The 125,332-nt window shown below is 42.6% G+C and overlaps 12 protein-coding genes across 16 annotated transcripts; 7 read left to right on the forward strand and 5 right to left on the reverse strand.

Annotated features, from left to right (window-relative positions):
• Positions 1-1,586: 1,586 nt before the first annotated feature.
• On the reverse strand, positions 1,587-6,711 carry lmod2b (leiomodin 2 (cardiac) b). The gene is made up of 6 exons (XM_069699953.1): positions 6,175-6,711; positions 5,413-5,904; positions 4,640-4,900; positions 4,337-4,534; positions 3,028-3,501; positions 1,587-2,040 (listed from the first exon to the last, which is right to left on the reverse strand). The coding sequence occupies exons 1-6, from the start codon at positions 6,448-6,450 to the stop codon at positions 2,014-2,016; spliced, it is 1,728 nt and encodes a 575-aa protein (XP_069556054.1). The 5' UTR covers positions 6,451-6,711; the 3' UTR covers positions 1,587-2,013.
• A 15-nt stretch (positions 6,712-6,726) lies between these two features.
• On the reverse strand, positions 6,727-13,519 carry asb15b (ankyrin repeat and SOCS box containing 15b). 2 transcript variants are annotated; one of them, XM_069699951.1, is made up of 15 exons: positions 13,444-13,519; positions 13,049-13,157; positions 12,770-12,822; positions 12,427-12,558; positions 12,138-12,302; positions 11,639-11,745; positions 11,399-11,537; positions 11,137-11,308; positions 10,610-10,770; positions 9,955-10,099; positions 9,708-9,863; positions 9,462-9,564; positions 9,202-9,355; positions 8,924-9,059; positions 6,727-6,775 (listed from the first exon to the last, which is right to left on the reverse strand). In XM_069699951.1, exons 2-15 carry the CDS (start codon positions 13,153-13,155, stop codon positions 6,727-6,729), a joined length of 1,779 nt encoding a protein of 592 aa, XP_069556052.1. In that variant the 5' UTR covers positions 13,156-13,157; positions 13,444-13,519. The 2 variants fall into 2 exon arrangements, with proteins under 2 accessions (XP_069556052.1, XP_069556051.1); XM_069699950.1 differs by lacking the exon at positions 6,727-6,775 and adding an exon at positions 8,303-8,600.
• Positions 13,520-14,154: 635 nt separating this feature from the next.
• On the forward strand, positions 14,155-18,034 carry LOC138621752 (uncharacterized). The gene is made up of 7 exons (XM_069700021.1): positions 14,155-14,324; positions 15,465-15,572; positions 15,719-15,775; positions 15,869-16,027; positions 16,307-16,463; positions 16,833-16,933; positions 17,864-18,034. The coding sequence occupies exons 1-7, from the start codon at positions 14,313-14,315 to the stop codon at positions 18,026-18,028; spliced, it is 759 nt and encodes a 252-aa protein (XP_069556122.1). The 5' UTR covers positions 14,155-14,312; the 3' UTR covers positions 18,029-18,034.
• Positions 18,035-19,079: 1,045 nt separating this feature from the next.
• Positions 19,080-37,993, forward strand: LOC138621694 (uncharacterized). The gene is made up of 19 exons (XM_069699929.1): positions 19,080-19,160; positions 21,411-21,619; positions 21,768-21,860; positions 21,991-22,083; positions 22,386-22,496; positions 23,118-23,241; positions 23,505-25,204; positions 27,012-27,609; positions 28,214-28,492; positions 29,181-29,552; positions 30,307-30,645; positions 30,726-31,106; positions 31,550-31,752; positions 31,941-32,048; positions 33,476-33,568; positions 33,737-33,847; positions 34,101-34,224; positions 35,144-35,380; positions 35,618-37,993. The coding sequence occupies exons 1-19, from the start codon at positions 19,082-19,084 to the stop codon at positions 36,445-36,447; spliced, it is 6,084 nt and encodes a 2,027-aa protein (XP_069556030.1). The 5' UTR covers positions 19,080-19,081; the 3' UTR covers positions 36,448-37,993.
• Positions 37,349-43,437, reverse strand: LOC138621746 (high affinity choline transporter 1-like). Its single transcript, XM_069700005.1, has 8 exons — positions 43,212-43,437; positions 42,950-43,063; positions 42,602-42,757; positions 41,702-41,850; positions 41,183-41,326; positions 40,783-40,936; positions 40,361-40,578; positions 37,349-39,484 (listed from the first exon to the last, which is right to left on the reverse strand). Exons 1-8 carry the CDS (start codon positions 43,393-43,395, stop codon positions 38,969-38,971), a joined length of 1,635 nt encoding a protein of 544 aa, XP_069556106.1. The 5' UTR covers positions 43,396-43,437; the 3' UTR covers positions 37,349-38,968.
• A 9,710-nt stretch (positions 43,438-53,147) lies between these two features.
• LOC138621720 (high affinity choline transporter 1-like) lies at positions 53,148-61,469 on the reverse strand. Its single transcript, XM_069699958.1, has 9 exons — positions 61,388-61,469; positions 58,995-59,187; positions 58,720-58,833; positions 57,275-57,430; positions 55,184-55,332; positions 54,687-54,830; positions 54,293-54,446; positions 53,823-54,040; positions 53,148-53,642 (listed from the first exon to the last, which is right to left on the reverse strand). Exons 2-9 carry the CDS (start codon positions 59,176-59,178, stop codon positions 53,148-53,150), a joined length of 1,614 nt encoding a protein of 537 aa, XP_069556059.1. The 5' UTR covers positions 59,179-59,187; positions 61,388-61,469.
• On the forward strand, positions 53,442-72,435 carry LOC138621718 (uncharacterized). The gene is made up of 7 exons (XM_069699954.1): positions 53,442-53,546; positions 64,211-64,407; positions 65,485-65,824; positions 65,952-66,148; positions 66,626-67,710; positions 68,666-70,132; positions 70,696-72,435. Exons 3-7 carry the CDS (start codon positions 65,576-65,578, stop codon positions 71,847-71,849), a joined length of 4,152 nt encoding a protein of 1,383 aa, XP_069556055.1. The 5' UTR covers positions 53,442-53,546; positions 64,211-64,407; positions 65,485-65,575; the 3' UTR covers positions 71,850-72,435.
• Positions 72,436-72,475: 40 nt separating this feature from the next.
• ints13 (integrator complex subunit 13) lies at positions 72,476-80,476 on the reverse strand. 3 transcript variants are annotated; one of them, XM_069699955.1, is made up of 19 exons: positions 80,277-80,475; positions 79,847-79,992; positions 79,044-79,294; positions 78,807-78,881; positions 78,467-78,669; positions 77,918-77,998; positions 77,693-77,783; positions 77,480-77,608; positions 77,104-77,127; positions 76,000-76,084; positions 75,648-75,740; positions 75,181-75,270; positions 74,776-74,954; positions 74,524-74,688; positions 74,215-74,369; positions 73,858-74,088; positions 73,524-73,654; positions 72,897-73,032; positions 72,476-72,730 (listed from the first exon to the last, which is right to left on the reverse strand). In XM_069699955.1, the coding sequence occupies exons 3-19, from the start codon at positions 79,266-79,268 to the stop codon at positions 72,694-72,696; spliced, it is 2,130 nt and encodes a 709-aa protein (XP_069556056.1). In that variant the 5' UTR covers positions 79,269-79,294; positions 79,847-79,992; positions 80,277-80,475; the 3' UTR covers positions 72,476-72,693. The 3 variants fall into 3 exon arrangements, with proteins under 3 accessions (XP_069556056.1, XP_069556057.1, XP_069556058.1); XM_069699956.1 differs by lacking the exon at positions 79,847-79,992 and having other exon boundaries at positions 80,277-80,476; XM_069699957.1 differs by lacking the exon at positions 77,104-77,127.
• A 2,537-nt stretch (positions 80,477-83,013) lies between these two features.
• On the forward strand, positions 83,014-97,566 carry ano6 (anoctamin 6). The gene is made up of 20 exons (XM_069699959.1): positions 83,014-83,282; positions 86,566-86,636; positions 87,207-87,335; positions 89,629-89,694; positions 89,773-90,060; positions 90,310-90,423; positions 90,525-90,640; positions 90,845-90,979; positions 91,125-91,227; positions 91,879-91,939; positions 92,109-92,254; positions 92,419-92,496; positions 92,860-93,088; positions 93,178-93,347; positions 93,428-93,525; positions 93,699-93,829; positions 94,128-94,333; positions 94,726-94,919; positions 95,773-95,878; positions 95,997-97,566. The coding sequence occupies exons 1-20, from the start codon at positions 83,189-83,191 to the stop codon at positions 96,213-96,215; spliced, it is 2,754 nt and encodes a 917-aa protein (XP_069556060.1). The 5' UTR covers positions 83,014-83,188; the 3' UTR covers positions 96,216-97,566.
• Positions 97,567-98,189: 623 nt separating this feature from the next.
• Positions 98,190-103,833, forward strand: pwp1 (PWP1 homolog, endonuclein). The gene is made up of 15 exons (XM_069699960.1): positions 98,190-98,404; positions 98,574-98,632; positions 98,734-98,888; positions 99,036-99,121; positions 99,227-99,323; positions 99,455-99,565; positions 99,759-99,892; positions 100,166-100,236; positions 100,448-100,544; positions 100,652-100,713; positions 100,792-100,903; positions 101,651-101,741; positions 102,699-102,820; positions 102,906-103,011; positions 103,164-103,833. The coding sequence occupies exons 1-15, from the start codon at positions 98,339-98,341 to the stop codon at positions 103,256-103,258; spliced, it is 1,464 nt and encodes a 487-aa protein (XP_069556061.1). The 5' UTR covers positions 98,190-98,338; the 3' UTR covers positions 103,259-103,833.
• Positions 103,834-104,496: 663 nt separating this feature from the next.
• Positions 104,497-106,872, forward strand: mrpl42 (mitochondrial ribosomal protein L42). The gene is made up of 5 exons (XM_069699939.1): positions 104,497-104,585; positions 104,886-104,949; positions 105,635-105,719; positions 106,057-106,220; positions 106,730-106,872. Exons 1-5 carry the CDS (start codon positions 104,507-104,509, stop codon positions 106,773-106,775), a joined length of 438 nt encoding a protein of 145 aa, XP_069556040.1. The 5' UTR covers positions 104,497-104,506; the 3' UTR covers positions 106,776-106,872.
• Positions 106,873-108,570: 1,698 nt separating this feature from the next.
• On the forward strand, positions 108,571-116,849 carry ube2nb (ubiquitin-conjugating enzyme E2Nb). Of its 2 annotated transcripts, none has more exons than XM_069699963.1 (4): positions 108,571-108,680; positions 110,742-110,988; positions 112,201-112,341; positions 114,444-116,849. In XM_069699963.1, the coding sequence occupies exons 1-4, from the start codon at positions 108,651-108,653 to the stop codon at positions 114,485-114,487; spliced, it is 462 nt and encodes a 153-aa protein (XP_069556064.1). In that variant the 5' UTR covers positions 108,571-108,650; the 3' UTR covers positions 114,488-116,849. The 2 variants fall into 2 exon arrangements, with proteins under 2 accessions (XP_069556064.1, XP_069556063.1); XM_069699962.1 differs by lacking the exon at positions 108,571-108,680 and adding an exon at positions 109,533-109,706.
• Positions 116,850-125,332: the final 8,483 nt, after the last annotated feature.

The following is a 125,332-nucleotide window of genomic DNA, read 5'->3' on the forward strand; positions in this document are numbered from 1 at the left end:
AAAAAAGGTTTCAGTTTAGTGGTGAAATTTTAGATCTTGAATGCGGGAAACTTCGCGACTCGAGGGGGGGGGGGGGGGGGGGGACTCTTCCAAGACGCGTGAACAAACGTGGAGACCAGGATGAGGAGGGTTGACCGCTAACAGGTCGCATCTCTCGGCCCCTCCAGCCCCCCGCCGCTCGTTTTCACCGTCTCGTCTGTCATCCCGCCCCTCGTGCTCTCGGCCGTCTTCCTCCCGTCGTGTCGCTTCTGTCCCGTCACCTCCCCTCAATCAGCACCTGCCTCTCCGCCGCGTCGGCGCGCCTCTTGACGGGAGCATCCGCGTCGTTTAAATCGGCCACATGCCGTTGGTCCTCCGCTCTTGTCTCGTTGCCGCAGCCGTTTCATTCACTCGTTTTTTTTTGTTTTTTGTTTTTTTTCTCTCCATAATATACAAATAAAGTCTGTATTTACGCATTTAAAGCCAAACTGAGGTTTTAAATTCGCGAAAGTTGCTGACATCAGCCGTCGTAAGCTCCTGGTCACGTCGGACCGGAGTAGAAAACAAAGAGTTCATTAGACTGAAGGTGTCGTCTGCCGATTGCAAATGCGGCTTAGCATTTTCAAGAGGAAGCGTTTTTAATCTTCTTTCAAAAGTTGGCGCCGGCCGGTGTTAAAAATGCAGCATTTAACCCTCCCGGTGTGTTCAAAGAAAAAGTTTGTGCCATTGTAAAAAAAGAAAAAAAAAAGAAACCTGAATTATTCTTAAATTTAAAAAAAAAAACAACGATTTATTGAAATAAATCATGAAAAACGTGATAACACTAACTAAAGATCAAGCTGATACTAATTGAACTAAACATAATGCCTACGGAGACGGTTATCTGTGCACACGCTGCCGGGACGACTAAATTTCCCCCACTGTGGGATTAATAAAGTCTAATCTAATCTATCGGGTGGTTAACGGCTGAACACAACGGGAGGAAAAGCGGCTTTTCATTTGTTGCTGTAAAATAGTTATCAAACGTTGATGTCGTTATTGAAGGGTCTATTATTTCCCCTCGCTTGTAACGCGGTGCGAACTGTTCAAACAATCCATCACATAACAATAACACTGTTGACTGTGTTTCTTGGTTGTTTGTACATAATATATATAGATATATATACTGTATACATGTATACTGTATATACTGTGCATTTTATATTTTTTTACTGCTATTTACTGCTATTTTTATTGCTTTTCTATTATTCTATTATGATCTTATTGCTTCTGTATGCTGCTGTAGCGGAAAAAAAAATTCCCCTCTGGGATTAATAAAGTAACTACCTAACCTAACCTAACCTAACCTAACCTAACCTAAAGTGCGTAAAAGTCCCACTTTCATTTGCGCTCTCTCTCTCTCTCTCTCGAGGGGGGGGGGGTGGACCGTGAACCTGTCCGGGTGGGAACGTGCATCAGCGGCGCTCAACCAGCGAGCGGACTCGTGATTAAAAAAAAAAAAACCCACAGAGGCTTCCCATCCTGCTCCACAACAGCTTCACTCTTTTCTTTTCAAATGAAACTCATCCAGCGACCAAAGAAAAAGCAAGTAGTCGACATACTCGGAGGAGTGTTATCGTAAACAGCAAATGGTTATATTTGGAAATGAACACGACAGATCGTATTTACAATTTTACAACAAAAATAAACAACAAAAAAACAGCAATTTAGAAAACTCATCAGTAAACAAATCACTCAACTCATTTCAAAATTCAGATACAAATACCGGGTTTCTATTGTGAAATAAAAATTTAAAAAAAAAATCTTAAACATTATTAAAACGTAAAGCTATCATTGCAGTGCAAGTTTCCTGTTTATTTTTCTTTTCTTTTTTTTTCTTTTTTTGACGAGTAAGATTTCAGGTTTCAAAACCCAACGATTTCACCTTTCACGCCTTCGGTGCGTTCGTCCCCGTCGGTCACTCCTTCGTCATCACGATGCGGATTCCTGCTTCAGCGATGACCACGAGTCGATCTCTTTTACTTTCTGCTCGCGTTATCGTAGATGATTTGGGACTTCCACCTGGGAAACGACGAGGACATGTCAGTTTTGAATCCGGGGCAAAACAAATTCAAGCGTTAACGGAAACAGCAGAGACGGGAACGAGATGAATGGTAATGAGGTGACTTGGTAACATTTCAAAAAGTTACCAAGTTACCAAAAAGGGGGGAGGTGGGGGGGGGGGCTGAAATGCGTGTTGTCGGTGTGTGCCGTGGTAACAACGTGTTATGTCTGTCGTTATCGTGGCTCCGGTGAACGCTTTCTATTAATACCTGCGCTAAGTGGCAGGAATTTCACAGCTACGGGAGGAGACCTCGCTATCTGAGGGCACAGACCATTTTCCACTCTTCACAATGTAACAAGCTACAGCGGCGGAAAAAAAAAAAAAAAAGAAGAAGTTGGCCCTCGAAATAATAACAGGAAAAACAGGGTTCGGATCTCGTCCGCGGTTGCAGTCCCCTCTTGTTTATTTGCTTGTGTTATTATCTTTGTTTTCTGTCCCTGTGTTTTTTTTTTCCCCCCCCCTTAATATCAGCTTATCTTCCTCCCCGGGGTCACTTGACCGGAGCGGCTGACGTTACTGGCTATATTTCTACTCTTCCCTCTCCGGGTGCGAAAGCGTTGCGGTCACACCGCCGTGCTGGCCGGTGGCGAGCGGCCTTTTGTCGGCCCGCCAGAGACGGAGCGCACCACGTCGGCCTCAGAGATGACTCGGGCACGGCTGACTTCTGCGTCACCCTCGTCTCTAAATTCAACTCCCCGCTCGTTTCGGTTCGCCTTCGGAGAGACTCGGCAGTTTTGAATTGAGCGCTTGTGCTTGCGCTTCTGCCCGGTGGGTTTTTGCCACACCTTTTGCGCAGTCGAGCGAGGCGAGGGGTCCGTGTCCGTCAGAGGAGGAACGGCCACTTCTAAGTAATCCGGCTTCAATTTGACGCGGTGTTTGGCGCACAATTAACAAATAAACGGCAAAACCTCGGGCGATAACACTTCCTTCGAACGTCGCCTCACCCGTCTCAGGCTGCGGGAGCTGCTGTTGCGGATGGACTCCATCAGCTGATCGTGGGCCGACCTCATTGGAGTGGACGGCCTGCTGCCCTCCTCCCCTCTCCTCTCCGCCGACACGGGCCTCAGGGCGTTCTTGAGCTCCTTCAGGATGCTGCTCGTCTCGTCCTTCCGCGACTCCTTCCCCTTCCCCTTCCCCTTCTTGCCCTTCTTCCCTTTTGTTTTTGACACCTTCTTGCTGCCCGCCTCGTGCGCCTTGATGACCTCGGCGATCGTCCTCGTCGGCCTCGCCTTCTCCCGCTGCGCGGGAGGAAGCGGTGGGGGGGGAGGAGGGGGCGGCGGAGGAGGCGGAGGGGGCGGCGGAGGAGGAGGCGGCGCGGGGGGAGTCTGTTTTTTAGCCAGGTCGCTTCGGGGCAGTTTGGGCGAGGACCAGGGAGAGGCCCTGGGCGAGCAGTAAGGAGATGAACTCGGTGTTCCTCTCTGCAGGGGGAGAAAGGCAAATAGATGAATAGATTACGAAATCATGGGGAACTTGAGAAAGATACATGTTTGGAAGAAAGGGGGCTCGCTTTCACCGAAACGCGTGCGGGCGTAAACGAGGCTGAATATCTTCAAATGTTTATTGTTTGCGTTGTGAGACGTTTTAATCGAAGGCGGAGCTTCGACTTTCAAGCATTCGGAGCAGTTGGCGCGGCAGCTGAAGTAAAAGTTGAAGCATTTAATAGTGCCAGAAAGCAATTCATTTTCATGTTCAGCCGCATAGAGCTGAATTTGCAGTCTGTAATACCGAAAGCAGTCGAACCAGCAGTCGAAAGGAAAGAGGCGAAAGCAGAAGAACAAGAGATGAAGCAGCCGAATCATCTGTCGAGGTGTTGAAATGAAAGCAGTTAAAGTACATTTTAACAGGAAACAACAAAAGCAGCTGAAAATGTGTGACGTTGAAGTGCAAGGGTAAATATAAAGCATGTGCACTGTGAATAGTTGAAGTGTCAGTTTGCATGTTAACACTGAAAGCAGCTGAACTGTCGAAGTAGCCGAAGTGTCCGCCAGCGGTTCAAATGTCGAGGATGGAATTTGAAGAGTAAAACATTTCCAAGTATCAGTTGATACGTATCAATAATTACCAGTACAACGCGATTAACAATCCACAGGGTGAACCGGACGTGACTGCGAGCCGCATTAGCACGCAGCTTCTCTGCTGAGGAGCTCATCGTCGTTCCTCACAGAGACGATTGGTTTGAAAACGGTTAAGGTTAGTAGGATGCAGATGACAACAGGTGACATCGTCCAGCTTGGACCGAGTAAAGCTGCTAACCAGCACGGTGGTTCGGGGGTTGACGGCCCCGTCCTGCTGCTGCTGCCTCTGCTCCTGCAGCCGTTTCTGTCTCTGGCGGTCCTGGTTCCTGGTGAGGATCCCCGTCATGCTCATTCTGGGTCCGGGGAGGTTGAACTGGTAACCCAGTTTGATCAAGGTGCAGTTTTCCCTCAGAATCTTCACCATCTCCATTTCTACCTGGAAGGCGGTGGTTGCAAAACAAAGTACAGTTACCGTAATGGCGTTGGAAGAGCATCGCAGACGGGTTTTTTAGTGACGAGAGGGAGCGAAATGGGAACCGACCTGTCCTCCGCACATGTGTCTCTGGTTGTGGAAACGAAGCTCAGTCAAGGTGTTGTTTCCTGGGAGCGCTTGAACCAGCGCCATCACGCCCTTCCCGCTCACATAGTTGGACTCTATATTCAGACTGGTGATGGACGAGTTCTCCCTCAGCATTTTAGCAATGGCCAGAGCCACGGGGTCGTCAGCTCGGGTGTTTGCGAGGCTGAAGACCCGTACGTGCGCGTTGGACCTCAGTGCTTCGGCAAATCGGATGAGAGTTTCCTGAGAAGCAAATCAGAATGTTTACATTTTCCAGAACATACGAGAACCTCTTAGCATGAAAGTATAAAGAAAATATTTAAACTGTATGATAATAAAAGAAATAGCTACTGTAACTTTTTTCAAACTTGAATCAAGGATGTTTAAAGGTCATTCAATGATACCCCGCCACCGCCACCACGCTGAGGTCAGAGCAAGGTTCAGTAAGGTTACTGTTTACCATGCTGATACAGGGACTTCTGTTACACCTGGATGCGCTCTTGTTGCAAATCGGTTTTTTTGGTGACCTGAAACATCTACACGTACAACGGAAAAGATTCAGCTGTAGTCGAAAAAATAATGCAAACGTAAACTCAGGAAGTTGTTAATAACTGATGAAGAATGAAAACATCTCTCCGCTTCCTGTTTACGTGTGGTCACGGGCGGGTCGGCGGTGATATTTCTAAGCAGTCGAGAGCTTGGGAGATGTAAAAATGTTGTGAGAGTCAGTCGTCGTGAAAGGTGCGAATGCCTACCTGTGTGATGTCGTCGATGTTGTTGAGATTAACCTCTGTGAGCTCGGGGTCGTTGCTTAGGGCTCGTTGCAGAGCGTCGTCGACAACGGTTGGGTTTCCTGTCGTGTTTGGGTCAGCAGGCGGAGGGGGAGGAGTCAGCCTCATAGGCTCCACCCTCAGAGGCTTTAGTTGCATTGGGTTATCGGCCCTTGACATCGGCGGCTCTGAATGTTTTGAGGGTTCCAGTTTTGATTTATTATCTTGTTCCTCCTCTTCCTCATCGTCGTCGTCCTCCTCCTCCTCTTCCTCCTCCTCATCATCATCCTCTTCTGTTACAGGTTCCTCTTCTTCCTCACTCTCCTCTTCTTCCTCTTCCTCAGCATTATTGTCTTCCTCCTCTTCTTCCTTGTTTTGTTTTCCATTCTTTTTCTGATCTTTCTCATTTTCATCATCTTTTTCCTCCTCTTCTTCACTGTTTCCTTCGGTCACACACTCCTCTTCTTGTTCTTCATCCTGTGTTTCAAAAGAAGTTTTCAGGGATTTAAATGCTGGATTGTAACTACTCATTTCTACTCTTTCAAACGTATTTAACATGATTACTGTGACACTAAATGATTGTAGGCTGTTTCAGTGTATAAGAGTGAGCTATTTGTAATGTGTTTCCTTCCTTTTAGTGATCCAGACAACTAATCTATTCCATTTGTTACAATATTAAACACACTAGCATCGCTTCTGGCACATTTAACAAATGTCAAACAAATCAAATTAAATGCCGTCACTGACCAGTTTGGGGCTTCCTCCACCAATCTCGTCCTCCAGCAGTCTACGTGTCTCGGTTTCCCAGTACTTCATCAGGGCCTCTCTGCTGAAGGTGCCCGTCGGAGTCTTATCCGTCTGGTCTCTCTGTCTGAGTCCTATGGGGACGTTGGCGTCAGGATCAATGTCCACCAGCTCCTTTTCCAACTCAGCCAGCTCCTCGGGGCTGAGGGACGCCAGAAGCTCGTCCTCATCGACATCTTCGTACTTACTCAGCTCTCGGCGATACCCGAAACAACTCATGGCCAAAGTGTGACAAGTCCGATCCAACTTAAACTAATACAACAAGACCAGTTCTTCGGTTCTTCTTTTGAGTCCAACAGAAGATACGGTCCACCATGAGGCTGCTGGAGACCTATGGATATAAGGGGCTCATTACAAATTCAGAGTCCAGTTGTGATGTTCCTTCCCAAGCAAAGATGTTTGGACATACTGGTCCCAATCAAAGCACTTCTGATGAGAGCCCACTCCAGTCTGAACCGGATCCGTCCTGGCCGTCCAAGTTTATGTGAGGGTCACTCAGTGTGTGTGTCCTCTTCTCTCTAATCTCCCCAGCTGCTGTTCAGACCTTAAGAGAGGGATCAGAGGGGAACGTACCAACGTGTAGCTCCTATGATGCAGCGTCTTTTTTGGGAGGCACCGCTCTGAGAGGCAGCGCTACAAAAAGCCAGTGAGCTCAGAGACCGTGTGGCTGTCAACGTTGTAGTCTGTCACCACGACGTGAGTGAATTTGTCCATGGCCAAAAAAGACCAACTGGAACAAACAGCTACCCACAACGAGAAAGATAAACAGAGATAACGTATCGGCCAAAAAAAATGGCACTGGCTCGGCCTTTGAATGTCCATCAGAAAGCTCAAATTTGATGGCCTCCTTTGTTGCTGTCAATTGATCTCGATCATTTTAAAACTGTATAATATATCCTACTTACTTAAGTGATCACCAGACCTTACCTCTAATGCCACAAAAAGGCTTCCAAAACAGATGTGGGGCAAAGATGTTTGTATGGAACAATATGGGACAAATTACTAATGCTGTGAGGTAATCTAAAATGTTGATGTGTCTATTCAAAAATTAACCCAGTCAATATACTATGGAAGTTCCAGGTTAGGCGACGTATGCTTATTACTGCAGCTGCTCTCTCATTGTCAGTCACGCAATCACCTTTGACTTTCAGCAAACATCCATAGATGGTCTCATCCCTATTTGAGCCGTATGTTTCTGTTCTGTTTTTGCTTCACGGCGTATTCTCCTCTGTGTGAATCTGAGATATAACTCTGGCAAAAAAAGGCAAAATACAATTTGGGAATCGCCATTCGCCGGCTTCCCCCAGTTTTAAGTAACTTCCCAGTATTTGTTGTTGCTGCATGTCATTTTCTTTGTGGTCGTTTCCATCATATTCTGAAGAAATCTGCACAGCTTGTGACTTTGTGGTGACTCACAATTTTCCCCTTTGAGTGTAGTGTTGGCAGCGATGACGATCACAGATTAACCTGCACTTGACCCACGTATACACAGTTTGATTGGCATCAAACATAGCACCATGATAAGAGCCCCCGCGGCCTTTGGAAAAATGACAGATTGTAGAAAAGCGCCTGTCCTGCAGTATTGGGACATCGGCAAAAAGTATGACGAAGTTATTTCTATTCAACGTGTTTAAGTATAGCCTTTCATCTCCTAATTATTATAATAAGGAGGCGTCCCAGCTCCCCACATTAACAAACTGCTGCAGATTATGTCAATACATTAATGTGCAGTAATATTAAATCAGGTTGCTGCATTTAATAGTTTTTGAGAGAGAAAAATAGCCGCTCGATCAAATGATTTCTGCTGTAAATTAGGTTGATCATTTTTGGAGCAGGAAAAATAATGATAGACGAGGAATTATTATTACAGGCTCTTAAACAGCTCAGGTTCATCGTAATCTGCTGTTGTGTGTTGTGTTGTGTTGTGTTGTGGTTACGCTCACACTCTGCAGCGAACTGTTGTATTAACACACATATCGAGCTAAAACACTTGTGTGATGCTGCTGTGGTGATTTCAGCCAGTAAGCCTCAGATCCAAAAGACACACTTGGCATATCTTAAACGTTGTTTCTTAAAAAAAAAAAAATGACAAAACGAATTCATGTTGTTTTTAAGTAACAATGCTATTACTTTTCAAACCCGATATTGACTGTTAAACAAAGTACAAAACTTAAAACCAGCACAAAGTGAGAACAATATCGTCCACCAACACAGCTGTTTTCCCTTACTCTGTCTAATTAGACCGTTTATACAGGCTGTACTTGATTGACATGTCTCTCGCACTGGGTTGCGCCCGGTGGGGCGGGACAATCCTTCTGATTGGCTGATGTAGTTTAGCGACCTCTTCGAGTTCCCTGCCCAGCTTAAGTCTAATTAGTGAGAAGTGAAAACACCTGTGTGGGTCTATTTCATATATTGTACACTCTTTCGATGTATTAATGGTATTTTTACCACAATGCAATGCAGTAGATAATACACATGGACACTAATAGAAAGAAATCACTAACTATACAGCAACACAGAACTGTTGGTTTATGCCGAGGTGGCATAATATACAGCATCATTTTGAGAAAAAGGGAAATAAAATGCACTGTGGCAATGTAACATACGCCTGTAACAGTGGCTAATTTTGATTTGTGTTGGGGGTTTTTTTCAGTCTGAGTGTTTCACGAGTTCACTGAACGGGTCGTACTGTTTGTGGGTCAGGTAGTTTTTCAGTCTGGGAGGCAAAGGAGCAGCAGCCATCGCTTCAGGGTCATTCAGCATCCTGAGGCTCATCTGACCTCTGATCACCAGCCGACACAAGTGCTGCAGAGACCGTGGCTCGCCTGGGGACACACAAACACACAGAACCACCAGCTACTTCATCCTCGGTCACGTCAAAGTTTACTATGCCTCATCATGTTTGTTTCCTATGTTCTTATTATGTGTGTGTTTCTATCCAAAGCAGTGGTTGTTTTTTTTTTTTACTCAGTATGTCCGAGATCTCGTCCCACTCCGGCCTCCTCTCCAGGATGCCCCTGAGGTTCGAACAGATGCTGACGTAGCTGACGTAGTCCAGGAGCATCCTCACGACGCTGCCTGCCAGGTGAACCAGCCACGACACCGACACAAAGTCGCAGAACTGACAGAAAAAAGATCAGGTATGTGATTTAAGCCGAGTTATTCCCTCTTTTATTAGAGGACTTTAGTAGCCTGACTGTGGCAGATGAGGACGTGTCGTCTCTTACTGAGATGACTTTAGGTTGACTGTAAATCTGGTAGGCTTGGTTATTGAGGGCAGTCCAGGTGTCCTCCGGCTCTTCACTGTTTCCATGGCAGCACTGAAAACACCTACCAGAGACAGGGTTCAACATGACCATGGGAATTTTTTTTAATTTAAATTCCTAAACATGAAATCCAACATCAAAAAAACTGGTGCCTTAAATTCTATCAAAGCACATGAGCCCGCTTCATCGTACAGCAGGTATCCATACTTGTGAGCTTGATATCCGCTGTTGAGCAGCAGTCGCAGCATGGCAGGGTCCCTGAGGCAGTACTGTAGGGCTGTGGGGAACATGGTGTTGCTGATCACTCTGAAATAACAGTTCACTTCCGCTCCATAGGACAGCAACAGCTGCACCAGCTCGTACCTGCATGTGGACAGAGAGGTCAAAGGTTACGGCAGCGCTGCTCTGCCACTACCAGCTAAATTCTGAATGAGGAAAAACACGTGCTTCTCACCTCTCGGCCCGTAGAGCCACCAGGAAGCATCGCAGCGGGTCCAGGTCGGTTCTGGCTCCAGATGCCAGCAACATCTGGGCACACGTCACATCACCGTTGGAAACGGCAAAGTACAGAGGACTCTTCCTGAGGTCCCCGTAGTTCTCTGTCACACGATGTACAAAAGATCAGAGGTTTCCCAGAGACGGTTATAAAAATAGATTAGAAATGTTAATTATTGTTTCTGAACATAAGTGTTGATCTACTCTTCAACTTGTGAAACTGTGCGAGTGGTTTTTAGCCTTTAAAAATTATTTACCTGACACTGTGAGCCACTCTATTTTTCATTGATTACACAGTATGGAAACCAGCTTGCAGAGATTTCAACTTTCTTGACAGATAAACGTCTCACTGAACCCTCACTTATCTTTATTCTCTATTTAAAGATGCATTTTTGTTGCCCTGTAATGTTGCCCTGTAGTGGTGCATTCAGGAACCCTCTACAACCTTTATTTACAGTTGTATAAGTGTGGGTGCATACATCTTTAGATTTAACAAACCTTCTGTGCATGTATGGATGCACTGATTAGGTCTTGCATATTTTAAGAAAAGCATTAAGGTGACAATATTTCCTGAGTTGAGGGTGTGTCGATTTGTGCATCCAGCTCTGAAATACCAGAGATGTGTGCATCGAGCAGTGCGTTGACGTCATAGCCCTTCTGGATAAGTAGCTCCAGACATTCAACATGTCCTCCGTCGGCTGCAGAGTGGACGGGGTTCTGGCCCGACAGGCGGATAGCTCTCTTCGTGGTGATGGGGATGAGAGTCCTCAGGATTCTGAGGAGAGAGGGCGGGGAAGGGTCGGAGACAAACAGGAAGAGAGGGAGCGACAGAAACGGCTCAAAACAGGAAGGAAATGAGAAGAATACTCATTAGATTGTGGTTTGTGTTTTTTTGTGAAAGAGCTGAAAAACAGCGATTGAACAGAAGGCGCTTTGTGGAGGAAACACTGCAGAGCTGTGAGGTGGACTCTACAATTTGTCAAATTTGGCTGCAAAATAGGAGCAAAGGAATTTTAATTTGTCTTGAGCAATTTCTTTAATGCAGAAACCATTTAAATTCTGATGTTTTGAAGTTGATGACATGAGAAAATTGCCATATGCTCTTCCGGTCAGTGTACAGTCACACAGCTTCACAGCTCACAGTATGTGTCCTTCATATGCAGCTCGGTGGATGGGCAGCTGGCAGGCGTAGCTGGCTACATTCGGGTTGGCTCCGTGCTGCAAAAGCAGCTCGACACAGTCCAGGTTTCCAGATCCAGACGCATCATACAGGACTGTGTCGCCATTGCTGGCCTGGGCATTGACATCACCACCTAGTGGAGGGCAGAGGAAGTACAACACAGCCTCATGAGTGGAGGAATTTTAACACCAATGGGTTTCTCAACAGCATGCCAGCGTTTTACCGTGCGCTATGAGCATTTCCAAAGCTTCAGTGTTGCCGTGGTCAGCTGCGATGCACAGAGGTGTCACCCCATGAAGTCCTCTGGCCGCGACGTTGGCGCCGTGGCGAAGCAGCAGCATCAGAACAGCTGGACAGCCCACCTGGTGGAAGAGACGGGATGCAGGTAAACACAGAGAAGGGAACGGGAAATGTAGCCTGAATGTTGAGTTCTGATTCTCCCGCCAGTATTAACGCTGTTCACCTTTGCAGCTTCGTGGGTGGCCGTCCACTTCGTGAGACACACCTGCTCCATGAAGGCCCCGCCCAGGATGAGGGATGAAACCATGTCGTATGAGCTCTGTCTCACGGCTACAAAAGAATACAAACGTGAGACGGTAAAAACATGAAGGAAAGATTTATTTTTTTCATTTATGAAGAAGTTACTATTACAAAACAGCTGAAAATGCAGACAATTAAAAAAAAAAAAAAGGAACATTTTAACAATGGATTTGTGACTTAAAGCTTCATGGCTCATTGTGAAGATTTGTAGCTGATTAAACAGACACATTAATGGACAACACACAGATCCATCTTAAATGTAGCTTCATAACCTGGCAACCCAAAATCTTGTTTCATTTAAGAATGCTATTTGTTAAGTGTTCATTAATGACTTAATATATATATTAACCAGTAATATGCTGTTAATGAGGCATTAGCGAGTGTGTAAGTGACTGTGAGCTTTCTGTGGTGTGTTGCGCTACCGATGAGCAGAGGAGACTCGTTCCTGCTGTTGGTGTTGTGCGGTGAAGCTCCGTGCTGCAGCAGCAGCCGGACGTTCTCCACCAGGCCGGCCTCCGCCGCCAGAGTCAGAGCCGTGTCCCCGTCCGCCGTCTGCTCCTCCAGGTTCAGGTCTGTGGATGTCATCGCTGCAACAAAAAAAAAAACACCATTAAGAGAGGGTGAAAATGAGAAATATATCGCCTTATCCTGCAGGGATTCTAACCGACGTCCACCTGAGTGCTTTTTGTTTCATCAGACTCTGGTTCTCACCCTGCAGCACCTGGTGCAGGACGCTTTGCTGCGGCTGCACAGCGGCTGCGTGCAGAGGCTGCCGGCCCCTGCTGTCGCTCTCTCTGAAGTCAGACACGCAACCTGACAGCACCTGCAGCAAAACCACGTCACCTGCGGAGATACAACCACGACCCACACAGGACACACAGAGAAAACATTTGTAACGTTCATGGACAACAGGCATGGAGACACGTGTGAAACTACACCCACAAAATCTCGCATTCATACCGTAGGAGCTTCTGCATTATATAACTGAGCTTAATGATGCACATGGCTGTTTATTGTGACACCACAAGCACACATTTTAAATATGAAGCCTTACCTTCGTGAATAGCCGTCATTATCTTCATGAAGTCTGCACTGTTTGGTTCTTTTCTAATGAACAAGAGGAGAATAGTGAGTCAAATCTACACTTTTACTCTACAAACACTATGATTGAACTTCTTTACAGTGTTTTGTTCAGGTTTAAATTTATTCTTTTTTTTTTTTAATTTGTCCGCTTCCCCCATCAACACATTTGCATTAACAATAGATATTAACTTGGCGTTTCGATTGGTAGCTTAACCCATATTTGTTTCGGCCCATTCAGACTCTCTCCTACCTGTTTCTTTGTACTGAACACGACAACTTGTCGGCATCTTGAATGCTCTCTCGAATGGCAAACTCAATCAGTTCTTCATTTATGCCCTCCTGCTCAAAGTCATCCATTTCTACATGTAGGGACAAAATGACAAACAGGGCTTACACGTGTTTCCTTATGAACACTAACCATCTTTTAGCTGCATAAAAATGAGTTTTGCACAAAATTAAGTGACATTTGCAGGTCAATTCTAAGACATTGAAGTCACACGTTTGTAGCTGGCGTGCTTTGTCTTGACATGCAGCTTGTTTCTCGGTGAAAGGTGTCATATGAGTGTTAGTGTAAGCCTGTCATATCTGGCATGACACCATAAAAATGAAGTATCATTTCATATTAGCCGTATCAATCTGTCTCACCTGTTAATCTGAACTCTTGTCCTTTAGCTCCTCAGCCTGCGGCCTGTTTGTTTTTGTTTTGTTGGGTCCTGAGCTGTCCAGGTTATATTTAGATTTGGCCTGCTTTAGATGACCTGACTCAGCTCAGAGTGCTTCTGCTCAGCAGTTATCAAAGAGCATCTCACTAATTATCTCTCAGCTCATCTGCTGGTGTTTATTTGCTTAATCTATCCTTTATCACCGGTATTGATTTGGTAATGGGGATCAATTATGGATAATGGCTTTTACTTCATCAGCCTGCATCATCAGTAGATTATGCAACTCAACTTCTGCACGTGTATACAAACACTCGAGCAATCCAATAATGACAAATGGGTATCTCCGAGCCAAAATAGAGAACAAAAAAAGAGAAAATGAATTATATATATATATATATATATATTTATATATTATGATGAATAGAGATGATAAACCGATAGAACAAAGAGCACAGATGAATATCTGAACTAACTGGTCATCTCATTTTCACTTTCCAAACAACAGCTTGGGGAATAACCTTGACATATTTGAAGCGCAATAATGCTCTGGAGAGAACAAGGACCCACTTTCTCCTGACGAACAAATTGATACGTGGGAGTTTGTGGAAAAAGTCTCAGACAGCGTCAGCGTGTGACATAATGACTCAGCCTGTAGGCGGCCTCTCCACCGCGTCAAAAGACTCCAGCAGTTTTGCCTGAAGGGAAGGCAGACTGCCGGCCCATCCTCAAGTTTCACTCTACGCTTTTACATTACACACATACACACACACACACAGAGATGAGCTCCGTCTTTGAACTGAAAACACTCATTTTCATGCACTGCATTTGAGAAACCTTGGATTTTTGCTCCATATGAGGAAGAAAGTAAGTAGTATGTTTTCATTTTCTTACATATTTTTGCACAGATAGTCTAAATGTGTTATAAGTGTATAGATAATTATACTCATACAGCTTTATACTTTAGCTAAATTCCCACTTCTGTTGTACTTGTTAAATATCCAAATATTACAGTTTATATTTAAAAAAAAATTACACTCTGGTATATTTTTTTGTCCTTTGGAAGCTGTTTACCTACAATGAGAAATCACTAAGCTCATCCTGTGTTTCCACTGCACTTTGGAGGGTTAAATCAAATTTAGCTTATTTGATTTCTGACGTTCCTTTTTAGTTCAGTAACAGGAAACATAAAGTAATCCTACAATTTAATAATATTTTACTAGTTTGCACTAAATTGATCTTTAGAGTCCACAGTAAAAGTATTCATGTTACATGCTTCCTTTTGAAGCTGCATTAAGAGGTATTTTAATGTGTTAAGAGGTCTGCAGTCACTGCTTCTTATACTGCTGCTGCAACACTCGCTCAAAGGGGGCGTTCAGTAACATGATGATAAAATGTGTCAAATGGATTTGTGGAATGTTTGTTGATGATAAAAGGGCCCAACTAGTTTGTAGTTTGCTTAAAACTGTTTTCTTTTCTATTTAATTGGCTTATCATTTTCTTGTTTAAATGCGTAAAATTAACAGTTTGAACCGGAAAGATACTAAATTTACTCAAATAATTAACACCAAACATCCATCGAAATAGTTGGTCAATTTAAATAATAAATGTATCACTCTTCTGTGGATTCACTAATTGATTAGTTGACTGCAGCTCTGTTTTGGATATAAACCGGGGGGCATTTTTAGTTACAGATCATGTTATCCAGCCTTTTATTTACCAGCTTTAATACTTAGGACAGACATCCAAATCTTCGCCCCAACCTGGGGGAGGAAAGGGATTGTGCTGTCCTGTGCAAACATACAATCGTGCTCCCCTTCAGTAAGATACTGTAGTTATCGGTGTGGTTTTATTGCTCAGCTTCCAGGTGAAAGGGTAAAACTGGATTCATGTATATCAGAGTTATTGTGAATAAATACTCGGACATCCTTAGAAACTAACGTCATTGTTATACTACATATCTGCAGTATGAATAGTCTGAATGATGGCTGTATGTTTTACCTGCAGATCTTGAAAACACCTTGTCTCCTCTTGAGTCTGGTAACAAGTTTGAATCTCTGCTCTGGAAAATTTGGAGCACCGATAACTGATGATGTGAACAAGCTGTCAATATTGGTGAGATTAGTGAGTTGCTGCAGGCTTGATGTACACATCACATGTTACTGTATGTACATGTTTATATGCGCTGTATGTTAAAAGATTGTCTCCGAGATGCTACAGTATGTTTTACAAATCCTACTCTGTCACTATTTCCACTGTAGAAGCAGAACATCCCTTCTGATTATGAGATTCCTGTCAGTTACATTCCCAAAGAAGTGGTATGTATGAAGCCATGTGAAACAGCCACTTAGAAAATGAGGAACGCTTTGGTTTTGTGTTGAACAAAAGGTGTTTTGTCCTTGCGTCTCCAGGCTGGCACGTGCTGGGTGGTGTTAAATATCTATCCTTTGGAGCAAAGTCTTCAGAAGCTGGCCAACATGTTCGGTGCCATCTCCTCCAACAAAGAAAACATCATCGTCTTCATTGCAATGCTCAAGAGTTTACGCTTCACCTTTGACCACGAGGAGCTGGTGGGTAATCAGCGACTCCACCCGCTGTACGCTCTTCTGCCTGTGTGTGATCGAATTAATTGGTGTTTGTGTAGTGATATGCATGCTTTCAGTGAGTTGAAAGTCTGATACGTATAAGATTAGATTCTGTGTCTGTCAAGCTTTTGTAGCAGAACTGCAAAGCACGGCAGCTTAATTTTAGGCAGAGCTGTTTCTTATTTTGTGACATTGAGCAACTGTTTTGCACATTGAATTGCACCACTGAGTTATTTCAGCATGACTTGTTGTCTGATTTTCTAGGAAACAGCGATGCAAGTCTTCCAATGTCACTATCAGGAAGGGAGCTTATTGTCTGGCCTTTACTTCAACTACATCAAAGACGTCTTGCACACTGCCGCTCAAGGAACATCCAGCTTCTCCTGCAAGCCACCACCGTGCCTTAATCTCCAAGCACCAGGTGCATCATGCATTTTAATTTTAATTTTGTAATTTTTTTTTTTATTGATGCTTTAAAGCAGCTCAGTGGGCAGATATTGATTGAGGGTCAAGGACCACAGCCACAATGCCCTCGAGCTCACACACAGACAATACATGTTGCTAAAGCGGCTGCCTGATCAAAAGCATTTAAAACGAGTTTTACGAAGTATTGTTGCTACATACGTTTTTTTTTATACCACTTGACATCACAAAAAGGAACAAAATGGGGAAGCTTGACTCCCACCAGGGTCCCTCAATACATAAAGACTGAAGGGAGTGACCTGCCCACTATCATGTTTCTAAGAAGTAACTGTAGTCGGTAACATTTCCAATAATTTCCCTCCTACAGGGGGTGTGGAGGAGAATCGTGGCTTCAGCTGGTTGAAGAGATCTCCTTTTCTCTTGGTACTCATCCCCTTCACAGCTTGTGTTGTTCTCATACTGTGGCTGGTAAGGAAGTGAACCATCGAATTGTCCCCCGTCGAACCCCGTGAATTAGCTTTTTTCTTGGGGATCAAGTCCAAATACCTGAAAAATGAATGAAATGACCACTTTTAGGTTTTGTGCTATCAAGAAAATGCTAACAAGCTCGCATACTAAAACACGATAAAGATAAAGATGGTAAACACGACCGAAACGTCTCCATGTTAGCATTTACTTCATTTCCTGCTATGTAGCCTCCCGGAGATTTTAGCATGAATGCAGACTTGTTATTACTATTAGCACACTGATCTTAGCATTTAACTCAAAATACTGCAATGCCAAAGAAGACTCTTTTTTTTTTTTTTTGGGGGCAGTTTTCCTGCCAATTTAAAAGCTAATTTCTCCCTCCTTTGTTGAGAGTATTGTAGTTATTGTACTCTTCGGGCGGATAATTCCATGAATGTATGAATAGTTAATGATGCAAATGGACAAATTTTTAAATCCTTAATATTCATACCACAATTATTGCAATTCCTGGACTCTTTTGGTTCTTTTCAAGTAGCCTGTGAAAAATGATCCTTTCCGATCTAATTGTTCAGAGAGGACGATGTCCTGAGTAGAAATCCCACAAACTATTGTGGTTCTCTTGCTTTTTGTGATATAAGAAACCTTCCTCGGTGCCAAATTTCCCTCAACCATACTGACTCTTGTGCCTTCTGGTCCCAGCGGGTCAGTCTGATAAAGCCTGCCTGTTATGTGTCCTCACTTTAGTGAGCACTTCCAGGAAGTCAATTCCTTTAAAGTTGACAGCAGCTCATCAAATATTCAGTAGTACTTTGAGGCTCTGTTAATATAAATGGCCACTTCTGAGATGTATTATGTGCCTTTTATATTTACTTGACAAACAGGATATAGGACCACTGTTCACGCTGTGTATTTTTTTGTTCTTATTTTTAGGCTAAGACTGGAAGGTGTCTACCTGTGTTCAACACTGAAAATAGCCAAATGGCACCTTCTGACATGATCCCAACTGTGTCTATCTCCATCCCACTTCAAACACTCGCCCACGCCGCTGACACTCAGCCAGCGGGGGAGGCGATCGCTGAACATGAAAGTGGATGAAGCATGATTAATAAAGAAGGAAAAATTGGACGGCAGTGTAACAACTCACTCTCCAGGTTGTTCTGATATCAGCGGGAGACTGCTGGAAACACGAGGGTGGTATGACACTCCTCTGCTGAGTGCATGGACCAGAGCAACTGTACAAGAGACAACTCACCTGCTGGGATGGCAGGTGTGTCACAAAATTCCCCAGACTCTTCTTTTGGAGGCAAGAACTTGCTACACAACAGCTGGTAATCTGCTTAAATGGCTGGCGAGGTACCTTCATTGTCTCATCTTGGCTGGTGTTTAACAGCATTTGGCCGGTCTCTTCTTTCCTGCCAATCTGCGCTGGTGTCATTCAGGGTGTTGTTGAGTTTCAGTTTGGAGTTGCGATCAAAATTACTACCACAGCCTCAAATCAAAATGATATCACACTGCGTGGAGGACTGTTTTTTATTCTGAGACAGCACTGCGTTCATTAACTCATTGGCTGCGGCCCGCTGGTTGACAGAGACTATCCTTACGCTGCTGCAGAGTCACACACCAGTTAACACACCGCTCCTTACTTCTGCCTGCTTCTGAAATGCAGCTTGTCTTGTACTTGTTATTGACATTATTATGATCTGTGATCTGTCACAAGTTGCGAACCTGCTTGTTACAAACAGCACGCTGAGCAGTTCAACAAGCGTCCTACTTTGTGTATCAAAGATTTGACCAGATGGCAGATAGCCATCGCCGGAGGCACTTTGAATCCATTCATTGTTTTTCAAAGCTGTTGCCCAGTGAGCTATAGCTTCTGCTCAGCCACAGTGAGTGTGTTCGAGTTTTTAATGCCTCATTCACTGAGTCAATCATGTTCAGTCATGAGAACATGACTCCCCGAGTGTGAGTGTTGCGGCACTGTATGTGTCAGCGTCAGCGAGGAAGAGACAGGACGAGGGAAAGTGAGGGAGATAGGGAGGGATGGATTGGACGGACGGATGAGCTCAGTGAGAAACATAAGGAAGGCTTGTTCTCGTCACAAAAGAACTGGCCGAAGGCTGGAGGAAATGGCAGTTACAAACACGAGCGATGTCGACAGATCCCTATGAATCAACAAGCGAAGAATCTTTCCAGACCGCAGGCGATGTAGCCTCATCTACAGCGGCTGGTCAGTAATTCAATAACAGTTTTCTGTATTCAAATGATTTACTTCCAAAAACACACCACTGGAGAATGGATATATCTTTGTTATGTTTTCCTGTCGTGAACGAGGTCTAAAAATTATGTTGCTTAACATCTTTTTAGTGACCAATTGTTTTTGCGTGTGTATTTTGTGAAAATGTGTTTTTGTATGAGATATTTAACTTATTTTGTCACAAGATAAACGACTTACAAATATATCATGAACTTTAACAGTTGCAATGTAACGCTAATGAAAAACAAGACCCATTAAATGTCATGAATGTACCAGGGGCTGGACAAAATACTGTGAATAGGAAAATACATTACAGCTCAGAAGAAACGAAATCATCATCATCATTACAAATTGCACTTATGGTGGTTGGTTACATTATTGTGGCTGCAAATTGTCTATGTCGTTGTGATTCCTGAGACTTTTCAGCCTCGCCGTTTCTGTGACTGAACCTGCTGCAGTTTAGGGAGATTATTTGGTCTTTTTCTCATGTTGTTTGGATCATTCACATATGACAATGCTGATTGTTACTCGTCTTTTACGGCTAGTTAAATGGCATTAAGTGAGCATGAGACACTCCACATGTAGAGCAGTTTTTTTTTTTTTATTGAAATGTTTGTATTAGGAAATATTGGAATCATTTTGTCAATCCCTGCAAGTGGCCTTTGAGCTAAATTTCATTGTACTGGATATATATTCTGATACTCCTTGTCAACAATGTAAAAATATATTAAGGCACACTAAGCCACTTGCATTCCTGATATCCTTTTAATTAACAGAATTACAGTACACAGTTGAACCCCAAAAACATGTGAACCTCTCTGAACAGTGGAGGGAAATATTTGGACTTTGTTAATAGAGATTTCCGAACAGAACAGACATCATGCACTCAGTCTTTATTTGTGTTACATGTTCCCCCGGTGGGACACAGGTTCATTGACAGGGACTTTATTTGACATCCTGTTTGCCGCTCTTAACATGCTATGGTGACTCATTTTGAAATAATAAAAGCCGTCCTGCTCAACTAGAAGCCTCTGAGTTGAATATATTCTTTATATTTCTCCACTGGACCTTTTGACTAGCACAGTATTGTCCCACAGCCTGTCCGTGCTCCAGGTATTTACAAAAATAAAATGTGTGCAAGTATTTTGAAGGAATTACTATATAAACCGAGTTTTTCCAATGTGGTAAGAATAGCCCGTTATTATTTCCAAGTAAATCACGACTGTCGTAATTCATAGTCACTTTTTTTTTCTCTTTCATAAAAATTTTTTTTAAACACGATGCTTTTACATTATATGTGAACATCCGCCGGAAACGCTCCGACTTTTGTTTTGGAAAGCCGCTACCCAGCGGCCGCCATTATTCTTCCTGGCTTGACGGTCGAAATAAAGACGGTTTAATACTTTTAAAACATTTATATCTCGGGCCAAACCGCCGGCGTGGTCGGTGTTTGCCGCTGGCGGCGGGTCATCCGCGGAAATAGCGACGCGACCTTTGAGCGCAGGATGGAAAAGCGGTCCGACACCGCGGGTACGTTTGCTAAGCTAAACGTTAGCACGCTTTTTAACAGGCAGCCGCCGCCGAGAAACGGTGATTTAGAAAATAAAGACTCGACGCCATCCGTCTGCTTGTAAAGACAGTTTGCTCTGAATCGCCGAGACAACATGAATGCATCACCGTCCGGGTTTTTTTTTTTTGGTATTTGTGGGCGATGTTTGACAGTTAGCGGGCTAACGAGCCTTTTAGCGCGGGCTGTGATGATCTGAAATGAGATCCTTCATCCTCCCGACGCACCGATCAGCTGTTGTTGTGTTATTGACCGGCGATCACTCTCACGAGCGTTAGTGTGACGGACGCAGCGTCTATCTAAAGTTTGAATCTAACTCGACTCCGGGCTTGGCGCTCAATCTCCTCGCTTGCACATGCACACGCAAAACGTGCACTTTTTCAAACCCTCCGCAGCTTTTTTTTTTTTTTTTTTTTTTTTTGCACGCAGCCTTCAAAGGCCCTGCAGCGCCACCTACCTTCATTACACCGGCACAAACTGTTCCTGCCCCGGTGGCCGGTTGGCATCGAGCAAAAACAAACAAAAAGCATGGACAGAGGGGAAGACATTTAAACTGTCAAATAAATAAATAAGGACTGAAGCGGTGATCCGTCCAGATTGAGGAAGTGTCCTCGTTCATTGTAAGCTTTTAAACGTAATGTTGTTTTTTTTTGCAGGTGTTGGAGGTGCACTCCCCTTGGCCTCCCTACGCCTCATGGCGTCTCCCCTGCAGCTGACCTATTCCTACATATGGCAGGTGATACGGCAGAGAAACGTGAGGCAGTATGGGAAGGTGGAGGAGTTTGTCACCATGGTGACACAGACGGTTCCTGAGCTGCTGAGTTTCAAGCAGACCGCCCAGCTAATCTTGGGGTTGAGAGCAAGGGTGAGTTTGTTTTTGTTTTCTATGTCATATTTAAGCACTTTATGTATTTCATTCGTTTTCCCTAAAAAAAAAAAAAAAACTAGATAACAGTGGTTAACACACTTTTTGTTTATATAAAGCTTGTGCTTATTTTCCTTTGGTACTCTAGATCATTTTGGATTTGCTTCACAAAGACGGCCCACCAGACTCCAAGGCTATTCAAACTCTCATAAACAAGTTGAAGGTCTCTGCATCTTCAGGGGTGAGCATGCAAAAGCCTTTTGCGCTGAAGAAGCGTACGCAGCCGTACCGGGCGAGTGTTTACAGATTAAAAGCTCGAATTTTTGAATGCGTGACTGAAATCTGACCTTTGAGTGTCTCCTCTGTTGCAGAAGGAGACAGAAGTGGAGAAATCTCAAACAAACTTCATGGTGCTGGTCCAGAATCTGCTGAAAAACCCTGCCGAGAGGAAGCGCTTCTTCCAGGTGTCCACATCTGTCTTGATGCGATGTTACACGGTGTCATCACACGAGGGCATTTCTCATTCTTACATTTCCGCTCGTTCAGATGTGGAAACCCTTTTGTTTCTTCTAATACCGTCAGTACTGTATAGCCTCTCTCACTGTACACCACAGCTGCTGTCAGCAACGTGTACCTATAAAGTTGGCCGCATTAAAAACCCAGCGCACGTGGAGATACAGCACATTTCATTCTGATATTCTTCCTTTCGAACAAATTGTTTATATCGTCTGTCACGACACAGTTAAACACATTCGTCCCTCTGCAGGATGTCTTCCCTGTTCAGTACGGCACAAAGTTTGACACGGCGCTGCAGGCTCTGACTGCCGGCCTCGTATGCAAGCTGGAGCAACTCCTTCCTGTTCCCAATCTGTCCCAGGTACGCACACTGGATGCCACAAGTTCATGACGTTTACCTTTGAAATCTCTCATTTGGTTGATCATGATTCAGTAGTAAAAATGTGCTTAAACAAGGCACAGAGTTTCCTCCGGCTCCGTGGCTGTTTTTTTTTTTGGCATATGTTTATTTGTCAGCCGCCACAAGACCGTTTCACTGTAATTATTTATCCCTCATTACAGTATCTGGATACTTTGGGGTGTCTGAGCGAGTCGATCACGTAAATTCCAGACGTCTTTAGACATTTCTAAACCCAGCAGGAACGTAGCATCAAATCCCTTTCACCGTGTAAAAATAGAAATTTAAAGCCTCCTTAATGTCGATATCAGGAATTTTAAGAAAGTATATTTAGAACATTTTACATTACACGACTCACTTATTATTTAGCACTTTTCAGGAACTGGATTCAGGTTTTTGGATGTATTACACTTCCTGTTGGTTATCTGTTACTAGAAGCCTTACAGAATATCTAAGAAAGCTTTTCGTACATCCATATGATTCGTATAGAATGTTCTTATGCTGGACTGATTCATCCTGAGAGGTAAAAGGAAATCTGCACTGCAAATGTATTCATTCTTTCAATTTCCTGCCCAACAACTTCAGCTTGGTGCCATGATCTCGACGGAGCCGAGCGTCCTGGAGGCGTGTGGCGTCTTCATCCCCGATCCAGGCGACCTGAAGACTCTCCTTCTGCACCAACAGGCCAAAGGACTCCTCAGTGTTAAAGGTACACTTTAGGTTATGGGAAATACTTCAGTTATATCAAAGGATTTTTGTGTAAACAAGGTAGACAAAAGAAATCACAAGTATTTAGTAGTACCACCAAAAAAAAAGAAACAGTACAGCGTTATTACTCACAACATTAAATTATCTTTTGTCTACTGGATCAAACATTCAATGAGGGTGACTGAACTTGTTGAAAACAGTGCTTTGCTGTATACAGTAGATACATTGAAAAGGAAATATACAGAGCTTCTCCTTTTTGTGCAGCAACTATCTCGTCTTCGGTGGGCGACTGTGTGCTCTCTTCACTCGCCTTCCGGCCCAAACCAGCAGAACCGCCGCCTCCACCACCGCCACCACCACCCGAATCACCAAAACGATTAGAGGTCATCCTCAATGAAACAAGCCCAACCTCCCTCAGTGACACCGAGGACTTGGGTGTGATATCAGACAACTGTGACAGCCCAGCAGTCGCTGCTAGCAGACCTCAGAGAGGAGGACGAAACGGTCAAAAGGCAGCTGATGGCAGTGCAGTAAAGGAAAAGAGTGCGACAGCAGCAGCTCAGAAGGAGACTTTAGTCCAGGAGAAGAGCCCTACACCGGAACAGTCTGCAACAATTCTGCCAAGCACAGAGGGCGATGAAGCACCGCCGCCGGCGGAGAAAACGGAACAACAGCGGACGCCCCTGAAATCCATCCCTTTCAGGGTCGTGCAAGTGCCGGTCAAACCCGCCCCCGCCGCACAGAATGCCGGCGACGCGGCAGCAAAAGACGGCCAGAAGCCGCAGACCCAGCGAGTCACGTTGCATCAGTGGGTGTCGCAGATCGCCACCAATTCGCTGTCGCTCCCGGCCCTGCCACCTCTACCGCCATCCCGGTTCAGTGCTGACGACGACATAAGGCCGAGCATCAGAAGAAAAAAGCAGATCAGGCCTCCGGCTGACAGATACACTTGCACCGTGTGTGATAAGAGCTTCCCCTACCAGTCCAAGCTGATGGACCACGAGCGCATTCACACCGGAGAAAAACCTTTCGTGTGCACGGCATGCAACAAAAGTTTCCGGACGCAGGCGTTCCTCAACAACCACTTGAAGACCCACAGCACTGCGCGTCCTTACGCTTGCGGCCAGTGCGGCAAGTGTTTCACGAAGCTGCAGAGCTTGACGAAGCACATGCTCGCCCACAGCGGCCAAAAGCCTTTCTACTGCAACATCTGCAACAAGGGCTTCACGCAGTCCACCTACTTCAAAAGACACATGGAGTGCCACACGAGTCAGATGACGTTCCCCTGCAAGCACTGCAACAAAGTCTTCCCCACGGCGTTCAAGCTGTCCAACCACGAGCGCTGGCACATCCGAGATCGTCCTCACATGTGCGAGCGTTGCGGGAAGCGGTTCCTCGTCCCCAGCCTGCTGAAGAGACACATGGGCTACCACATCGGCGACCGTCAGTACCTCTGCTCCCAGTGCGGCAAGACCTTCGTCTATTTGTCCGACCTGAAGAGGCACCAGCAAGACCACGTGCCCAAAGCGAAGATCCCCTGCCCCGTCTGCCAAAAGAAGTTCTCCAGCAAGTACTGCCTGAGGGTTCACCTGAGGATCCACACCAGGGAGAGACCCTACCGGTGCACGATATGCGACAAGACCTTCACCCAGGTCGGGAATCTGAAGGTCCACATCAGGCTGCACACCAACGAGCGGCCCTTCAGCTGCGACGTGTGCGGGAAGACCTACAAGCTGGCGTCGCATCTGAACGTCCACAAAAGGACTCACACGTGCAAGAAGCCCTGGACGTGCGACACGTGCGGGAAGGGATTCTCCGTGCCCGGCCTTCTGAAGAAGCACGAGCAGCTGCACACGAGGGAGGCTAACCCCGAGTTCGCCGGTAAACGGAGGCACAGGGGTAAGCACAAGAAGCACCCCCTCAAGAGGAAGTACGACGAGGAAGACGAGGGCAGCGATGATTATTAATCATGGAAACATTTTGTTATGAATAGGAAGGCTCAGATCAGGATTTTTAAAGTTGATGCCGATCACTGATTACAATAGGCTAACCCAGAGATCTACTGAACAACCATGTACATGTCAAATAACTACTTGCTAACTTATGACTGACAGTAGGCGATCGAGTGGTTTGACCAATGACGTCACATTTTTTAGTAATATTAGAATCATTGAATGTTAAGACTAGAGTTATAATTTCAGTCGTACGGCGTATCGGCGCGCTCCAATCTGTGCCTGAGCAGCTGGAGCAGCTCCACTAACACAATCCTTTGTTTTAGTTCTCTTTCTCATATAATCAGGTGATGTAACAGAATGAAATTAGGTGATGAAGTTACCCAAAGATGTCACGGTTTGAGAAAACTTAGGTAGCTACAGAGCATTTCTCATTATTTTCTGATTTTTTTTTTTTTTTTAATTTTTTTTTAAAGTTAATCGCTGGTAATCATTTCCTTCATAAAGAAAGTAATGTGTTTGGAAAGTTGAATAAATATCTTCTAAGCATCATGCTTATCGATAATTATGCTTATAATAATACAATGGCAAACATGGAAGAGATGACCCTCATGTAAGCAATACCGGTATTTCAAAGGCGTGTGTCTGCAGATAATTTGTCTGCTGTGTAATAAAATGCTGTCGTGTCACTAGGAAACATTTAAACTTGTTACTACTGTGACCTTGTGGAAATTGTAGTCGTTCCAAACTACTTTAACCACGCGCTTCTTTTATGCAACCCTGAACTGTCAACATTTTAAACTACGCTGCTTTTGTTTAGAGTGAAAGTAGTGTTGCGTAACTCAACCGTGCCGTGCCGTGCCGTGCCGGGGGGGGTTGGAGGGGGAGGAATCCCTCGAGATAGTAAACCAATGAGAAGTTCATCCCAACGAGCTACGTCGGGTGAGTCAAACTGGAGTGAAATAGTCTCATTTGTGGGTTTTTTTTAATTTTTTTTTTTACCGTTTCACTTTTCCCCTGCCGTTTAGTTGCTCTGATGGTGTAAAGTAACACGGAGAAACATTCACTACCGTTTAATATTATGCAAATGTGTGATGGAGGTTGTGCTGTAAAATCCCATGTTTCCTTTATTTCATCCCATTCTGTTCAGCCGTGTGTGTGTATATATAACCCAGTAAGCAATGTACTTGTTCTCAATATTTTATTTGTTTTTGATGTTTTTCAGAAAAATAAACACCCCTTTGGCAAAGAACTGTTTTCTTACTGGTGTATCTTGAGCACGCATGCGCAAGCTGCCCGCCATCAACCCTGAAATCGGTCTTGGATATGGGCTTTTGTTTAGTTTGCATTGGTGGGAAGCATTCGGACCCTTTATTCACGTGACAGTTTCAATACTTCAGTCTTGTTTTGAAGTATCTTTAGTGGTATCCAAAATATGTGCTTAAAGTACCAAAAGTAAAGACACTCCTCAAGGTGTTATTATCGTATAACGTTGTCATATTGTATGAGCTTATATTTAACAACTTATGGAAACAAGCTGTAATAAAAAGGGATGGTTGGTTTTTTTCTCTCCCTCGGATCAGGCAGATTTATAGAAGCTCATTTCTCCCAGTGTGATGAAAACAAATCTTAAAATTTAAAAAAATTCTTATTTTGAGAGAGTTTATAATGACTTACCGGATTTCTAAAAAAAAAAAAAAGTATTACACTGACAGAAATATTGCATACTGGCTGGACATTGGCTTTGTTATTTTTTTAAACATGGCGGTCATAAAGTTTTCGTTGTTCGTGATAGTCCCGCCCCCAGCCACTGACGTAGGCGGTTCTTGGCGTGACACCAAGCAAAGTGTGGTTCCGCTCTCGTGACAGTTTTCCTCGTGGGTCCTGGTTCTTTTGTCTGTCGTGGAGAACTAGTTCGAGACCGGGAACCGGCTCCGTAACGGCCCTCGGAACTTTTTTTTTTTTTTTTTTTTTTCCCATAAAAGGTGGGGGCCTAACACAACGAAGTAACACCAGAGCTTTCAGCATGGACGTGAAGAGGAAGCACTGGTCCGTGGAGGAGACGTACTGTCTCCTGGCCCAGTGGTCCTCAACGAAAGTTCAAAACAAACAACCGGGAGCTTCGAGGACGAGGCTCGAGCAGGTACAGCGCGAGATGGCTGCGGCGGGTTACCACAGAAACGTCGAGCAGATCGTAAACAAACTCAAGAAGCTCAAAATGGGGTACAGGCACCGAAAGAACAGCCAAGGGGGAAGTGGCCGCGGTCGGCCGCGAAAAAACACCAGTTTCGACCTTCTCGACTCGGTGCTGGGCGGCGGACCGGCGGCGTGCCTACTAACCGGGGCCTTGGACACGGCGGCGGGAATGCTTGAGACGGTGGTGGGAGACATGCCGTTGCAAAATTTCCCCGGTAACGGTAAGTTGTTTTGGTTTTTTTCTAACCGTGTTGCCTTTTGTTACCGGCCGGGTTTCTTAGCTCGTCTGTGAGCTGTTAGTTTCTCCCATTAAAATGCTGCGAGTGTTACAACTGCTGGTTAGTTTCCATCTTCTCTCTGGAGAACAACCACCATCTCCGCCCTCGGCCGAGCCGCTCGTACCTAGGCAACGGTCATCTTGACTGGCCCCGCGGTGTGTGACGTCATTCAAGCGACAGGCGTGGAATAAAGCATCGAAATGTGCACTCGCTAGAACTGGGCGGATATTAAACAAGTTCCGGGTTGAAGGTGGTGTTTGGGAGCAGTTAGAGCTTCCCCAGTAAACGCTTCCAACTCCCGAGTTGGAGCGTTTAAGCACCGGATCGATCTCAAGGTTGATGGAGATGGTCATCCAACAAAACACTAATAAAAACAACATGTAGAATCGTGGTTTTGGATGCAGTTTTATCTGATTATGAGAACTGGTGCAAATGAAGGCAAATGTATGCAGACTGGACTGGTTTTGTTAACAGATATGTTGACAGCCAGATAGATTAATATGTTGCATACGGACAGGCTGATTCTTTCATTATTTTTCTCAAGCAGATTCACCCACCGTGGTCGACATGCCCGGAGGCAGCACTACGCCCGACCACCTTCTACCATTCGCCATGTCCGACCACAGTCCACCGTTTAGTATGTCCGACCACGTCCTCCCATTCACGATGCCCGACCACCTTCTACCGTTCACTATGTCCGACCCAACGTCTGGTCCCACGGAGAGCCCCGAAGAGTCCAGTTTCTTTCTCATTCAACTAGACGACAGTGACCTTCCTTCTACAAGCAGCGCGGTGACCTCCGCTGCAGTGCAAACGTCAGCCAAAGGCAAGTAGTCACTGTGCCATATAGGGAGGATAAAAGGGAAAGAAATCATAAGGTGGCAGATAATGTTGTATTATTCAAGTGCCTTTTTTCTACCTGACAGGAAAGGTACTTTTATTAGGGCAGGTATCAGAATCTGATTCTGTTGAATTACTCACTGGTCGTCAAGGCTGCTGCGCTTTTTAATAGAGGCGTGATGAATCAGCGAAAGATCCAGTCAGGAAGGGAATGTGGGTTTTGTGTCATCCTGACTAAAAACACAATTACGGAGTATTAAAAAAAAAAAAAAAGGGTCCAGCAGCGTTTTTAAAGGAAGGTCTCAGTCAGGGTTTCAAAAACTATAAGTAGTGAACTCGCTAGGTGTAAATGTAGTAAACGTGATGTGTTTTACAGTGAAACGTGTGGATGGAGCCTATTAGTAGTTCATTCTGAAGTCTTTCAAAAGCAACAAGTAAAGTTGATAAATACAGTGTGAACAAAATTAGACTGCACTGTGTGGCAAACTATTTATTATAAAAATCATTTCTGAATTTGTTTATTTATTGAGCTTTTCTCCATCCACACATAAGAAAAAAGTGTATCGAACTATTTTAATGGTAAGTCACTTTCCTGAAGTTTAAATGCCTCCTAAGAATGAACTTACTTTGTGTGCTGTCATGACTTGATCAATTCTGCTCTCTCGCTTTCACAGACGCGCCCGTGTGCAGCTGGTCAAAAGGCGAGGTCCAGGCTTTGTTGACGCTTTGGGCGAATCCAGCTGTTCAGCAGGAGCTTCGCCTCAACGTGAGGAATAACCAAGTTTACAATCGCCTCAGTGCCAAACTGGCGTCGCTCGGATTTAACAAAACACCACAGAAGTGCAAGGAGAAAATCAAAAAACTGAAGCAGGACTACAAGAGAATCAAGAACTCAATCAAGAGTAATCAAAGGAAAGGGGGCAGCAGTGTGTGGTTTTCCATCATGGACGAAGTGCTCACCTCCCCGGCTCCAGCGGTCAGACACTCGGAAACATCAGAGCTCTCCCTGCCCACTCTGTCAGATGTCTTGGATGTGGAGACGGATGGTGAGTTTGATGAAAATTGTTTCCTCCTGTGTACATTTTTTTTTTTTTTTTTTTATTTGCGCAATATCAAATAAGACCCAGAAGGTGCCGCTAGAGTTCATATCAGCCCCGCAAAGTTGAAGACTTGACGATGGCTTTGACAGAGAATACGGCGCAGGAACTCGACCGGCTTCGGCTTATGTTCTTGTTCCAACACGGATAACCAACTTTAACCGTCAAAGTGAGGACTTCTGTTACACGGCAAAGTCGCCCATAAGGCCATGTTCTCAGTGATTCAACACGAGTCATCTCACAGCTTCTGTGAGGAGTATTTTAAGAGCACAGTGACAACAACGCATGCTTTGCTGTCCAAAAACATTAAACTCTTCCAGTTCAACCTGTAAACTGAAATTATTTTTGAAGAGAAGGTGAAACGCATCTAGATGTTGTATTGGCATCAAAACAGTGGGCATGCGCAGAAAGAGAGCAGCCAGGAAGTGTTCAGTTTACTGCTTTACATGGTACAGGTTTTTCTTTTGAGCAGTTTACAGAACGGTTTTAAACTACTGCTCTGTAACAGATTGAGTTTTAGTATCATTGAGGTGTTTATATGGAGCATTTTTTTTTTTTTATTGCGGTTAAACACGTCAATTATTAAATGAATAAATAAATGGCACTGAAACACAGACCGCATTTAATATCAATCTCATTGTATGCACGTGTTTTTCTTTTCAGCCTCTTCACTCTGTTGTATTTTTCAAATATATTTTCCCAGATGAAACCCAGTGGCTGCCCGATGAAGTCCAGGTGCTGATGACCCTCTGGGCTCAATCAAACATTCAGAGGCAGCTCCGCACCGCAGCAGCGGGCAACGTTTTCACGTACCTCAGCAATGAACTGGCGTTGGTGGGGTTTAACAAGACGCCACGTCAGTGCTGTCGCAAAGTAAATAACCTCATCGAGGAGTACAAAAAAATCAAGCAAGAGGAACCGAATGGGGAAGTTGAAGGCGACTGGTTTTCTATTTTGGACGGCGTCGTTGGCTCAAGAGGAGTCGAGCGTCCATCTGCTCCGCCGAAAGAACCCACGTCAACGGACGACGAGCGTGTGAACGGTGTGTGTTTTAAATCTGTCAAGGCTGCACTGAATCTACAAGAGCCGTTTCTGTATTAATTCGGGTGCCGTTGTTTTCAGCAGACGCATCGCGGGCTGTCTGGACCTCACACGAAGTCAAAGTGCTGCTCGCCCGTTGGGCCGAGGAGAGCATCCAGCAGCAGCTCAGAGCGACTCCGAGGAACAACATCGTGTTCGCTCAGCTGAGCTCTGAGCTCGCCACCCAGGGTTACGATAAGACCACCAACCAGTGCAGGATAAAAATAAATCAGCTGAAGGAAAAGTACAGGAGGACAATGAGGGAGCAGAGGAACCACCACCAGCGAAAAACATGGTTTGCCATCATGGACGAAGTCCTCGGTCGCTACGAGCCGGCTGCGAAGAAAGCGGCGGCTAAAGTCCCACATCCGGTCGCTGCACCTCTGCAGGCGTCGCAGCAAGACCTCCCTCACACAGGAGAAGGTAGAATGGGCAGCGGGTTCTTCATTTTACGGTGGCTCACGTGGCACTCGCTGAATTATCCTGCTTTGGTAAACGCGAGCCGTCCCAGCGGGAGACAAGATGATAAAACTTTCTCTGGCTGTTCCGTGCGCATATTTTTGCGGCGTCATTTTACAATACGTCGTTTGCAAATTCGGTGGACACCAACATGCTCCCTGAATAAAAATGGCCTTAATCCCATTTATGTTAAAGTTGGAGGTGGATATTTTCTGAATTGCATGCAGGAATGTGCAGTGTTTGTAATTTTTCCTCCGATCTGATTTTTGGCAACTACTTTAGGGATCAGATGGAAACTGCGTACTGAATTATTGCCGTCACCGATTTGCAGTGGCGAAAATGACGCGTACATGTAGCAAGTAACATCATTTTGATTGAACTGTTAACGTTTCTTCTCCCTTTCGCAGCTCGCCGCCTGTCCGTCTCCTCGTTGTGTCTCCTGGTTCCAACGCTGCGTCTGATGTGCGCCTTTGCCTGGCAGGCGGTGCAGTGTTGTAATGTGGCACACTACGGAAAAGTGTTGGAGCTGGTGGAGGTGGTGACGGAGTTGGCTCCGGAGCTGCTCACGCCCAGAGAGAAGGCGCAGCTCCTGCTCAGACTGAGGGCAAGGGTAAGAGGCGAGGGCTTGTTCTGAAGAATCAGTGGGGCGAACTGTAACCAACGACCCCTCACCTGAGGTTATCGTATTCATATTCAACAACAAAACTGGAAGGAAAGTCCTGCTTTTAATGGCGATCGTGACAAATAAAATAAAAATAAAAAACGTGTTACAAAGAACTTCTACGTGTCTTGTTTCAGCTCGTGCTGGAGTTGTTTCTCGGCGAGAGCTCAGCCAACCTGCTGAGTGTCCAGCGCCACGTGAAGGCCATTCAAGACCTGAGGATGAGCTCCAGCTGTGATCAGGAGGTACGTCGCTCAACATACATCAAGGTTTCTTTGCAGATGAAAGCCAACGGAGAGCTGCAGGGTGCTGTGCTTATTATCAGACTGGTGTACATTAAAACTGGGATCGAGGGGCACAAATTGGGCCCCCCCCAAAAAAAATTGCGAAAAATTAATTTACAAGTTAAAGTCATTAAAGGCCATTAAGAGCTACAGAAAAGTGTCAATAGTTGTCTCCTGCTTCCTTTCACACGTACAGATGGTATGCTATACACAAGAACGACTGCACACTTATCTTTGGTTTTCATTTAGTCCTGTTGGTGAACGTTGGCGACGCATTTTAATCTGGATTCATTTCACATTTAAAAACAGCAACTTTGTGCATCAATTAAGCTGCTGTTTTATTTATTTTTTTAAGGTGTCCCTAAAGTTTTGTATGTTCGTAAGTTTATTTAAATAATTTCCTATGCCGGCTGGTGTTGCCCAAATGTTACTGGTTGACAGTTAACTGATGCTCGGTTGTTATCAAATGAGACACAGAGATACTCAACACCCTGCCTTGCCACTTCTACTTTTGAAGCATTGAATTTATTTTTTATGGATTTTATTATTTTTACCTTGCATGAACGCATTGTTTTTGGTTGAGGTGTCCTCAGTCTGCCCAAATCCCCTCTCTCTGCCAGCTTGTCAGACCCCACAAGCAAAAAAGGTGGAGAGCCCCTGCTGTCTGAGACAGAAGGTCTGAGGTCAGATCTCCACTCTTTAAAGTCCAAATGTTGCAGCATTCCTCCTTTAACCCTCTTTAGTCCTTCAGAACTCATTCAGATCTCGGCTTCACTTGGCCCGACGCCGTGGATCTCCTCCCGAACGCTCAGCGTCGTGTTGTTGAGGCTTTATGACTACGCTCTCTGCGGGATTTCAGTCCCGCCACATCTCTCTTCGATGCAGTGAACGCACGGGAGGAGACCATATTGTAAACGGGCCATTTTCATAAACCTTAGTGTAATTTCCTGTATTCATTGGATGTTTGAATTCAGGACACGTGTATTCAGTAAATACATATTTAGTTTAGTTTCTGTACAGGTGGCACCTTGCTTCGTGCCTTTACACCTCGGAGCAGCTGTGTCCTCCCGCGATTACACTCGCTGATCACGTCTCACTTACCGTTTACTGCTTCTCGACCCACATTCAGCGTACAGAAGTTTCCAATTTGTCTTTTCTACCTTTATTGTCAAATATCAAATGAAACCAAATGATTTAAAACTTTATTCAACTGATTGTTTTGTTTTTTCACTCTGAAATATGTTTATTTTTCAGCAAAGCGATGTTTTGATTTTGATGAAACTTAGAATTAATGGGGCACTTTTAAATGGACCGAAAGTATCTCTGAATGATGCTCTGATGACCGACATGTTTATTGTTATTTTGTTTTCTTTTGCATCCATTAATAGGAGCTGGAGGAGTTTGAAAATTCAAAGTCCAACTTTGCGGAGGTCGTTGATACCTTGCTGGAGGACTCGGAGGAGAGAAAGAGGTTTTTCAAGGTCAGACTCGCTTAACACAGTTAAAGTAGTATTAGATACCAGAATGCTGTAGCAGCGGCAACTTGTGATTTATTACTATAATATTACACTTGTAAGTTCAACTTCAATAATGTTTGCAAGGAAACTGAAACCAGCCGTGTGATGTTTCCCCTTCCTCGTTTTTTCCAGGACGTCTTCCCCGTCTACTATGGCCAAAAGTATGAAGTCATATTGCACACATTAGTATGGAAATTAATCTCCAGACTGGATAATCTATTGCCCGTCCCTGATATTAAACAGGTCAGGTACAGTATATTATAAAAGGTTCAATAGCTCGGTTTAAATCTGGGGCTTTGCGTATCAATGCGTGCCATCATTTTCTTGCAGAGTGAAGGTTTTATATACATAACTGATTAGACTTACATTTAAGTATGTTACTCAGCAAGATACTGATTTAAAAAGAAAGTTATCAAGGATGTTGTACAGACATGTTTTTTTGAGTTGTCTTTGCGTTACGCGTGTTCAACATGTGCCATGTGTTTTCCCTTTACAGACCGCAGAGTGGCTCAGCACCACCCCGTCGGTCATGGAACAATGTGGAGAGCTGGTTTTGGAACCAGATCAGCTGAAGTCACTTCTGCACTTTCACCAGCAGCAGTCGGAAAACGCAAACAAATGTAAGTTCTTCACTACAGGGTTCAAGAAAAGCAGTAAACTAAACTCAGCTGTCCTGTGAAAAATCCAGCATCGACTTTTTGTTAACACGTCCACGTGGCATTTTTGTTTGATGCTACAAGACACGATACGAGTCAAATAAGCAGTGCACACCATGGCTAAGCATCTCCAGTGTGGAACGGCCCCGACAGTCTCTAAAACACAGATTCAGACATTCTGGGTTTTATATGTCTGCTTGCCTGTATATGTTGGCCGGCGTAACGGCAACAGATTGTCTCTAAGATCCTCACTTCTGGCTCCAAAAAAAACAAGATGGTACCGGCCAGGCTGGAGGCTTCAAAACAGCAGTTCACAAACCGATGGGTTTTAAATGTTATTTTAATGAACAAAATATTGAAACTTAAGGGGTTTAATCAAAGCCAGGAGAGGAACTTTAAAAGACACACAGTGAACATTTCCACATTTCTTTCTTCTTTTTTTTTTACAACATTTACTGACTTTAGAGGTGACTCAAGAGTTGGCATTTTTCAACATTAACAGATTTTAGTACAAAATGTACGATTTTTGTTTTGTTTTGTTTTTTTGTGGTAAATCTTGTGAGAATACAAAGAAACTGGATGGCCATAAAACACAGGGTTTTTTTGTTGTTTGTGCATTTTAAGGAAATTTTGCAAAGAAAGTTTCTTCTTCCATTAAAAAAAAAAAATATATATATATATATATATATAAATGTCACAAATCTTTACAGCACACATCCACTTCGAACTTTAAGAAACCTCCGTAGTGGGATGTCGATATGAAAACTTCAAACATGATCTTATCTGCTGCTAGTTTGGATGTCCTTGGAAAAACTGTATCCTTAAGCTGTGGCGTCTAAGTTTTTAATGTTTCATGGTTTTTTTTGGTTTATTTTTCTCACAGGCTACACTCGCGCGCAGTTTTTGCCGACGCTGACTCTTCACCCCAGAGCAAACTCGAGGCAACAGGAAGTGTCTGCAGACGACGAAGATGACGAGCAGTTTGATTGCAGCGAGGACGAGGAGCAGATTGAAGACCGAATGGACGATGAAGCGACTCGGGAGGTCGGCAGCGACGGAGACGAAGAGCCGAAGTGGACGGATGAACACAGCGACGCCATGACAACTGCAAACTGCTGGAGTATGCACTCCGTTTCCATATTTAAATGAATGTGTTAATTTGTTTGAATAACTGTAGTAACATCGCAAGAATTGATTTCACAGACAGAAAGAAAGTGAGGTGAGTTAGTGCGTGGGGGAAAAATCTGTAACCGTGACGAAACACCGTGACGAACACCGTCATTCCAATTAACCGGTACCTCCGAAATATTCATTTGGTCAGCATTTTACTCAAACCGAATCTCTCACCATCTTGCAGATTTGAATCATGCACCTTTACAACTGCAGACCGGCTCGCTGCACGTCGACTCTGACAGCCGAGCGTCAGGACTCGTTAAGCACGAGCCCCCGTTTCGGGAGTCCATCTACAGTCCCCGTGAAGAGCCCGGGAGTGACAGCGTCCCTCGGGAGGTCACGACGAGGACCGCCACGGACACGTGGGAGTCCACTTGCGAGAATCTCTTCGAGGATGTGGCGACCCTGAGCGGCCTCATTAAGCCGCGCACTGCGCCGTTCCACTGCGACAAATGTGACAAGAAGTACGCCTCCAGGGACTCCCTGATCGTGCACGGGCGGATTCACACGGGCGAGACTCCATATTTGTGTCCGCACTGCGGCCAGGGCTTCAGGTCCTCGGGTATGCTCGGTCTGCACGTTCGCATCCACACGGGAGACCGGCGCTACAAGTGCCACGTTTGCGGGAAGACTTCGATCCAACACCTGATGAGACACATGCGCATGCACAGAGGGGAGAAAAACTACCTGTGCACGGTGTGCGGGAAGGCGTTTCTCTCCTCCGGGGAGTTGAGGCTGCACACCAGGATCCACACGGGCGAGCGGCCGTACGCGTGCAAACAGTGCGGGAAAGGTTTCATCGCAAAGTGCCATCTGACGGTTCACATGCGGCAGCATACAGGAGAAAGCCCTTACAGGTGTCCGGTGTGTCCGAAGTCCTTCAGCACTTTGCGGGCGCAGAGAAGGCACCTGACGATCCACTCCAACAAAAAGTCATTCCAGTGTTTGAAATGTGGGAAAATATTCCGGCAAGAAGATATTTTTAAAATGCATGTTGAAACGCACATGATGTAAAGGAGACCTGTTTTTAGTTTTATCTTTGAGCTACTTGGTTATTTTAAAATGGCCCTTTATGCAGCCCTGCAGTCCATCGTCTGTCTGAAACGAGTCGTTTCAGTACCCGTCCCTCGAAGCTCACTTCCTTCCGATCGGCCAGTTTCCACGAAGCCTAAAGAGAGGCTGCGTACTTTTTGGCGTTGAGGAAATAAAATCTCTAAACCTACCGAGACAATTTCTCGTTCTTAATTGGAAATGGCAACGTTGCAAATCAATCCGTACAGGCTGAATCTGAGAGAGGACAGCGGGGACATCTGCAGCAAAAAAAAAAAAAAAAAAGATTTACCGCAGAATATTTGGGAGATCTCCCGTTCAGTTTCTGTTTATTGACATAACAGCGGATTCAATCACAAGCCATAAAATTAAAATGTTTTCTACAATATATGCACCCCTCTTAAAGGACCAGGGACCTGAAACTAAGATTCAATGTGTTTTGTCAGCCCCTCATATCTCCATGGGGAGCGGGTCCCCCTCCTATGGAGCCTGCCATGTTTCCACCGCAGCCCACAAGAGACAAACCAAATACTGAGTCTATGGAGGGCCTTTTGTGGGTTTTTTTTGTTTGTTTTGTTTTGCAGTTACCATAGATGCTTCTCCAAACTTGGAAGAGAAGGGTGAGGCGAGGGAAGTTCGCCCGGTTGCAATCTGCAACATCGCCAGCAGATGCCACTAAACCTTACAAACTGCTCCCTTTTAATACATGTGTATGTGGGAAATGCACAAGACCGTAGTTTGACATGCTCTTGGCTGGCTGAGTCTGGAGCAGATGAACATTTAGGGGAATCCGTGTGAAGCGGATGTCATCTTGTTGCAAACCGAACGTTCAGAGCAGTCTGAAAGCCTGAGCTCCCCCCCCCCCCCCCCTCAAAGAAATTACTTTTACATACGTTCACCTCATTATTTGAGACCATATTTAAAATGACAAAACAACATTGTAATGTTATACGAATGACAGAAAATACCAAAAAAAAAAAAAATAAAAAAAAAAGCACAATAGGTCCCGAGTGTAAACTAAATCTGTCACCAAACCAGGTCAGGGTTCAAAAAAATTCCCATCCACCCCGTCGTTAGCTCTGATAATAGGAACCCTGCTCTTCCATCGGTGTTCAGCAGGTCAAAGAGGGTTATGAAGCTGTTGCGTAACAAAATGCAGTATCTCCAATAATGCATAAAGAAGCAGCTCAGTCATTATTGTCTACAAACTATGTAAAGCTACTGTTCCAAAATTAGATCAGTGCACAGACAAATGTTTGTGGTTTGTTAGAGCATCCAGCGACCTGCATCCTCCCAACACACATTTTGACAAGTTTCGTTGAGTCAAAATAAAAATTCTAAAAATGATTTGGTATCAGTTTTGTTTTTATTCACAAGAAGGGTAAAATCATTTAAAGGCAAGTTCACTCAAATTACAACGACATTATTTTCTCACTCATTTTCTAACGTTATCCATTGGTGCAGACAGTCCGGTTGTTGTTGTTTTTTGTTTTTTTTTCAGGTTTGGATACATAGATTTCTGCCTCCATCCTGCTACAATGAAGAAGAATGGAATTCGGTTCATGATGCTCCCCACATTGGAAAGCTGATGAACAGTTTTCGTCTGAACTACTTCCTACAAAAGAAATAGTCCGTGTGTAAGTAAGCAAATACGGTACAGTTGTATTGTTTGTGCAAACCCAGCTTGTAATACAGGGTGAAGGACGTGTACACTTTCTCTGGTCACTGGAATGTTGAAACTGAGGACCGATGTTGTAAAAACATGTCATTGTGTAACACTTGGAAATGTAGGCGCATGAAAGCAGCTTAACATTGAAATGTATCACATTTTCTTTGATTTAACTTAGTGCAACAATGTCCTGACTTAATCAAGTTTCATAATCAGAGAGGAAAAGGGTAAAAAATTGTACTCAGTCACAATAAAAGTGGCACATGAGGTTCAGTTTACTCATCATGAGGAGTTCTACGTAACCTAGAAAACTAATCCTATAATATCCTTTGTCGATTCAGGATTTTTTTTTTTTAATTTTTTTTTTTTTTTAACAGAAAGCCTGCGGTGTCTATAGGAAAGAAGTGTTCTTTTCGCAGGCGGGGAGGGTCTAACTAAAGATACTAAGGTCCAGCTTTTTTTGGTGTTTCATTAAAACTGAGCAAATATTAAAATGTCTGATCCTGTGCTGCACAGACATGGCTGCTTCAATGTTCTTAAAACACACAATATCCTAACATGCATGCGACGCTGTGCCCTAAAGGAAAATAACACTTAAAATGAAATGTACCACAAACAACATAATGTCATTATTATATCAAGAGTTCGTTCAGTTTGTATAATATAAGCATCATAAATTTTGCCAGTAAAGGAATGTTAAACACAACTCACTCTTAAGACAGACTATTGATCTTATAGGAAATTACCGTAGGGGCCCATTTGAACCCAAATGATGAAATTCTGCATTAAAAATGTCCTCACAACTACCTTAACATTTTACCCTTCTTGCTCTTTGTTCAGTTTCTCATCTTCATCCATGTCTGTCTGGATTGGTGCCATGTAGTGCGCGTTGCTGTCTGTTTCAGCGTCGCATAAGCTTTTCACCAGCCCCTTCTCGGACAGCCACCGCGCCAGGCGCGACGCCAGTAAAATAGTTCCCGTGGTGGTGAGCATAATGGCAGTGCGAAAGGGGAACAGGCGGTATCTGTGACCGTCCTCCTGTATCTTGTCCCACGGCAGGGGCAGCACATCAGGGAGGCCGAGCTGAGGTTCCCCAACCAGAACCCGCAGCAGTATTGCCAACACAAAGCCAGAACAGGCCCCAAACCGGTTCACCCACTGAGGTAAGAAGAAGGTGCATGTCACCTGGGGAGTCAGCATTGAATACAAGACATCTGCACTGAGGACCCAGAACAGGTGAACGGACCTTGTTGTCATGGCCAGGCCTGCTCCTACCGCTCCACACAAGACGATTGAAAGCTTGACCACCACAAGAATAGTTTTCTCTGATGCCTAAAAGAGAGGAAGGAATATTATAAACTATCAAGTTTGGGTTCAAGTTGACAGTTTCGTAACTCTTGTTTTGTCTGGCCGGTAAATCAAAACCCTAGTTACAGGTATTATTAAACAAACTACAATTACCAACTAACAGTTTTAAGTCTCCGCTCACCACGGTCAAGTTTCTAAATGCCCATGCACCTGAGCAATGTGAAGTGACAGTGACCTTTGAACTCTACGTCTGCCCACTTCGTCCTTGAGTCAAGTAAATGTTTGTGCCGAATTTGATTAAAATTCCGGTGAGGTGTTCTTAATACATCGCGTTCACAAGAATGGGAAAGATGTGAGTTCACAGTGACCATGACCTCCAACCTTTGACCAACAAAATCAGATCACCTCATGGTTAAAACCAAGTGAATATTTGTGCCAAATTTGAAGACATTCCCTTTAGGCGTTCCCCAGATATTGTGCTCACGAGCATAGGTGGATGTGAAGTGAGTGACCTTGACCTTTGCCTACTACTACTACTGATGAGCAGATAAGGTCAGACGTGAGGTTACATTAACCTTGACTACCAAAATCTACACACATCATCCGTCCGTCCAAGTGAATGTTTGTACTCAATTTGAAGGCGGTCCCTTAAGGTGTTCCTTAGATATCGCATTCTGAAGAATGGAAAAGTTGCGAGGTGACCTTGGGCTTTGACCTTTGCCCACCAAAATCGTATTGGTGCATTGTTGGTACGAAGCAAATGTTTTTGCCAAGTTTGAAGAAATTCTCTCACAGTGTTGGTGACATATTGTGTTCGTGAGAACCAGACTAACCGGCCAATCCGAAAACATACCGCCTCTGGCTATCGCTGGCACGGAGGCAGAGAAACTATCAACTCACCTGTTTGTAAATGATATTCTTGAAGATATTTCGGCCCAGTTGGGAGGCGGCAGACAAAAGGGTGGAGTCAACTGATGACATCACAGTTGCGGCGAGTGCTCCGATACCGACCACGGAGACGTAGAAAGGGCAAAGGTACTGGAGGGCAATTGGCAAGATCATTCCAGCTTTTCCCTGTTCGTACGGGCTGGGTGAGCCGAAGGTGGTCTGGTTCCAATCTGGCAGACGGAAAGCAAATGTAATTCAATCAACGGAGGAGTACAAAGCGTATCGAATATTTTCACGTGACTATTCTAACAAAGCAGACCCTTTTCAGACTCTTTTATTCCCTTTTAGTTGTTCTTGTCTCCTGACTAATTACGAACGGACTGTTTGTTCCAAAATGAACAAGTGTAGTGTAGGAAATAAGAAGGAGGAAGTACTGGTAGACGCCGCCACCGCCCCGATGATGAGCGATGGGATGCCGAGGATTGGACATAACACCGCTCCTGCGTAGCAGGTGATCTTCGCTTGGGCATCTGTGGCCGTGGACAGGACTCTCTGGTAGAAGGCCTGGTAGCAGATCCCTCCGACGGCCTTAGAGAGGAATAGAAACGGAGTTAATGCTGCTGTTTTCAGGAATGCAGTTATTGCCCTTTTGTTTTTTTTTTTAACTCAACAATTTAAGTACAGAAAATGGTTGCCCCAGCAACCCTTCAGAGAATGTGGTTTATGCCACAACAGTGTAGCCTTTGCTGACTTTGCGTATTTCCTACTGAAGAGATTTCAATGGAATTGCATTTCCAAACTATTTGACAGGGACCATCGAAGGTGTCTTATTACCAGTAGCAGGAGGTCGTCTATCCAGCGACCTGCATCCTCCAGCTCCAGCTTGCCAAGCCAAGGCTCCTGGTGCAGCCCTGTCTCTGCAGCCACAGTGATGTTCGCAGAGTAGGGGTTGGTCAGGATAAAAGGGACGCAGAGCCACTGAAATAAGGAGCAAATAGCATATCAGTCCTGAATGGTTCTATGAATATTACATCATAGTTATGCCTACCGAGATACACCACCCACTGAGGCTGATGAGAGCGTCATTTGCAGGTATTTGGTCATAAACCAAAGTATTACAGATGTGAATATTTGGACCGACAGTGTTTAAGACTTAAGGGGTGGCACTAGTAGAAAAAAAAACACAAAAAAAAAACAAGAAAGAAAGAAGAAAGGACAACCAAAGTCAGGAGGGTTCATCCTCTAGTGGCCATAAATGTTTGTACAAACTTTCGACGCCACACCGTCTTAACGGTTGCTGAGAAAACCCCGTGCTACGTCGCTATGCTGAAAAGATGGGATAAACGTGTGTACCAAGCCGAAGAGCATGAAGCAAAGCTGGATGACGTCAGTGTAGGCCACCGAGTACAGTCCCCCCATTAACGTGTAAAGGACTGCCACCGCCGCAGAGATCCCCACAGCCAGCGACGAGGAGATATCCATGACCACGCTCACTGTCCCACCTGCAACCACAAACAGACATTGGAGTGACGAACACGTAACTGAATCTCTAAAACCGACGTCACGGTGTGCTGTTTTAGCACCTTCGTTGGTCAGTGCCTCGAGCACAGTATCGTGCTAAAATACCAAAACTGTACAGTGTCTTACATTGTCGCAGAAAAACCGGTTCACACTTTGAATTTCCCTTCAAACTAAATACACTTTTTAACTAAATTCTGCCGCACAGCTTAATCCGGAGACAAGTCGTCTTCAAACCACGTCGAAGCTTAAGACAGAAAAACTCCGACCTCTAAAGTTACCATTTAAACCGCTGACCTTTACGGTCACCAGACGTCTTCATCACATCGGTCAGTTTAATGTGCTCCCATAAATGGTCCTTTTTTTAAACCCATGTAGACTCTTGAGTTTAATATAAAAGCAGACTAAAACCTTGCAGAAATAGCACGTTTCTTTTTTCACGACTCGGGCCTTAAACCTTTTGACCTGTTTCTTTAAACTGGGCTGAGAGTCACGTTACCGCGGTCAAGATTTAAGACACGCAGACGTGCGGTTTCCGTGTCGAGCATTTGGCCACTGAAAAATGCGTAAATGTGGATAGATGAAAGATGATCAACGTACGAATAAATGACAAACCACAATATTGACCTTAGAAAAGCTTCACGTTGTCATAAACATGCATAACGCAAAAAAAAAAAAAAAAAAAAAGTCTTGCTTTTGATTTAGACTTGCGGACCTTTGTTGTTTTTAACTCACCTAATGCAGCAAGGACGCACGCTATCCACAGGATATCCCCGAGGATGGAGGGAATGAAGAGGACAGCACCTACAGTGTTGCCGTATTTCTCTTGAAACGGGTCCATGAGGGTCACGTAGTTCTTCGCCCGAATAGGTTTGACAAAGAAGAGTCCACCTGAAGTCACACGGATACAAACGCTTTAACTCCGCACGAATTCTTTGCGCCGCTCGGACTGGCACGAATAGAAACCGGCGTTCTCCACCTTACCGAACTGGAATTTACTGTGTATTTTTCTTATTGAGGAGCGTGAGGTTCCTCCCCGTGCCATCGTGTTACACCTACGCGGTTGCATTTGACTCCACTCACCGATAATCAGATTCAATGCAAAGGCGATAGGTCCGATGGCCCACACCAGGCCCTTGGTTGGATCGTAGACCACTTCAGCGTTACCCAGAATGTAGCCTCCTCCCACCCACGTGGCTGCAAAACATCAGAAGACATACGGCCAAGGGAGAAAGAAAATGAATGAAATCAACTCCCCCCTCCTATTTGTTCATTGATGGAATTGAATGGAATTTTTTTTTTCTTTTCATCCGAGTTAATACCGTCATCGCCGTTCTTATTTTACCTGTCATAGTGAATATGCTGACCCAGATGTTGAGGTTTCTGCCTCCAACCATTACGACTTCACTGCGGCTCCCGGCGCTCTTCTTCTCCTCATGTTTGGACTTCCTGGATGCCCAGATCCCAGTGGCCAGTATGATGATGTAAAACACCCCAATGGACAGGAGTCCAATCCAGTTTACTGCCATCTTTCAATGTCTGTGGGGATGGACACACACACACACACACACACACACACGATTTAAATGGCTTGGCTTTCGTATACGTTTATATCGGGTTATTCAACTTTCAGGAGGATATAAAAGATAAAAGATAAAAAGCACTGTCATCATCACAAGTGCGTCGCTGCCACAGTCCACCACGATGACATCCCACCACGTTTTTCCTTCGAATCAGGAAATTCAATTTTCGGTTTACTTGTTCCGATTTCAATTTGTTCACATTTTTTAAATGCTTAAAAGATCCAATCGCCTCTAAAGTTATGTAACGCAAGAGAGCAACTAAAACCAAATGGGATGCGCAGAGTTGACATGTTGGGGACATTTTAGGTGTATTGATTGATTCAGGTCAATTCAAACCGCTGCCGTTTGCCCCGTTACTAGACTAAGCAACTAAGTCACTGCATTATACTGTTAGGAAAGACTCAACACCTTGTTAAAAAAATCCATTTATTAATTGAATGGCCTCTCTAGCATTTAAAAAAAAAAACCTTCATTTCTTTAAAAAAAAAAGAAAAAAAAAAGCTTTTATTGTGAAACATGCATGCGGGAATGTAAATTGGACTATCACACCTCGGATGAGTAATCCAGACCAACCAATGAGAATAGCAGGATTACATTGTTGAATTTAATTAAATCAACGTGATGGAAATATAGGTTATTGACTATCGTATGTAATCAATACCACCGCGGCGCTTATGGCACATGAGAAACGAGCCGCAATTCAAACCCTTTCCTCGGGCGCGCTCGGCAGGCTCCTCAAAATGAAAATAGCACTACACCTCCGGTTATCGTGTAGGCCTTTATATTGCGATGCTCGGAACAAAGGCTCCGCGTTAATTGTCGTGAATCTTCCTCGACCTGCCAATTACGCAGACGTGGTTTCTGTCCAGCCTTTGTCTCCGGGCGGCGGCGGCGGCGGCGGGCGGCGGCGGCTCACTGACGGGCAGACTCCATGAGGCAATAAAGGGGGCAAATTACGGTGGTCTTCATGCGCTCTGGACGCAGGAGGAGGGTGGTTGGGGGGGAAAGGGAGGTGGGGATGGGGGATGGGGGGGGGGGGGAGACCGGAGCACGGTGACGTACCTCGCATCCAGGGTTTTACTCATTGTTCTGAACACATCTCTCTCTCGTGTCGTCTCGCAGCGGGACCGCGTCTCCGTGTGAGCAGACTGCACCCGTGTTTCACCCCTCCCCGCCTTTCCTGTCATGCGGCGCCTCGAAGGAGATGCTTCTTCTTCTATGAGCGATGTCCGTGCGCAGAGAAGAAGAAGAGAGAAGAAGAAGAAGAAGAAGAAGAGGTGTCTGACCGCCGCTGGTGATCGGCCTCGGATCCAACACGCACGGGTCTCGCTTCTCGTGTGCGATGCCGCTTTGTTCCGGCCTCATACCCCACGCGGAGCGTTCACGAGCGAATCGTTTCGGTCCTCCCGGTTTGCTTGACTTCCTAATATGGTCATATCCATATTTGTGCCGTTGCCAACTGATGCAGCTCGCTGCGTTTTAGTTGTTTAAAATAAATAAATAAATAAATAAATACAAATAAAATAAATCCACCCTGGTAGTGTTTTCAACATCCCAGAGTCCGTAGCGGGACGAGAACGCGTTTCTTGACCCACTTCAAAGACGAGGAGGAAGCCGTAGATGTGGTGATGTGGAATAGGACCGTGGGTCTGCGCAGGGTGTTTTATTTTGAAAACTTCTGGTCTCCGTCTATCTGACTTCCGGCCCGGCTGTTCTTGTCTTTGTGGAGTTTGTCGGTACTTCCGTTCGTTATTTCAGCACACGAGCTGCATTGGAAACAATAGTGACGTGCCAGATTTCTCAAACATACAGTCTTTAAATGAAACACGGATTATTTAAAATAAACCCCCCAAACCATACACAGCTCTGTGTCTGTTCCTCTGGTGCATCTCCCGCTTCTTCTTTTTTCTTTCTTTCTTTTTTTTTTTTTTTTGGCGAGCGAGTCATTTCGTAAATGTACAATTATATGTCACAAATATTTAATGTCTCTCAGATTATTGCACGAGCGGATTGTTTTGCCCCGTTAAATAGCGAGTTGCGGGTTATTATTTGTGTATACAGTCGATGAGGGTACCCTCTCGGCGCAGGACGTAGTGACGTAATGCTCTACGTCGACATGGAAGTCACCTATTACTGGAAGTACATGAATGAATACTGCCCAGTAAAGTGAATCAATAATTTGTTTCAACAAGGCATCTGAAAGGTTGTAAATAAAATAATCATATCTCAATATAAATTATTAATGGCTTACTGGATGAACTTTTATATTATTCAGCTCTAGACAAATATAGCAGTCAAATTTCTCTTTGTCTAGTCCATTAGATCTATTTACAACGGGGACCGTGTGCAAAGTTAATTCATCTCAAAAAGAGAAAAGATGCTTTCTACCAGATTTAGCTACGAGCTGATTTCCATCTGCGGTCTGGGCGGGCGAGAGGAAAGAATACCACACTTTACTACAAATGGACTTACAGCCCATGACACTCACCCACACAACAAAAACACACTAAACAGGATTAAAAAAAAAAAAAAAAACAAGATCAAAATAGTAAGTACATACATCCAGACTTCATAACAGGTTGTCAATTGTAAAACTGATGTAAAGTAAAAGAGGATCATAGTTGTTGTTAAAGAAAACAGGGTTGTATTAGTTTCGTAGTGTGCTAATATTGACACTGATATGGTTATACTAATGGGAAAAAATATTTGGATATCGGGCAGACCTCCCCAGAACAACGACAACACCGGGTGATTGTTTAAGGCGAAAGAAACTAGAACCCCACTGACATTTCGCAGATATGAACTTTTTTTTTTTTTTTTACAGAACATCAGGCAGATAAAGGATGAGGCAAATTATGAACTGTTCTGCATGTGGCTCTTTTTTTTTTTTTATAAAGTTATTTATCATTATTAAATTCCCAGTGAAGTTGATTATTTCCGTGTACTGATGTCAGTGTACAATAAACTTTATAATATCCCGCCCGTGGTACGTATAATTGGCAACAGTATAAAAAGTTGTGTTTATATATATATATATATATATAGAGAGAGAGAGAGAGGATAAAGACTGAGGAGTCTTTCGTTGGAGTCTTCGGGAGGAGGCTGAGTATAGCTGAGTAGTACTACTGCCATCTGAGAATGTGTGCACTTTCCATACCTGTGTGTGTATATATCTACTCGTAGATACTACAGGCCTCACACTCGTTCACACCAACACCGTAACCTTTCCTCTGTTATCTGTCCCACCCGTTCCACTCATACCCAACACCTCGTCACAGGAGGACTCTGGAACTGCCAGTCAGCTGAAGGCAGACTTCATCTCCGGCTCTGGTATCCAGCAATCGCTGGACTTCCTCGCTCTCACTGAGACCTGGATCACACCGGACAGCACATCCACCCCTGCTGCTCTCTCCTCTGCCTTCTCCTTCAGCCACACCCCCAGACCCCCTGGTAGGGGTGGTGGTGGTGCAGGTCTACTCATCTCCCCCAAATGGAGGTTTTCTCTGTACCCACGTCCACTTCCTACCCCACTGTCTTTTGAGTTTCATGCTGTGACAGTTACTCATCCGGTACAATTAAACATTGTTGTTCTCTACCGTCCTCCAGGTCCTTTGGGAGATTTCTTGGACGAATTAGACGTCCTCCTGTCAAACTTCCCAGAAAATGGCCCTCCCGGTGACTTTAACATCCAGACTGAGACGTCATCTGACCTTTTGCTCTTACTGTCCTCCTTTGCTCTCTCTCACTCAGTCCTTCCCCTTCCTGCTCACAAAGCCGGTAACCACCTGGACTATATTTCACCAGAAACTGCTCCACATGTAACCTCACTGTAACTCCACTTCACGTCTCGGACCACTTCTTTATCTCTCACTCTTTCCCACTCTCTCAAACCGACAACCCGACCACGTCAACAGACTCTGATCCTGTCCGTCGCAACATTCGCTCCCTCTCTCCCTCCTCTCTGACCTCCTCTGTTTTATCTGCCCTCCCTTCAACTGACTCTTACTCACCCATGCATCCTGACTCAGCCACAGACACTCTCCTTTCTACTCTGTCTTCGTCTCTTGATCCTCTCTGTCCTCTTACGTTACGACGGGCTCCGTGGTTGTCTGACTCGGTGCTCCCAGAGAGCCACGATGAGAGCGGCAGAAAGGAAATGGAGAAAATCTAACCACCCTGACGACCTGCTCACCTATCCATCTCTCCTCTGCTCTTTCTCTGCCTCTATCTCTGCAGCCAAAAGCTCCTTCTACCGAACCAGAATTCAATCCTCATCTTCCAACCCCAAAAAGCTATTCTCCATCTTCTCCAACCTCCTTGACCCCCCCTCCGCCCCTCCCCTCCCTCCACCCTTCTACCGAGCCACTTTGTCAACCACTTTACTAAAAAGATAGATGACATACGCTCCTCATTTTCAAACCCAGCTTCTGTAACTACATGTCCATCATCATCATCATCTTCGTCCCCTTCTCTTTCCTCTTTCACCCCCCCCGTCTCCCAATCAAGTTCTCAGCTTGGTAACCTCCCCCCCTCCCCTCCCCCCCACCTGCCCCCTTGACCCCATCCCATCTCACATTCTCCAGTCTATTGCTCCTGACCTTCTTCCTTTTCTCACCCATCTCATCAACACTTCTCTGTCAACGGTCTGTTTCCTGAACTCTCTGAAGGAGGCGAGCGTGAACCCTCTCCTGAAGAAACCCACCCTCAGCCCGGCTGATGTAAACAACTACAGACCCGTCTCTCTTCTTCCCTTTCTTTCCAAAACTCTCGAACGAGCTATCTTGAACCAACTCTCCTCCTATCTTCACCATAATAACCTTCTTGACCCTCACCAGTCTGGTTTCAACAGACCACTCAACAGAGACGGCCCTCCTTGCTGTCTCTGAGCAGTTTCACACTGATAGAGCAGTCTCTCCCTCCTCTGTCTTGATCCTTCTTGACCTTTCTGCTGCATTTGACACAGTGAATCACCAGATCCTTATTTCCTCCCTTCAGGACCTCGGCAAACTAAAAACACACCTCTTCCGACTTCACCTTGAACAGTAGAACTTTAGTAGCGCTTAAAATGATAAAATGACACTTACTGATGGCACTTTGTAGTTTGGCTTTCTTGGAGAAATTGTATTTTCTTGATTCCTGTTGTTCTGGGTTTTGTACCCTCATGGTTGAAATTCACTTATTGTGAGTCGCTTTGGATAAAAGCGTCAGCTAAATGAAATGTAATGTAATGTAATGTGGAACGATCTCCTTCCAGCCCTCTCTCACTCTGCTTTCTGCTCTGCCTCACTTCTTCAAAGCTTGTCAGAGAATCATGGATTAGCTGGTAACACTGGCATTAAACTCAGGCCGGATCCCTGCTTTCTCAGCTTTACGCAGCCTCATGCCTCCCTATCCACTCCTCCGCCTCCCTCGCCCAGTCTCCCATTACAGAAACAAACTCTGACCTTGACCAACTCCCTCTTTCCCACTGGGTTCCAGGGGCCTTGCTGATACTGAAGACAACGGATTCACTCAACAGACATTTCCATCGCAAACTTGGCACTTTTTACTCCTGCTGTGCGACAACACATTAGCCGAGTTCTGTCGGAGATGTAACAAAGTCAATGTTTCACAAGGCAGGCGCCCCTTCACCAAAAATAATATTATAAACACAGTCAGAGTTAGTAAAAGAAAATGAACTACATTTGCATTTATCACATTTAATGTCATCTATCTATCTATCTATCTATCTATCTATCTATCTATCTATCTATCTATCTATCTATCTATCTATCTATCTATCTATCTATCTATCTATCTATCTATCTATCTATCTATCTATCCATCTATCTATCTGTAAATAAACTATAGCATTGTTTATAACACCGTGTATTTATGTTGTAGGTGCTGGTGAAAGGTTTACTGCTCTTTAACAGCACTTTCAGACCAAGAAAACAATATTATTGGAACAAGGACTCCACATGAGATGAGACACCATGAATGTAGTGTATATAAAATGAAGCAGGACTGAGCTGTGATTTTATTTTTAAACCACTGATTTCTAAATCACTGAATGTTTTGAGTTCCAATTGCAGCTGATATTCTGCTACTGTATGAAGCCGTTTCACCTCAGCTGACAGTTACAAGAATTAAATCTGAACATGTCGAAGCTGTTTGTTTGCAGCCAACTTGAAGACACGTACAGAACATCTTATACTGAGGCTGATTGACTTCAGGCAGAATACTAACAAACCAAGAGCGAGTATAATACATGGTTAGGACGTTGAAATTGTTGACACATGTAAGTATTTAAGAGCAGTGTTTGACTCAACTCAAGTTTGATGTAAACACAAGAGTTGGTCTGCAAGCGTGGAAAACTTAGAATTCACTTCGCTCTTTTAATGTCTGTGATACTATTTTATGTAACTTAAATCAGTTGTTCATGGAAAATCTTCAAACTCTCTCTCATTAGTTTGCTGGTTTATTGGGTTCTCTCTGAGGGGACAGAAATAGCCTAAATGGTATTGTAAAAGTCCGCTCTAAGATTATTGGCGTCCAGCAGAGAGACTTGTGCTCCCTCTGGGAGAAAAACGTGGCCCAGAAAGAAAACCTATCAGCCCATCGGATCATGTTGTATCCAGTGAATTCACTGCGCTGCCCTCAGTGTGATGTTACAACGTGCCCCTGAGGAGAACAGATCACTACTATGAGTCCTGCATTCCTTCTGCTATCAGGATACTAAATGCTGACAGTGGACAATTTAAACGACCGAAACATTCTTCCAACTTGGTTACTTGTAAAATCTGTAATTTATTTGTTATCTATAACTTACTTTTATCGACTGCTGCTCGTTTCCTTGTATCGACCTGCATATGTTCATATGTTGATATTACTTTGAACTACTTTGTGAGTTTTTAAAGTTGTGCATGTGTAGATTTGGTAAATTGAAAATCATTGCCCTTATTGGGATTATTAAAGTTACCTGAATCTGAATATACACAAATAGTTATTTTCATGCACAAGCATGGACACACATTCCAAATCCCCCATCCATATGAACACACAATGGGCTTACACCATGCAACTTCAAATTAAAAATGTGTATGACAGATTAATTACAATGTGTACTGACAAGTTAATCCTTGCTCTGTAACTTTACGTAGAAAAATTCACACACAACTAAGCCTAATCTGCCAAGTTATTTTCCACTATAGTGAGACTCGTGCCAGCCGCCTGGGTTTTTTTTGGGCACTATGGTGTGTGAAGTGAAAAAAAAAAAGAAAAGAAAAGAAAAGGCATAGCATAAAATGTGTAAAAACAACAAAAAAAACAATGTTGAAAATGTAGAAGTATATATTGTAACCAGCGATTTCATAAAATCTACCTTTAATGCTCTAAATGGCCGCTGATGCTGAGGCTGCGTCTTGGTTTATTGTTAGTCCGATCTTCTGATATTAACCCAGAAAAAAATAAAAATAAAAAAATAAAATCCCCACAAAAACCCCCACAACATTCAAACGCAGTGTAAAAAAATATATATATATAACAGTCCCAAACAAAGTCCGTTACATGGCATCATTTTCTCTTTCAAAGCAAGTAAAACAGGAAGTTGGATTATTTTTTGTTTGATTCAAATAACTTTGTGTTCATAATTACCTGAGTTGTCTTGTAGACAAAGTTGAGTAGAGTAAAAGTTGAATACGCCACCGTTACATCAGTGAAGAGGAGGCTGCATGCGTTTCCTGAGGGAGAAACGGACACTGGCTGTATTTCTTCTTCTTTTCTTTTTTTTTTTATATCTCTTTCTGTACTCAAGCCGTAACTGACACCTGAAACCTGTTCTGATGTCCTTACTTCCTGACTCCGAGCAGCATGGTCTGAGTTTGTCATCAAATATATTGTGTTAACATCAAATGACCTTGTCAGAAAGAGGAACTTGTGCTCACTTCAGAACTCCATTCACTCGGTCCATTAGACCTTCATCTGCGGCTCCAGCTCCACCCCATGTGCTCCACCCCAAAAGTGAGGCTCCGCGATGTGGGCGGGTCGGAGTTTGGATTACCGTTACCGATTGGTTGAGGATCAGTTGACTGGCAGTGAAACGAACGAATCGCAGCAGCGTAAATTCAATCTGGGCGGGGTTAGCGCTCATCCACCGCCTCCGCTAAGAGCGGCTTCTCAAAAGAAGGTCCAAATTAAAAAAAAAAAAAAAAAAAGTGGATGCAGCTGTGGCGCTTACACCCAACTCAGGTCAGTCCTGGCAGTGCTGGCAGACATGTTAGACAGCTGTTAGTGTAGTGCCCTGGATGTTTCAGGGGTTAAAAGTAGTTTGTGTATCTTCTGTTTTATCGCTCTGTACTGAGTATTATTATTTTTGTGTAGCCTGGAGCGCTTTGTGTTCAACTCACCTGCTTTTTTACATTGAGCATTTGCAGAGCGATATTCATTTTCGCCAGCAGATGGCGGTAGCGTCAACAGAATCTCCTGCCGCCTGCTTCCGTCGGTCCAGTTATTACGTGACACGGTTATGACAGACACGCTGATGGGCTCATTCAAGGGTATATTTGCAGGTGAGAAAAGTACAAAACACCTTTACACGTGTATTAAGTTCGTTCTTGTTCGAGGTGCCGTGTTGCGCGTTTGGTTATACAAGATAGAAGTTATAAATGTCCGTAAGTCAGGGAGCCAACAAGCGCCAGCTGCATAAACTAAGAAATGAACTCAGCCTTGTGACTATTATTCTGTAATATTATGTATGTAAAATGTGCATGTAACGTTGTCAGTCCCCAGTGCGTAATATTAGCAATTTTTTTTTTTTTTTTTGCAGCCAGAGGAAGGACACCGGTAACTATTCTGGGAATTGTATCTCCCTCAAAACATTGAATTCAGAGTTTATTTGAGTAATTGAATTTCTACACGTTATCAGGCGCACACAAAACCGTCTACCTGCTTCTCTCCCACCAACATTCAATAAAAGGAACAAAAGGAAATATCGGTGCAGAGAAGGAGAGAATAAAACATAGAAAGGATGTGGCACCACACTTTGTCTCCTTCAAGTGAGGAAATAAGATGTTTGCAGTTTTATTGATCCGGTTTGAAAACCCAAAGCTTATGTCCCGATAGAGAGCCATTAAAACAAATGAAAATGTCAAATTTGTCCTAATTACAATTAAGATGTTTTTTTTTTTAAGCCTCCTTAAACTCGCCGACTATTTGCACTGTCAAAGTTGCTGCGTTAAGTGTTCATACAAAGTCAACACTTCCTGTGTTATTTCAAATTAAAAGCCTTATAGCATTTCATTAGGCCGAAGCCCCTCGTTTCTTTAAAAAGGCTTTCATTGTGAAACATTCGCAGGAATGTGTTGTGGACTGAAGTTGGACAAACATACTGGAGATGAATAAACTCATCTGAAGATTGCAGAATTCTCTTGTTGATTTTAAATTGAAATTAAAGGCATGAAAATAGTTATTATTGATATGCCGCCATAGGAACAGTTGTTACACCTCAGAAACGATCAGTCTGTGCCCCCATGTGTGCGCTCGTGCCGGCGCTCATACATATGTAATGGAATTGTTAATTTTTGCCAGTAATGGAATATTAAACACAGACCAGTGATCCCGTAGAAAATGATTGTAGTGGCCCATTTGACCCTCATTAGAAAATCCTGCATTAAAAAATGTCATCACAACTATTTTTAACATCTTTCCCTCATTGTCCTTTAGTTTCTCTTGTCCTCCTCGTCTGTCTGGATTGGTGCCATGTGGTGCGCGTTGCTGTCTGTTTCAGCATCACATAAGCTTTTCACCAGCCCCTTCTCGGACAGCCACCGCGCCAGGCGCGACGCCAGTAAAATAGTTCCCATGGTGGTGAGCATAATGGCAGTGCGAAAGGGGAACAGGCGGTATCTGTGACCGTCCTCCTGTATCTTGTCCCACGGCAGGGGCAGCACATCAGGGAGGCCGAGCTGAGGTTCCCCAACCAGAACCCGCAGCAGTATTGCCAACACAAAGCCAGAACAGGCCCCAAACCGGTTCACCCACTGAGGTAAGAAGAAGGTGCATGTCACCTGGGGAGTCATCATTGAATACAAGACATCTGCACTGAGGACCCAGAACAGGTGAATAGAATTTGTTGTCATGGCCAGGCCTGCTCCTACCGCTCCGCACAAGACGATCGACACCTTGACCACCACAAGAATAGTTTTCTCTGATGCCTAAGAGAGAAAAGAATTTTAAAGGCCATCAGATGTGGATCTTGGAGTGGATGTTTTCACTGATTGAATTGGTTAGGAAGTTAAATTCTCAATTTCCCTTGGTCCAAGTTGATGTCTTCAGTTTGCTTATGTTGTCTGATGAGTAAAAGTACCGATAAAGTAAAAAACTTATCAACTCACCTGTTTGTAAATGATATTCTTGAAGATATTTCGGCCCAGTTGGGAGGCAGCAGACAAAAGTGCAGAGTCAACTGATGACATCACAGATGCGGCGAGTGCTCCGATGCCAAACAACGAGACGTAGAAAGGGCAAAGGTGCTGGAGGGCAATTGGCAAGATCATTCCAGCTTTACCCTGTTCGTACGGGCTGGGTGAGCCGAAGGTGGTCTGGTTCCAATCTGGCAGACGGAAAGCAAATGTAATTCAATCAAACATATGAGGTACAGCGATATGTGGGTTAAACGCAGATGTTCCATTGTGGCAACTTAATCAGCCACCAATCATTCAACACTTTGGCCACAGGCAGGAGGACGTAGCCTACATTATTTTCACACAAGATAACAGCAGAAGTTGTAAATGTCCTAGAAGTAAAGAAATGCTCATTCCAAAAGAGATTAAAGACACTCGTGACAACAAGGAAGAGGAAGTACTGGTAGACGCCGCCACCGTCCCGATGATGAGCGATGGGATGCCGAGGATTGGACATAACACCGCTGCGACATAGCAGGTGATCTTCGCTTGGGCATCTGTGGCCGTGGACAGGACTCTCTGGTAGAAGGCCTGGTAGCAGATCGCTCCGACGGCCTTAGAGAGGAATAGAAACGGAGTTAATGCTGCTGTTTTCAGGAATGCAGTTATTGCCCTTTTGTTTTCTATGCGACAAATTAAAGTACAGACAACGGCTGGTAACCCTTCAGAGAATGTGGTTTATGCCGTCACAGGCCGTGTAATCTTTGTTGACTTTCCATATTTCCCAATAAGGATATTTTAGTGGAATTGCATTTCCAAACTATTTGACAGGGACCATCGAAGGTGTCTTATTACCAGTAGCAGGAAGTGGTCTATCCAGCGACCTGCATCCTCCAGCTCCAGCTTGCCAAGCCAAGGCTCCTGGTGCAGCCCTGTCTCTGCAGCCACAGTGATGTTCGCAGAGTAGGGGTTGGTCAGGATAAAAGGGACGCAGAGCCACTGAAATAAGGAGCAAATAGCATATCAGTCCTGCATTGTTCTGTTCATATAACATCACAGTCATGTTGATGGAGGATACTCCACCCATTTAGGCTGATGAGAATGCCATTATGTTTGCAAGTATTTTGTCAATTTTGACCCCATTTCAATCAATTCAATAGCTTTCAAAACATTAAACCAAAAACCAGAGGCTGGCACCAGATGAAAAGTGAAAGGATAACCAAAGTCCTCAGGGTTCATCCTCTGGTGACAATGAATTTCACAGCACAAAATCCAATAGGTCTTCAGAAAGACCCAGTGCTACGTCGCTAAGCTAAAAACGTGCATATGTCCTCCAAATAAAAGATCTGTACCAAGCCGAGAAACATGAAGCAAAGCTGGATGACATCAGTGTAGGCGACAGAGTACAGTCCCCCCAATAATGTGTAAAGGACTGCCACCGCTGCAGAGATCCCAACAGCCAGCGACGAGGAGATATCCATGACCACGCTTACTGTCCCACCTGTAACCACATCAGGATGAAGCGATCATGACTTTAACAAAACTCTAAAACTGATGTTGTGATGTAGTTTTCACTGCAATTTCTCAGCACCTTCAAGGAGCAGTGCTTTGAGCCCGATAGGAGTATCTTGTTCAAATAACAAAGCTTTACAGTTGTTGTTGTTTTTTTTTCAAAGAACAACTGCTGAACGATTTGAACTTGGCTGGAGATAGCGAAGCTCCAACTATTAAAGTTACCTCTAATCTATACAGTCGGCAAAAGCCTTCATTCCACTGGCCAATTTTAACATACTTCCTTAAGTGATTTTTTTTTTTTTTTTTAAATAGACAAAAGACAACATGTGAAATGTTGAAACTGAAAAATTCTATTGTTATTTGAAAATTATATGCTTATTTTGAATTTTAATGCCAGCAACACGTCTCAAAAAAGTTGGGACAGGGGCATGTTTACTATAGTTTCGCATCATCTCTTATTTTAACAACACTCTGTAAACATTTGGGAACTGAGGAGACCACTTGCTGGAGTTTTCAAAGTGAAATGTTGTCCCATTCTTGCCTGATATAGGATTTCAGCTGCTCAACAGTTCGGGCTCTCCTTTGTCTTATTTTTCATTTCATGATTTGCCAAATCTTTTAAATGGGTGACAGGTTTGTACTGCAGGAGGCCAGTTTAGCACCCAGACTCTTCTACTACGGAGCAATGCTGTTGGAATATGAGTAGAATGTAGTTTGGCATTGTTTTACTGACACAAGCACGGTCTTCCCTGAAAGAGACGTTGTCTGGATGGAGGCATATGTTGCTCCAAAACCTGTATACATCTTTCAGCTTTAATGGTTTGTTCCTAGATGTGAAAGCTACCCATGCCATGTGTACTAATGCATCCCTGTACGGTCACGGATGTTGGCTTTTCAAATGAGCGCTGATAACAATCTGGGTGGTCCCTCTACTCTTTAGCCTGGAGGATGCAGCATCCATTATTTCCCAAAACAAATTTTGATTTGTCAGACCACAAGACAGTTTTCCACTTCCCTTCAGTCCATCTTAAATGAAGTAGGGCCGAGGGAAGGCGGCGGTCTTTCTGGATCGTGTTTATATCTGGTTCCTTCTTAGGATGATAGAGTTTTAACCAGTATTTGTGGATGCCGCGATGAACTGTGTTCACAGAAAAGGGTTTTCAGAAGTGTTTCTTAGCCCAGACTATGATTTCCACAACAGATTTGTGTTTGTTTTTAATGCCTGAGGGCCCGAAGGTCACCGCCATCCAATATTGTTTTTTGGCCTTGTCCTTTTCGTACAGAGATTTCTCCAAATTCTCAGAACCTTTTTATGATATTATGTACTGTACATGATGAAATCCCCAAATTATTTGCAATTGCGGAACATTATTCATACATTTTTGCAATATTTTCCCATGCAGTTTTTCACAGAGTGATGAACCTCTCACCATCTTCACTGCTGATAGAGACTGACTCTCTGGGATGCTCTTTTAAGGTTACTGACCTGTTGCCAATTAACCTAATTAGTTGTGAGATTTTCCAGCAGGTTTTATTTTTTTGCATTACACAACTTTCCCAGTCTTTTGTTGCCCCTGTCCCAACTTTGTTGAGACGTGTTGCTGCCATCAAATTCAAAATAAGCCTATATTTTTCATTTAACAATAACATTTCAACATTTGATATGTTGTCTTGGTCTCTTTTCAATTAAATATAGGTTGATGTAATTTGCAAATAATTGCAATCTGTTCTTATTTAGATTTTACACAGCATCCCAACTTTTTTGGAAACGGTGTTGTAGAAGCACTAACACGTTGCAGAAATAACATAATTTTCTTTAAAGCCTAAGAAATTTTGATCTCTTTCTGTAAGAGAGTCACATTACATAGTCAGATTTAAGATACTTAAGATTTTGCAAAAATTCATTCATTAAGTCGTTTCTGACTCACCCAATCCACCTAGAACGCATGCTATCCACAGGATATCCCCGAGGATGGAGGGAATGAAGAGGACAGCACCTACAGTGTTGCCGTATTTCTCTTGAAACGGGTCCATGAGGGTCACGTAGTTCTTCGCCCGAATAGGTTTGACAAAGAAGAGTCCACCTGAAGTCACACGAATACAAACACTTTAACTTTGCATGAATTCTTTGTGCCAAACTCCCAACATGTCCGGATCCCTCTGACCCTGCGTGTTTTAACCTTTGCTCCCCCCAGTTAAATCCCCTCCTGGGAGTATATCAACCCTGGTTCTGCACTCCAGCCTCGTCAGTTTGTTCTGTCTTCTCACCCGGTACCAACAGCTGCTGCAAGTGTTTAAGCCTAATTTTTCTTCGTCTGGTTCTGACCTCAGTTTTTGCCTGCCTGCCTCAGCAACGTGCCTCTGCAGCCTGCCTGACCTGTCCCCTCGTCTCGCATCGGACTCAACTGATGTCCTGCGGAGATCCCACCGTCTACCCTCACCTGCTGTCCTGTGTCGGTCCACGGAGGTCACCAGTCAGCTCCGACCTGTAAGTCCTGCATTGATCCACGTAGATCACCGTCAACGTCGAGCCTACTGCTCCCAGTGTCCCGCCTCTGGTTCCTCCACATCCGCCTCGCTGCTGCTTCAGTGTCTGAACACGGGGCTGCTCCATCAGTGCGGTTCAGACTCACCAGGATTGCAGGAGAACACTGCTCTGTCTCTGCTGGCAAACTCTCTTACGTACACACTCTTGTTCTCCGGATCCGTGGACTCTGCATCACTGTTAAACCCTCACACACTCAGACTCACCTTCAGCTTGGAAGACCTCCGATCTTCCCCAGCGTACACATCTTCATCTCAAAAGAGACTGCGGATTACACATTCACGCTTCATCCACAACTCCTGTTTTCAATGTTTCCGCTCTCGGGTCCACAACCACACAATTTCAAGGACACTTAAATTTGTAACAAACATGGCAAATAGTCAATTTACTTCAGATTACATCCAGAAGCACCCAGAATAGGAATAAAACAAATTATAACCACTCAAATACAAATATCAGCCAGTAATGTAATCTCTAAAATAACCCAGCATTTGCCACTTTATAGCACTGAGAATCACCTGTATATTTTTCCTATTGAGGAGTGTAAGGCTTTTTTCAGACTGCCAGCCCAAATCAGATTTTTGTCATATCCAGATTATATTTTGACAGATTTTTGAAAGGCTGAACAATAAAAAAAAAAAAAAACAACAACACATGAAATGTGATTTTTGCAATTGGATCCAAACCACATTTGGAGACAGTTTGAGATGAGATTCCAATCAGTCCTGAAGATCTGATTTGACAAAAAAAAAAATTCAGATTTGCCTGCAGTCTGAATACAGCCTTAAATTCCACTCTGTATGTTATGTAACATTTGACTTCACTCACCTAAAATCAGGTTTACGGCAAAGGCAATAGGTCCGACGGCCCACACCAGCCCCTTGGTTGGATCGTAGACCACTTCAGCATTACCTAGAATATAGCCTCCTCCCACCCACGTGGCTGCAAAACATCAGATACGTTCAGCCAAGGAGAAATAAAATCAGCTGCACCTATTTATTGATTGAATTACAATCAAATTGAAAACTTGCGAAACAAATTGAAATACTATTACAACCTTTTAAGTCAATGTTGATTGATCATCCTTGTTGCTTTTATTTTACCTGTCATCGTAAATATGCTGAGCCAGAGTTTTAGGTTCCTTCCTCCAACCATTACGACTTCACTGCGGCTGCCAGGGCTCCTCCTCTCCTCATGTTTGGACTTCCTGGATGCCCAGATCCCAGTGGCCAGTATGACGATGTAAAACACCCCTATGGACAGGAGTCCTAGCCAGTTTACTGCCATCGTCAGTGTCTGTGGGGATGGACACGTACACACAAAAAAGGGGGGAACAAAAAAAAAAAATCACATCCCTTTCAAGCAAATTATGTACATTTCAAAATGTGTTGCTTCCAGCAAATATAACTGTCAAATTTCACTTTAAAGTAAAATACGATTGAGGAGGAAGAGTGTCGTATGAATCGGCACAAAGCCGTCACAGGAGGTCAGGACGGTTCAAACGCAGAACTTTAACCCAGGAGACCACTCTTCATGTCCAGTGTGAAAACAAAAGTCAATGTTGAGCTATCGCAACTTATGCACGAGTTAATTTATGCTGAATCTTTAGTTAGCATGCTGCAAACTAATAGGGCAGCATGCTCTGTCAGCTAATTTATAGCCAGCAGCATGCTGACTAATACACAACAACAACAACAACAACAAAAAAAGACTCTAATGGTAATCTATTGTTCCAGTTTTTATTTACCATTACTTCACAGGTAGGGTTTAATTTCTCGGGCGGACCATGAAAGGAGTACCAGACTTTTGCCGTTTGTTTGCAGTTTATTGAAGAGACGTAGTTGAACAGGATGAGGAAAAGTACACTGAAATCTGTCGGGTTGTGTGTTTCTGCTCTGGTGAGTCTAGTCTCATGCTGTCTGGTGAGAACTGTGTGCTCTTCCTGTGCCTTTGCTGCCCACTTCCTGTTTCCTGTGCCCTATATATACAAAAACTCCACACACCCATGTGTATCCAATTACTGTCACTGGGTGTCCAAAAAAAACAAACATTATAAAACATCTTAACAAAATAATACAACATGCCAACAACAACAGAAATAGCTTCTACACTAGCCCCTAATTGTTTAAAGTGTATAAGAAAACAATTACCAACAAAAAATAAAAAGGAGCCATGTACAATACTTAACCATTTACATATTTTAAAAGGGCCAGAGGTTCCAGAACATGGCACCTGTTGGGACCTGGTCTTTACCACCAGTCCTTGCTGGATTTAAGTCTGCCTCTTGTAACAGGCATATTTTAGTTATCGTCTTTCAAGCTAGTTGATGTCAGCCATCAAAGCGACTGGTTCTTGCCTGAATCGTATCAGAACACCAATGAGCGGGTTGGTAAGGTCTGGACCCTGCAGCAGTTGGGAGTTTGGTGACGTCCCCTTGAAAACTGCACTACAGTAAAAGACAACTCTCAACGTCCCCTTCTTTGAATGAGAGACGCCGTGATGTGGGATGTACCATAGCTCTCCATCACTTCGACTTAGCTGTTCCACCGGTACCATTTCAGCATGGTCATTGTCAGTCATATCCTTGATGAAAGATGTGTGCTCATCATGAAATTTCTTGTTGTTGTGAAACTTGCATTTTAGACTTTGAATGCGTTGCTCTGCATTAGAATGGTTATTTGGCATGCTGGGATGTTCTCGTCTGAAAGGCAAATCTAAACAATAATATCCAGCTTTCTTTTTTGCCGCGTGATTCGTGATGTCCAAGAATTTGACATCCTCTCTGGACATCTCCGTTGGTTCCTTGCTGGCTCTCTCGCTGAAGTCCTGGTTGTACTGTTTGATTAACAGCTCCTCTAGATTTCCCCTGCTCTTCTGGGCTGAATCTTGGGAACGCTCATGCAGGCAGTCATTAAGAAAAGCCGAGGGGTCCGACTTGTCCCGAAACATCTTTTTCCATCAGAAAGCCCGTAGTGCGTTTTATCATCGATGACGTCATCAAAGACACGCGATTGTAAAGGGAGAAACACCCATCTTTGAATACTTTATTGCCTTCATGACTTCATTCAAATCACCTGTGCAACTTTATTGTCTGTTTCTAATCATCTCGGTAACTGCAATCAAATATTAATCAAACCTCAAGTAATAATATAAACAGTAGTCTTTATAAAGGGAAACTTCTTTTATTATTTATTTTATAGCAAAACTTCCCTTTGACAGGGAATAACTGTAAGAAATTGGTTTTTGATCAGAGTAAACACAGACTCAAAGGCACCAGGATAAGTAAGCCTGGCTGTCAGTCTGGTCTGGACCAGGCTAGTTTCACAGAATACATCTCCATGGTAATTTATGTGCTACTGCTTTTGTGAAACCCAACCAAGGCTTAATTAAGCCAGGATACCTGGAAAATCCTGGTTTATCTAGGTTTTGTGAAACAGGCCCCTGAAGTGTAAATCACTAATACAAAAAGAAAAAAAATACAACAACAAAAACTTACGGTCCCGAAGTGCAAATCACGAATACAAAAAGAAAAAAAAACAACAACATTAAGGAGGAGTCCTGAAGTGCAACTTGCGGCCCAAAAAGTACGGAAATAGCGTCATCAGCTGGTCCGTCAACTTTAGCTCCGTTTCCTGGAGGATTTAAGGAAGCAGCGCCGTGATGGGGAAGCGGCTGTTGCATCAGTATGACGATCACTTCAGCGGTACATCACTGCACTGTACCGATCCCGAGTGGTATGGCACTCCTTTACCACCGATAGATGTGCCGAAAGCAAACATTAGAGCTGGCCGTAATTAACGGAGTTGATGTTTGCCTAGTCAACACAGCCAGTCGCACCAATCAATAACAGAAATTCAGTCGCAGAAAAGGCTCAAACGTGTATTTAATTTGGCACGTTGGATTCACAAGTGAACACGATCACACATCACATCAGATGCAACTCCGTGTTGCGGAACATTAACCAGGCATATGCATGGCATCATATTCATAGACACGAGGGGGATGAATCGTTTCCGACTGCGCGCATGGCACCGTGACGCGCGGAGCAGGAGAAAGACATAACCCTAATAAGTAACTGGTTCAGATTTCGTCGCTTGATCATCATCAGTTCCTGTGTTCCACACTTTTTGTGAGCAGTAAATCAAACGTGTCGGTGATATTTTACGCACCGGAAACTTAAGCAACAAGCGCCCAGCAAAGTTTGTGACAAATTATTGGGGAACAGAGAGAAGCAGCGGGGAGTCATATCCAGGGAGCTAGGATTGTGTTGTTGTGGGCAGAAACTTGTGCGTTACGATTGCGCTACGAGCGGGCGCATTGGAGAACCCAAGTGCCATTGCGCACACAACTTCCTCAGACGCCTCAGGTCGTCTCGGTAGAGCTTGGGGGGTGACGGCCTAACCGTTGGAGATGAATTCACGCCGTACACCCCCGCGAATGTCACAGAAAACCCACTTGGTTGAGCGCCTTTCTTCAGTGACTCCCCCCTCCCCCCCAGAAGCGCGAATGTTATGTTGTAATGAAATTATTGAGGAGCAGAAAGAAGTAGCAGGGTGTCATATCCAGTGAGTAGGGGTGGTGGGGAGCGACAGTTGTGTTGTTGTGCCCACAACGTTTTTTTATATATTCTGTCTCACTGTTAAAATAAACCTACCATTACAATCATAGACCGTTCATTTCTTTGCCAGTGGGCAAACTTACAAAATTGGCAAGGGATCAAATAATTATTTCCTTCACTGTAAGATGAAAAAAGTTTTCTGACATAGAGCTTGGATTTTTTTTTTCATTTTCTAAAATACTGCTACTGCTTTCTAAACCACTATATGTGAACACACGGTGGACATGCATTGTGCAATTTAATATTCCATTTGATCGATGCATTAATTAGTGTGTGATGATAATTTAGTCCTTGTTCTGTGTTACTTTACATGCACCACTGCTGCTAAAGTCACACACTACAACTCCGTGTTTTTTGGGGGATGGGATGGATTTTGTTACTAAATTTACAAGACTAGGATATGGAAAAGTGAAACAATCTTAAATTTTTTGTCATATTCTGGTGGATTCTTTGGATATTTATTATCATAACATTATATTCAACATGCAAGCTTTTTAGCAGCACAGTGAATATTGAAAATCTAGATAAATTTTTTTTTGCAGTGTGAATTCATAAAACTATTATAAATGTACTACATTTACACCACTGCTTTTTCAGTTTTACGGCTTGGGTTTATTGGTAGAACAGAACTGATCTGGGCTCCTGCCACTAAATAATAAATTTTAAAAAAAAACAACAACAACAAAAACAGCAAACCCTTATAGAAACTCATTGTTAAAAATTAACATTCCTAAAAAAAAAAAGTATTTATGTTGACATTACTGCTTTTCTTTCAGTACAAATACACAGAAAATTTGAATGTGTTGATTGTGTCAAAATGATTTTGTTTTGGTAATTACCTGTGTTGTCTATAGACAAAGTTGAGGAGAGTATACGTTGAAGTATAGATCCTCAAAGTCACCAGTCACAACAGTGTTATTCTCTCAGGAACTCATCAAGCCTCCTCTTCAGAGTCGATGGATTTTCAGCAAAATCCAAAACAAAAGGCGTAACTGCCACCTGACACCTGTTTTTTTTTTCCTAACTTCTGTCAGCATAATCGGTTTCTGAGCAAATGTTTTGTTTTATGATCAATTTGGAAAAGCCAAATTTACTCGACCAACATAGTGTGGGAGGGTGAATTTTGTGATTCGGATTAGAGGTAGGGGTAGGTTAGGAACAAGTTGACTGACCGTGAAACAACCAATAATTGGAACTTTCTCAAATTGGCCCAAATCAGAAAGTGGAAGCAGTTGTGACGTGCCAGGAGGTGTCGCACATGTCTCCACTTGACTTCTATAGTAAACTGTGGTATTTACTTTTACAATGTCATACATTAATCAGTATAACACACTTTCAAATGCTGTACATCCACCAGCTATTCATGAGTTCAAACTTAGACTAGTTTTAACCTCAGTGTTTACCTAAATAACTAAATTCAACTGGATTGCAGCACACAACCTGGTTCCTAGGTATAGATTAGCTGTTAATATTTTTAAACCTGGTTGGTGTAACTTGTGTAGCGAAGTGAACCAGCTGAGAAAGCCGACGTCAGGCTCGGGACGCATTGCCTGCGCAGCGGTCGCTGAACATCCCCCCCCCACACACACACACACACACTCAAACAGTTGTTACACCTGAAGATCTCTGCCTGCTCCTTTTTTTTTAATTTTTTTTGTTACCAGACAAAATAACCTGTGTCAGCTTTATTTTCCCCCACAGCTGTCCCTGGCTGCTGGAGATGGCATTTTGCCCCGTTGGATGGCCTTCGAGCGACAGACTAGCAGTCTGGCTGGCCTTGCTTTGGCTGAGGAATGTGGGATATTCCACTTGAAAGTTTCTGTCACTGGCAAGAAATGCACTGCTCACTTTTATCTGCACATATTAAACGTAACGGTCACCAACAAGGACCCCGTATGGTAAGAGGGCAGGAAATCAGTAGACTCTGACTGTGTGACCGGTGCTTCATATTTACAAGGGGATGTCAGTGTTTTACAGTTTATTGCACTGCCACCAAGTGGCCAAAATCTGGCAGTTAGATTTATAGTTTACGGTTAAGCGAGATCCAATCACAAGTAGTCACTGGAGACGCATTTCTGCTGCACGATAACGCTTGGTGTGAACTGCTGTATTTATATCTGGCCACTTGTGATTGGATCACCCAGGATGGATTGTTAATGCCAAGTGTGCCAACCCTCTTGGTTCTCATTGAAACTGCAATCGTGAACAATGAATACTTTATGTGATATGATGTTAAGGGGAAGTGCACAGGACATCATTAACATGCACTGCTTAAACAAAACATGTTACATTACTTTCAAACATGACTTTTAGTTAAAAAAAAAAAAAAATGCACAATCCTAAAACAAATTCTGGAGCAAGAGACTGAAGTAAGATCAGCTATCCGTGAGCTTCAGCCACAAAGTCATTGATAGAGTCTCCGGTAGTATTTCAGGTATCTTAGTAACCACTACTGACTTGTAACTGGATCTCCAGTAACATATCAGCGTGGAGCGAGCTGTTAATGACTGCTTTGAGGATCAGGTTCTGTCCAGCTACAAACATACACTGTTTGCTGGCGGTGCTTCGCTGTACTTACACACAGTCTGGAGGAATTTTTTTGCCCCTTTTAACCTGACAGATGTTTTCCCGGACAATAGACACATTTTGGGACTACTGGTTGCACTCTTTGTTGAGCAATGCCAATTTTTCACTGCAGTGTAAAAACAAAGAAGGACAGAGACTTACTTGATGATGGAGGCTGGACAGAAAGAAACAGCTAATTTCAGCCTAAACATTTTTCATAACCGCATCATTGATGCAGCTGTCTACTGTGCAATGCAGATGGTTAAAGGGGTATTTTTGTGTGCATTTTTGTGGACTTCCATGCACTTAAGTTGATGCTTACAATAACTTTTTTTTACTAAATTAACATTCAATGACACTTTGGATATCTAGTGAGATTCATAACTACATTTCTTTTTTTTTTTTTCCAGAAGAACAGCAGCGCTTTACCTTCCAACATAGAAAAAGATTCAAGTGAAACCGGGGTCTTTTACCTGGATTTGAGTCCCACAGTAACAGGCCATGGATGACCTCCGAGTCAAGCACCCAGATCCATTTAACCAAAATGGCATCATGTCACTTAAAACCCTGGACTTTTACCTGCAACTATTGCTGCTGCTTCACAATGTGATACACAACCAAAGTCTGCGCCAACATTGTCTCATAAGGACAGAAGTTGGCGGGTTTCCCAACTTCACGGCCCAGGCAGGATCCTCTTTCTTTTTTAGGCTCCCCACTCCTACAAACCAAGGACACGTGAAGCAGTACCAGGTGAGCTGAGCTTTACATGAAGATGGAGAAACTGAAATTATTGAGCAGATCTGTCGGCACATTAGTAAAGAAACACTGGCAGTAATTGAATTCTAACTACTAACATCAGCTTTACTTTCCCCCACAGCTGTCCCTGGCTGCTGGAGATGGCATTTTGCCCCGTTGGATGGCCTTCGAGCAACAGACTAGCAGTCTGGCTGGCCTTGCTTTGGCTGAGGAATGTGGGATATTTCGCTTGAAAGTTTCTGTCACTGGCAAGAAATGCACTGCTCACTTTTATCTGCACATCTTAAATGTAACGGTCACCAACAAGGACCCAGTATGGTAAGAGGGCAGGAAATCAGTAGACCCTGACTGCGTGACCGGTGCCCCATGTTTGAAGATGGAGGAATAAAAATGAAACTGTCTGCTGGCACATCTGACAGCAACTTTACAAGGGGATGTCAGTGTTTTACAGTTTATTGCGCTGCCACCAAGTGGCCAGAATGTGGCAGTTAGATTTATAGTTTCATCTGGACATTGTAGATTTCAGAAAATGTCACTCAGGCAGGAGTAAATAGAGCATTTGTTTCCAGCTGCAGATTTGGTGCACGTAGGAGTATTTATAGCAATAGGACTTTGTAGGATTGACACTTAATGTAGAACCATGTCACCCAGTACAACAGTGGGGTTCCCTGATGTGTTTTTAATAGTTTTTGGGAAACAATGAAGCTCTATGTCAAAAAGGATAAGTTGTTTTTGGCCTTTTAATGTGATTTACTGAGGAAATGAAAGAAAATGATGTTGCTTTGTCTCTAATAGGGACACTTTGTCCTGCTCTGAAGGGGAGACGACCATCTGGGCGAACCTTCTTCTTCAAGTGAACCCCGTGACTCTTGATGCCAGCCATCGTATCCGTTTGGTCAGCACCATGGCCGACTACCTGCACCTGCTGCTCAGCTTCGTCTCCCTCTTTACGCAAAGAAAATCCCTCCTACTGAGAGAAAAGCTCAGGGTTTGTGGGCAAGGCAGGCTTGCTGAGAAACAAGATGCCATTGGAGATGTTGCTGAGCTTCTGTGGCCCGTCGGTTGTCTCGAAGAGGAGCGACAGATTGATTTAGCTGAAGTATTGAAGCACAGTATGAAGGCAGGAAGTTTGGCAAATTTACTAGGAGCTCCCATTGTGGGATGGAGGGTGCTATGTGCAGCCGGTGAGGTGCAGCACAAAGTTAAGAGACACTTGCAAATGCCGAAATCTACACCTACTCCTGACATGGTCGTTCCACCTCCAACTCAGGTTCAACAGAGTATGAAACTTTCCCACATACACGCACTTCCTCTAAAACTGGAGCCAAATTACATTCAAAACATACCTTCAGCTTCCCTTTACACTGTAGAACAGACGAATCTCTACCCGTATAGCACCGGGACCAAGCGACAAGCGTTTTCTGACGGTCATCTCAAATGGCTATCGGTTCACAATTCCCAGCAGCAGACTAAGCGAACTGGGCGGCCTGCCTCAGAAACAAAACCTCCTCTTGAAGTGACTGGTTGCATTGAAGAAGTTACATTTTGGACCACAGAATTATCTCCGTCACCCTTTCTGCCTGAACATTTGTCAACGGTCGGACACTCGGGTCACACCGCGTCCGACATCGACAGCTGTTACACCAAAGTTCTCTCAACGCTGCGCCCATCATGTCGACCACACAGTAATTACCCTTCACCGCCACCGACCCCGGCCTCTCACGGGGTCACTTCCACGCTGACACGCGAGGCCGTCGGCGGAGACTCGCTCGCCACTTGTCTGACCTCACGACGTCGCCAGAAGGAAAACCCCGTCTGGAGTGAATCGTTAACAGCCAACCACACTGACTCAGAGAGGCACTCCGCGCTGAGCTCATGGGGTACGTCTGCTGCCCCTGACTTTAATATGACTGTATGGGATTGTTCTTGGTGCTTAGTCATTCAGATCATATGTTATAATGACTTGACCTTGTTTGAAAGAACAGCTGAATGAATGGATGAATGAAAGGAACATATACGTCATATACGTATATGTTCCTTTCATTCATCCGTTGAGCTCCATCCTGTAGTCAGGGGAAGATGATGGGCATGAAAAACAAATGACTGTTAAGAGTTGTGAGTTATGTTGAGGATCATATGCAGAAATACAGAACATAGAATTATGAGTCCAGTAAATGTAAACAGACGATTTATTAAAACCTTTATTAACTGACTTTTTTTGGCCTCTTTGGTGCAACAAGACACCGACACTCACATTTTAAGTCGCTATAGCACACTGTGAATTGTTACTTTGTTCTATTTTAATTACTGTCATTGAGTTAAAGGAAAATCCAAACAGTAATTGAATAAAATTATTATAAAAGTTAAATCTAGGAAATAACATTAACCAGCCAATTTCCTAAATTATAAAGGTTTATCTTGTTTAATTTGTTATTGAACACTATTTTTAGGCTACCTAAACGAGCTGTTGGGTAGCCATCTTGGTTCAGGATATGAACTGGAAGTCTATCTGTTTTTTCATTTTACTGTAATACTGCGGCTCATCTTCCATTTAGTGCTCAGCAGTTGTTGTTTTTTATGAAAACGGCTGCCTCCGACTAGAAATCATACTGATGAGAGCAGCGAGAGTGATACAAAATTGAATTGTTCCAAAAAGTTTGTGAGTTGAGTGTTAAGCGTGAGGTTTGTCACCATGATCAACCCATTTCACAAGCACCCAATCAATTGTTTATGTAAAAACTGACCGTAGAAACTTAAACCTTGGCGGTTGACTACGATGAAAACTTGTCTTTTTTGTTGGTGGGAAACCAATTAAGTGCATCTCCTCTCTCGTAGGTCACTCTGTCGACAATCAAGAGCCTACTAAAGACCACAACTCTGCGACTGAGATTCATAATGACGTCCTTCTACCGAGCTCCGCATCAAAGACAATACAGTCACTGCCGTCATCGAACAAGATACCATCCACTCAGCTGTTTTCAGATGTGTCACCGTCCTTAATGTGGGAGCAGTTATCAGGAACTCAGCGGTCTGATACAATCCAACGTCTGTCCGCAGCTCCATCTGGAATGAGTCGGGATGTGATGTCTCAGCTAAATGTAACTAATCAGGACGTGTCATCGGCAGCATTAATGGGTCAGCTGAAAGTGTCTGGACAAACTGACCTGGAGGCGTCACTTTCACCGACCTTCCTGAACGGTCTGGAGCCCTCCGTGACAACACTTACACCAGCTTTACCCTCAAAGCTTGCCGTCTTTAGCGGACAGCATGAGACACTTGATGTCACAAATTCAGTTTTTACTGTACAGTCTCTTCAAGTATCATCATTTATGATACAACGACAGCAAACATTTCCCACAACTTCATTTCCTGACATCATTGCTGCTTCTTTGCAGCAGAAGCTTGAAGGCCTGAACTCAAGCACTGAAGTATGTTTGAATCAAAATGGACAAACACAGACTTCTAGTTTAGAAATTGAATCAGTTTCAATATTACCAACACATCTGTCTTGGGCTTTGTCAATAAACCCTTGTTCATCAAACCCTCCTCAAATCGTTTCAGACCCAACAATGTTCAAAGAACTATCTGTTACTGAAAAACTACCTTTCAAATCCAGCAGTGGGAATTCACAAGTGAAGCCATCACTGGAACAAAGTCTTATCCAGACACAGCAGCTCCAGATGTTTTCCCACATATCCTCAGTCGCTAAAAAGACAACATGTTTAGATATGATACTCCTGACTGTGATTCCCCCAGTCCTAAAAACTGGTGTGACTGAACCACTGTCTGTATTCTGGACTACCACGGCAGCGTTCGAGGGACATTGTGATCCAACTGCTCCCTCTACTGTTCAGAAACCACACGGTGCATCCTCCAGTCAACAAATCCTCAGTCTGGAGCCTTCTTTCCCGCTGTGTGGCATATCTGTGGCACAGTCTGTAAGTGGTTGTACTCCACTGATAAAAAGTACCACAATGGAGCATGCTCTGAACTTTTTGACCAGGTTTTCACATGACAACAAGTATCCAACTGATTTTAATACTTCTGTGATGTTTGATTCAAGCAGACAGTTTTTTTCAGCCGAGACTCTGGTGGAATCTCTTTCATCACGCAAAACCAACCTCCCCTCAGGACATGTTTTAGAAGAACATACTCCTCGAAAACATACTCAGTTGGTGTCGACAGAGAACCTGCAGACTCGCATGTCAACCTCATTGCCAACATCATTACAGGCTGAAGGCCTTTCCTCATATCGAAGACAGAGCTCAGTCCAGCCACCACGGCCATCAGCTTCCATCTCTAGTAAGTACCAGTCGTCTGTGCCATTGAGCAAGGCGCTTTGATCTCTGTGGCGGCAGTTGAAGTGGTTGAGCTAGAGTGGCAGCAGTAAACTTTACCTTTGTCACCTATTGGAATTAATATATAGTTAGGCTGACACACACCTGCGAAGTGCGTGAGCCTTTTATTCCGATAGCTTGATTTTAAGAAAATGCAAACATGTTCAGGCTTATATTACAGAGAAAAGTATCAAATTGTCGCATTTGAGAAGCAGGAAGCAGCAAATGTTCGTCGTTTTTGCTGTAAGAAATTACTAAACGGATGACTGGATTATCAAAATAGTTGCAGTTCTATATATAAATACTTTTTTTGGTTCGATTATCCAATAGAGCTTTAAAAAAAAGGTACTAACAAAATAGAAACCTTTTAAAATATTGCTTTATAGCGCTAATAATGGTCTAAATCTCCACAAGGCACCTTTAATATGATTTCTGTATTGGATCCATTACATTTATCAAATCTGTATTGTTTATTTACAGACATGTTTATTCAAAATGTCTACGCAATCATTTTTCTGTACATTCCAGGTTCCCTGAATCTCCCACCCAAAGTGTTACAGTCTATTCCAACACTTACAGCCACAGTCGGCTTCCCCTTCCACTTCTCAGTCCCACCTAAAACCTTTGTGAATCCAGAGGACGGCGAGGCGCCCGCTCTGTCCCTGGAGATGCAGCTGATTGAAGGCCCTCCCGTCAGCGTGGGCACCTGGTTGGCTCTGGACGGTTTGGAGCTTCATGGTGTCCCTCTGGAATTGGACCTGCAGTTTGCTCCTCAGGATCTCCTCCTGGTGGCCTGGGACACTCGGGGCCTGAGCACCAGACTACCGCTGACCCTGGATCTGCACCAAAGCCCTCTCGACCCTTGCCACGTTTTCACCCTGACAGCCCGACGCAGCCTCTACTCCATCCTCCGTCACCGCCACAGGGTAGAGCTGCTGTTGAGAAAACTCTCCAGCTTCTTCAACAGCTCCAGCAGCCACCATCTCGCCGTTGTTTCCATGACGCCTGGCTCCACCGTGGTGTCTTGGTACAACTACAGCCTGTGTGAAACGGGCCAGACTAGAACAACACAGTGCCACGTTGACCAAGTGCGCAGTATGTGGTCGGCAATGAGCTCTGCAGGTGGATCAGTCAACCCAGCTTTCAGAGAAGCAATGCTTCCCGAGTTCACCATCACCAAAGTTGGATCAGTGAGATTCAGACGTGACTGTTACCCCACACCCAGCAGCTCTACCCCTGCTCTCCACACTCCTCTGAATCCACATGTAGGCACCAATACTTCCCTCAGTCCCGCCTCTCCCTCCTGTGTCTCTACATCTCCAGCTGGCGCTGCCATGGACTCGTATCAGTGGATGGCCGGCATGTTGACGGCCCTCCTCGTTGTCTGTCTTCTCATCCTGATCGTCCTCCTCGTTGCCGCAGTCCTCTACTTCTGCAGAGGTCACGGAAGGTCAAGAACAGTTGCCATTTGGCCCGCAGGCCGGGTGCTCTCGGTTCGAAGCAGAGATTTGACGGCCATAAGACCGAGGCGGCCGCCACGACTCCAACCTGAGCTACCTCCGCCACCGCTGAGACTGTGGATCAGCCTGTCGCATGACGACGACGACTGGAAACCTCCAGCAGATTATAAACGGGAAAGAAAAACTCTTGACAAGACACTGCAGCCACGTCCTCTGCAGTGACTTTTCAAGAGCATAGACGAGGAAACAAACTTGATTTGTGATGCGGAACAACCAAACCTCATAAGCACAGTCCCTCTGAAGTAAACAGGGTTCATTCAGGAATAGTAAACACTGTTCTTCTAGTTTTATGAACAAGCTATTCTTACTTTGAATGATCTTACAATAACTACTATTTTACCACTCAATAGCTGTCTGCTACTGTCAATAAAAAAATAAAAAAATTACACTTCTAAAGGTGGGTAAATGGAGGCACGGTGCTGAAAATAATCCAAATAAATACATCATAATGAAATTATGACAAAAATGAATCGTGAAAAATGTCAAATAATACATTTTTAAACCTCAAATCAAAGCAGTGATATGATTGGCTGCAGCTTTGGTCTGAATGTACAGCGAGCCAATCACATGACTGCCTCTTCTGCTGAAATGAATATTTGCTGCGACAAATTATATTGTACATATTTTGGATAATTTCACAATTTCATGAATATATATTTGGTGTAATATGTATAATTCATATGTTCACTTGTTTCATAATGTCATATCTCACTGAAGACTCTGTTGATAATAAGTTTATGACACGATATCAGAATTCACAATTTCTTTACATAAAGCCAACAGCAATGTTCTCTAATGACAGTGTTTATTGTGTTACACAATATGTGAACAGCATATCTACAAAATCATGGGTAAAAAAAAAATTATAAATTCCTTGTTAAGAGTTCACCGTGTACTTTGCTTCATGTCCTCCTTGTGGGAGTATCAGGTGAGACCCGAGTCTGAAAAACACTGTGGTCCACAATCTCATTCTGGTAAAAGGTGACGTAATGGATCTGTGAAAACATCATCTGGTGGCCTTCCCGTTCTCATGAACATCCATCCTGTAAAACAGGTCAAAATGTCAAGTTTTAGCTGGGATACAAAAAATATACGTATTTTACCAGCTTGTATGTGTTCTTCTGTGTGAAGCAATCAGGATACATTAATTGTGGGTTGAGTATTTACACCCATAAAGAGACGGACAATACATTTTTTTCCATTCCTCACCCATTCTCTTCTTTTAAGGACTGGTACAGCTCGAACTTGTTGTCCACAGAGCTCACTCTTCCAACAAACTCCTGATGCTTCCTGGAGTTGGCTGCAGTGATCCGGTTGGTCCACATGGTGAGGAGCGAGACAGGACCTGCAGAGACAAGAAGACAGAATAAAACAGAGTAAAATACACTGAACGCATTCTGTTATAAAAAAAAAAGGCTTCAGAAGGCATTTTCAGACTGATTCAAGTATTTTGTCTTGCTTTAGACAGCAGTGTTATTTATAATGAGTTATATTTACATACTGCTGGGAAGTACTAACAAAATATTTGTCAAATTCATGTCCTTAATGAATAATAGCAAGTCTTAAGATGTGCCCTGGTTTTCCTTTCATACATGTTATATATATAAAAAATAAAAAAAAGTCTAATTGATTCTGTGAACAGTAAAAAAGTTTCATGCTCAGAGGTGACAGCAATTCAGAAACGTTTAATCACTGATGTCCATCTTTGTTACAAAATAACAAAAACAAAACACAGAGTGGGCAACAAGCCAACAGGTGAAGTCTGTCCTCATCTGGTTTGTCAATGATTTCTCCGATTTTCTTATTTCTACTCTGAACAGAGACGAGATGATGCACCTTTCGCTCTCTCTGGAGGCTGGACCTCCTCTGTGCTCAGGCGAGGCTTCTTGTTGAGCGGCTCCGGTGAGTCCGGCGAATCCTTGATCACCTCCGACTCCTGATCTTCTTTGTCCAGCAGACCCTTTAGCCTTCAGGACAGAGTGGCAGGAGGGAACACAAGATCACTTCTGTCAGTAAACTGAAGTAAGACCATCTTTTCTGTCCGTGTTGTAACTACGTGAAAGCTGAAATATTCGATTCTCTGTAATGGCAGAAATCGGGACATGACGGCAGGAACTTTTCCTAACACTTCTGATAATTATCACATAAACAAACTACAGACACAACAGACCTTTCCGACTCCTGCCAACTTTTGTCTTCAGTCTCCTTGCTGCCATTTTTCTCCGTCCTGTCCTCCCTGTCCTCTCTCTTCCTCCCCCTCTTCTTTCTCTCCTCCTCCTCTGGAGGTTTGCTGCGGCAGGCGACGATGCAGTCCAGAACTCGCTGGTGTCGGTCGGTGGCTCCGGCGTGAGTTTTTACTAAAGTTTCCAGCTCGTTCCACATTATTCGGTACTGCTCATCCCTAGAGACAACGGAGATGCAGGGGAACATTAGAAACTCTGCTGTTTACTTTCTGAAATTCTGTCGTTGCTGGTAAGCACGGGATGGGGTATGTTTTTAGGAAAAGCTCTCGGATCTGAAGAAATACCTCTTGGGGCCTTTGCCTCTGGATCCCACTGTGGAAATGGGGAGTGGGTCGTTCTTCCTCTCCATGTCTACCAGGTTGTAGACGGTCTTCTGGCAGGTTAGAACGTCCTCCTCAGTCAGAGTCTCTTTGACTATCAGGTTCGCCAGAGGAACCACCTAATGGAGGGAAACAAGAACACACAGACACAGAAATGTGAAGCTGAATAATGTCGAACGCAGAGGAAACTTCACTTGTGGGACTAAAATCTTTAGAGGAAATAAAAATGAGAAATAATCCATTTGAGCTACGCTATCTCTGGATGGTACTCACCGCCTGCATGTTGAAGATGGTGGTTTGGGAAATGATCATTGGCCAGTATCGGGTGTGACGTTCCAGCTGAGCTTTGGCCCTCTCAGCTGGTAGCTTCCCTGAAGGATCATGGGAAGATTCTGAAACAGGAGTCAGACGATTCTCCCTCATAAATTCACCAAAATCCTGTGGAGACAAATAAAAAAAAATTAAGTTACAATCAGAATAATGATTGCTGCTTATTTCCTCACAGCTGATGTGATTTGAACGCACTGTGATCCGGTAGTCCGTCACTCGTCCTCCGCAGCCCTCGCTGATGGAGGGCGGGTCCTCTAACGTGGAGCGGTTGCTGTTGAGGACATGCAGGAAGATCTCACCTCCGTGGCTGCTGAGCATGTGGCTGATGACCTTTGAACCCAACTTCCTCGGCTGCTCCAGCAGCACCGATCGACCTGTTGTTAGTCGATGAGAGAGGTAATCAATTAACTACTCAAACGCTTGGTCTGCATATCAATATAGAGCATTAAAATACTCAAGTTATACAGTAAAATCCAACTTCTAACAAATGTTTGATGTCTAAATGTCATTCAGTATGACAGTAAAAACAGAAGAAAGACTGGACTGGATAAATTAGGAAACAAACAGATTTTTTTTTTTTAAAAAGTTTATCCTGCTCACCGTTCAGGAGAAAGTTTGTCAAACATGACGAGGGACGACTGTTGACGTCTGTGGGAGAGATGCGATAGGCACCAGTGCAGTAATGCAGCTCTGAGGTGGGAAAAAAAACCCAAACACAAATAGAATAATGTTAACTACAAATCAGGCATTTTTAACTGCAGCCGTGTCAGACAGTTTGTGATACTACTTGAGTAATGCCTCCTTCATGGATGTGTAGTGCAATACAAACCGTCTTCTCTTAAATTACAACAACTTCAAAACATGACACCTGGAGGAGGTTTTTGGTCACAAAATATATAATGACATATTTAACGTTTGAAGAAAAAAAAAAACCACTCACCTACCATGGCATCGGGCTAATCTTTAAATATGTAACACCAAAAGTTGGAACTATTTCCTCTACCCGGTGTTTAAAAGTCGAAAACCTTTCTAAATTAAATAAAAGAAGTGGAGCCAACTGTGCCCACCTATGCTGTTGCTTCGTGGCGTGCACCATTTCAGTGTAACCGTCTCTTTGAGCCCATTTTCTCGAGTGCTGGTGCCAGCCATATGCAAATCTCCTGCACAACACAAACACAACATATGAATTGTTAACGATACATTTATGAATTTCAAATAACCAGCATACATAAAATCATCACGGATGTTTATATGTTATAATGTAAACAACGAAAGCTTCTCTGAGCCCAATTCAACATTTTGGTTAATAAGAGTTCATATTCTAAAACTACCGTTGTTATGCAGATGTTTTTGGAGTTCTTGACAACCAATAAAACAGAAACCTAAACCGTCATTTTGATTATGAACATGAGTACCCACCACTTTTAAAGAACTCCAGGTGAGCGTCTCTGTGATGCAGGAGCTCCACGTCATAATTGGCTGATGTGTTGGCATGCTGCTCTTCCTGTCCATCCGCAGAGACAATAACAGACATCAATCAGCTTCAAGTCAGATCGTAAAAATGTGCAAACACCCACATACACGCATGTAGGCACAAACACACATTAACACTGCTGATTTCATGTTCCAAAGGGTAAATGACAATGGACAAAGTAAAAGGAAAATGTTGGCTTGCTCTGGGCCTCAAGAATGTTTTCTCCTCTTTACATCAGAGACCAGTGTTTCATGTAAATGTGCTTTAACTCTCACAGTACAGAGCTTCTACCGAGTCTGAGAAAATACAGCTTTTTAAACAAATATATTTGACCTCAAGCCTGAAAAAGGGGCCTGGCACCCACTGCTCTGAATGTGACAACCTTGCACACTTAAAGTGGCAGTACGGGAATAACGAGGCGGAGTCAATCACACATTTAAGGGATGGTCATGTTTAAAAACTAGTTATCAAGACAGCACAATGGACCACAGCGAGACACTAAATGGAGGGTGTTTGTCATGGGAAGACAAGGAATTAAAGGGGAAGACAGAGACCAGGGGGTAGTTTGGATAACTTTAAAAGGTGTACACACCTAACAGACACTGACAGTATTTAATAATTCAGAGGCAACGCTGGTCGCAGATGTTCTGACATAAAAACTGTTGAATGTAATGCATGCAGTGTTTATTTTATTGTTTGCGTAAATATAATCTCTAAACAATCCAAGCAGATATTATCACAGCAATTTAAATTCTGTTAAAATCATATGTTAATTCAATGTCGCTATTAGATTATATTTGGAAAAAAAAAAAAAAAAAAAAAAGAAGCCAATTCCTGCTGTGCAAGTTTGAAAAACTTTTAGTCCAAACTGCATTCTCTGCGTGTCCCCATGAGACCAGCGTTGCCTGTTCTTTACTTGAGCCTCGCCACCCAAATCAATTTATGATAACTGTTGAGCAACAGCGGAGCTGGAAACATACACACTACATGGTGTAAAAGTAAACTCTGCCCCTTCCTCAGTTTGATGTGTGTGTGATCAGAGTACTAACCTGTTCGCAAACATTTAATGTGGGCTAGCAAAACAGAAAATACAGCATGAAACCAGCAGCAGGTTCACAGTCATATCAACATGCAGATGAGATCAACAAAAAGATGGAGAGTTGAATGAGGTATTTTAGTGGAGGAAGGGCTCACGCTTAAAGATTAAGCAAGCAAAAGGAAATGAGAACGTAACATAAAAGTAAGCAATCAATTAAAAAAAAATTTAAAAAAATAAAAGCGTGAGCGGTGCACTGCATTCTGAGCATGACAAAACTTTTATACTAGCAGCAGGAAAAAAACAAACATGTAAAAGTTTATGTGGGTTAACATTTTGGCAAGCGATGTGCAAGACCTGACAAAAAGCAGGAGGAAGACGTTCTTTACCTTCATGGGGATGTTTGTTATGGTGGTGGAGGCCAGGTCAAAGTGCTGCTGGACCAAAATGTTGAGTTTGGTGGCAAGGTGCCTCCCAGCACGAACGCTGTGAACCTCACTGGTGAGCAGAGGAGAGACCTGAGACAGGAATAGAGGGACACGGTGAGGAATAACAGCCAGGACAGGATTTTGATTAAACGGACCTCCGGGCTCCTCACCCACCTCTTTCTTGGGTCGGTCGGACACCAGCGTGTCCTCGCCCTGTGGGTAGATGTGAATCAGGACCAGCTCACACTGCTGGATGACCATCAGCCTAAAATCCACAACAATAAAATAAAAGAATGTCACATGTTATTGATCGAAACAGAATTTAAGCCCAGTTTAATGTCAGATAATTGATTTGAAAAAGTCAGTGGGACATTTCTTTGCGTGTCATCTTTTACTGACCGGTCTGAGCTTCCTGCCAGCTTGTTTTGTTCTAAAATGGTTTCCTGGATGCAGTCTTCCAACATGCGCACATGAGTATCACTGTACGAGGAAACACAAAAAGGCCCGTGTTAAATAATGTCCTTTAAATGAGGGCATACACACACACAAGCAGAGTGAGGACACATGGCTGCACACAGCCACATGTTTATGTACCGTCGATGAAAAAAAAGAGAATTTTACACTTTATGTAATTTTGTATGAAATTCTGCTGTTCTTCTCTGCTTCCTATCCCCGTGAGCTCTGAAACTGTGTCTCAATCTTCAAAACTCCAGTAGGGAGGAGAGTGTAATTATTGTCCTACATTAGCTTACAGGCGTAACCCAAATTGTACAATGTTTCCAGTGCAATCTGATTTGCTGTGACACTGTAAGACACTGATTCAACCCCAGCGTGACGTGTTTCGTCATTTTTCTAATCTTCTCCATAAACGAGTGCAGTGAACAAAAGATTCAAACAAGAATCTGCAACATTTGGTCGATGTCAACTGTGGTCATTGACGGCGTTTACCTTTTCGCATTGGTTAAACAGATAATTCGGCCTCTATTGGCAACTCTCTCCGCTGTGTCCATCAGAGCGGTGCGTCTCTCGTGCTGCAACTCTGTGATTTTGCACAACGACTCCACCGCAGCAACCAGGCCGTGCAAGATGCTGCAACACTCTGGGTCCTCGCGCGGGTTTGGTGGGCCAACAGCTGCCAGAGCTGACATGAGCTGCAATGAGAAAGAGAACAATGCTTAATGAAATAAACAAGTCAAATTCTGAAGCAGACTTCTGCAAAAACGTGGCCACAGTTGCTGCGTTTCTCCAGAATGTGACAAACGGAAATGAGCTGGTTTATAGAGTTTACCTCATGAGTGCTCTGGTCTTCTCGCCGCCAGCTATTCAATATGTGGAACTCCGAATCACTCACAAGGTAATTCACCTGGAAAACAAAGACGATGTCACAGGTCAACAACTTCTAGTCTTTTTTTTTTTTTTTTTTTTTACATCACTTCACTGAAACCAGCGGTGGAAAAACAGCTTGAGCGGAAGCATTTCATCCCGAGTTTAAAAATATTAAAAATCAAAATTGAAGAAGGCTAACCAGTTTGTCCTTTGGATAAATATCGTAGAGGATCCGGCAGTACTCCATGGAGCACTCCACAGCACAGGTCCACAGGGACTTGGACACGGGGGCCAAAGGGATGACCCCTTGAGCTCGGCTCTTTGTCAGCACGTCACACTCCACTTGCTGACGGCTGGACTCTGCCATGTAGGGACAGTGGTCCACTACAAACACCGTCTTGTGTGCCACTGAGAACATCCTCATTTTTTAAGTCTATAGTGAGCGCCGATCTGTAAAAAAAAAAATAGTAGAAAAGTGGTGCGACGTTAATCTCCGGGTACATTCTTCTTCTTCTTCTGTTTTCAGTTGCTGTTTCTTGTAAACTGAAATCTTCTGTTCCTCCGTCATAATCAGGGATGTAGCAGAGCGTTAACACACTATAATTATTATAATTATTCACATTTCTCCGTGTTCTTCTCAGGGAATATGTAGTTTGTCAGGATTTGGGTCAACATTAATTTTTTGTGAAACTATACAAGCGATCCAAAACTATGATATTTATAACTGTAATAAGTTTAGATATATTTTCCAAATGTTTTAGAAAACTTTACAGTTACATTTGTCAAAAAATGATTTGAAATTTGCATTTTTTTTTAAACTTTAAAACGTGAAATAAGAGCATCTAAATCTTCCACAAACGTCGGTAAAAGGCTGCAAAAAAGGGGTTAAATAATATGCATACAAGATAAATATGACAACATAAATCCTGTGTGTGTGTACGACACGTGATTTTATAAACAGATCTTAAGTGTATTGTATTAAAGACGTGTGACAGGTGTCACCTTCAGGTTCGGTCAATTTTCCCACTTCCGTTTTACAACTGCAGCGATAACCGATCGGCAAGCAAGAATCATCATTTGACGTGTTTTCTGGTGGTCGATGCACATGAATGACCACGTTTCATGTTGTTCAGTAAATCTTAACTCACCTGCAGAGAGAAAAAAAGAAAAAAAAACGTGTCAGTCGGGAAATAATATGAAGAGCTTTAAAAAAAAAAAAAAAAAAAAAAAAAACGGACGACGCCCAAAAGTTCTGGTTGTTAAACTTTCTCTGGTGAGCGTCCTAATCGGTCTCAGGTCATCTTCCTCACCGCTAACTCCGGGTCGTCAGTGAGCCGACATCGCACGACCTCCTAAAAGGAGCATGTCACCACCGACCACCGCGTAAGCTCGTTAGCCGACACTAGCCGGAACCGTTTATCCGCTGATTCACCTTTTATCTTCGGCGGTGGAGACGTTTACGCATGGTGGCGTTTGCGTAACGCTCGGCTGAATGTCTTCTATTCAACTCGCGTCCGAAACGATCGTTAAACTAACTATTTACACGCACTCGGAAAGGCGGGCACAAACAATACATTTCTAGCCGCCGCAAGCTAGCGGGTTTGTTATTGGCGGAAATGTGTCCGAACGCGGTCCGTCCTCATTTTCCTTCCCCGAGCGGATGAGCGGGACAGATAAATCGTTCCTACCACGTCTGACGTCAGCGTCTTGTACGGCGACAATGTTTGCAAGGGTCGGAAAGATCTACATGTCCCCACACGAGCACCTTACGGTGAAAACTTTAAAATGTAAAGTTTAAATACAGATTTGGTATTTTACAGACCTACTCTGTCTCCACACAACAATAGTGTGTTTTACTCGGGGCGACATTAACGCTTAAATCAAATTCTCTGCCGCAGTAACTTTGGAAACTTCCCGTGGAGATTGTATATACAGTGGTGTGAAAAAGTGTTTGCCCCCTCCTGTTAAAACATAACTTAACTGTGGTTTATCACACCCGAGTTCGATTTCTGTAGCCACACCCAGGCCTGATTACTGTCACACCTGTTCTCAATCAAGAAATCACTTAAATAGGACCTGCCTGGCAAAGTGAAGTAGACCGAAAGATCCTCAAAAGCTCGACATCATGCCGAGATCCAAAGAAATTCAGGAACAAATGAGAAAGAAAGTAATTGAGATCTATCAGTCTGGAAAAGGTTATAAAGCCATTTCTAAAGCTTTGGGACTCCAGAGAACCACAGTGAGAGCCATTATCCACAAATGGAGAAAACATGGAACAGCGGTGAACAGGAGTGGCCGGCCGACCAAAATTACCCCAAGAGAGCAGCGACGACTCATCCGAGAGGTCACAAAAGACCCCACGACAACATCCAAAGAACTGCAGGCCTCACTTATCTCAGTTAAGGTCAGTGTTCATGACTCCACCATAAGAAAGAGACTCGGCAAAAATGGCTGCATGGCAGTTCCAAGACCAAAACCACCGCTGAGCAAAAAGAACATTAAGACTCGTCTCATTTTGGCCAGGAAACATCTTGATGATCCCCAAGACTTTTGGGGAAATACTCTGTGGACTGACGAGACAAAAGTTGAACTTTTTGGAAGGTGTGTGTCCCGGTACATCTGGCGTAAAAGTAACATCGTATTTCAGAACAAGAACATCATACCAACAGTAAAATATGGTGGTGGTAGTGTGATGGTCTGGGGCTGTTTTGCTGCTTCAGGACCTGGAAGACTTGCTGTGATAAATGGAACCATGAATTCTACTGTCTACCAAAACATCCTGAAGGAGAACGTCCGGCCGTCTGTTCGTGACCTCAAGCTGAAGCCAACTTGGGTTCTGCAGCAGGACAATGATCCAAAACACACCAGCAAGTCCACCTCTGAATGGCTGAAGAAAAACAAAATGAAGACTTTGGAGTGGCCGAGTCAAAGTCCTGACCTGAATCCTACTGAGATGCTGTGGCATGACCTTAAAGAGGAGGTTGGTGCTGGAAAACCCTCCAATGTGGCTGAATTACAACAACTCTGCAAAGATGAGTCGGCCAAAATTCATCCACAGCTGTAAAAGACTCATTGGAAGTTATCGCAAACGCTTGATTGCAGTTGTTGCTGCTGAGGGTGGCCCAACCAGTTATTAGGTTTAGGGGGCAAACACTTTTTCACACAGGGTCATGTGGGTTTGGATTTTTTTTTCTCCCTTAATAATAAAAACCTTCATTTAAAAACTGCATTTTGTGTTTACTTGTGTTATCTTTGACTAATATTTAAATTTGTTTGATGATCTGAAACATTTAAGTGTGACAAACATGCAACGAAATCAGAAACACTTTTTCACACCACTATCGGGTGTCTTCAATGTTTTTCAGGCAAAGGACCCCCAAACTGATGGAGCAAGGACCACCTATATATATATATATTGTATACAATTGTGTTTTATATTAAACTGGAGGAGTGATGAGGCTTGAAGGGACAGATCCAGGCTAGTCTCGCGCTGAGTGAACCGGTGTCCAGCTTGAGAGAGCTCCTGTGTGTCGCTGAATGTGTGCATTTCTGACTGAAAGATAACATCTGCCTCCATTTATCCATTCACTATCTGCACAGGCTGATGGAGGGGACAGGAAGGGAGAGAGAGAGAGAAAAAGGGGGTGAGTGTTTGGGGAAAGAGAATATTGTTGGATTCACGTTAATGTGTATTTAAAGACATTTAAATTTGTGGGGAAAAAAAAACATTTGGGAAAAATTGTCTAATCAACCAAAAAAAAAAAAATCCACGGACCCCCTGCAGTACCTCCGCGGACTCCCTCGGGGTCGCGGATCCCCTGTTGAAGACCTCTGGTATGTACAGTATCTTCGAGGTAGTAAACAGGCTGCAGGACAGGTGAATAAAATTTAAGAAGTAGCGAGCTCAACCCGCTGTTGGGCACGAAACACGTCAACCTAGAAGTCACTTAATCCGAACTTAAAGAAGTGAGATAGTCTTTCACGTATTAATTTATGTTTGCGTATTTACGTTATTTTAGTGTTTTAACAGCGAGTTCCCTCTAACTCCTTTCTGCATGAAGGAAGCTACAGTGGGTGTAACTTGACTCGTCAAACATCGACACCTCTCCTCCTCCTCCTCTTCCTCTTCCTCCTCCTTCTCCTCCGCCGCCCCCAACCCCACCCTCTCAAGTCACAACTTGACCAAACTTTATATGGCTGAAACCATGTTGAGAAATAAAGCAGGAATGTACGGAGGCCGGGGCTGCGCTTTAAAACCACTGTAAAACAAAAAAAACAACAACTGCGGGCTGCTGTCAAAAGTTTTTACTTTTGGTGATGTGACTGGAACCTACGACGAGGACTATGGCCGAAAACTACATCCACGAGATGGAGTCTCTGTCCGACGCGGAGGAGCTGGCGGGTGGTGCGGAGTTGGGCATGATAGACGAGGAAGTTGGTGAGAGCTGCTTTGTCTATTTGTAACAGATGTGTTGTCTTGGTGCGCGCGTTTTGTCTGGGTTTGAACCCAGATTTCCCTCTCGTACTGTCCACCAGATTGTAAAACCATATGACGTCTGGGAAACCCCCCCCCCCCCCCCAACCCCATCTTCTCATCCATTAGTACTCTTGAGAGGACACTTTTTGTAACCTCTTAAAGATAACTCCCTTCATTGTGGTTATTTTCTGCAATTAACTTTAGTGTTGTCACCTCTGAAGTGTAGACGGGGTTTCAAACCATGCACACATGGCTCTGCCTCTCACTACTGCATCTGTAAGATATAAGAAGATAGATTAGAAATATTAGTTCATCACCAGTTAAATAACCCCACCCCGCCAAAAAAAAAAAAAAAAATAGCTCAAACCCCTTTATCTGCAACCGTGACTCCTCCAACAGGTTACAGATGGAAGTGATTGCGGATCTCCACACTCTATTGTTATTTAAATGTTTTACATTCCTTACATGAGGAGCTGAAACTGTTAACTTTATTGTTGAATTGAATTTGCTTGTCTCTCGAAGTAGATGTGAATATAGACCGTGTTGGAAGTCCACAGTTGCAGTACATACTTGTTGCCCTGTCAAAGCTGGGGGAGATTTCTCAATCTTGTGTCTGTCTTGTCTGGAGTGGAACGTGTTATTTATTTATTTATTTTTTAACTCAGCCCACTGAGGGACAATTGGTCCTTTTGGTTTACTCTAATAGCTGTTGTCAGTGATATAGAAAAGACCCTAACCACGTGGAGATGACCGCAGGCTTTTACGTGGAATCAAAAAGGGCATGGCAAAGTGCACTCTGGTTTGTCATGACTTATTAATGAGCTTGTAGTCCTCAGTTCTCTGCAATTATTACTTTAATAGGTTGTTGTTGCTTCACAACGTTCACAATTAACACATTATGGTGATTCAGGAGGTCTCATTTAATGGTGTTGGCGAGGATCTGTTCACCCATGTCACTGAACCACTCCTGTAAATGACATCATCAGCTGGAAGCATTTTGTAGTGAAAATGGATACTGATCTTTATTTCACATGCAAAATATAAAAATTACAGTCACTAACTGCTGATACTGAAGAAAGATCTTAGAGCGCACTCTGTTCCAGGAGAAGACTCATTTTCTGCCAAATGTTGGGTAATTCCCCAATGTTTGATATACAAAAGCATTTCCTGTGACTGTCAAGACGATGAGACAGAGACTTAGACTTGAGTCTTTAGTGTTAACATGCTAGGTCAAATATTCATGCACCTTAATGTTGCCAAAAAGCTGTTTCTGATAAAGAATGATGCTTTATTTTTCTTGTTTGTTAGGCCTGTCTCTATGATGTTGTGCGTTGATATGGATGATGTACTCTCGAGAGGAAGTTGGTGCTGGGTTTGGTGGACTGTGGCAAGATCTTTTTTTGCAGACAACAAGTGACTGACTCACTGTGTCGTAATGGTGTTTCTTTTCAAAGTCAGGCTGACAGATTCTGGGCACTTTAATGCAATATCTATTACTTTACTTCAAATTGAATGTGCTGAATGAAGAACAGAGAATAAATAACAAAACAAAAAATGTGTAACTGTCCAGCTAGTCACCGTCTAGATTTCATATCATGTCATAATACTGACTTTCCAATGAGTTTTGTTTGAGTGTAAACTGTGAGGCTGCCTGGAGACTTTTGTCAAAAGGAAAGTCTTATTTGATGAGCAGTGATTCCACAGCTAGTTTCCCAGCGTGTTACTATGGCCAGTGTTTTGAAAACAACATCTGTATTCAGTTAGCTTTCTTAAAGTGTTCCATTGTATCTGGAAAGATTACAGGACTTTCCATACCGGATGTTGTGTGATCCGTTTTGTAAAGACACAAAACAGCTATGAGGCATATAATGGAGCATACAGCATTTGACTGTGTTTAGTTTGTTTATTTCAGGTTTGACACAGTCAGAGGTGTGGATGCTGTACGTAGAGTAACTGGAGAAACATTTCAGCAGATGGTGACCTATTTCTTTTCCTTTTCCAGGGAGTATTATAACATTGTGGCGTGTAGGACACCGTGTGCAAGCAGTATAAGAGCAGCAACAAGATCATGACGTTTAGGGAAATGAATAACAGTCTTTGCTGCTTCAGTGAGCACCACTGAGGGAGCATGTGGACATTGTCCTGGTCAGTTTTCATGTGGAGTTGTAGCGGTGTGAAGGAAATGCAGAGTGCAGATACAGTATAAAGAAGTTGTAAAGTCAGCAGCATCTCAATGGGGAAAACAGCTGACAGGATGGACCTCAGAGAAAACACTCAAAATATATACAGTGTTTGTTTTATGTTGCCTATTTGATCTGCCTATGCTTTCAATACAGTATACCATACTGTAGAACATTTGCCCTTTAATAAAAACTCCTTTTATACTGTAGTATAAATAATCTGCCACATATCGCGAGACTTTTTTGGGGATTCTTTTAGCCTTGGGTGACTGAATTGATGACAAACTAACAACTTGCACGTGGTGGTGCTTTCACTTCCCATATTACTTAACCATAAGCATTATAGTGAGTATTAGATGCTCAGTACAACACTTCTAGGTAACACTCCTCACCCTCCATCGTATAAATGAAGACTAAGGCTCGTGATTTTTTTTTTTATGAACATGTAATAATCACTATAATTGACCATGTCAGTTTCTCAAATAGTCCCTAACCCCGTTTTTGGACCAAAGAATCATGTTAATTATTAATTTAATTATTTTTAGACAATGTTACATTTTACAACGCTGAAAAAGAATTACACATTTAGTTTGAGGTTCTGTGTTTGACAATAGCTCATAAAATAGAAAAGTCAATGTAGAGTTGACTAAAGCAGAGATGCATTTTAAACTGCAGCTGAGAGACAACATTCAGTTTAAACCCGTTTTACACCTTGAGCCACAGCTAAGCTAATCACAGTGACAAATGACAGTAAGCATGTAAGATAACGCAACATTTGTACGCTATAATGCGACTGAAGTTGATATCATTTTGAAAAACAGCTACACAAAATTGTATTGAATGAAACAAAATGATACAGTATTTAAATATAAATATAAAACATGTTTTGCAATATTTTCTCTATACATGCCATCAGATAGCGGTTTGTGATTGATATCGGCTGATAATATCAGCCTGCCAATTTATCAGTCAGGCTCTACAAAATATCCTTCCGATTTCAGGTTTCTTTGATTATTATCATGTTTTAATTCCCATTATTCTTTCTCATCGTCTTCTTTTCACAGTTTACCCACAGGAGTTTTTACCAACATATCACTCCATTAAAGAAGGATCAAAAGTAGCCAAAGCACAACTGGTAAGTCAACACTATCTGTCAGTGTCAACGAGAAGCACATCAGCTCATTATTCTATGATTTTTGGGTTGTAAATTGACTGATGGACTGTATATCCAGTGTGTACTTGTATCTTTAACTATTACTATGAAAATGATAGCTGATAGAATCTACCTTTTCTTCAGCCTTTCTCATGGAAAAAAAACATTTAGCACACAATAAGCAGACAAGGAAGTTATTGTTACATGAGACACCGTTTTCAAATCACTACACACAATTCTCTATGATATAAAAGTAGAGACATACTGACATACGTTTTATTGTGGTTTAATGGTATCACGGGTCTGATTGTGTGAAGACAGGGAGGGATGGAGACAAAGGGCGGGTGTCATAATGTTTGTTGACTTCTCCCATTGCTCCTGCATAACCCACATCACAGCTTAAATAGAGCCTGTCTACATTATCTCTGCTCAGTCTGACCACAAACCAGCCCTTCACTCTTCAACATGGGCAGCGCGTACGACATTATGGAGGAAGAAGAGTACGAGTTTCAGGCCGTAGAGTTACCTGATGAGCCTTATTTTTGTCCTCAGGCAGAGTTTAACGACAAACCCGACTCCTTATTCTTCAACGACGGCGTGAGGAGGATTGACTTCATCCTGGTGTATGAAGATGAGGAGAAGAAGGATTTTGAAAAGAGGCACACATTCCAGAGGCGCAAGGTAGGTTTCTCCTGTTTTCAATCTCTTGGACCTGGTCGGTTCAGTAAAGTACAAAGTATTTCACATTTAATCTGCAGGTATTGTAAGTGATGCAAGTGGTGCTTGCATAACTCTTATTTTAATATGTAGTACATAATGTACAGTAGAGAGGTGACAGGAAATGGGTGGGTGGGGGGAGGGGTTGAAGGAGGGTGGGGGGGAGACGTGCCACCTGCCATTTCATTGTCCTAAATTCAAAGGCTAACAGAATACTGAAAACATAATAAATCCTGATATGACAATGATGACAGTTAAGTATTGAAGGTTCGATTTAAAGTTTTTAAAATTTTACATACATTTGGTTGTACATCATATGACTTACTAAATAATATAATAGTATTACATTAGTAGAAATGATAACCAATGTGGTCTGTGTTTAAAACATCAGCTTAATGTCGTGTTCACACAAAAAAGTCGGTTGATGACAGAAATTGTAGATAAAACTAATTTATTTTGTCACAATATAGCGGTGAATTATAAAGTTAACTACTTGTAAGAAAGTATATAGACAAATATGATATAAGGGTATGTTTTATTACTCATACAAACTATTGACTCCTCCTTATTTGTAAAAGGAGGTTTTATTAGAACCAGGATGTCAGTGTATGACTTGAACTTATGTGTATGTAAGCTTGAAGTGCAACAGCACATTGTGACCATGAGGTGTTCAGTGCAGATGCTGACTACTTTCCCTAAGGGAGGACGGGGAAATGAAGAGCATCATTCCTTCACTTAGACCACCAAAACGTTGTCAAGCAAATTAAAATCAGATCGCTTTGGTCGTTAGCCTCCCTGAATCCAGTTGGTTTGTGACTGAAGAGAAAGAAAAACAGTTGTACTCGGTGTGCTTTGCTGTGTCAGAATGAAGGACACTGAGGTGTGAACTGGTATCGCCAGGCACGCTTGTTGTTATCAGTCTTTCGCAATAGCTTTGCTTGCAGTGAGGTCTGTACAATGCAATGCTCGGCAGAACTTACACATCCACACACTTTAGACACCTACTGTGTTGCAATTGTGATCCTCAAGTGGTTTTTAAATGGAGACTCTGCTCTGTGAAAGCTAAAATAAGCTTACTGATAGTTAGTGATAGATCCATGATGGTTATGTTGTTTTCATGCAGTTGCTGTGAACGCAAGTTAAGGGTGTAGACAGGCGACACGCTCTGCAACTCAGACCCACATCTGTAGAAGCTGATAAACCAGTTTTAGCCAGTTGCTTGGAAAAGTCAGGCAGCTAGAGCGCCTGGAAGTCAGAGTTTATGTCCTTCTTCACCACAGATCCACCGGAACTGAAGCAATTCCTCACTCATAATCATTCAAAGCAAAGTAAATCCAGTGAGCTGCATGGCACCAGGCACTCCCTTTACTCCCTTTACTCCCTTTACTCCCTTTTTTTTTTAAGAGTCAAATTCCCTGCACGACATCTTTCTGCTCTTGACTGTGACTGCTGGAAAGATTTGGTTCAGTTAGATGGTGTTGGCAGAATTGTCATCTTAAATTATGCTTTTTGACATTTTTTTTTAGGTTTATCAAACAGGGTAATGCTCTTGTGGTATTTCCTGTTTGACACAAATGTTTGGTTAGCTTGAACAAACAGCGAAGGTATTTTAGTTTTGCTTTGAGAAGGTGTTGCCAAATGTATTTATTATGATGGAGCTGATGATGACAGTCAGAATGTAGATGGACATCAAAGTTTCTATTCACCCTGCAAGACTCAATTGTCTTAGATGATGGTGTTCCCAACCTATCACAATAGCACTTGAGGTTTTTACTTTTATTATTTTACTGCTATTATTTGAATATTTTTCATACTTTTTCAAATTGATTTCATACTAGTTCGTTGTTTTTAATGTTAGTTCATTGTAAAACAATATCTGATGATATACCATCAACAAAAACCGCCTCTGACTTTCTATCAGTTTTTTTTATTCATGGTGCTTATTTACAGTGTAAATAATGAATATGTTATGTGAATGGAAATACCCAAATAAATGAGCTGTTAATACTAAATTTGACTTTTAATAAAACTTTATAAAAGGTCATCTCAAACGACAATACTCATTACATTTATTCACGTAAAGTTTATTAAAGTGATAACTTGCACATACTCTCTTCACATTCACATAAAAAACACAATTGAAATAACATCTTGGACTTTGTTTTTCTTTTGTAAACATGTCTGTGCTAGAATCCGGATGATAATGATCACAGAGGAAGTCTGAACTAGAAGCTCTTTTCTGTGCATTTCTCTGTAGAGACGGCGAGAGTATTTTGAGGCCAGCCTGATGAAGATGGGCCTCGAGCTGGAGGCCACACCGTCTGTAAGTGGAAGTCCTTGGAAGTTGTTGTCTCCCCTCCTGTCTCTTGCGCTTAAACTAAACTCTCTTTGTGTTCTGCAGGTGGTCAATGACAAACTCACTTTCGTGAAAGTTCACATGCCGTGGGATGTGCTGTGCACCTACGCCGAGGTGCTGCACATCAAGCTTCCCATCCAGCTCAACGACCTGTCCTCCCGGCCCTCCTTGTGGAACTTTTTCTCCGGCATCACCAAGTACTTCTATCCCAGCGAAGACCTGATCAGAAAGGAGACCGAGTTCTTCACCGCCCCCTTTGAAAAAGACCGTGTGGAGTACTTCCATGTCAAGGATAAAGATGTCTTCTTCACTCCTGCCATGAGGAGCAGGATGGTATGTTGTCCCATGTTGTTGCGGTTATTTCGGGCTGCCCCCAGGTTCTTCTCATGAGTTTATTTTTAGGACGGTAGCGGTCATCCTTTTCTCTGGAGATTAAGGGATTTCGTGATAAAAATATAAATAGAGTAGTTCAACTAGAGTCCCTTTAAAGTTACAGAAATCATAATATGTATGCTGTACTTAAGAATATTACACTGAATGTATAATAACACAGCATAAAGAAGCTGTTTTTCTTTTCCACAGGCATTGTACATCCTGAGCCGAGCCCCTTATGAAATACGAGGAAACGTGAAGAAGTTTGGCATCACCAAACTGCTGGATGGTGGCGTGTACAAAGCTGCCTATCCCCTCCATGATGTAAGTGATGCTGTTTTCTACTTTTTGTCTTGTTGACTTTTGGTGACAGTAGTTAGAAAATATATTGTACTGTGATGGCTCTTCTTTGTTGTGTATTTCAGTGCAGATTCAATGTAAGATCCAAAGAAGAGGGCTGCCCCAATGAGAGATTTCTACTCTATGAAGAATGGGCTCATCCCAAAAGCTTCTACAAGATGCAACCACTTGACCTCATAAGGTGTGCAAACGCTTTTCTGTTCTCTTTACAAAAAGGAACTTTTAAGTCCTCGAATACTTAAAAGTTCTGTATTTCACCAATAAATAGGTATACAGTTCGTGTTTGACTGCTGTTACCGTCTCTGTGTTCAAACATACGTATAATCTCCAGTGAACTGTAGAGCCACCATTGTAATTATTAAAAAAATACTTTTTTTTTGTACAGGAAGTACTACGGGGAGAAAATCGGCATTTACTTTGCCTGGTTGGGTTTCTACACAATGATGCTCGCTCTGGCTGCTGTTGTTGGACTTGGCTGTTTCATTTATGGATACCAAACTCAAGACACCAGCACCTGGAGGTACTGCAAATGAATGTAAAGCTTTGAAGAATTTATTTTGCCTACAAACGAGCACGTTACTTATTTTTCACATTGTTTTCAATCTTTACCTCCTGTGAAGCGTTTCCTCTCTAATCATCTCTGTTCTGTGTTTCAAATACTGCAGCAAAGAAGTTTGTGACCCTGAGATTGGAGGAAAGATTGTCATGTGTCCACAGTGTGACTTGTGCAAATACTGGACTTTAAACAGCACCTGTAACACTTCGAAAGTGAGTTTTATTTTTTATTTCAACAGTAAACTTCAATGATGAAGGATTTTGGTTTGACAACAACAGTGAGGCCAAAACTAAAAACACGAACGTCTATCTCTGACTGAATGATAAAGTTACACCGTTAGTCGGCCGAATGCTGCGACTTCCTCCATCTGTTTTAAAATAAAAGCCCAACTTTTACATTAAAAGCTATCAAGCATTTCATATTGAGCATGTTCCAGTCACTACTAGGGTTGGACTTAGTCTTCTTCACTTTGTCCTCCCACTAATATTGCTAAGAGATTTGTGTAAGTAACCTTTAAAAAGATAGCAAACATTATGTGAGCAGTGGGTTTCTTAACAGTTAATATATTATTATGATGTGATTTTTACCTTCATGTCAGAAAACATCATCTCGTACTGTATCATTTCAAAGATATGACGTTTGAATGTACTTTGGGATCTAATTGTGTTTATTTTCTAAAAGTGACTAACATCTTATTATCATGGCAAATGAAAGCTGCATTTGCAGCACCAGTGAGTGGTACCGTCCAACTTTGCAAAGTTTAAATGTGTGGCTGCTATTTTACTCTATGACACAGCAACAGTTTTATTTATTACTCATTAAGATGTAACTTCCATGTTTCCTTTTTTTCTTGTTTTTATCAGAACCTTTGCATATTTGATAACTTTGGAACGTTGGTGTTTGCAGTTTTCATGTCAGTCTGGGGTAAGTTTGATCCAATTTCAACAAAATGTTAGTTTTCTAACCTTTGGAAAACAATCTGCGTTATTGACCGTTCATGGAGGAAAACACGGATGTATAAAGTGTTGCTTCCTTTTTCTCTCTTGATAACTGCCCAACCTGTTTATTTCCTGCTTCTGTTCATTTCCTGTAGTGACTGTGTTCCTGGAGTTCTGGAAGCGCTACCAGGCGGAGTTGGAGTACCAGTGGGACACTGTGGAGTTTCTGGAGCAGGAAGAGCCACCTCGCCCAGAATATGAAGCCAAATGTATCTATGATAGGAAGAACTCTGTCACAGGGGTAAATCACACACTTTTCTTTTTTTTTTTTTTTTTCCCAGCTAAGAAAATTCTCATTCAAACAGATTTTCTATCCTATGGAGAGACACTATGTTAAAAACTTAGTTTTATGTTTTGCCATGTTGTTTCAAGTTCAGTATTTCATATCGTTTGTTTGTGATTCAGGTGAAAGAAAAAGTGCCATATACAGCCTGTGGACGATGTATTCGGTTGTCCATAGGAATGGGGACAGTCTTATTCTGGGTAATGTGATTAAATGCCTTTTTTTTTTTATTTCTATTTCTTTTCTTTGTTCTGGTAACACATTTGTTTTACATTCCACAGTTCTCTCACAATTTCCGAAAAAGAAAATTGTATAATTTGGTACCACATAAAAGAAAATGTCAATTTAAATCAGAGTAAATATTAATTTATCACTCATTTATTATTGGAAACTTAACTCTCCCTTTATATTTATTTGACATATTTCTGCAGGTTTAGCTGACATGTTGTGCATTGACCACAGACACTCATTTTCTTTCCATGTTCGTAAATCCCCCAAAAATACAGTATTTAAAACAGAACATACGATAATCTAAATGTTTTCGTTTGTATGTTGTCCTTCAGATTATGTTGATCGTGGCGTCCATTGTGGCCATCACTGTGTACCGCCTGGTTGTCTTCATTACCTTCTCAACCAAACTCAGAAATCAGGACCTGAAGGATTTGGAGCCATTGAAGGAGTATGTGACGCCTCAGATGGCCACATCTGTCACAGCCTCAATCATCAGCTTTGTTGTAATTATGATCCTCAATGTTCTCTATGAGCGGGTCGCCATCTGGATCACAGACTATGGTGAGTTTAACCTGTACCTGTGATGCTACTCTTTTCCTAAACTGAACATGGTTTAATCCCCAATCCTTTTATATCTGACACAATAACAGAGCTTCCACGGACCAAAACAGAATACGAGAACAGCTTGACTCTGAAGATGTTCCTCTTTCAGTTCGTCAACTATTACTCGTCTTGTTTCTACATCGCCTTTGCAAAAGGGAAAGCAGTCGGATATCCCGGAAAGCCTGTTTATCTCTTGGGAAAATACCGGAACGAGGAGGTACTATCAGCCCATCTAGCTGTTTTAATCCTAATGAACTAATTTGCCATCATTGACTCTAATCTGTCTTGCCTCTGCAGTGTGACCCGGGTGGATGTCTGATTGAACTGACAACTCAGCTCGCTATTATCATGGGTGGAAAAGCCATCTGGAACAACATCCAAGAAGTTTTGCTACCGTAAGCAGTCAGACGGTCAGATTGGAAGCTAATAAATACAGTATCTCCATCACAGTGAACAAAAGCGTTACAACAGGTGTCACAGGCACCAGGCTAATAGCAACGCCTGACATCAATTCTCTATTGTCATACTGAGCCATCATTACAGTTCCTGCATGTGATCTTTTCCACAGATGGGTGAAGAATTTGATTTTTCGGCACTGCACCCAAGCGGCCTCGGAGAAGGTGACACCTCGCTGGGAGCAGGACTACCAGCTGCAGCCCAGTTCAAAACTAGGACTGTTCCATGAATATCTCGAGATGGGTAAGATGGGGGGAAAAAAGTCTTTAGTCCATTTGTCTGTCACATTTGCAGCTGCAAACCTGGAGGCTGTTGCACAAGCCGTGCAAGTTCAAACTGAGCATAAAAGTAATGCAGGTGGAAATTTATGAATTGCTAAATATACAGATGAAGACACTTTCAGTTTAAATGTTGCAGCCTATTTTTTTTTTTTTTATTAAACTAGTTTGTAGTAATTGAACCTGATGAAAATAAGTTATCACACCTGCGGCGGGCGTGACTCCTGGGTCGTGTTGACGTGTGCCTGCCTTGTTCCTCACAGTCATCCAGTTTGGCTTCGTGACCCTGTTCGTGGCCTCCTTCCCTTTGGCTCCGGTCCTGGCTCTGATCAACAATCTGTTTGAGATTCGGGTTGATGCTTGGAAAATCACGACGCAGTTTCGCCGCATTAGTCCAGAGAAGGCCCAAGATATCGGGGCCTGGCAGCCCATTCTTCAAGGCATCGCCATCCTGGCTGTGGCAACAAATGTAAGTTGGTGAAAGTTGATTAGGTTCATTAGTAAAAATCTATTACAGTTTCAGCCGTGCAGTAAATCCAACGTTTGTAAAGCATAATGTTCAGCATTTTTCAGTATAATGCAGTCCAGTAAAATACAAAATGAAAATCAACTACAGACCCAAATGTGACCATAAATTTGAATGTACACCTCTGTGTTAAAACCACTTAAAATATTTTAAAATATACAAAAGAAGGCTGTACTGCAGGACTTAAGAGTTCATATAAGAGAGCACCTGTGTGTCATATTCAGCAATGACTCATGTTATTCTCTCATAATAACATTATCAAACTATAGAAAAGTACGCTGACTTAAATACAACCATTTTTCTGCTTTCACTCCTTCTACTTGTTATCTCAACAGGCCATGATCATTGCGTTCACATCAGACATGATTCCACGGTTGGTCTACTACTGGTCTTTCTCCGTGTACCCGTATGGAGATCAAGCTAATAACACCATGGAGGGCTACATCAACAGCTCTCTGTCTGTGTTCAATACCAGCGACTTCCACCGCAATTCGTTTACAACCGCTTCTGCCAACGTAACCGTCTGCAGGTACATCTCATCTCATCTGTGTGTGCTGTATTCAACTTTCCCCCTGTTGTTGCATGTTTTCTTTCATTTTACAGAGAATAATGTTTTTTTTTTTTGTTTTTTTTATGGTTTTAAAAATTAAAAAAAACCAATATGACCATTTTTCCCGAAACAATACTAAAAGTATGACACAAACATGACTATACCTAATTGCAAAGATCCTACAGATAATATTATTATGACCAATTTTCCCTAAATAGATGTAAAAGATATTGGGAGAAACAAAACTCTGTCGTTGCACAGCAGCATATTGTATTTGAGAAGATTCAGCTGACCAACTTCCAAACAATGTCTGTCAAGTTCATGCATATAAATTACAAAATGACCACATGTGAAGGTGTAATATCAATTCACTGTTTAGTGATGTGATTTATACAGACTGTGTTTTACCAGAGTACTAGAGCTGTGAGCGCTGCATGGAGGACACAGAACTAGCAAAAACTTTGGCACACACTTGCTGACTCTGCACAGCTGTTGTGTTCAGTGTTACTGGTTGACATGAAAAAGGTATTTTTCAAAGTTGGTTTAACACTAAATTTTGAAGAGAGAAAATTAGCTTTGTCTCAGCTTTTACAGGCTTCAGACTGCTGGTCATTTGCTAAAATCGGGGCAGGAACAAACGTTCACTTCCTCTATCCCATGTCCCTCTGCAATGACAGGCTTAAATTTGTTTTATTAATTGATCATTATATGTATTTTATCATATGCAGACATAAAATATGATGCAAAGCTTAACACCTGAGTGACGTCAGGAAGCGATTTGTAGTAAGTCATTCGGGTCTGAAGAAAACTATTAAAAACTTTTCTCTTTTAGGTATCGAGATTTCCGGTTTCCTCCAGGGCACCACAGACAGTACGAGCACAACGTCTACTACTGGCATGTCATCGCCGCCAAAATGGCTTTTATAATTGTTGTAGAGGTGGGTACAAACAGAACAAATAAACAGGAAGAGTGAATGACACCGAAAGATATGATTTAACTGTTAATTATTCCGACTTTTAAATTGAGGTGTTGTCTTCTTTCCCTTCTCCTCACAGCACATTGTTTACTTTACAAAGTTCATCTTGTCCTACATGATCCCAGACGTCCCGTACATTGTCAAAGAACAAATCAAACGAGAGAAGTACTTGACCCAAGTTATCCTCCACGAGACCAACCTTAAGCTGGTGACCAGACGTTTGAAACCAGTCAGAGATGAGACAATGGGCCATGAAGAGGCAGACGATAGAAATGAGGAGATGGAACTTGATTTCTGACAGAAGATGGAAGAAGACATCTGTCCTATTTAGGTGCGTTACAAAAAAACGATGTTCTTCCCCTATAATTTACATTTAAGTTATTGCAGCATTCACCCTGATTAAATACTCATCAAGACCTTGCGAACCAGTGACGGACTTAAGAGCCAAGGAATGCACTTTTGTTACGGCACGAAGACGACTTTCTAAAAGAGCTGCTGGACAAAGAGAGGAGAAACCACTGCTGTCTACTCTTCATCCATCACCACTGTGTTTTTACCGTAGTCTCCGCCCTCTGTCATCTCTAAGACTGTTATTTTTCTAGTGAAATTAGGCGAAACTTGCTTCAGACTGAACAACATACAGTAACAGATGGGGTGTTTTACAGCTGACAGCACCGGTGCAGAAATTAAATCTGTTTCTTTAAACTGATGAATATTTGTTTTTACCTTAACTGACTTTTGTTAAACTTTAGTTTGACTCTATCCGCCTGCAGAAGTGCCGGTAGCATCTCTCTCTGTCCATAAAACTCCATGTTGGGGGCTTGGAGTTCTCACACCCATGTAATGTACTTCAGGGTTATCGATTATGTTTTATGCAGTCATTGAATATCAGTATTTTGCACCACTTTTGAATGCAGTGTAGATGGTTTTTTTTAGTCTTTTTTTTTTTTATACACGTCTCTTATAAAGAGCCAAAGTGATCTGTCTTAATGTTACATTACATAAGTGATGATATCAGAAGTTAAAATATTATGCATGTGTGTATATACATGTATGCATGTGTATATACATTTGACTACATCTTCTAACTAAATGTGCCTCAGACTCTGTAAGTTTTAGAAAAAAAAATCTGAATTACTTGGGAGCTTACTTTGTAAGCTTATTTGAAGTGAACACATAAAAGGTTTCATGAATAGAAATGTGCAATTACACAAGTGTAGTTTCATTGTTATATTGCAGTTTAGTTCAGCCTGTATTTCCATGTACATAAACTAGACTACAGCTGTGAGAAGTGGTTTGATGATGATGATGATAATACTTTATTGTCAGCCAAGTCTGAAGGTTTTCTTGCACCACAGCAGCTCAATTTACAGTATCCCGTAGAATTTGAACATTGACAGAAACACAAAAATACACATTTGACGTGATAATCAGAGAAGTAATGATCAAACCCCTTCAGCTTCAACATTTGCATGTTATATTCTGAGTTTATAGCCAATACAGTGATTTAATCTTCTCATGTCATTGATCAAATCGTATTATTACTTCATTAAACCATCATGTATGTAAACAGTATCTTATTTCAGTATCTGATTTTGATGATGTTTATCTGCCTTGCCTCTGTTTTATCATCATTAAATAGTTTTTTACAAAAAAAAAGTTTTGTGTGCCTTACATGAAGTACTAAGAGTATTATATCAAGTATTTAAAAACTCAAAACATTTAAAGCTTTCCACAACTATATATTTTACCTAATTTTACTGAACAAACATTTGGACCCGTTACCCATCAGCTCTGATGCAAACAGACCGGTGATGTCACAGTGTACTGACGTCACAGTGGAGTACTGTACACTTCTACATCACTGTGAGAATTAAAAGTCACGGAGGGCAGTAAAACAAAAATTGTAACAGCTGTTAAGTTTCTCTTTTTTTAATTATTATTATTATTATTATTATTATTATTATTATTATTATTAATGCATAAAACAGTCTCTCTTTTTTTGGCCATGCATTTTATCTAAAGAAAACACCAATGATCAGACCTTTATGACTGAAGCATCATCGAATGAATGAACATAAAAATCACTGATCAAAATAGTCTCTCCCTCCTGTGTTTGAATTAATCGGTTTATGAAAGCTGCACGTGTTAAAAAAACAACAACAAAAACAACAACAACAACACTGTTCATAGTATTTCTAATATCGTGGCTCAGGTTGATGCCGCTACGACATTTTAAATCAGGCAAGATTCTTCAACACTCTGTCGACGTCATTTGGATGCGACACAGGACCCATTTTAACTCACGTGTGTGCATGTCCGTGGTGAAGCGTTCTTAAAAAAAAAAAAAAAAAAAAAAAACAGCGCGTAATTGTCCATTAAATTAAGTCTTTGATAAACAAACCACGCGGTCCCTCCAGAATGAGCGCCCAGATCACTTGTGTCGGCTGGGTGAGACGAGGCGTTGCCAAGGGAACCCCTGACAAAGTAAGTTACGTCAACTTTGTTGGGCTAGCTGGCTAAAGTTAGCCGACCGGCGGCTAATCTGTCAACATCTTTTTTGTTTTGAAAAGTTTTTCTTTTTCACGAGACACCCAGACTAAACTTTAACCTCATGGACTAAACTATTCGGTCAAACTCTGTGCTCCGCCTGCAGGTCGAGTTGAGCCAAGAGGAGCTGCAGCGCATCATTACGGAGGCAAAAGAAGAGTTGGGGTAGGAGAGGATTTAAAACAGTCACACACGTGTTTCATTTACGTGTGTGTGTGTGTGTGTATATAAAAAAAGGTTTTATTTATTTTTCTAAATGAACTCAGGGAACTGGCAGCTGAGGAGGAAGAAGAGGATGATGAAGGTTTGCCTCCTGAACAGAATCCTGACAACGTTGCAGCCGATGTTGCTGAAGCTCCAAAGGAGGAAGACGATGAGCTGGCAGAGTACCGCCTGGACAGATATGACGAAGAGGATGCAGGTAAAGGCGGAAGTGTTCATTTGTGTGTATTTTCACTTTGCTGAGGGACGACCCAGAGGTTTCGGCAGCGGGCGCAGACTCTGAACCTCCGGTTGCCTTCGTACAGACCGACGCCGTGTCCTCTTGTTTGTCTGCCTCCAAATTCAGTGACCGCTAACCTCGGTGACAGTCTGGCCGGGCTCACGGTGTTCAGCTGCAATGAAGAGGATCCCTACATCACCCTCAAAGACACGGTGAGTCGCAATGTGGCTCCTTTTCAATCAAATGTGATTCAACTCATTCATTTAACTCAATCTTTACCTTGAAAATGAGCTTATTGTCTTATTTTTCCCTTCCAGGACCACTATGAGCGAGAAGACTTCCAGATCAAACCCACTGACAACCTCATCCTGGCAGGCAAAGCGGAGAAGGACTGCTGCAATTTGGAGATCTTTGGTGAATACTCTCACACATGACATGACAATGACGAGATGACACATAAACACTTCTTGTTTAGACTGCGACTCCCCTTAACTAAGGAAACATTTGACGTGTATTAACTGACTGACTGCTTTCTGTCTTCACAGTTTATAACTCAGAGGAGGACTCTCTGTATGTTCATCATGATATTCTGCTGCCAGCGTACCCGCTGTGTGTGGAGGTGCTGAACTTTGACCCAAACCCTGGAGAAGGATCAGGTGAGACGGCCTCAAGTGCGCTTTCACTCTGATGAACCTCTGAGGCTCCGATAAATGCAGAGTGCTGACCTCATTTTAACGGTCTCACCAGCTCCGTCTGGCAAAAAAAAAAAATGAAATGCATGTCAGTTGATTTTTGTGATTTACTGAAGGTTTAAATAAAGATAATCTTCCGTGTGCGTCCTGTCTGCAGCGAACTACGCCGCTGTGGGCAACATGACTCCTCAGATAGACGTGTGGGATCTGGACGTGGTGGACTGTTTAGAGCCAGTTTTCTCCCTGGGGAGCAAAAAGGCCGCGAAGAAGAAGAAGAAGAAGAGTAAGAAGGTACAAGTGTGATCTGATCAGTGTCTGAGTATGTTACTCAGTAGCCTGTGTGGTGCCTGTGAGGTCTGAAGTTGTGGTGAGACAGTGACTCAGCGATGGATTATTTTTGTATATCATTATTGAGAAAATAAGTTGTTTGGTGACATTTTTGATTGGGAGTCGTTGACATTTTCAGCACCGCATTATTAATAAACTCTGGTCCTGCGCTCCTACGTTATGTCCTGCTGGTAAATGTCGTTAACACGTTGCCGTGTCTGTTTCCACGGCTACCAGGGGGCAGCAGCCGAGCCTGCGGAGGGGCACACGGACGCAGTGCTGGATTTATCCTGGAACAAGCTGGTCAGGTCGGTACTCTGAGGCCTGGCAGGCTTTAGCTTCATTTAGCACAAGAATCAGATCTCAAAATGCACCTAATGTCACTGGAAACCACAAAAACTTTCTCCAGACCATTTGTGTTAATCCTTATTTAATGTGCAGACACTGCGTTGCTCTGCACATGTATGCTCATGCAGCCATGAGTTTTACTGTAAAACAGATACACCTCCTCTTCCTCAGGAATGTGTTGGCCAGTGGATCTGCAGATGAAACCGTTATCTTGTGGGATCTGACTCAAGGCAAACCAGCAACGACTCTGCGCAGACACACTGATAAGGTATTCAGTGAAACAAAACAAATATAAATCTCTGTTTATATTTGGTGTCACATTCCCAGAATTTTACAGGATCCAGCTTCTGTGAAACAAAACGTTTTATCTTTCAGGTCCAGACGTTGATGTTCCACCCGTTTGAGGCTCAGACTTTGCTGTCAGGATCATATGATAAGTATGTATCATCCAGTAGATTTTATTCTATAGGGTTTGCATTCACAGTTGGTTTGAGGCTCATAATCTCTCTCCACAGGACAGCCGTTCTTTACGACTGCCGCAGTCCGGACACCAGCTACCGGACCTGGAGGTTTAGTGGCCAAGTGGAGCGTCTGGTCTGGAACCACTTCTCACCCTGCAACTTCCTGGTAAGTGCTCCAAACTTCTTGCTGGATTTTTAAAGCAGAAGAGCTGCAGGAAATGTTTTTATGTCAGCGATCAGCAGCTGCGATAGAAGATAAGACAAGAATGCAAAAGTCAGTGTTTTTAACTTTTATATTTCTGCGTGAACATTGGAGTGTTTGATAGAGGCTTTCGAATTAAAAACGTATTCATTCATCTTTTATTAATTTGTTGCCTGTGTATCATAAAAAATATCAACTGTATCCCAAATCTGTTTGTTAATACCTCTATAACTGAGCAATATCCTCCTGTCTGTTGTGCCACATCCGTCCACAGCTGTTTGAAACTGATGCCTGTGGCTGACGTTCAGGTCGCTTGAGTTTAGGTTACATTTTTACATTGCATATGAGCATGTGGTTTATTTCATTCAACAAGCGTATTTGTTTGAGAGACACACTGTCTTGGAAAATGTTTCTGATATTTTTCATTAGTTAGAGGACGTTCAAAAGCATCAAAGCTCAACCACACTGAAACGCCTCTTTGTCGCTTACATTCCTCCAAAACTATTGTATGTTTTAATGTTGGTATGAATCCAGCTGGTGTGTGTGTGCACTCATTTTGCAACCGACAGACCACAAGCTCAGTGGTTAACTCGACTGTGTGTGTGTGTGTGTGTGTGTGTGTGTGTGTGTGTGTGTGTGTGTGTGTGTGTGTGTGTGTGTGTGTGTGTGTGTGTGTGTGTGTGTGTGTGTGTGTGTGTGTGTGTTTTTCAGGCCAGCACAGAGGATGGTTTTGTCTACTGTCTGGACGCACGCTCAGATAAGCCCGTGTTCACACTGAGGGCACACGATGAAGAAGTGTCAGGTTGGTAGAACTGTGTGTTTGTTTGTGTATGTATGTGTGTGTGTGTGCGTGTGCGTGTGTGTGGTGGGCGGTGGGCTGTGTTGGTCATGACTCATTTGGGGAGGATGCGTTAACATTATTCATACACACCAGGGAAATGTGGGGAAACTGGTGGCGAGCTTGTTTTTCAGTGAGTGTTTGAAACCATATTCGCTCACGACTTCAGAGTCGAACTTTGACAAAAGCCTCATTAGGCTGCACAGAGCAGATCAGCCGGGCAGGAAGTCAGGGACAACAAAGAGAATTCAGTCACCTTTCAAAATAAAAGACCCTGCGGTAGAAATGTGTTCTCCTCGTGTTAACGAGCTCCTGCTATATGTGAAATACAGATATGAAATAATTATGTTGAATGTATCTTTTACCAAAACCGCGCCAACACTGGATTAACTTTGTCTGTAGGGTACAACACAAAGTAGGAGCTAACAACACCAAATAAAACACTGACCGATCAAATTTAATTCACCAGCGTACTCCGCTTTCTCACACCAGAAGTATATAAATCAGCCAATTCAGCAGATCAACAAAATCAGGCAGAGAAAGTTCAAACTGTCGGGGTATGAACTCGTGCAGAGGACACAGCCAAACCATGTTGCATCTGCTGCATCTTGACATCCAGGTGTTCTGGTTTCCTGTCACAGCGCAAACAAAACGCAGGATGAACAGGATATTTGAATTCTCTTGTGGCTCTTATACGGTTATAACGGGAGTGCTCATCTAGATGTGTTATAACTCTGTGATGGAGGGCTGACCTCTCACAGTCTGCACGCTGGGATGAGATTCTGCATTATTTGACCCCGAACAGAAGAAGCGAATAAAGTAAATGTACACAGAACATGTCGGTGAAACCCTGAATATTCCTGCTCCTGTTAAATGTCTTTCTAAGTCAACTTCATGTGTTTCACGTCTAAACTCCTGCAGGTTTGGACCTCAGCAGCCAGATTAAAGGATGTTTGGTCACCTCATCAGCTGACAAACACGTTAAGATTTGGGACATTTTAGGCAACAAGCCCAACCTGGTGCACTCACGGGACATGAAAATGGTGAGAACCTGTACAGTCTGCTGCAGTTGTGAGGCTTGTGGTGGTTAAAGGTGTTATAATAGCTTCCTGTGGCTCCTGTGAACAGGGCGTGCTGTTCTGTTCCTCATGTTGCCCGGACATGCCCTTCGTCTACGCCTTCGGGGGACAGAAAGAAGGCTTGAGGGTTTGGGATGTGAGCGACGTTGCAGCAGGTACGGTTGATGCTCGCACACTTGTGTTGCTCGGTGGCCAACGTGTGACTTGCTCCGTGATTAGGGAATAAAACACCGTGCCAGAGCTCTTTTTATGAAGTCAGTTGTGAAGTGAATAATGCTCACGTGTTATTGTGACTGTTTACCTTCAGTGGCCCAGGTGTTCGGCAATCGAGAGCGCTTGGTGGCGAATGCGGGATCGCAGGCGTCCAGCGCTGCAGCCGCACCAGACATGGAAGTCTTCTAGTGACGCTCCCGATGCGACAACAGCTGGTAAACGTGAATAAAGTGAGCTGCCGTGGAAACACATCAGGCTGCCCCGCTGGTGCTGCCGCCCCCGCAGTGCAGCGGCTGATTCGGATCGGATAAACCTGCACAGAAAGGCTTGACAACGCGCTCGCAGACCAAAAGAAAAACTTTTCAGCTTTTCTCTCGCCACAAACACCAACACTGACACGAATGAATGAAAATTCAGAGGTGTTTTAAGAAAAGGAGAGCAAAAATGTTTCTTATATTCATATAAGTGAATATATCCTGGATTTTATGAGTTATTGTTTAAATAGTTCATATTGTTCATATTACTTTGGGAGCTGTTCCAGTTTGCCTTTCTCTGTACATTACAAATGTATTAATGCTACAAAGAGTGTTTTCACATGGAGAACATGCAAGAGGCTGATTTACATTGTGATATTACATACCTGGGTCTCCTGGTAATAACTGATGGTGAAATAAAATATTAAAAGAAGACTGTGTTCCAACGTTTTCCCAGTTTAATGAAAAATATGACTCTGTATATTCAATAAAGAAAAGCAGTTTATCAAATTTGTAAATGTTGATTTTTGTGCAATCTGCACTGCGTGCATGCTCCACTTCCCTCAGCTGCACAACATTGTAGTTTTATTTAACGTGGATGAAATGTGATATCAATTGTGTGGAGATGTCTGATGCTGCTGTACATGTGTTTCAATTCATGTCAGGCTCAGAAAGATTCCCGCAATCCAAACAGCTCAACCCTAATCAAACTGGTTTTTTTTTAATCTTAACTATAAAATATGGAATAATTACAGTAGTTATATAATAAGTAATATCTTCACTTTCATCCACTTCAAATTTGAATCTCAGTTGGTGTGTTTTGTATGGAAAAAAAAAAGCCACTTAACAGTGATAAACTAAAGTGAGGAGACTGGCTCTTTAGGTTAGGGTGCTGAAATATGGTGTACTTCAAATGATAAACCTTTTCAGTGAACCAAATACTTAGGATAGAACATCTCGTCATATCGGGTAAGAAATGTCAAAACTCGTATGTTTTTTTACAGAATTTATTTCTAAATATAGACATTTTATCTTACTTTATTTTATTTGGTGGGTGGGAGTGGCAGGAACTTCTGTGTTAAGGTCGAATACGAAGTGGAACTAGTAAAAGTGAGTCGGATCGCCTCGTCGGAACTATTACAGTGACGCACAGTGCAAAAAAAAAAAAAAAACCCACATAAGCATGGCGTCGAGTCATCTGTGCAAGCTTCACAGCTTCTTAACGCGGCTTTCTACCGGCTCGAAGCTGCGATGTGTGCAAAGTAAGTTGCGTGGTTTTATTTATTATTTGCCGGAAGTCACGTCTGTTTGACTGAGTTCAGCGGTTGTGAAGGTTAAAACAGCTGTTGAAGTTAACGGGTTGTTCACCTTGACAGCAGCTTTGTGTTTTCACTCATATTCGCCTCAATATGAACATCTGTATTAACGGTGTGGAAGTTTAGTGAATAACAGTTAAAGTAAAACTGGTCACGTTGAGTTATAATCAGACGCCTGAAATGTGATAATTTGTTTCGTTGTGTAATTTTGATTAATTGGTATCTTTGTTTGGTTTTCTGTTGCAGCTTGTTTGGTTCCGGTTCGACTGAAGTCCAGTGTCGGAGCTCCTTCACTTGATGGCCCGAACTGGTGTGTTCATGAATGATTAATAATAATACATTTTAAAAAAAAATCCACCTTTTTGTATGACCATTTTTGTTATTTAAAAAAATATTTTTTTTTTTTGCAAAATGCAATTTTATTTACCTGCTTTTTTTTTTTCTTTTCTTTTTTTTTATTAATGCATAATATTATTATACTGGATGAAAAATAAACAACAATAATGACAGTAGTTGTAACTCTGAAGCATTTTAAGGTTCCATGTCTCAGGTTGTGCAGAAGGGGCTCAACACGTGGTCACCAATACAGAAGATATAACATAATGATGTTGCTGTATATAAATGGAAATCTGGGGACACACAAAAAAAACAAATCTTATTTTTTGACTTTATTACAGCTTCCTCCCATCACCCGGTCACAACCTTTTAACATTGATGTTTTTAAATGGGGTTGTTTTAAATCTCTACTTTCTATCCAAACACTCCTCAACTACTGATGTGTTTTAGTATTAGTTTTGTTTTACTTTTCACTTTTTGAGCTTAAGGTGTGCGTGAGGACGAGCACTAAATTACCGCAGAGGGAATAAAGAGTTTTTGAGTGTCAATGTGTCGGAAAATGTCTCATGCCTGCAGTTAGATTGCGTTTGTGTGCGTTTTTATTTTTCACTTTGTTACAAGGTGACTGGGACATTAACCTTCTTATCTCTCGGGTTTAGTGGCGTGGACATTGGTGTGACTTCAGACGGTACAACCGTCGTGTGCTACCATCCTACTGTCGACATCCCTTATGAGCTCACGCAGGTAAAAGAGTGCTTTTTACTAGTATCTTAATTATCAGTATGTCTAATTGTCTGATGAGCCTCCATCGAATTGTCTAATTGATGGGCACTTTTTTAAGCAGAGAGAGAGAGGTCGATGCTGGTTATTTACACGATACAGTTTATTTTTAAAGATGTTTGCCCTGTAAACTGTAAGGTATTAAGAAGTGTTACATTTTAAAACTGATCATGTTAATGTAAAGGAACCTGATTTAATAAAGCTTTCACACGGTGATGTCATTGGAGAACATTGTATATTTAAAAAAAAAAAAGATGGGAATGTGTTAAAGACGCCTCATCACGTCTGTAAATGTTTGCAGCCGATAGAACGACCCGACCCGCTGACCAACCGAGCTGACACCCACGATCAGGTCCTAAAAGCCCACCTCAGCAAGGAGGTGCTGAAGGACAAACAGGGACCCACGATAGAGGAGCTGAGCAAGATGTTTTTCACCACGAAGCACCGCTTTTATCCAGTCGGACAGTAAGTACACAAATAGCACTCGTACTGACGAAGGCCTTTGATGCCGCTGTTGGTAGAATCGGTGCCTTTTTACACAAAGTGGTCTCCTGTTACTAATGAATTGCTGCTGTCTAGAGTTGCCTTTTGGCCGAGTGCCCACTGGGTTCGATATCACTGCCGCAGGAGATGAGCTGTAGACTAACTGCCAAAACTGCTGACAAACCACTGAAGCCTCCTTGGCTGTATCACTGTTATTGATCACACTCGATCTGGTATCTGCTGTGCTGGACGTCAGGCATGAGAAATGTGAAAGAATTTTTTTCCTCATTACATTTTAGCAAGGAAGGTTTTACTTGCTTCAAAGCATTGATTTATCTTGCTTGGTAAGCAGCTTGATGATTTTTGGCCTATTAGGCTGAGATCATCGTAATTGTGAATCGATGTACGAGAGCTGAAAGAAAATACGTTTGCTCGTCACAGGTCTGTCTGTAGATACTGATCGATATTCTTCCTCCTCTGTTTCACTGCAGGTATCGCATGAGACGCGTGAAAAAGAACCCCCCAAAGGACAGATAGCTGAAGACCAAAGTTACCAATCTGCTAATGATACTTGTCTTGTTGTCATAATGTATAATAAACTCGAATATGAACCTGTCTGTCGCTGGTTTTTGCTGCTACAGCGGAGTCATTACTTGGCTTTAAAATATGCACTATCTTTTTCTTTAAACACTTCATGGATTTGCTGCGCTTCATTTTACAGCCTGCAAAAAAAAAAAAAAAAAGTATTCAATAAATATCCTATAACAGATGGACATCATTGCACTGTATTTGGTGCTTCATGGTTTTTTTTATGCATGAATCTGCCATAAAACAATGCTTCCAGGAGAGTGAGTAAGAGCTGGTGGCTGTCAGTGCTCGTTAAAAGCAGTATGAAGAAGTGATTATGCAGCTAAATGTAAAAACATCTTGTGCTTGGAACTAGAGTGATAAAAAAACAAAACGGGCATATTAGATTTGAACAAACCACAAGACATGAATGAAAGCGAAGACGTTTAACTGAACCTGCCGGAAAGAAACTTTCAAGCTGTTTGTCCTTGTCGAGATCGGTGAAGGTCCTCCACATCACAACAGGTTTAATCCTGTGCAGCTGCGATGTAATTCAAAACTGTTGCTTGTGATTGGCTCACCATATTGGATCTCCTAGCCTGTGAGCAGGATGCTCCTTTTTGTGCATTTGTGAGACATTCACTGTCAGGCTAGTAGGTCCTCTAAAAAGGATATAGACACAACTCGGCTTGTATCAAAGTCAAGTCTTCCAATGTAAGTAAATCGGCCCGCCACCAGAAAAATACACCAACCTGACTGACAGCTCCATAAAATTCTATTTCAAAGTGATTTCTTCTTTGTATGCAGCTCAAACACATTGTATTCTCCCCATGCAGATTGTTTTGTCTATCCAAAGAAATCACGTATCCAGGAGTGACTTTAGATATTTAGATTCTTTATCCTTTGTCCAATACACATGAAAGCCCTCGTCTCATCATCATGGAGTCAGTCAGGCATTAGTTGAGGAGACAGAAGACTCTGGGATCCTCAGAAGAAATGTGGAAAGTTCTCCAGGATGTTGGGAATTATCAACTTTACAAGTACCTTTAAAACAGGTCAAGAAATGGCGCTCTTGCAGGTAAAGGGCGATCATGACAAATATTGATATAAGTTTTTCTCTTGTTTAAATGGAATGAATAAAATTATAGAAATATGAATTATGTTATTCATGAATTTACTTTTGCCCCGTACTGCTGCTCTTCATGCCACATTTTTATGTATCATGAAAAAGAGCTCAATGTTTGACAATAATTAAAACATCTACCACAGAGACAAAAAACAGAAAGCAAGACTTTTAATTCTTAGTTCATCTGACATTTCATTTTATTTATAAGAATACATTTTTACTATCTGTTTATGTACTACATCAGTATAAATGGATGACAGGGTTAAATATTAAAAAGGGTAACATATTAAACATAACCTTATGAATTTTAAGGTCAAATATAAAGTTTAGTTGTGTATACCTTTGACTGTTGTGTCATCCCAGAACTTGCCAAAATCATTACAACATAAAAAAAATAAAATATAAAAAAAAAAGGCAATAAACGTTTTCCATTAAAATCGCAACATCTAAATAAATAAAATGTATTTGAAAACATTTTTTGATGCTTTGACATTGACAAAATATCTGAAATCTGCCCAAAATGTCGTATTTATATTTCTACTTTTTTTTTTTTTTTTTTTTTACACTTTACTCCTATGTAAATATAAAATGTATTTATTATCTCCTGACGTCATCCGAAGCCACCGGAAGAGAGTTATCTGTCCCCGCCCCGGCAGCTCAGTCAGTCCGACCTGAAGAGAAGGCGAGTCCACGGCTAAAAATATAATAGCTAACACAAGATGGCCGGTTTGCCTCGTAGGATTATAAAGGTACACCTGACACCGCACCGTGTGTATATATCTGACGAGGCTGTGTGTCGGTATCGTGGAGGTTGTTTTTTTTTAGCGGTTTGACACTTTACGACCATTTCTCGCGTGGGGCTTTGACGTTAGCGCAGCTCGCGCTGTTAGCTCTCGTTAGCTCGCCGATCCGAGTCAAAGTGTTTTGTTTGCCGCTTCCGTTCACTCCCTTCTCCTCTCGGCTCCGGGCTCTCTTGTCGTTACGAGCCCATTTGCCCTCGCCTCGCTTTTTATTTGTAGTTTTCGCTTCGTCGTTTTTTTTTTTTTTTTTTTTTTTTTTTCAAGCACGAATGAATAAATGGGAGACGGAAGTTTTTGTCGTCATATGAATGGATTCGGGTTTTTTTTTCGTGAGGAGGAGGAGGAGGAGGAGGAGGAGGGGGGAGCTAAAGGCTAACGAGCTGGTTAGCTCCGCTGGTTCGTAACACATGTCGGTCGCTGGTATGAAACGTTTCTCTTTGTGGTCCGGGATCGTGTAGACGGACCCAAACGGAGCGAAGCTATTAGTGTGGATGTATATTTGTTTTGGGGGGGTGGAGGAGGAGGGGGGGGACGTAAGGCCTGTTGCGCTGCGGTCCTCCTTCCCCCTGAACCGGCCAGGCCCGGACGGACCGACGGACGGACGGCAGTGGGCGCGATCAGCTCTTTTTTTTTTTTTTTTTTTTTTTTTTCCGCCACATCTCGCAGCTATTTCTCAGGTTTGACAGGTTTTGACACCCAGTGACTAAAAAAAAAAAAAAAAAAAAAAAACACGAGCCAGCTTCTCCCAAAACAACCTTTTATCTTGTTTTACACTCACATCGGGGAGGTAGTTGTATTAAATTCAGGAGTTTTCCTTCCTGTTGATTGCAAATGTTGTTGCTGCACCTGCTTGAGCAAATGAAATAAGAACAAAAAAAATATTCCACTTCCTTATTTTTGTTTTTTTGTCTTCTGGTTTCGGTTATCCCGTGGTGTCGCACTATGCTGGTGGTGGACGGTAAAGCTGAGAAGATGGCACGTCTTTTTTTTTAATTGTTAATACAATTTATGCACACCAAATAAACTGGAACAATTAGTTAACTGGTAATAAAATATAAAAAAAAAGGTTATAACAGTCAATTTAAGGTATTATCAGATTGACCAGGGCTCAGCGATGTGGACAGAAAGACAATATCTTTGATATTCATATTGTAGTGATGACTAGAAGTGCTTTCGCAAAATATTTACGCCGGGTTTTTGTTAAATAATCATCAGTAATGTGGATATAATGAGTAAGTTGATTTAGGCAAATAATAGCACCGCTAGAAAAGTATGCAGTTTATAAAATGACATCACTTCAAAGAGACCATATGACAATATCGAAGATCCAAGATGACATTTTATTTCATACCATAATACTAATAATAGACTCGTAATTTGGATAGCTCCATTCATTTCTTTAAGTGAGATTATTTCCTGGTTTATTTACTTGTTTGTTGCTGTAACTTTGTTTTTTTGTACATTATGTCAGACACAGTAAGCTATTTGAAGACTTTTCTTCTTTTTTTTTAGCTCAGAAATCATGAGCGAACTTTTGACAGATTTTAGACCAATCAGTGAGGAGAGTAATTGAGAAAGGAATTGGCAGATAATTTGACGAAGCCCTGAAGTGATTGATATCTGTGAAGATTCTTCTTTTTTTTTTTTTACCAGGTCTCGGTCGGTCTAAATGTTATTTAAAAGCTGAATTGATTGTTTTCCACAAATTAGCAGTTTGGTTCAGTGGGAATTCCTTTGCACACTTGTAGTGATCCGTCCTCCGGCTACCTTTTTTGATTTTTTTTAAAACTTTTTTTTGTGTTCGACAACAGCTTGTGGATTGTTTCCATGTTGGTATGTGGGTGAGGTTGAAAGTGTGCGTGACTAACCAGGGTGAAGTTGTATGTGCTCATCTGAAAGTCTGTTGTCTGCTGACTCGCCCACAGTTCGTCCTACAGCGCTGTTGTGTTTTCGTATTATTCATAAATGTCAACAGCACTGTTGTGTGTTTCTCATTGTGACCACACTCAGGAGACACAGCGGTTGATGGCAGAGCCCGTCCCAGGGATCACGGCTACGCCCGACGAAGGGAACGCGCGCTACTTCCACGTGGTCATCGCGGGGCCTCAAGACTCTCCTTTTGAAGGAGGCACATTTAAACTTGAACTATTTCTTCCAGAAGAGTATCCCATGGCAGCTCCCAAAGTGCGATTCATGACCAAAATCTATCACCCCAATGTCGACAAACTGGGAAGAATATGTTTAGACATTTTGAAAGGTGAGAAAACGCATCAAACACATTCAGTTTGAAGAATTGTGAATCTGTGCACGTCATTTGTTCCCGGTTGACATTGTAGTCGAATCACACTGACAGAACCCTGCAGGCCTGTAAACCAGCATTTCTTTTGCTTGGTTTGTAAAACTAAAAAGCGTCATAAACAGACGAAGCTGCAGTAAACAACTAAAACTCGCATTACTGGCTTTTATATCTTTATGACAGTCACAGCCTGTCAATTTGTTCACTAGCAACTCCCTAATAAAACTGTATTTTACATGTTCTTGCTTCACCAAACACTCCTTTACATTGGCCTTCTGGTGTTTTATACGCTTGAGTAGCGCAATATTATTTTTATCACGCTGTTTTGATTCTCAAAAGCACTGTGTCAATGTTTAATTGCAGAGATTTGTTGCAGACCCTGGTTGATTTTGTGTTGTGTTTTAACCCCCAACCATTAAATAGGAACAACGTAAACGGAGACAAGAAGTAGAAAACTACGACAGTCTCCCTAAAGTTAGGTTTGAATAAAAATACAATATAACACCTTGCCGGACCGTTCGATTTAATGTTGATGTTGAAAATATTTCTTCTTCGCATCTTAGGTGGTGCAGTTTTGTAGGAATATGACATTTTTATATTGTGGATGTAATCAACATCCAGATAGGGAAATTAGAGATTCAAACGTTATTGCTAATTACTCGCATTACACCGGCAAGATATAATATGGATAATACATGGATTACACCTTTTCTTCGCCACGTGTAGATGTACCTTCTCAGCCACTTATACACTCAACGGTTGGCTCACATTTGACTTGACGGGTCGACACAAGTCGGAGACTTTCACACGCAAACGTGCACACCAGCATTGTGAGGCACCGAGTCACAGATGGAGTTTTATTGTCACAGCCGGAGAAGAAATTAGAAATGGCTGAAAAGCAGCCGCTTCTATTTGCACAAAGCCTCTGTAAGCACGTAATAACAGCCATTAAATCAAGTTTTGAGGTAAACAAACTCAAGTCAATGTTTGTTTGGAGAGTGCGGCTCAGAGTTTGCCAAACATTGAGTTGAAGTCTGGAAAAAGGATTTCACAGCCGTTTCTGATCAGTTTTAGTTCTCATCTGATGTTTCCCCCGTTTTCCATGACTAACTTTTTGTTTATTTCTCTCTCTCTCTCTCTCTCTCTCTGCATCTCTTTCTGAACTTCTCGCAGACAAGTGGTCTCCAGCCCTGCAGATCCGTACAGTGTTGCTATCTATCCAGGCGTTATTAAGTGCTCCCAATCCAGATGATCCCCTGGCAAATGACGTCGCAGAGCAGTGGAAGAAAAACGAAAGCCATGCCATTGAGACAGGTGAGGAGTCGACTGATGTTTTTCCTTTAAGCCTTTCAGGACCAGCTGCACTAATCTTGCCACAGGTGGTCACAGATGGCAGCAAACGTCGGCCGAGTTCAGACCTCCCGACTCGCCTCCCGGAGGCGTTACAAATTACACCGAATGATTCAAAGACCTGGTGTCACTTTGTCAGCGGCGGTTTTCCCGGGTGGAGAAGAATAACAACTGCAAAACAACCCGGCCAGCAACTTTGTGGGGTGGACCAAGCTGGGAACATAATCTGGCTGTAGATGCAGACAAATAATGTAATTCTCAAGGTTGTTGATCATCAGACACAACAGCTGACTGAAGACTTTTCTTCAGCTAGATTTCCGATCCTTCCACCATTTTGGGAAAATCATAGTGTGTCTGTTCGAGTAAAGAAAAGGCTCAAGTGATCATAAAGTTTTGTTTCCCGACTCAGAGGAAATGAAATTCAGAGGCCACTTTGACGGCATAAATACAAGGAGATATTTATAACTGTCATATTTACTTTGACAGCAGATTTTTTTTTTTTTTTTTTTTTTGGTACCGATTCAAAACTAACTGAATAATGGAGTTTCACTCTAAAAAATCAGGCTCAGAATCAATATCTATGTCTGGTAATCCATCATAACATAGTTTTTTTTTGTTTTTTTTCATAGTTTCTCTTTTAGTTTCCTAGAAATGCTTTTGACTCAAACTAGAATTACTGAACGAAAACATCATTTAAATATTGTCTCTTTCACACTTGAATGTTCAAAGAAGCTAAAATTAGTCTGCAGGCTTGTGGTGCGTTCAGGTTTAGTCTTGTTTTAGGACGGTTATCAGTGGTCCACCCCCCCCCCCCCCAAACGTGTTAAATAGTTTTTTTTTATGACTATGTTTGTCCATCACAGTTTCTGCGGGTTCAACTTGATGTTTCTAGATTGCTTGTTTTGTTCCAACAAAGAGTCCAGACTAAACCGGAAAGAAACGACGCATCGAATTTACATAACTTATCGAATTTACGTGCACCAGTTTCATCTAAGATTAGTGGGAGCGATTTGTTGTCAATGATGGTCGAACTAGTTTCTCTCCTCTGCTCTTGGCGAGTTTGATGAAGGGCGATGTCGCGCGCACACGCACGCACACACACACACACACACACACACACACACACACACACACACACACACACACACACACACACACACACACGGACGGAGCAGAGCAGAGAGAGACAGGTGAAGTGAAGATAGCGGTAGTCGAATTAACGACGACTACCTGCATGATGTTCCTTTTTAGTGCAACAGAAGTGCGATAAAACCCATCAAGGTGAATTTATCAGTGGACAGACGTCGACCCAAACGCCTGAAACTCGGGACTCCCCGCCCTGACAATGGCGAGAGGATGCAGACGTCAGAAGCTCTTGCGCTGATCGTGCCGGTAGTCCCGACTCGGAGCGCCAGCAGCTCTCCCGGCTGATACAGCTTGCAGCCACGACGAGAGCAGGAAGCCGGCTTTGATTCATCTCCGCTGTCAGAGAGGGGGGGGGGGAAACAAAAACTCCTGCGTCCACGAGACCCATGTTGGTGAGGTTAGGGTGCAAGGGTAAATAACATGTTTGTTTGTACACGTCTAGCAACCCGCGGCAAAGTGGGGTTAGAAAGCTAGAATGCGCATTTTCAGCAATTTTACAGTGAAAGCCAACAAACGTCCTTGTTCGAGCTTCCTGGAAATTTACCTTTGTGAAAAAGTGAATATTTTTTTGGAACAAAACAAGCAGTTTGGAAAATGTCAGCTCGGCCCTGGGAAAACGGTTTTATTTAAAATCCTATTAATTAGTTGATAAATAACATAAATAATACTAGGAGGTTGGACATTTTTTCCTTGATAAGCTAATAATAATAATAATAATCCATCGTCAAATTTATGCTCTCAATTCATTATTTTGAGTCAGTATTTGAAATCCTGGCACACGTCAGTTCCTGTCGGCTGCCTCTCGATGCGAGACTTTGTTGCTTCCTGTTTTCCTTTTGTGCGAATTTGATTTCCTTCCTGTCCCTCCACTCGGCCCGTCACTCCCAACGCAAACCGTGTCGTGTTTGTCTCCTCCGCAGCCCGAACATGGACCAGGCTCTACGCGGGCAACTCTGAAGTATAGAAGAAGAGAGACGAGGCGTCTGAATGTGATCCACAAAATGTACTCCTATTCTGTCAACATTTGAATTTAACGGACACAAAAAAAAAAACACAAAAAAAAAAAAAGAAGAAAAAGAGAGAGAAAAAAAAAAGATTATAAGTCCAAATCTATTTGAAAGAAATGACAAGATTTACTGCTGCAGACCTCTGGGTGACTTATTTTCCTCTCTTAAGACGCGTTAAATGTGTTAGCCTTTTTTTTTTTTTTTTTTCTCTCCCCCCCCGTGTTGCTATTTAAATGCATGGACAGAGAATGACACCCTCCCCACTACAGTCTTAAATATCACATGCAATACGTTGTCCTGAACTAGGCACATGCTGGTACGTCTGCAAAAGTATACATGCATTAAAGCTGTCCTTCTTTTAACACGCATTATTTGTCAACACATCTGTATGTCATTTTTATTTTTGAGAGACACGTTCTGTTATCTCAGCACGTGGAGTCGGGCCGTCGGCTTCCCCACTAAACAGACCAAAAAAATATGACTGATGAGGTTTCCCTTTGCTGATTTTTTTTTCTTTTTCGGGTGGGGAGGGGAGTCAAATTAGATCACATTTAAAGGTGATCTTATCTGTAAAGCTTGACATGAAAACAAGTAGGGGGAAAAAAACATCCTCAAAGTCTTCATCAGTCCCACATAAACTTTAACTTCACGAACATGACGATCTGAATAAAAACCAGCTGTCTGAATGAGGGACGTTAAAGCCAGCAATTTTTTTTTTTTTTTTTACTGTAAAAAGAATTTGACAACACCCAGAAAAGCACCTGACAAATTTGCCATCTAAAAGCATATAGATGATGGTTAGTGTTAATTTGTGGCCCCTGCAGATGTAGTTTTTTTTTTTTTTTTTTTTTTAATCTCTATTTAATATTTACATCTTAACATTGGTCTTAGGTTGATAGAGAAGACAGATTACTGTGTGACGCCATCTAGGTGAGGAATGTGCTTCTATTATGTTGCAAATGTGTTCAGTAGTGATGTGAAATGTTGCTGTAGTTACTTATATTTCAACATTTTCAGTCTTGAGAAACTGGATGTTTGTTTCATACACTTATTATTATTTTTTATTTTTTTCTCAGTGACCAGTGGGACAGTTTGGGGAGGGTGAGAAGAGTACTTCCACATGCTTAAAAAAAAAAAAAAAAAAAAAGTAATTCCCAACACATTCAGATGGGCAGAAATGACAAACACTCATTGTGTGGAAAAGGAAGTGTGTTGAAAATGACTTTTATTTTTTTTTTTTTTTTTAAGAGTGTAGAAAGTTATCTTTTATTTTTTTTCTTTATTTTATTTTTTTGTAAACTGTCTGTCCATGCTATCTATGTTTCTCTTATTTTATTTTCAGTGTTGCTCCATTAAAGAAGAAGAAGAGAAAAAAAAAAGGCATGTACCACAACCAAACTGATGTGAGGACAGTTCAGACTAGTCATCATCGTCTTGGGTGTTTTGTCGGAGGGTTTTTCTTGAAAGGGAAAGTTGTGAGGAGGTTTTTTTTTTTTTTTGTCGTCGGTAACAAAAGTTGTTCCGCCTCGGTTAATCTTTCTGTCATCTGTGATAATTATACAAAGTGCATTTAATCGATTCCTGAGGGGAAATTGGGTCATTGTGGTAGCAGGAAAAATGAGAAATAAAAAACATATTCAACATTAAAGGTGTTATCACGCCGCTATGGATTTTGTATTAACCGATTAGAAAAAAAAAAAAATCTAAATCAAACACGTGAAACCTCGTGTCAAACTTTTTTTTAATCGGACTTCTAAAAATCCTTAAACTTTCCTTTTTTTTAATAGATGCTGTATCGCCGGGTTCAGATCAGGACTTTAAAGGCTTGCTGCCGCATACTTAGACTCTACCACCATATAGCTTCAGTCTGGCTCATCCGAGAGAGGGCTGATGTTCTCGTAAAGCTATTTCTCGTCTTTTCTTTCTTTGGTGCTTCTCTTTTCTCGCTCTTCACCGGATTATCGCAGGCTCGGTGTTGCTTAGATTCGTTTGTGTCCCGTCGTCGCCCAGAAATATTAACTGTTTCTAACTTGCTGTATTTAGTCTGGAAGATGGAGCACGGCTTAAAACACGGTTAATTTATTGTCCCCCCCTTCCCCCCATCTCCCCCTGAGGGACTTTGACAGTTAACCTAAACCCAGAAAAAGTCACTCACTGGATTTTTGAAGCATATAGATCAAACGATACTGAGAGATCAAACTCTTAATTAATCAGCTCCCCGTGTGTAAAGAATAAAACAAGAGTTCTGTCGGTAATTTCAGCACATTTGCATACGTGGCTCTTCAAACACTCTGTAAATAAACTGAGTTGAGTAAGTAAGAGGAGTCTCCTCTGTTTTATGATGTTGTGGATGTGTGAAAGGTGAAACGTTTATCGTAGTGGTAGTGTCATCAGTTTCACCCTTTACGTGCCCCTTAATGAATTCGCACTGAGAAAGCATCTTCATTTTCGGTCCGTACGCCGCGACAGCTTCCTCTCTTGCAGTCTGCTGGCCCATTTTAAATTTCAGACTCGACGACTCGGGCCTCCGGAGTGTCGGTCAGGAAATTCTCAAATCAAAAGCCGGCACACAAACACGGAGCACGCGTGGTATGAAGTGAGAAACGGTTCATCTGGTTTTGCAGGAAGTAGGACCGTCGGCGTCGGTATTTCAACAGTTAAGTTCAACGATTCGATGTTCAACAAGTTCCAATAGCAGGAAGGTCCCGATGAGTCAACGGAGCTTGTGACAACCCAATATCGCAAAGTGGCCTTTAAAAGGGGCCTGAACATCGAGAGGGAACGACACCGAGCAACATCAGCAAAACACACACACAAAAAAAACATCTTTAAAGTGGGCAAAACCGGCACACAAAGCATCACGAACCGTGATTACCTGCAACGGTGCAACAAAAATACCCGCAATAAAACAGGCAGCAAAATAAACCAGAGTACACAATAGCAGGGCCCTTTAATGCAGCTCTTGGTGATGAGCAGTATTCATGGTATCGGTTAGTCCTGTGTTTGGCACGTCAACAGGCACCGTGAAGAAAACCTGCCTTGTTTCACAAGATGGCGCTGCAGTGACGGTCGCCTCATAAAACTCCTCTCCACAGCTTCGCAGACGAGAGAGCTTCCCCGAGGTTGACGTCCGTTTCTGTTTGGTTCCATCTTCTCAGCTGTTTTACCGTAAAGTCGCCGGTTATTTTTCCACCGGAGACATTTTACCGAGCAGATACTCTTTGTTTTCTCTAACTGCAGCGTCTGCACCTGTTTTCCTCAGCACTAAAAAAAAAAAAAAAAAAAAAAAAAAAAAAAGTGTTTCACAATGTTTTATGATCACGGCCTGTTTTATGTGGCAACAGTGAGTCATTCAGGCTGGTTGGTATGCAGGCATTATTTGAGTGGAAGTGCAGGAAACAATTTCCGTCACTATCTGCAATATCTGACAAAACATGAACCTCTCTGGGAGGCTGCTGTCTCTGGACAGCATTTGTTGTCATCTCTGGTCACCGTGATCTATTTAACTATTAGTCACAATAACGTGACACGTCTTATTTATAAATATGAAAACACGAGGGCCACCGCAGGTAGAAAAACACGACGTGTTCATATTGTTTGATTATGATCCTGTTAAACAACTATTATTTCCAAAACATAGTTAATCAACGCATCTTTTTTTTTTTTTTTTTTTTTTTAAGATACTATAGTGTCTTGTACGTTTATCCAGAGCTGATATTATTTAGTTCACGTTTGGCGGTTTGTTTCAGCCAACTTCTGAGGACAGATCAACGTATGACTGTAGAAAAAAAGGCAGAAATGTGAGTCACTTCAAAGTAAGAGCTTTGACAAAGGTGCCTGTCAAAATACTATCTATCCTGTTTTACTTTTAAACACATGGTGTCTGAAATTATGAAATCTCCCTGTAAAAAAAAAAAAAAAAAATCTCAGTAATTTGTTTTCTTGTCATTTCTTAAATGTAAAACTGAAATAATGCTGCTAGTTGGTGAGTTTTAGAGGTGCTGACCGGCTTTATTTAGAGCCAGTCTGGCTGACTGTTTCCAGTCTTTATGACAGGATAACCAGCAGCTGCATGCTGTATTGCAGATATTACATTACATTACATTTCATTTAGCCGACGCTTTTATCCAACGCGACTTACAATAAGTGCATTTACAACCGTGAGGGTACAAATTCAGGACGACAACAATCAAGAAAGTACAATTTTCTTCAAGATAGCCGAACTTCAAAGTGCTGTCAGTAAGTGCCATTTTAAGTGCTACTGAAGTACTACCTATTCAAGGTAAGATATAACAGTTGTCTTCTCATCCAACTCGCCACCAGTGAGCAGTTGAAGTATTTCTTTACCATTATCTGCAAAAATTCTGAAATTAACAAAACGGATTATATTATCATAATTTGAGATTAAGACTCATTTTAAGGATATACAGTTGCATTTATGTCTCCCCCAATATTGTCTATTTTTGTCGGTTCTTCTTTTTTCTGAGAGTTACTTAGATTTTTGTATTTTTTTGTATTGTGTGATGAAAATGGTACTTTGGTGGCACAGATGACTTTGAATCAGCCTGTGTTTGGAGCCGTTATCAGCGCAGAGATTGTCGATACGCTTGAATTACTACAAACGGCACGCATGACTACAGCAGCACCGCTGCAAGTGCTCCTAAAGTTCAGATCTCAGTTTACAGGCCTCGAGCGCAGTGTAATTTATGATGTGACAATGCGCGGAGCTCCGTGCAGCCCCCGGAGCTCGGGGCCGGAGAGGGCACACTGAGCCGGCCTCCTAAACATAGCCCTGCTGCTCTCACACACAACGGATCGTCTCTCGCTCCGACTGCTGACTTGCAGGTGAAAACGTTCTCGCCACGTCCTGGTGACGTCGCAGCGAAAGCTGACGCCCGACTTCCTGTTCTGGCCGCCGCGTGTCATCGGGATCAAGCGCTTGTCGGAAACCCCAAACTCCTGTTGGTCCAGTAGAATAACATGCAGTTTTCTGAGTGGAGAAAAAGTTTGTCTCCAGTTTTTAAAACTGTTTCCTCTCCCCTTTCCTTTCAGTTAACTTCCTCTTCTGTTCGCCTCTCTTCGTCCTTCTCTTCCTCTCTCTTTCTTCTTTCTTTCATCTCCCTTTTTACTATCCAGGTATCTCTCCTTTTATGTCCCTCTCCTCTCCTCTCCTCTCCTCTCCTCTCCTCTCCTCTCCTCTCCTCTCCTCTCCTCTCCTCTCCTCTCCTCTCCTCTCCTCTCCTCTCCTCCATCTTCCTGTCTCCTCCTCCTCTCCTCACCTCTTCCCCTTTCCTCTTTCTCTCACTTTCTTCCATCTCTTTTCTCTCCCCATGTCTCTCCTTTATCCTCTCATACCCTGTTCCTCACCCCTCCTCTCTCCTATCCCTCTTCACTTATTCCCCTCTCCCCCATTTCCTCTTTCCCTTTTCCTCTCATCTCCTCCCCCCTGCCTCTCCTCCTCCTCCTCCTCTCTGTCCCACTGCAGATGAAGTGTAAGGGTACTGCAGTGAGATCCCTCTCACCTGAAGCCTCCTGATGTTGTGTAACCATCCTCATTACTCTCCCATGCGTAAAAACAAAAGTCAGCCAACCAAACGGGAATCCCTCCTCTGAGCTGCAGCAGGTACCCGAAAGGACTTCAGGCTCCTTCTCAGGAGTTTTAGCAAAAGGTCGCTGTCCATTACAGATGTTACACAAGACAGCTGCAGTGGAGTATTAATGCAGGCAGCGATTACAGGAGATTGTTGTAAGTGCAGGTTTCAGCCATTTTTTTTTTAAGAATTACAAACCCTTTTCCTTTCAGCCTCTTCTGCCTTTAAGGCTGCTGTTGCCCTTCATTTCCCTCCTCAGCCAGGCTTGTTTTCATTTTCAGGGCAGGATAGTTTGCCCACAAATGCCATAATGTTGCATATTAGTGGTGCTGTACATGTTGTAGCATGTAGTGTATCGTAGCTTTGACTCACATCCCTGTATGTGAACAAGATACAAGGGTTAGACTTTTACACACATAACATGGAGTATTTCCAACCAAATATTTTTTGTATTAGGGCTGCACTTAATGACAATCTCATTTAGTTGTTGCAGCGCTAACATTTTTTTTATGTTCTTTAACAAACAGGTACAAAGCAGAACTATTAGTAAAAAAAAAATTAGGTTTACAGATTTGGTTTGTTGATTTTTATAGTTGGATATGACATTTCTGGAAATTAATTAAGAATTTGGTAACAGATAATGCTGAATCATGAAAAAAAAAATCCTATCATAGAATAGTACAATGGCCTTGTACATGTCAGGATGTGGTATATTGTCATAACTGCAAACTCAGTGTTTGTGAGTGAGTGTAAGTGTGAGTGTGAGTGTGAGAGTGTGAGGTGATGGCAGGGATACCTCTTCTGCTCCAGTGAGTGTTTCATCCATAGTGAGAACACGCTGTCCTGGGTCATCCTTCCACTTCTCTACTCTACCGCTATATATAACAGCCACTGCAGAGAAGAGAAGGGCACTGTGTGTGTGTGTGTGTGTGTGTGTGTGTGTGTGTGTGTGTGTGTGTGTGTGTGTGTGTGTGTGTGTGTGTGTGTGTGTGTGTGTGTGTGTGTGTGTGTGTGTGTGTGTGTGTGTGTGTGTGTGTGTGTGTGACAGAGGCCACTGGCTGTAAAAGAAGGGTACTTTGGATTTAAGAAAATATATATATTAAGATCCCAGTGCAGTGCTGACACTTTGTCACAATGCTTGTTAGAAGTGACAGTTTTTTAACTCATTTTATTTTTACAGTTAAATAACAGTGAAGTGTAAACCTTTAACTGACAGTAAAAACAAAGGCTCTCTCCTCCCTCATTCCTCACACTTTTTAAGACAACGTGAACAGTCAGAAATGAACTCGTCAAAGAGCTTCAGCTTCTCGTCCCTCCCTCCTTCATAATTTGAATAGAAATCTAAGTAAAGCTTGTGTGCGTGTGTGTGTGCGTGTGTGTGTGTGTGTGTGTTTTGAAAAATGTCTGGTATTTGAACATAGAGATCTTCTCCAAAGATGTGTGAAAGTTAATAAGGCAAATTAATCATTCTTTGTTTGCATTGTGCCACGTTGTTTGTGTCAGTGATCAGACAGGAATAATCACGTCTGAGCGCTCATCTCGTCAGATGTTGAAAAGACACACCCGCTGCCAGACGCATACCGTACACAGTCATCGGTGGCCGCTGGCAGTCTCACCCAGCAGTGTTGTACGGTAATAATTAACAGTCGCCATTCACTGAGTGTCTTTATGGCCCGACCACCGCCCCGACTTGTAAATAAACCCACGACTGTGCGCTGAAAGTTCACAGATTACTGTATCAAAGAGAGTCGCGCTGGTGCTGCTGGCAAAGCTGATCAATAAGTGTACTGATAGGGAGACAATCACGATTCAATGTTTCTCATCTGTCTGACTTAGTTGTGCCTCAGCGGGTTTCCATGGGCACATTGGATCAACAAAGACTAGAGATTAAAGGCACACCAGGTTGTGATGGCCAATATTTAGCGCACATGTCACCTCTTTAGGATCAGTAACACTGATTTCCCCCCCCCCCCCCCCCCACCCGTGTGTGAGTCTCTGATTGGACTATTGAAACCTATTGAAAACTTGATTATTGAAAAGGAGTAAATTTCCTATGACTACTTTTGATTTTTTTTTTTAATTGCGACACTGTGAGTACGCAGCAGCTTTCTATCAGAGGTCTGACGCCTGCAAGTTATCAAGTATTGGTAATGCCGATGTGTTGCTGAGGTGCTGATCCATGACCTTTGACCCCCCCTGGTTAAAGGAGATAAGTGGTTAATGAAGGGTACATTTCTGAATTCCAAAATTAGTATTTGATATTAAGCACTGGTCCAGTAGCAATATTTATAAAAACTCCAGTTGATGATAATTACATTACAGATTCATCTAAATTATCTTCCATAGGAATCTATAAAATGTCACAAAGTAGTAAAGTCAGGAGTCTTCAGCTGCTGTATATAATTAGATCTGTGAGGCCGCACAGATGCTACACGTAACATTCACAATGACAATGCAAACATGCTGACTGGTTGACTGGTAAGTAGCACAAAGTACCTCTGAGGCTTGTGGCTGTGTTATTAGTTTTGCATGGATATTATAAACAAGCGTGAACATTTTGACACGTCGTTGAAAAGCGAAGGGCTCGACAAAGTGATCACAATTCATCCTGCAGGGGAACGTGAATGTCTGCACAAAATTTCATGCCAATCTATGTACGACACTCTGGTCTTGACTGAAATAGTAGACAGGCCAACAATGACACAACGCTTACGTAACCAAATAACCAATTTTTATTATATTCAGTTTTCAATTTTCTACCACACAAAACAAGAAAAATAGCAAATATTCACATTTGAAATGTGATATTGTTGCTTAAAATGGCATTTAAAATTGATAATCAAAATAGTTGCCAGTTCATTTCTCAACCAGTCAATAAATTAATTGATTTCAGCTCTAATACTGAAATATACTGACCACTATTTTGAAAAGTTAATCAGCAGCAGAACTGACTGACCATGAGTCATGTTATAGATATTAACACACGACCCAAAGTTCACATAAACATCAGATATTGCCCAGAAACAAAATCAGTATAATTTATAAAGGCTATCTTTAAAAATGTATATTTTCATTTTATTTTATGTGAATTTGGAACAAAACATTTCATGTTTTTTTTCCCCATATGTTGACCTTTGACCTCAGTCTACAAGAAAACGTTTGGCGTTCTCAGAGACAAACAGGGAACTAAAGTGGATTTATTTTGCAAAACTGCGCAGACAGTTGAAGCATTTCCCTCGGCTTTTCATGCACCTAAACCCCGTTTCCTCGTCTGTCCCTCCGTCCGGCAGAGATGCGGCGATAACCACAGAATCATAGCTTGTTATCATCGGGTCACTGTGATGATTACACCTTCAACACCTTGATAAACACCAGCAAATCTCCAGGTTTAGCTCCATTTCACTGGCAAATACAACACGTAGTTATAATAATAGTTGCCATTTAGCTGCAAACGAGTACAACCAAAATGAATCATCGGATTTTGTTTCACAACAGGATGATGTCACTTGAACTGCAGCCATACAGCACTTTCAGTCCTCCCTCAGTCTGTCTGTATTCAGGTCACTTTTTCTTGCATAACAGCTCATTCATAAAACAGCACCACACCTCTGGGAAGGGATGGAGGAAAGACTCCAGACGTACAGAAAACGTCTACTCAGGGAGGGTTTTTGCTGCAGTGTGAAGAGTTGTCACGTCATGCCATGGTGCAATGTACTTACTGTAACTGTCAGATGGAAATCCTCGTATCTCCAGTCGAGTTAGAGGGAATTGAGCAAGTGGAGAGTCTGCTCTTCCGGTAAAGACTAAGAGCACCTTTGTTTTTCTCTGTAAATACTGTGTATAATTATTTTCATTTAGGTTGCAGGGGTTCTGTTACTGCTTTTCCAAAAGATCATCTGTTAGAAAAAACGAGCATTGATTTATTGTAAATCATACAGTTAAATTACATTATGCTTATTGTGCTGTGGGCAACAGTGCAATGAATCGTCCAGATTATTATGTTGAAAGAGTTTGTCACAATGTTTTATAGCAGAGTGGGGCCATGTATTAACAGATTCATAACATCTACCTGCAGGGAAAAGAGCAGAGATGGGATTTCATGCATCAAATACCTCATGTTTTATGATTTTAACATTATTTTATTTTATCATGAGACAAAATGCTTCAAGATCTTCCTTAACATCCTTTTGTCATGTCTACTAGCTACAGTCACTTCATGAGGTTCTTTCTTTACAAGTTTTCTCTGTTTTCTTTTTTTTTTTAACCTCAGGTTTATTTTAGACATCATCGCCTACTCAGATGACAGATCAATATCAGATTATGACATTATGACGCATAATCAAGGTTGAGTTCATGTTCTGTTAATGTTGGAAGCTTTAGAACCTTGTTTTTTGTTTCCTCCAGCAGCCCTTAAGTCAATAAGCAGGTGTTTGTTCCTGCTGTAAAAAAAAAAACTCAAGTTCAATCTTTTCTCTCAGTGTATCTCATGACAGCAGTGAAGTCAGACAGCACATGATAAAAAGCTGTTTGAATGTCCAAGAAGGTTTGAAAACAATAACTACCTCAGGTGTGTGTGTGTGTGTGTGCGTGTGCGTGCGCGTGTGTGTGTGTGTGTGTGTGTGTGTGTCATCACTGCCGTTGGGTTTTGTTTCAGACGACTTTCCCATGTTCACTGTCTGGCTTTGTTTATGCCCCTTAAAGCCTAATCTTCACATGATTATAGAGTGTCTGTGTTTTCACTCAACCTCGAGGAGACAGAGGCATCGTTGTGAGAGAAACAATCGGCCGCAGGTTTAGCCTCGACAGGTTAACGGTGAACGATGGTGTTAAACCGGAAATTCATGATGCTTCAGTTTGGGACATCACATATGTCGCTGTGTTTTATATATATTTTATATTAATCTCTCGGCCAGAACATAAGCTATGACCCCCCCCCTCCGATCTCTCCCCGTCTCCCTGAGTAATTCATCCTAAGTGATGTTTACTTACGTTGACTCTACTTTATCCACAGCTATCATAATGGCAGGCTTCACTATGCACCAACAAGCACCCATTGTGTCCATCAGACCTCACAAGCGTGTTATTGTCGTTCCTCCATCTTTGGCTCTGAGACCTGCATTTATGCAGTCGCATTAACTGTAAGAGAGACGTTGATGTTTTTCATGTCGCACAGAGGGAAGAAAGACTGGCGTTGTCTCCTCTCCATTCAGT

The sequence above is a fragment of the Brachyistius frenatus genome, unplaced genomic scaffold (genome assembly GCF_029030835.1).
Source record: "Brachyistius frenatus isolate BFR_SWC_R1_liver_20210118 unplaced genomic scaffold, ASM2903083v1 Contig_32, whole genome shotgun sequence".
NCBI classification, from domain to species: Eukaryota; Metazoa; Chordata; class Actinopteri; family Embiotocidae; genus Brachyistius; species Brachyistius frenatus.

Bases quoted from the DNA above. Each gene is read 5' to 3' on its own strand.
- ano6 (XM_069699959.1), top strand. From the start codon at position 83,189: ATGGCCGAAAACTACATCCACGAGATGGAGTCTCTGTCCGACGCGGAG. The intron at 90,061-90,309 runs GTATGTTGTCCC...TCTTTTCCACAG, and splicing joins CTGCCATGAGGAGCAGGATG to GCATTGTACATCCTGAGCCG. The intron at 92,497-92,859 runs GTAATGTGATTA...GTTGTCCTTCAG, and splicing joins TGGGGACAGTCTTATTCTGG to ATTATGTTGATCGTGGCGTC.
- LOC138621694 (XM_069699929.1), top strand. From the start codon at position 19,082: ATGTCGACAGATCCCTATGAATCAACAAGCGAAGAATCTTTCCAGACC. The intron at 22,497-23,117 runs GTACGCACACTG...CAACAACTTCAG, and splicing joins CTGTTCCCAATCTGTCCCAG to CTTGGTGCCATGATCTCGAC. The intron at 33,569-33,736 runs GTCAGACTCGCT...CGTTTTTTCCAG, and splicing joins AGAGAAAGAGGTTTTTCAAG to GACGTCTTCCCCGTCTACTA.
- LOC138621752 (XM_069700021.1), top strand. The intron at 15,776-15,868 runs GTATGTATGAAG...TTGCGTCTCCAG, and splicing joins GTTACATTCCCAAAGAAGTG to GCTGGCACGTGCTGGGTGGT. The intron at 16,028-16,306 runs GTGGGTAATCAG...CTGATTTTCTAG, and splicing joins CCTTTGACCACGAGGAGCTG to GAAACAGCGATGCAAGTCTT.
- ube2nb (XM_069699962.1), top strand. From the start codon at position 109,674: ATGCTGGTGGTGGACGGTAAAGCTGAGAAGATG. The intron at 109,707-110,741 runs GCACGTCTTTTT...GACCACACTCAG, and splicing joins ACGGTAAAGCTGAGAAGATG to GAGACACAGCGGTTGATGGC. The intron at 110,989-112,200 runs GTGAGAAAACGC...AACTTCTCGCAG, and splicing joins ATGTTTAGACATTTTGAAAG to ACAAGTGGTCTCCAGCCCTG.
- LOC138621720 (XM_069699958.1), bottom strand. From the start codon at position 59,178: ATGGCAGTAAACTGGCTAGGACTCCTGTCCATAGGGGTGTTTTACATC. The intron at 58,834-58,994 runs GTAAAATAAAAG...GATGTTTTGCAG, and splicing joins CAGCATATTTACGATGACAG to CCACGTGGGTGGGAGGAGGC. The intron at 57,431-58,719 runs GTGAGTGAAGTC...GTGTGACTTCAG, and splicing joins TGCCGTAAACCTGATTTTAG to GTGGACTCTTCTTTGTCAAA.
- mrpl42 (XM_069699939.1), top strand. From the start codon at position 104,507: ATGGCGTCGAGTCATCTGTGCAAGCTTCACAGCTTCTTAACGCGGCTT. The intron at 104,586-104,885 runs GTAAGTTGCGTG...TTTCTGTTGCAG, and splicing joins GAAGCTGCGATGTGTGCAAA to CTTGTTTGGTTCCGGTTCGA. The intron at 104,950-105,634 runs GTGTGTTCATGA...TCTCGGGTTTAG, and splicing joins TCACTTGATGGCCCGAACTG to TGGCGTGGACATTGGTGTGA.
- LOC138621718 (XM_069699954.1), top strand. From the start codon at position 65,576: ATGGATGACCTCCGAGTCAAGCACCCAGATCCATTTAACCAAAATGGC. The intron at 65,825-65,951 runs GTGAGCTGAGCT...TTTCCCCCACAG, and splicing joins GACACGTGAAGCAGTACCAG to CTGTCCCTGGCTGCTGGAGA. The intron at 70,133-70,695 runs GTAAGTACCAGT...TGTACATTCCAG, and splicing joins GCCATCAGCTTCCATCTCTA to GTTCCCTGAATCTCCCACCC.
- lmod2b (XM_069699953.1), bottom strand. From the start codon at position 6,450: ATGAGTTGTTTCGGGTATCGCCGAGAGCTGAGTAAGTACGAAGATGTC. The intron at 5,905-6,174 runs GTCAGTGACGGC...TTTGAAACACAG, and splicing joins GTGGAGGAAGCCCCAAACTG to GATGAAGAACAAGAAGAGGA. The intron at 4,901-5,412 runs GTAGGCATTCGC...TTTGCTTCTCAG, and splicing joins ACATCGACGACATCACACAG to GAAACTCTCATCCGATTTGC.
- pwp1 (XM_069699960.1), top strand. From the start codon at position 98,339: ATGAGCGCCCAGATCACTTGTGTCGGCTGGGTGAGACGAGGCGTTGCC. The intron at 99,122-99,226 runs GTGAGTCGCAAT...TTTCCCTTCCAG, and splicing joins ACATCACCCTCAAAGACACG to GACCACTATGAGCGAGAAGA. The intron at 100,237-100,447 runs GTCGGTACTCTG...CCTCTTCCTCAG, and splicing joins TCCTGGAACAAGCTGGTCAG to GAATGTGTTGGCCAGTGGAT.
- LOC138621746 (XM_069700005.1), bottom strand. From the start codon at position 43,395: ATGGCAGTAAACTGGATTGGACTCCTGTCCATTGGGGTGTTTTACATC. The intron at 41,327-41,701 runs GTACACACGTTT...TCCTTATTTCAG, and splicing joins GCTTCATGCTCTTCGGCTTG to TGGCTCTGCGTCCCTTTTAT. The intron at 40,579-40,782 runs GTACTTCCTCCT...TCCGTCTGCCAG, and splicing joins GGCGGTGGCGGCGTCTACCA to ATTGGAACCAGACCACCTTC.
- asb15b (XM_069699950.1), bottom strand. From the start codon at position 13,155: ATGGATGACTTTGAGCAGGAGGGCATAAATGAAGAACTGATTGAGTTT. The intron at 12,559-12,769 runs GTAAGGCTTCAT...GTATCTCCGCAG, and splicing joins AATGACGGCTATTCACGAAG to GTGACGTGGTTTTGCTGCAG. The intron at 9,565-9,707 runs GTATGGATACCT...TGTCTCTGGTAG, and splicing joins AGCGGATATCAAGCTCACAA to GTGTTTTCAGTGCTGCCATG.
- ints13 (XM_069699956.1), bottom strand. From the start codon at position 79,268: ATGAGGATGTTCTCAGTGGCACACAAGACGGTGTTTGTAGTGGACCAC. The intron at 77,609-77,692 runs GTGGGTGAGGAG...TTCCTGTCTCAG, and splicing joins CCGACCGACCCAAGAAAGAG to GTCTCTCCTCTGCTCACCAG. The intron at 76,085-77,103 runs GTTAGTACTCTG...GCGGATGGACAG, and splicing joins CATTAAATGTTTGCGAACAG to GAAGAGCAGCATGCCAACAC.